General features: G+C 35.7%; 8 protein-coding genes across 10 annotated transcripts; 4 read left to right on the forward strand and 4 right to left on the reverse strand.

Moving 5' to 3' along the window:
• Positions 1 to 828: 828 nt before the first annotated feature.
• CNPYb (FGF signaling regulator protein canopy b) lies at positions 829 to 2,717 on the reverse strand. Its single transcript, XM_089647157.1, has one exon. The coding sequence runs from the start codon at positions 2,626 to 2,628 to the stop codon at positions 1,996 to 1,998; it is 633 nt and encodes a 210-aa protein (XP_089503283.1). The 5' UTR covers positions 2,629 to 2,717; the 3' UTR covers positions 829 to 1,995.
• Positions 2,718 to 3,644: 927 nt separating this feature from the next.
• Positions 3,645 to 11,132, forward strand: LOC149410937 (uncharacterized). The gene is made up of 8 exons (XM_089647599.1): positions 3,645 to 3,916; positions 3,997 to 4,144; positions 4,430 to 4,555; positions 5,666 to 5,864; positions 9,096 to 9,191; positions 9,297 to 9,431; positions 10,506 to 10,616; positions 10,799 to 11,132. The coding sequence occupies exons 1-8, from the start codon at positions 3,782 to 3,784 to the stop codon at positions 11,130 to 11,132; spliced, it is 1,284 nt and encodes a 427-aa protein (XP_089503725.1). The 5' UTR covers positions 3,645 to 3,781.
• Positions 11,133 to 13,030: 1,898 nt separating this feature from the next.
• On the forward strand, positions 13,031 to 24,864 carry LOC149410938 (uncharacterized). Of its 3 annotated transcripts, none has more exons than XM_089647570.1 (4): positions 13,031 to 13,323; positions 17,523 to 17,865; positions 19,346 to 19,529; positions 20,015 to 24,864. In XM_089647570.1, exons 2-4 carry the CDS (start codon positions 17,534 to 17,536, stop codon positions 20,267 to 20,269), a joined length of 771 nt encoding a protein of 256 aa, XP_089503696.1. In that variant the 5' UTR covers positions 13,031 to 13,323; positions 17,523 to 17,533; the 3' UTR covers positions 20,270 to 24,864. The 3 variants fall into 3 exon arrangements, with proteins under 3 accessions (XP_089503696.1, XP_089503695.1, XP_089503697.1); XM_089647569.1 differs by having other exon boundaries at positions 13,031 to 13,319; XM_089647571.1 differs by having other exon boundaries at positions 13,031 to 13,302.
• Positions 24,865 to 27,342: 2,478 nt separating this feature from the next.
• Positions 27,343 to 30,790, reverse strand: LOC149410939 (mitochondrial nicotinamide adenine dinucleotide transporter SLC25A51). The gene is made up of 2 exons (XM_089647175.1): positions 30,338 to 30,790; positions 27,343 to 28,974 (listed from the first exon to the last, which is right to left on the reverse strand). Exons 1-2 carry the CDS (start codon positions 30,452 to 30,454, stop codon positions 28,252 to 28,254), a joined length of 840 nt encoding a protein of 279 aa, XP_089503301.1. The 5' UTR covers positions 30,455 to 30,790; the 3' UTR covers positions 27,343 to 28,251.
• A 526-nt stretch (positions 30,791 to 31,316) lies between these two features.
• Positions 31,317 to 60,529, forward strand: IntS4 (integrator complex subunit 4). The gene is made up of 16 exons (XM_089647516.1): positions 31,317 to 31,548; positions 31,628 to 31,957; positions 33,598 to 33,843; positions 37,365 to 37,540; positions 38,692 to 38,884; positions 39,273 to 39,447; positions 40,762 to 40,967; positions 42,295 to 42,417; positions 43,108 to 43,243; positions 44,026 to 44,163; positions 44,482 to 44,668; positions 45,466 to 45,648; positions 48,268 to 48,449; positions 51,161 to 51,303; positions 53,823 to 54,036; positions 59,924 to 60,529. Exons 1-16 carry the CDS (start codon positions 31,495 to 31,497, stop codon positions 60,136 to 60,138), a joined length of 2,901 nt encoding a protein of 966 aa, XP_089503642.1. The 5' UTR covers positions 31,317 to 31,494; the 3' UTR covers positions 60,139 to 60,529.
• A 2,990-nt stretch (positions 60,530 to 63,519) lies between these two features.
• Positions 63,520 to 69,400, forward strand: LOC149410941 (stromal cell-derived factor 2). The gene is made up of 4 exons (XM_089647461.1): positions 63,520 to 63,621; positions 65,404 to 65,599; positions 66,353 to 66,577; positions 68,327 to 69,400. Exons 1-4 carry the CDS (start codon positions 63,534 to 63,536, stop codon positions 68,499 to 68,501), a joined length of 684 nt encoding a protein of 227 aa, XP_089503587.1. The 5' UTR covers positions 63,520 to 63,533; the 3' UTR covers positions 68,502 to 69,400.
• LOC149410942 (putative histone-lysine N-methyltransferase set-23) lies at positions 68,888 to 72,654 on the reverse strand. Its single transcript, XM_089647460.1, has 2 exons — positions 71,552 to 72,654; positions 68,888 to 70,145 (listed from the first exon to the last, which is right to left on the reverse strand). The coding sequence occupies exon 1, from the start codon at positions 72,544 to 72,546 to the stop codon at positions 71,701 to 71,703; it is 846 nt and encodes a 281-aa protein (XP_089503586.1). The 5' UTR covers positions 72,547 to 72,654; the 3' UTR covers positions 68,888 to 70,145; positions 71,552 to 71,700.
• Positions 72,655 to 89,680: 17,026 nt separating this feature from the next.
• On the reverse strand, positions 89,681 to 93,179 carry LOC149410943 (uncharacterized). The gene is made up of 2 exons (XM_089647600.1): positions 92,972 to 93,179; positions 89,681 to 90,917 (listed from the first exon to the last, which is right to left on the reverse strand). Exons 1-2 carry the CDS (start codon positions 93,177 to 93,179, stop codon positions 90,304 to 90,306), a joined length of 822 nt encoding a protein of 273 aa, XP_089503726.1. The 3' UTR covers positions 89,681 to 90,303.
• Between the last annotated feature and the right edge of the window lie 51,000 nt (positions 93,180 to 144,179).

The following is a 144,179-nucleotide window of genomic DNA, read 5'->3' on the forward strand; positions in this document are numbered from 1 at the left end:
TATTTTTAAACAAGTTCTGCTGTGTAATTATTATTACGCGTGACAGCTGTTTCGCCCTCTGAAGGCATTATCAAACTGTGGGTAGCCCACTTACAGACGATACATTTATATTATTTCTAGGTAGGTATTTTAATTTCAATTACTGATTTCTTAATTGATTTCTGAGTAAAATATTAGAAATTATTAATGGTTATTACCCCAGCAAAGTTTCCCAATTAGTGTAATGTTTAAATTTGACTGAATGTCTTTATGTTAGTTATTCCCAAACGATGACTCATAGGGTTATTTTAATAGCATAATTAAGTACTTCATAGTGCACTCATATTTGCACTAGGTTTGAAGATATCTAGTAGGGGTGAACGAATTATATTTGTTTGTTCATTAATTAGAATAGCTTTCGGATTATTAGAGTTTTTGTTAATTTCTAACTGTTCTAAAAGATTCAGTTTACGGCCTTTATTTTGTACGTGTAACGGAGTTGGTTTATTATTATCATTAAGTGAGTTAATATTATCATTAAGTGAGTTAATAACATTAATAATTTCTAATATTTTACTCAGAAATCAATTAAGAAATCAGTAATTGAAATTAAAATACCTACCTAGAAATAATATAAATGTATCGTCTGTAAGTGGGCTACCAACAGTTTGATAATGCCTTCAGAGGGCGAAACAGCTGTCACGCGTAATAATAATTACACAGCAGAACTTGTTTAAAAATAAACTGTTTTTATAAACCCAATAACAATATTATTGAATATATAAAAAATAAAAAAATAAAATGGAGTTCTACAAATTAAACTTAATAACAATAAATAAAAAAATGGTTTTTTAGGTCCAATTTTTTTCTTACAAGAAGCCTGAAGATATCCATCTAGTTAGTTTATTTATGGGTACCATAATATTGAATGAGAATAAATAAAGTAAATGAGAAAGTTCAAATAAACATAACGATTTTATATTTGAAAAGACATCTTTACAGAGCCATTAAAACAGCCACCATCTTAAAAAATTCACCGGAAACAGAACACATAAACAAATTTACAGACGAAATGCAAAACAGTCGAGTTATAACAGAACTTCACTTTGCTCAGTTAATAATAATAATGTTATTTGAATGGCTATTTAAAAAAATCTGCATTCATATTTTAAAAATAAATTCGATTCTTAACTTACAATGAAGACAATAATTGTATCTGTCGAGTTTGAATAATAATATTATAAAAGCACATATAAAATTATTTAGTTGATCGCTCAATTCACTTTCATAAGTTTTTGTAAAATAATGTTAAATATCCTGGGGACATGTGAGAAAAATGGGTAAAAATCTTAATTCTACACTGGAAATTGTTGGTTAGATTGTTCCATCAAATTCTAGCAGACTGGAATGACCAAGCATAAACAGGATTTTATTGAACACATGTTATATTTAACACTCCGGCAACAACACTGCAATAAACAAAAAATCAGGTTTTTTTAAGGTCTTAATCCTTGAACCTCATCCTTAAAACGCACAAATGATTTAAAAATATATTTAGTATCAATTCTATTACAATGAGGAGCAACTATTTAAATCAAATAGCTATTTCATTCAAATCAATATATGGATAGTTTCACTTCTTTTAATGACTCTCAAACAAAAGATGTGAAACAGAAAACGATTCAGTCGCATCTATGAATTGAATCCAGGACCTCTTCCTTGCCGGGGAAGTGCTCTGACCACTAAGCTTATCCAACCACTTTGACTGAGAGCTACCAACATTTTCTTAAGGTTTATTTTTGGCAGCTATCATTTTGTAAGATTGTAATTACATATCCATATACACAATGAAGACGCAAAACGTCAGTCTATTATCAGTTTGACTTATGGCAGTTAGTTGTGTGTGTCTGATTTATTAAAATGCTTGGATACTTCTTATATTGGAGACCACCTCAACAGAGGCAGCTACATCTCGTACTGCAGTCTTCTTAAACAGATTTACGTGGGCGAGGGTAATTATAATTCAGTCTTCTTGGCAGGGCTGCCAGTATCGCCCTTTAGCTTTTGATCTAAACACTCTGAGTTACCTTCTGACAGGACTCTCTGTCTGCATAAGTACTCCATCAATGAGACATCTTGATGCTTCCAATACCAATCTTCTATATCACTTTCATTCTCTTCTAACATTGTTTCACACTGAGTCTTCATGGCTGTTATTTCTACAGAAGGCTTGTCCCACAGCTCTAGAGGAATCCCTAGATCCACCTTCACTCCTTTATCTACCAAGCCGTGGAGCGTTTGAAACGTTTGACTCATCCCTTTAGAAAATCTTGTGCTGTCTTCGCGTTCTTTATGCAGATTGTACTGAAGAATGTTTTCGCAAACTCCCTCCAGAGACTCTATTAGTCTAAGCTCGGATTTCTCGTATTTAGTTCGCTTCTTCGGCTTCACATCGTCCAACGAATACCCAATCACTATCACATCGTGAGACTTGCCGGTTTCCAGCAGACGCGATTGTAACTCGATGGCAAGAATTTTGCATGCTTCACACTTGTCAGCGTATTTCACGCCATGTTCCTCTTCGGCAGTGCCCGCAATTATATTGTGAACAAAGCATAAGACTACCAAAATAACCAATGAGCGACACATTTTCAAATAATTTGACACATAAATAAACCACTCGACGGATTTGACATTTAAATTGACAAGAGTGACAGAGCGATTGTCATAGATGAAATTATTACACCGTGGAATTGGCGACAATAATTATTGGTGTGGAATAAACCATTTGAATAGATTTTAGAATCTTGCGACAACCAGCTTTATTGCATCAGTAAACAGGAACTACAGTCGGATATTTAAATATATAATGTTATCACATTATTGGGACGAATTCTCATTCGTCCACGATGTCGCCATAATATAATATTTGGAATGCGAAAGGCATACATAAAACTGAAGACATGAGAATAATAAATTTTATTTTTGCAAAGATTTCATATTTTGAACCAATTTTCGCCAATCTGGAAAGGATTTTTAAAATTTTTAGAGGTGCAAAATAATTCCCTACATAAAGAAAACGGGAGTCGCTATATGCACAGCGACTAATCGACAGGGGGCGTGGCCAAAATATCCGATCATACCCGAAGTGAAGTATAGGTATAAAAGGGACACTTTCTTTTGAATCACAAACCATGTTACACAAACTTAGCGTAGCCGCTAAACTAATTGAAAACTGGGATGTTTTTCTTGCCTTGACGCGAGCAGGCGGTATTAAGGGGACACTTTCTTTTGAATCACAAACCATGTTACACAAACCTAGCGTAGCCGCTAAACTACTTGAAAACTGGGATGTTTTTCTTGCCTTGACGCGAGCAGGAGCTATAAAGGGGGCACTTTCTTTTGTATCACAAACCATGTTACACAAACCTAGCGTAATTCTAAAAAGGTTTGTTTACATCATATTATTACAACGCCATTTCTGACGTTTCGTTTCACCGCCCACCGCGTTTCACTGATTTTGCAACTCTGAACAGCTCGGGTATGCTCGGATATGTTGGCCACGCCCCCTGTCGACTAGTCGCTGTGCATATAGCGACTCCCAAAGAAAACTAGTAGCAACACAGAAATATTTTATCCAATTTTATCTTTGCCAAAACGGGTGGTTTATTTATGTGCCCGGAGCACAAATGTCAGAAGTTGAAGAAAAATAAATATGTTATGGCCAAAACCGATAACAATAACCTAATATTATATATTATTGTTTGCATTTTACACCGATATTATGCAATAACAAGCAAACATGGAAGATATGTGTCGCGTTTGTTTAAAATCTAAAAAGCATTGGAATAATGCATCTCAATTTATTTCATTATTTACAAGTATTGGAGATCAAGATAAAATTTTCAAAAAAATTATGAAATGTGCAACAGTTAGGGTAAATACACTTTACTTAAAATTATTCAAAATTCAAAAGCAAAGGGGTGTATATTATTGTACTTACCGATTTATTTTCAGATAAAAAGAACAGATGAATTCCCTAAATATATATGCAAAGAGTGCTTGCATAATTTAGAAACTGCATATAATTTCAAAGTTCAGTGTGAAACAAGCAATAAATCTTTACAAGACTTTCTCATCACTGAAGCTATCACCGAGATTACTGGTATGATTCTTTGTCATGAGAAAAATTAAATAATGTGTTTTTTCTTTTAGAAATGAATTATCTTATTATTACTACTGGTAAGGTCTGCACAGTGTCTTCCCAGGTAGCTTAGCCTTCTTCTCACCAAGGCGGGACATTGGAACCATACTTTGATTGTTTTTTTTAATTATCCTTTTCACATTTCCTACAACGATGATTTTAGTATTTGGATAATCTTTAAGGATAGCTAGACATGCTTAATGCGAATACTTTTTTTTAAAATTATACTTCTATTCAACTTTTTAGAGAATGCCTCAGATACAGATGGCATCTGTGAAGAATTGCCATTAATAGTCATACAAAAAAGAGGACAACCCAAAAAACTTAAGAAAGACAAAAATGTTTTTGTCAAAGAATTCTGTAAAAACATTGGTAAATATATTTATTACTCTTAAATTTATACACACATATTTATTACCCTTTTATGATAGACCGAGGGCTTCAAATCAAACAATGTTATCTATAACAACAAAACCAACCAATAATTAAATTATTGGTATGTGTATCTGTTGAAATGAGATCCCTGAGGCGTTTATAGGTTTGGGCATGTAGAGCAAATGAACCAAGAAAGGAGAGTATATGACGCAAATGCGAATGGTAGCAGAAGTCAGGCACGCCTGAGGGAGACATGGCACGATCAAGTGAATCAGATACTTGAGTCGGGCTATGTCAAGAGTCAGAATAATAGAAGAATATGTATGAGACCATGTATGAATGTGAATGAGGCAAGAAGTGTGTGTCAAAACCGAGTTGTTTGGTGGTCCATCCTCTTTGCCTACCCCTGCGGGAAACGGCGTGATGGTTTGTGTTGGGAAGTAAGAGCTTCATAGACGCACTCATAGAGGGCAGTGCATAGAGCTTGCGTGGAAGTCCGCAAGATGGCAGCCAGTGGCCAGTAGTCGCCAGGGCCAGTGGGAATGCTCCCAGACAAACTTACTGTTTCATATCCCAACTAGCCAGCTTCTAGTAAGGTCGACTATCGAGTCACCATTGTAATACGCGAAGTATTAATAAATCCCTGATTTATCACAAAGAACCATTTATTTATAATCTCCTTCCACAACGAGTTGGAGAACTGTTTGTGGGATACAACAGTTAGTTAGTTAGTTAGTTAGTTGTATCTGTAGATAATGTTGTTTGACTTTAAGACCTACAATTATTTGTAGATAACGTTGTTTGACTATGAGCCCTCGAAATATCGCACAGCTTTGAGATACTTACTGGTGTTCGAAAATTGATTCTGTCGAAACAAAATTTCTCAATTTTCACCTTGGCAAGTCAAAATACGGTTTCTTCAAGACCCATGTTCACTCCTTCCTCTCCTAAAAAAGTCCCTCCAAATAGCAGCCCCAGAGATGACATAGGCCCTGAGGGAAATTATTTTCATCCGGGCCTCCTACTTGGAGTTAAGGAAAAAAAAAACTAACATTTTTGAGTAGTTGCTATTTTAGAAACAGCCATCTACATGTTGTATATTTTCAGCTTCAGCAAAGTGTTTGGTGCCTTCAATAAAAGAAGAGAACGAATTGACTGTGAAACTGGAAGACGACTTTGTGTACAACAGTTTTGATGATGATTTAGCGGATTTAGTTTCTGAAGAAATAGTTCCTGAAACTAAACGGCCAAGAGGAAGACCAAAGAAGACTTATGATAGCGGCCGACACAAGGCTGATAAACCAATGTGAGTATGTTCCTGCTGTGTCCCTCCAGTTGCTCCAAATGGCTTTTGCCATGTTTGGTGACCACATCAGAATAGCCAGGTACTTCCCCTCAATTCAGCCTCACAACAAATGCTAATTGGGGAGGTCAGAATTCACATTAAGAAGGGGTAGAGTAGGTTCACAATTATAGGTTCCTCTGGTAAAGTTGGTTCATAATATCCTCGCTCAAAAATAAATTCATTTATTTAAGGGTATGCACCAATTTATTTATGGGTATGCACCAATTTCGAACAATGAGTAAAGCCATAGTCGTCCACATGCGGAACGGCTGTGGTAATACAAAATAGCCGCCCTAAACAAATACGATTACCACAAAATTGATTTTCATCTGAAGAGTCATCTTGTAAATTAAAAACTAATTTATGATCTTCTAAGTTGTCCGAAACTGGTTCGATTTGACTGTATTTGTATTCTTCGATCTTCCCGTGGTGACAATTGTCACGTCAGAAATCATTTTCTTTGGTCTTCCTCTTGACCGTTTAGTTCTCTTCTTTTATAGAATTCATTCTCTTCTTCAATAAAAGAAGAAAACGAATTGACTCGATCTTCCCGTGGTGACAATCGTCACGTCAGAAATCACCTGTACCTTTTCTTCCACAAGTTTTATATCACATCATCTTCTCTTGTTGGAGAGAGTTCAGAAGAAATTCTTGAGATTTCTCTACATGAGGCAGTATGGCTACTACCCGTGGCTCTATCCCACTGATTTTCTTTTGGGTATGCTCGGAATGAACTATCTACGGGTCAGGAGGGATGTGCGCATTGCTGCACATTTCTTTAGACTGATTCGTGGATGGTTTGAAAACTCGCTCATCATGGAGAGCATTCATTTCTATGTTCCCGATGGTTATCTACGTCACCGACAACATAGACTACTTTATCTCCCGGCCTGCAGAACTAACTTGCCAATGGTCATGCCTGTGGGGAGAGCAATCTTGCTGTTGAACAGAATCAATTCGGATATCGACATTTTTAGCATCAATGAAGCTTCCTTTAAAAGGCAAGCTCTATTATCACTGGTATAGTTGATATACACACTGTTGTAAAACGCATTGAAATTAACAATTTTGTAATGTTTTTGAAATGAATAAACAAAATTGAATTGAATTGAATCCATCTTTAAAAAAAACTAACACAGAATTGGGTTCCTAGTTTGGGATTTATTTAGTTCATCTAATTATAGACTCATCTATTTATAGTACAGACCTTTAAACTTAGCATAACTTGCCGAAAGTCAGTTACTCGCTAGGTCAGTTACTGTGAGTATTGAACTTGACGGTTTACTTATAGTTCCCGTGAGCACTTAGACCATAGGCCCATTGTGCTATCTCCCATTTTACCTCATTCCTTTAACAACAACCCGGTCCCTTTTATAAAGTTCACCAGGGTTGTTATTGTATATGTGGCTATGTCTTCTGGTTCCACAATGTGTCTTTCCAGATCTCATCTCTCTTCTCCAATCCCCCTCGGTTCCCAGAAGGCACCGCAAGGGAAGACAGCCTCATCTCTCCTCTCCACTCCCCTTTGGTGCCCTGAAGGCCCCACAAGGGAAGATTCCACTCCTCCTTGGTTTCCCAAAGATCCCATGAGGGAAGAGTCCACTCCCCGTTGGTTCCCTGAAGGACCTACAATGAAAGATTCCACTCCTCCTTGGTTCCCCAAAGAACCCATGAGGGAAGAGTCCACTCCCCGTTGGTTCCCTGAAGGACCTACAATGAAAGATTCCACTCACCCTTGGTTCCCTGAGGGCCCCACGAGGGAAGAGGGCCTCATCTCTCCTCCACTGAATCCTCTCCACTCCTCCTTGGTTCCCCAAAGATCCCATGAGGGAAGAGTCCACTCCCCGTTGTTTCCCTGAAGGACCTACAATGAAAGATTCCACTCCTCCTTGGTTTCCCAAAGATCCCATGAGGGAAGAGTCCACTCCCCGTTGGTTCCCTGAAGGACCTACAATGAAAGATTCCACTCCTCCTTGGTTCCCCAAAGAACCCATGAGGGAAGAGTCCACTCCCCGTTGGTTCCCTGAAGGACCTACAATGAAAGATTCCACTCACCCTTGGTTCCCTGAGGGCCCCACGAGGGAAGAGGGCCTCATCTCTCCTCCACTGAATTAATATGTACCTTTCAGTGGCGGTTCTTCCCTTAGGTCAATTGGTGTTTGACCCCCCAAAATTATAAGACAACAATAATAAATATAATAATCAATTATGTGCATCAAAACATTTAAAATGTAACGCGAAACAGCGGCGGCGGCGAGTGACTAGCAGTGACATCTGTTGTCTCTAATAGAAGCTTTCATTCACAAGTCCACACGATTCGCTGGGTCAATTTAAAGAATGTCCAATTTGGCATCTTCTGTCCCTACGCGCGCCATAGAATAAACGAGATGGCACTATATTTTTCGTCGAAGTAAAAATTAGCTTCCGAAGAAAGTTTAGGGACGCTTAGGTCATGACCGTGGGGGAGACAACACGGTGAATATTATATGTTTTACAGAGATGGTGACATAAACAAATGTCGTTTTTTCATTTTACACGCTTGTAGTGTGTGGAACAATGGTTGTTTTTCAATTGCATAGTTCGGGAAAGGATTAGAATAATTATTTATGTTGTTATCGATTTAGAATGAAACAAAACAAAAAACGTAAAAAATCATTGTCAAATAGAATCAAACACTGATTTTATTTATTTTAATGTTGTGGACAACTACATTAAAACTTAATATCTTAAAAATAATTTGCCGTAAGTACATGGATTGTGTATTTATTTCCAATTTATTATATTAACATAATATTTATTTAGAGTCCGCGACTCTAAAACTCTATAACAAATTGATATAGTTAATAATATATGGGCATTTTTCACAATATCAAATAAAGATTAGTCACACATTTTTTTCAAATGACCTACCACGACTGAATCCCTAGAGCCGCCTCTGGTACCTTTAGATTCTAGCCTATTTGACATGCGCTTTGTCTCTCTTACACTAAGCTGATATTATGTATCGCCATCCCAACTCTACCTATATAGATGTGCCTAATAAATATATTTGAATTTCTTAATTATGATGAAACACAACTCTGTATTGATTTTTATTCTATGGTTCCATTGCTAAGCGAGAGTTCCACCCCCAGGTCTATAATATAATCGTCTTTAGGCACACATAATTACCTAGTATTGTAACTTTTGCAGGTATGTGTGTGACCAGTGCGGGAAATCTTTTAAACTGATGGGAAGCCTAAAGGGACATCAGCAACGCCACACGGGAGAGAGACCGTTCACCTGCAGGTAATTTATTTTATGCACAATTCTTAGGGTTAATTTAATACAGGGCGAGTATTTAACATTCGCTTAAATGTACTTGGGTATTACATCTGTAGTTGTTACTTCCAGCACCTGCGGCAAGTCCTTCTATGTGATCAACGAACTGAAGAAGCACTTCAACACCCACACGGGCACTAAACCCTACTCCTGCAAGTACTGCGAAAGGAGGTTTACCGACTGGGGCAGTCGCTTCAAACACGAGAGGTGAACACAACACACATTATGTATAGTCCACCCCGCTACATCATTGTATTCAGCGGCATTACATCCCCCGACACACTCTCTTATGCTGGGTTCTTCGCCATTCTCATTCAGCCCTCATTTCTTCCCGTCCTGATCCACTCCTTTTCTGCACACTCTCATGTCTTAAATGTAAACAAAAGAGGCAGAAAATACAATGATGTCGAATACTTTCAATGACAGCTTCTGTGGTCGAAGGGTATGACTCTTGACTTGCAATTCGAAGGTTGCAGGTTCAAATCCCGGTGTGTGCAAGTAAATTTTAGTTGTTTATTTAATAATATATAGTATATTTGCGTGATGTTCCAAAGTGGAAGATACTCAGACCACCTGAATTGAAACGTTACTTGAAATAGCTTTAGCCGTATTTCGTGACCAGATCTGAATATCCACCTTCCTCTTCCCATCTCATTCCCTTTCCCACTATCCTAGTCAGCCTCACAACATACATTAGCGTTGTCGCTGTCTCCACTGTCCGACACATAAAAAAAAATACCATTAGAAATTCAAGAATGCAAGCTTTTTCTGAATTATCTGATAGAATTATTACGTTAATATCTGTCGTACACACTCGTTCCGCATGCCAACAGAAGTGGTGCCATCTACAATTTTGAAAGAGAACTGTAGAAGTTTTCATAAAATATTATAGTATGTAGGGTGCATGCTCTGTAAGGCCTCGCCTCCACTTGTGATTTCCAGTCGCGCCACTGTTCAGTTGCAAACTCATTCTTTCAAATACAAGTGCACACATGTAAGTGCACACACGTGTAATCCACACCCTTGCGAATAAACAATCGCAGCAAATCGGCCATCTTGAAATTCTAGAGTTCTTAACCGATCTGGTTCAAAATTGGTACAGGGGAGGTTAAGAGGGAGATGAACTCGAATTTTATGTCAAAATGCAAAATTTCGACAGCCATCCTTAATTTCTAGAGTCCCGAAGTTACTGTTACATACATTATTGCTAGGTGAATATTAGATGTGCATGAACTCGACTACATATTGATTAAATACGATGTGTTTGGTTTTTGATTTCAGATGTCACAGAGGAGAGAGGCCGTACCAATGTGAAATGTGTCCTAAAACCTTTTCGTATTCCTACGTCCTCAACCGGCACAAACTAACTCACTCGGGGAACAAGGCTTTCTCGTAAGTCAATAGCTACTTTTATATTTAGATTTAATGTTATACATTGATAGGTATAACCTTCTTAAGTTATCAAAGAAAAGTTGTTACAGTAAAAAAATAATAATTAATTGCCTACTGTAGAAATTATTTCACATATTTGGACTTTTGCATTTGTGACTCCCAATCATGTTATTTGTTTGCAGGTGTGAACTGTGCAAAAAACACTTTACTCTCAAATATCACCTCACCAACCACAATAGGAAATACCACAACGAAGCTAAACCTACTCCAGAAGAGAATAGTCCATTACAAAATGTAATTGAAAAACCTGCTTTAATAGACAAACATACTGAAGGATATAATGAAACTTCAGTAAACACAAATCAGTTGCTTGAAGTAGACGAAAAAATAGATTTTGCCACCGAAGAACCGCAAGTTATAACTTTAGCTAGTAACATTTATGAAGATCGACAAATTAATGTTGGAAAGATTAAGAAATTGGATTTGCAGGAAAAATTTGCCAAAGAAAAAAATTAAATGAATTTGCAATTTAATTATTAAAAATGTAATAAATAAATGAATGTTGAAAATTGTATAGATTTTTTAAAATATGAATAATACACAAGATTCCCGACTGTCTGGAGCCAGCATTTGGGGTATGTTATGATGCTGAGGGGAAAAGGAAGGTCAGGAGGTACTCATATAAACCCCCGCATTCCCAACTTCTACCGATTTATAATAAGTTTCTCTTTAACTCTTTAAGTTTTTAAGTTCTAAAAAAAATAAATGGTATTTTTTGAAGATAATAGGGGATTCAAATTTTCGTTTGAGGATCGCTAGTATTGTCTTCAATAATTAAACGTTTTATTGTTTATTATTTGCTCTTTTGGCTGCCTGAGAAAAACTCGAAAAGAATAAGTATGTTTTAAAAATAATAAAGAATCATAAAATATATTTTATAAATCGTTAAAATACGATGAATTTTGGTACCTACCGTCAAAAAATGCAAAAATTCAATAACATTTATAAAGAAAGTGGCGCGAATTTCGAATTCGCTGACATCAAACATAAAAGAAAACCAAATATTATTTTTCTAAGTAGGTACCTACCCATAATCGTACAAGAAATGCATTATGCACTAACAGAAAACAAATTAAAATGCATCAACTTATATCATAAAAGTCGTGATGCACTTTGTCTTTAACTACCGCCAATAATGAGTGACATGACATTCACGTAAACAATACAATTTGCCGCTTCCTCCAATTTAGCCTCATTAACCGAATTATCCTCCATTAAAAATCGCCATATCGTAAGCCTAATCTAAGCAATAAAGGCACTTGAGTCCACGTGCATTATGCATAATTTATAAAGGGGGAAGACATGGAATTATGTTACCTGACGGCAACGCCTTCGAATGGTGCATAATATTGCGAGGTGTGTCTGTATGTGTGTATGTGATCAGGTGGGCTCAATGTCGGGTGACCATGCTTCCTTTTTAAATATTTCTATTTGAATTTCACTTACGTTTTCGGTGATAAAAAATATAAGTAAGTAAGCGGGAATTAACCCACTTCCTGACATCCGATCGAGCAGATAGACTTGTTGTCGATGACGGTATACTCTATCAATTTGGTGGCAACTACGTACACACACGCGAACTTTTACACATTTCTCTGAAATCGGATGACATTACAGTAGTTAAAATACGAAACAGTTGTTGATCCTACAAGATCGGCATTCGGAAAGGTTGTTAGTGCGGTTGAATCCAGTCCCTAGGAAGGAAGGTACAATCCTCAGTCAAATCATTTTTTATTTATTTTTAATTTGAGACATTTAAAATTAGATGTATTATAGTAAAAAAATAAAATTACCGGTTGAATTTTTTTAATATTAGGTAGCACCACACAGGAGGCAGAAAAATACGTTATCTTTTGGGATGCTATGAAGGAATGAACCAAGGTGTTAAAGAGAACCTGTTTTGTTATAGAAATGAAACATGAAGTCGACAAATCATTCCACAGCACAGCTGTCGAAAATGTCAGCTTTGTACAAATTTGGGCTCTCGAATATCCACTAAACGTGATACAACATCGGTCTTTATTGGTGTAAAAAACTAATTTTACCGGTATATGGCGTAGCTACCTTTAATTACCGGCTTCGAGAGTTTGCTCCTACATATTCTTCTCTGAATTCTTTCGCAGTGTCGGTGAACTGACAAAGTAGGTAGGCGACACCGATACGCAGGTAATAGATTAGAAACATCGATTTCTACAAAAAATATCTTATCATTGTCCCAGGTATTTTTCTCGCCGCCTAAAAAATGCCTTAATTTCACGCCGCGTGGTTATCCTATCTTGTCTCTAGCGCCATTGGCCAACCGGTTAAGAACTGGGGGGGAGGAATTAATTCTTACTCCTTCGTTTTCGCGTCACGCAATGCTGCACCAGTTTTGTTTACATCTGAGCTTGAATATACGCCTAATAAAACGCGTAAACAATAACACAAATCCACGTAACAAGCATCCGTCCATTATATGCAAAAGTGCCATAAATTGAGTGAAAACTGTGATGAAAACCATAATAAAATAGTTTTAAAAGTTTCATTTTGGAGGCTAGTGAGATTCCAGTGAGAAAAACAAAGACTCGCGCAAGATCTCACCTTTTTTGTCAAGTTTTTAACGGTTGGATAACATTGAAAGTTTTCGGTGTGTATTTTTGAATTGTAAGTATGTTATTTTCGTTGTATTTTATCGATATCTCGTAGGCAGGGCTAGGATTTTGTTTGTTTATCAGTTTAGTAATTCCCTATCTCTCACCTGTTATCTTATTTTAGTTTTATGTACGTATTATCAATTCAGGTGACGAAGGTTTACGCGCCAAACGGAGTAGTGCCTAGCAGTACTTTTTGATAGGAATTTAAATTAATGTCATACTTATCTATATTTGTTGCATTTTTATCAAACACGCGGAGAAATAATGAATTGGGTATACTTTATTATAAAAAATGAAGTGTATTTTGACTAATAAAATGTGCATATATTTATTCGTTATGTTTGAAATCCCACGATCTCTTCGAAGGGAAATCTTCCGTCCGAACATCGAGAAAGTTGAAAGCAAATGGGTAGCTACTAGATACCTACTTGCCTACCTATGTTAAATTAGAACACGGCGTATTTTGGCCATATTATACATCGCGTTTCACGCCCATACCGCCAAATCTCTAGGGGAGATAATTCATGAAAATCTAGGACGAAACTATTGGATAGGTACCTACTTACTTAGGTTTAAAAAATAATATCATAATTTGTAAGTAAAAATTTTTGTTTCATGAAAAAATTATACATAAAATTATCATAGGTATAATTTTGTTAGGTATCTAGTACGCTTTCGAATTATTTTTGTATTAAAATATAAAATACTAGCCTTTACCCGTGAGTTCGCTCGGGTTGTACTAGAGAGAATAATTGCAATCTGTGCGAAGAATTTTCTCACGGGAATGAAATGTTTTTTCCCGGATGAAAAGTCTATGTCACTTCCTAGTCCTCCAAACATCTCTCCAAAAAATCACGTCGATCGATCACTCTGCTCCGACGTGTAAGAAGAACAAAAAAAGAAACATTAATTTTATATACATAGAAGATAAGCCATATTGGCCAAACTTTGGCTAAATGCAAACAAAAACATAAACATCCAATTCCAGCTACTTGGGAAATAGGTATGTACGAGTATGGATGGAAATAAAATTTATACCTATGTATATACACATTTTTAAAGCGTTTTATTGGCTCGAAATTTGAAATTACCAACGACACATTTATTTGAAATCATTCGAATTATGCTCAAAAGTTGAAAATAATGTTGTTTTTTTTCTATTTCGGCCGCCCGTCAAGTAATAAAGTTTTTAATATCCAAGTAATATTATGTCCCTTCTTTCCACCGCGGTGCGGCTTCATCTCAGGTAGGTCCTATTTTATACCTTTTCATTTCCGTTGTATACATGGTGTCCGGAAACTCGTAGTACAAGCGGGAAACTGGAGAATCTACACCACATGGGGAACCCAAAAAAACATAAAGTTTTTTGATTTGAGCATTTTCAAAAAAAAAAAAAAACCAAAAAAAAATATTTTTTGGCTATTTTAGGGTTAAAGTTTTTTCTGGTGTTTAGGGTTGAATAACAGATGTTTTAACCCTGCAGAGCAAAAATATTTTATGATTACACCGGGTTAAATGAAGGGTGATTTCAAAATAATGCTTCAAATCCGAGTTTCTTCATTTGTTTTACTTTCAAATAGTTTTAATTAGATGGGTACTTTGATCTTCAGTAATAATTTATAAGAATTTGATTAAAAAAAAAAAAAAAATCAACTTCAAACTCGATTTACTCGATAACGAAAGCTCAAATAAAAAAAAATATATACTACAAAATCGACTCCAAATGTGATGTAGATTCACCAGTTTCCCGCTTGTACTACGAGTTTCCGGACACCCTGTATAAAGGTCTCGCTGTGAGTGTGAAAACACGCGATACTACTTTTAATCCATGAATAATGCCCTTAATTATTAATTACCTACGGCCGGTCACATAAAAAAACGGTGACCCAAAAACCCTTTGGGCGTTGAGTGAAAATAATGACTGGTAGGTAGGTACCTACCCACTGCAGCAATAATTTTATTGCAGAAAAATCAGAAAAAGATTTTTTTAAATTTTCGTTTTAGAGTATCTAATATTGTTTTCAATGATTCAAATATTACAATTTGTGGTGTTACTTATCTAGTTATTCCAAAAATAATTACAAAATATTCATTCCTAGACTTGTAGAATAGTCAATAAATATCGCAAATTAAAATAAATATCGATATATGTATATTTAACACACTGTCTAGATTGCATTTAGTTCGGGAATAATCTTGCAATCATACAGTTAGCAGCCAATAAATATGCGAAAATGAAGATATTGTTGGTATAGTTCTGAGTCGAAGTATGATACAGTTAAAAGTATGACCGAAGGGGGATAGGGTCGCATTAGCTCAGTGGTAGAGCAAAGCCCCGGCAAGGCTGAGATTATTTAAAAAAAAACTTTGTTTCAATAGTGATTGGCATTAATTTTTTTTGTGTATTAGAAACATTCGATTCCGAAACAATAATATGGTGATTGATAATAAAATAAATAATCGGGAATCATCTAGACATGGAAGTAGTACCGACGTACAGTTAAACACAGTTAACTTTGCAGTCAGGACGTCATCATTACTGGGGATATTTTGGATACCAAAATAAATAGTTCGCTCAGTTATATATTCCCTTTTTGGGGTTCTCAAAGTTTACTGTGTCCAGCTGTAATATATCTCAATTGTAATACAGCCGACTACGATATATTTTGTCGAAAATAACGATTTCAAAGATTCAATTTATGTATATTTTTGACATCAAAATACGAAAAAATCTTTAATAATAAATTTTTTCGAACGAATTTTTATCATTACAACACGGAATTTGCGTTAAATTACATTTAAATTGCATTACAATTAAATTAAATTGCATTTAAATAATGTAAATAGGTAGGTCGATCGACCAGAAAGTAGATATTTCGAATTATATGACATATAATTCGAAATTACATTCTAAACCAGGAGAAAAAATAGAAGATAATATATTTTATTTGCAGAGAGATAGGTAAGTACCTGTATTAGAACTGATTTTTTTCATTTTATTATTAGGTATTGTTGTTATCTTCCTTTCAATAATGTCCCCATTCAATGATATTTTACTAAACCATATACTGACAGCACTAACAATTTGTTTCTCTCTAAAATTTTTTATGTACTTTTCTTATTCTGTATTATTTTATTTACTGTAAATATCCTGTGTCTATGATTTAATATATCAATGTAATATAGTATTTGTATATCACAAATTAAAAAAAATTGAACCTGTTGACAAACTGCTTTCTAGAAACTTCATTGTAATTATGTAACATTAATAAAAATAAAATTGACCCTGCGAAATCGTCCCAAAAAACAATTACAGGTGTACAACGCAATCTATAAAGTCGGGGAACCGCTTATGAAGACATTGCTGCCACTAGTACAAAACAAAAACTTTTTATGTTCTTCAGTTTCTCTTTGGGCACCTGCAAATTTTAAAAATTCTTGCCAATTGGTATTGTGGGATAGGGTGGTTGTGCTTAATCTATTATCAATCCATTTATTACAGTACAATAACTAATTTTGAGAATTATATTTAAATGCCAACCTAACCACCCCTCCAACGAACTATTTGCTAAAATTAGGCCCTTAGATATTTGCCAGTTATTTACTAAGGCAAGCTTGTGCTACGGAAAAATAACCTGCTGGTGTCTCCACAACATCAAGCACACACCCGCTTCATCAAACCTGTGATGCGTGCTCCCTAAAAATAGAACCACATTCGCTCAACGACAATTCTGGTCCATCGGTCCTAATAATAAAGTCGACTAATTCTATATCCCTTTTTACTATCTGTGTTCAAAATTGGCTATTTGAAAGGGGACGAGCTTTCTTTAAAGAATGTAATTTAATAGTAAAGAAAAAAATAATAATATAACGTAATTCGGTATAATTTTTTTAAAAGAATTTTAATCTTACTTTAGTATCTTTAATTCTATTTTCTTTAAAATATTATTTTTTTATCAATCAGTTTAATCTTTATTTTTATTTCCAATATGGTTATATAAAAATATGTATTTTAAAAATTTTGTTTTACCATAAAATTACCTTATATGTTATTATTTGTTGTACAAAATATTTTGTTATTCTTTCATAAATCATGTACGACTACCATAATACGGGCATGAGCCTAGTACAGTAGTTGGAAAAAACACCAAAATTGTAATCTTTTAAAATTTATAAAATAAAAAAACTTTAATTTTTTGTTTTCATTTTTCAGACTGATTAACCATGGGGCAATACTGGACAGAAAGGCGTTTATCCCTTGTCTATGTCCTGATCGTAGTCCTGGGATTAATAACGACGATATGCTCCGCAGTCGCTTGGCACCACTGGAAATATGTCCTTGACGTCTGTCCCGATGAGAACTGCGGCTGCATTCTCTATGGCGTGTCGGCATACACCTATTTCACCGGCGGCCATATTTCCTCGTGCAGTTTTGTTATCTATGGTCCCATCCCCATTATTGGTGTTGCCTTTGTGATGGCTTGCTTCCATGTGTTGAGGGTGTTCATCAACAATATTGGGAAATATGAGGGCGAACATTCAACCATTGAACAAAGGTAATAATAGGTTTGTCTTATTTCTAAACACAACCAAAAAATACATTTTCAAAGGTTTTTGCTTAAGGGGAACGAAATCAATAGCCTTTTCTGCCTAAGAAGTACTTTCTTATTGAAAATCTCTCACTTCCAAAATTTAAAGATTGACTAACAAACATTATTTACTAAATTCCACTAATATGAAGGTAACTCCACAAAATTAACAAAATCAAAAATAAAACTCACACATTATTTTGTGAAATAGATTTCTTGTAGAGAACATATAAAACTGGCAGATGAATTGCATTACGAGTGCGAAACAGAGAGAAGTGAAAACTCATCTGCCTGAAAAATACCGGTATAGTGGTGTCACAACCCCGATGTACTTATGTCACAATCCCGGTGTAGTGGTGTCACAACCCCGGTGTACTTATGTCACAATCCCGGCGTAGTGGTGTCACAATCCCGGTGTACTGATGTGACAATCCCGGTGTAGTGGTGTCACAATCTCGGTGTAGTGGTGTCACAACCCCGGTGTAGTGGTGTCACAATCCCGGTGTACTGATATCACAATCCCGGTGTAGTGTTGTCACAATCCCGGTGTACTGATGTCACAATCCCGGTGTAGTGGTGTCACAACCCCGGTGTAGTGGTGTCACAAACCCGGTGTAGTGGTGTCACAACCCCGGTGTAGTGGTGTCACAATCCCGGTGTACTGATGTCACAATCCCGGTGTAGTGGTGTCACAACCCCGGTGTAGTGGTGTCACAATCCCGGTGTAGTGGTATCACAACCCCGGTGTAGTGGTGTCACAATCCCGGTGTACTGATGTCACAATCCCGGTGTAGTGGTGTCAGGTTTCAATAAAACTTTCCTTACTTATAAGAAAGAACCCAATAAACATAACGTACCCCAAAATCTTTATAACCGGTTTCTATGAATATATGACATGCTGCTAAATAAATAAAGATATTCTCACGGTTGAAACCAGGTCGTCAGACCAACAAAAATCCTGGTGTTAAGACAAGCGCGGCACCGGGATTACATTGCCGACAAAGGTCCGGGATTCCCGGGATCTCGAGAAAATTGCCAACATAGCCACCGGCCAGTCAAAACTTTCCTTTTCTCAATCTCGCTCTCCGACTTTGTTCAGCCTCATAACATTTCCTAGTGCCGCAGACCCACTAATTCTACAGGCAGTTGGTACTCTCATGCAGTAATCAATAAAAAAAATCACTCATCTAAGGGGTCCAAAATTATCGAATTTTTCAGTTTCAGTTTTCTATTATTATTCTAGAGCAGCGGCACCCAATCATTTTTGACTTGTGTACTTCTTTGTTGCCAGTATCACCGAATTGTACCCCCTAGAAAATGCTTAGGCACCGTGTGTCCATCATTATTGATTTTCTTTGGCAAACCCCCTAGCTACCAGTACCGTATTCAATAATTACAGTCTTCATCCATTTTAGACCTAGTGCTAAATATTTATTTCCTATTCCAGGGAAGGCGAAGTGGTAGTGATGACGACCAGAGCTGAAGTCCGTGACACGGATCCTGTGTCCTACTGCTGGATCCCTGCCTCCGTGCTCGGGGTGCTGTTTGCCATCTACTCCTTGTCCATAGCCGCCCTGCTGACAGATGGATATTATAAGACCTGCAACCAGTATAGGGCCGAGTTGATTAAGGTACATTGAGTTCATAGTCTTTTAAGGTCTTCTTGCTCGAATTCTTGATAAATTTGACGTTGTCATAAATCAGCCATTTTTTTGTTGTTGATATTTTAATTAACAGCCCCCATTAACTGAAGCCTACAGGAAGGTTGGCTTGAAGATAGTCAATATCGACAGATATATTATAAGTAGTTGTAGTATTATTGATTAGTTTCCTCCTAGCTTACATTAAGGGGGTATATCATCATCCTCTTAATAAGCACTATCGATAGGATAACATATTATTTGTTTATAAAGTCCGAGTTTACTATTTGGTAGTTGAAACTATTAATTTCTTAGAACATGCGCTGCCTAATTAGAAACTACTGTTGACTGGGCCATAATGTATTCATGCTCATATAATGTATCCATGTTTACATTTAGCTAATTTCTGAATAATCATTTTTTTATGTTGTATCGAATAAATTAAAAGATTACTATGATGTACGCTTTTTTTTTAGTCCCTCCGTGCTACGGGTAGCCAAGTACGAGCGATCCACTCGCGCCTCAACTGCCAGGCCATCTACGACTTCATGGACTACCTTCAGCCCGACGTGCTAGACAAGCGGCGCGGCGACTTCATCAACACCGGCCTGGCGTTGCAGCTGGCTATCGTGGCTGCCTGGTTCATGTGCTTTACCTGGATCTACGTGGTGGTGCTCAACTCCCAAAGGGCGCACAAGGATAAGGCCACTAACACGTGTTGCGGAAAATAGAATCAGATACCAACCTAACTAAATCCAACAAAAATACATCCCGTTAGGAGTCATTGTCCCGGGGAGAGTTCACCATTATGGATTAAATCCCTTTCAGCTTCAAACCTTCCCTTCCATAATATATTTTGTCACTCAACTCCCAAAAGGCACTCAAGGATAAGGTCACGTCTACCAATGACATTACAAACGTGTAGCTAAGTTTTTATCTCAAAAAATTAACATAAAATGTGGCAAGTAACGAACACACTAACGTTCATTCATGTATGACAAAGATAGACATTCAAATAATATGTGTGTACAAACGAAATAGATATAGGACTGGGCAGTATTCACATACTTAAAAGTTGCGTTAAATACTTTGTTCTACATCAAGAGTGTGATTGGGATAACAATACGCTTACTTGCTGTAAGCGAATACGAATCGCTATATAAGACGACCTACTGCTCGTAGGTTATTCTACTTATACTTATGTGATGCTTCGTTTGCGATCTCACTTTAAAACGTAAACAATAGTAATTCTTGAATAAAATGTTATTCCTTGTCTTTTACTAGTGTTTACAGTGTTATGGAAACATTTTGTCATCGCACATGAGGGCATTTTGGCACTCATTTACGCAATTTTTAGCACTAAATCGAAAGGACGACAATTACCGTATCTTTTGCTTGCCACTTTGAGATCTCTACAATTTGTCTACATGCAGGGCCGGCTCTACACGGGCCCAATTGGAGCCGTCCACTCTGGGCGCCGAATTGCCAAAGCGCTGATAATATTTAACAGCTAACAGTCCTAACACATCGCCCTTGCGATTGTTTTCATAAAAACGGCGCTACACAAAAATACAAATCATTAGAATATTATTGATAACAAGAATCACCTGCTTAGGAGTCTGGTGTTTTTGTCAAGGGGCGCCAAAATTTTACTCGCGCCAGGCACTGTATGGCTCAGGGCCGGTCATGTCTACATGTTTTGTAATATCATTGACTTCGTGCTGTCCAACTTGAACACCTAACAAGAGTCACATTGTTACTTTAAATTCCTTCTCTTCTCTTTCTAAAACACTATCCTTTAAATTTAAAGTATAAAGCTGGCGTCGGTATAAGCATTTGAATATGGAATATTGTAGTAACCAAAGTACAAATTTTCTTTAAGAAATTATGTATTAAAAATGTACTATGAGAGTACGTGCTAAACTTTGCAGATGGTTGAGATGCTACGTAAGATTTTGTTCATACAAAAAATCTATGGATTAAAAAATAGTTTATTATGTAGTACCTCCTCTAACCTGCAAACTTAAGTGTGTCAAGACATACTATAAAAGTAGATATAGTCTGTTCAACTTGTTGATGTCTAATATTTAAGTTCAAATATAGTTTGTTTAATATTAATTTCGTATACATATAGTTTCAATTGTTTTAAAACATGTTTTTTGTGTGTATGTATTTGTTTTATAGTGATAATTTTTAATAATTGTTTTTATATTTGCGACTAATTAACCCTAGATAACTAAACTGTTTTCATTGTTTCATTGTAACTACACTTTCGTTGAGTGGACTACGCAATAAAACACTAGAAATAAATCAAAAATATTTAATTAAGATAGGAACTTGTTACATGGCACAAAAGTAAAGTTTATAATGAACAAATTAATATCAAAATATCAGTCTACACAGTGAACACACATGTCAACATTATGTGGACCACAAATAACCCCTCTATATCTGGTGCAACGGTGTTTGGTCATCTTCCGGGACTTGGATGGACACAGGTAGCAAATTTTACACACGTTTGACGTAGATGGAACCGGAGCTTCTATTGTAGAAGATTCGCCAACATTAACAATAAATATAAGAATATATGAATGTACGTACCTTAACAATAAAATTGTTGTTATAAATAAACTTTCGTCAGCGGACGACGAGATGGTCATAGGGCACTTCCTAGTATGTGTGTGGCCGCAATCGCGTCACGTGCTGCACTGTTTACTCAAATTAGGAAGGTAATGAAAGAGTCAAGGTGGGGGAGCGGGGGGAAGTAGGTGATTTCGAATTTCGCCGAGTAGCGCGTCGTCGCCTCGACGAGCGATTAGTTATCTAGGGTTAAATATTATAAGAAGTTATTATAAGAATAAATGTTTTATTTTGTGTTAAATGTTCAAAACAAAATAGAATAAGATTTTTTATTATTATTTGAGAGATCAGCACGAAAACTTATAAAGTTTCATTTATGCATTAATATCAGGGGTGGATAATTTGTAATCAAAATCACTATTATTTTAAAGAAAGCCCAGCTTTTGGTTTCTCAACTTCTTTATAAGGAAATAGTATAACACATAATGTAAAATTCCAATCATATTAATCATATTGATAAGATTCTTGCAACGTCTTAGGGTGTTCTTTTAAATACATGTACAAATTTTTAAAACTTTTTATTTAACTTAACACATTTCTGAGGGGTATATCTTGCGCTTGCGTTACGCTGTCTCCGGGAGAAAATAAAAGTCACGCGCGAATTTCTTTAATTTGTTTTGAATTGCTATATGTTAGAAAATCATTAAAATATTTTAATAAAGATTTCTACAGTGACTTAGCATACCCAAGCTATAAAAGTACTAAATGAAAATCGAATATTATTTGAAATGCAACTCAATTAACCTTGTAATATGTTTATTTCGGTTCGCCCATCGGTATTTGCCCATATCTGCTTTCTTTAAATACGCCCAACATCTCTGGCTCGCTTGCACATAGGAGTTGAGTGGGGCGGAACAGAGATAGAGATACAAATCGGGTTTCACTGTCATAAAAACCCTCATTCCAGGAATTGAATTATTACAATAACAAATAATATACTATCCTTTTGTTGAAATACTGATGTAAACGAAAGGCACGAAGATAAATATAAAAAGAAGACTTGTATTTCGGTTTGATAATTATGTAAATATAGTTGGGATCTTTACAAAGAGATTGGTATATAATATTCATACAAAAACATTGAATAATTCCATCTTTTCTGCCATTGAAATGAGGCCGGTGCAAAAGGTAGAACTGGCCATCCAGCCGTTAAGCATCAATCGACCGAACGGGTAGAACTATCTTCCCCGTCCAAAGTGTGTTAACACACTTCCTATGGGAAGGGTAGTCCTTCCTTTTACGCCGGTCCTACTTGAATGGCTGTCCGATAATTCTATATGAATATTGTATGCCGATCTATTTGTGCGGGTCTCAACTATAAATATGTATATGTATAAACAAAGTGGTAAAAGTCTCCCATTTTCTCAACTCCTTAGCTCGTGTGTGGAAGAATATTTAATCAAAAGGAAAGCATACTAACCCTGTAGAATGGGTAATAATTCCTCGAACTTGTGGCACAGGAGATGCGAAAATCCTTATTTTTTGTAACGATTTGAGCAAAAGTGAAAACCAAATTTTTTGTTGTATAATAAAATATGGACATTTTTACACATAAAACATCATTAAATGACTCGTCTATGGAGTTTTATTACTAAGTAGGCTTTAATTTCAGACAATACTTTTCTAGTTGGGGTGTGGTGACTTGTAATATATATATATTTTTAAATATGTGTATTATTTTCAAAGATATATCAGTGTACATATAGCAAAATCCATTTTTTCGAACGGTACCCTATTTTCGCCCACTTAAAGTGTGTTAACTGTAATTTCAAGAGCTATGAAATGTATACACAATGAAGTTTTTGCCACTTGGGCGCTAGTGACAAATATTTACAACGAGAATGTTAACCTAAAGTACAATAATTATATTAAATTTCTTTTTGCCAATACTTGCGTAATATTGATGGCTGCTCTCACCAATCAAAACTGAGCAAGCGTTAAGATACATGCATTTTTTAAAGTTATTTTACTTAACTTTAAATTTAATTAACTTTTTTACTAGGTACATATTTGTAACTAAAGTTAACTTTTCGACCCTGAAAAAACTATGCAAATATTACTTAGACATTCTCCTGAGCGAAAGTTAAGTTCTGACGTATTGCTAACACGGAGACTGTGTTTGATTAACATTTTATCTCAACGCTTGCTCAGTTTTGTTGGTGAAAGCGGCCATAAATGCCTTCATGATAGATGCCATTTAAATAAGTACAAATTAATAGAATTACTTATACACTTATTCAAGCTCTACCACTATTGTTAAATCCTATCTATAATATTATTCTAATTAAGAAAAGTCAAAATAGTCTTCTTTACTTAGGCCCAAATGTTTTGAAGAAATTCACGTATGACAAAGTCATCAAACGGCCATTCAGCGCCATTTTGTTTCATTTGACAGTTGAAATGTTCCCATTAACCTTTTGAACGCGTTAATTTGCTCCGTTTTATCTATACCCGTATGCGGTACATATTTTAAAATACCTATGCACGCAATTAAATGTCAAATTATAGCATTCTGGCATGATTTATTGGACTATATAGACAGAACAGATTATTCTCCACAATATGATAACAAATCCTCGTGTGTCAACACTCTTAGATGTTTATAAAAACAAAAACATAAAATTTCATACAAAGACGTGCCGTATCTTTTGAATGTGGTCCCGCCATTCACTCGGCGTGTGTTTACTTAGGTGATAGACACAAGTGGGACACCATGTTCACTTTTAGTTATGAAAAGTTGTGAATGACATACTAGTACTAACGCCATCCGTTGACAAAAATGTAAACTAAAGAACTAAAAGGCGCACTTGATTATCTTTTTTTATGAAATACAATTTTATTTTTGAGAAATTCTTGTAGATGTCAGCATCGTGATAGTTCTACGAATGTACAAGTGAGCAAGAAATACATTTATGATGAAAGAGAGCTGGAATATCGACCGTCAAAGTTTCCGTATCAACTGTTGATACAGCCGCGTGTGAGTGTAGACTTTTTGCCGTAACAACAGTTGATACGGCTGCGTGCAAAGAGTTAAATTCCGATTTTAAGTCCGTTTTAGCTTTAGAAAAAATTGTCATATTAGTTGTCATTAAAAGCAGAACAGAACAACTATCATGTTGTTAAGCTTGTCAGCTTATTCCATTTCGATTGAAAGTTTAAACGTACCTAGAATCGGCGTTTAAAGGGAACCTTTCAAGTGGCCATTTGATGACAATGTTATATTTGAATTTCTGCAAAATAACTGGGACTTAGTTTTATCAATATCTACCTATGTCCGATTTGATTTCATTATCTTATATGATAAGAGATTTAAATTTAAAAACTTAAATAGCATTAGTGATATGCATAGATATATTATGTAAAATAAATATGTACTGTGATAAAAACAGTAGTTGAGAAGTAGATACATTATTTTATAAGAAATTTTATATGCTGTCTTATTTTATTTTTTATGTGACACCTAAATGTGTATATTGTAAAGGCAGGGGAACTATATCGACACCCAGCTAGGCAGCGTTGTGATACGGGATGAGGTAGAGGCTTTAGGAAGGGATTTATTAATGCAGATCTTGAAGTGGTCCGGATTACATTATGAAGGTGGAAAAATAGACAGCGGTAGTTCTTTACAAGCGAGCCGACTTACACAAAAACGAGTCGGAGAAACGACCCGTTTTCATGATGCCGACGTCAACTGTGAATGGGAGTTTCGCATGCATGCACCGGTGATCATTGTTGCTTTTTCCTTCGAGCAGGCTTCATTGAAATACCTCTAGAACAGATTCAGCAAGCCTACATCGTCAGTCTGTTAATAACGCAACGTAGGTTTATTAGGTATTTTGGAGCTCAAGCCCAGAGGTGGCTCCCAAAGCTCCTCTACAATTAAAATAAAATATAACCGGTTAAATTAGAATTAGACGATAATTATCTACAGATTGCCGAAGAAAGGCTCTAACAACTTCATAATATTTCTGATATTTTAAGCCTACTGTTTATAAATCAGTAATTAGAAGAAAAAAAGGCATGAAATTACATACAGGAGCAATTTGAAACAAATGTTATGGCGTCTTGTCTTTTAAATGTTAAATATTGGACATTTTAAAGCTTCACAGCTCATGATGAAAATGACATCCCCTACTGAATGTAAGTACAATGCCAAAATTACAGACAGATAAATGTACATTTCAAAGCTCCATAGCTTAACGGAAAAGATGTTGCGAGCCGAAAATAGTTTTGTTGACCTAAAAATTAAAGACGTAAAAATCTGTGAAAACTTTTAAGCAAGATCACCATTCAATTATCATATCACATCACATCAGATTTCTGTTTTATGGTAGCAAAATTGAGTTTTTATCTGTAAATTTATTAAATAAAGTCTGTTGTCTGTTTGTATTATGATAAAATGAAAATCAATATTTTGTAATTTCAAAGTGGTTTGTATTTGATTTCAATAAATGTTTCTGTCACACCTGTTACCCGCTACCTGCTGGGTGTTGTTGAACAACCAATTATCATATCAGAATAAAAAAATTGTTTTGCCAGAAATTTTATTGTATTCAATTTTGCATTGAAATATTTGTGTTTTGTTGAATATAAAATTTTCAAAAATGCACAAACTTGTTTATTTTATTTTCAATCTGAATTTTGCTGCAGCCAAAGAACTTACTCCTCTGCCAAACACAGGTGGATTAATTGGTTTTACTACAGTACCATTCACATTTGCGTCATATAATATCCTTAAACTCCTTTTTTGGTTCATACGCTCTACTTGCCAAAACCATCCGAGCGTCCCTTTCTTAATCTTACTCACTATGCTTACATCAGCCTTACACTATTTGCAGATCGCCACATTTCTCACACAATCATACATAGTTTCAACTGTGGCCGGATAAATCATCAAAATGTTAATTCATCACATCTTTAAAGGGTTATATAAAAAAAAGTGATGAAACAAAAACTTTATTAACTGGGTTGAGTAGGTTAGGTTTAATTTTTTTTTTCATCATTTATAATGAGGTGTGTTGAATTGTCACTGTGTTGATTTATCATGGAACCAGTTTTAACACATATTAATAGTAAATTGAATAAAAACAATAGCAATTAACAATATGCATTTATTATTTTAAAGACATTAGAAGCAAAATATATACAACATTTCCCTAACAGTAAAATAGTGACAAATAATTCCATTTGTCAAAATAACCTTGTACATAACAGTATCACATAGAGTCAAAATAATTAATTTATTTAAATACTTAAAATAATTCAACAAGTTAAAATATAAAAACAATAATAATCTATATTGCACATTCGGCACCACTGAAAAAAGGTTGATCTTGTAAATTAAAAAAAAAAATTGATAAAAAAATTATATAATCTATAAAACACATCACAAAACGTGGCAAATTAATAAATGGCTAAATTACACTTTCCGGGTTATTATTATGTACAGTTCTTATAATTAGTGAACAATTACCATTTTAAATGACAGATAAATTACATAATAATATAATATTATAATTATGATTATAATAGACACCAATAATTAGTATTTTATATTAGGTTTGACTACACTCAGGTGCCAGACATCAAATAATTCAGCACTTGCCTATTTATTGGCTACATTTAAAAAGTTGAGGGGTTTTAGGTTAGGTTGCCACGTAATAATTAAAAAATGGTCTAATTGATAACATAGTTACAAGAAGAACACAAGAAATGCCTTGTGGATGTGTTTCGTGATCCAAAGATTTGAAAAACCGAGGCTTAAACTTCAAATACAAAACTATGTTTACGAAAGTCGAAAGGGATGGAGACCTATTATGTCAGGCGAGTGTAAGTGTTTTGGTAGGCACTTCTAGTTTTCTTCTTTATTCTATGAATTGAACACATTATTTTTCGTCCCTTGAAAAACCTGTATTCTTTTCTTATCTCATGTACATGGACCATGTAAATAGGGTTTTTTATTTGTTGAAATAAATAAATCACTGCCTCGTTGACAAATATCTTCTTTTGAGTCACATCTGACAAGCACCAAAACTTCTGACTGATAAAAAAACTGCAAAAAAACTAATTAAATTTAATATAACGTTTCGTGCAAAAATTGGTGGGCTGCTGTTATAATTCCCCAACTGAGAAAGGCCCTTGTGCAGTTCATGGAGGCGCCGTGGTAGAAATTTCTAAATTTACTCCCCCGTTCTTTATACACGGTAATAAATGCATGAATCATGCCCTCGTACGGCACACCCATCTTGGATTGAACATTAAACTTAACTACATTAAGGGGGTAAAATAAAGTACTTAAGAAAGCGCCGATTGAAGCACCGGCAATGAACGCTTGAAGAGTTTGATAAAACACAACGTTTTGCGTCGGCAATCTATCGTGTAATTCGTCTCGGATTATGAAATACAATGCATTCGACGGCCCGTTTCTATATAAGATCGGTACAAGTCCCCGATAGAATTCTTTAATACCGTAGTTCTTGGCGATATGATACGCTATATGTTTTGTGTTTTTGAACTGCGTGTTATATGCCGGGTCGACGAGAAGCGTTTGAATCCGTTCGAAGGGCATAAGTATCGCTTCTACGTTTCCAGCGATGATCCCGGCTATTGTTTTCGCTACGTATGGGTCCATACCTGTGGCCAGCAACGGTCTTTTGCATTCTGCGTAAACGCCGAACATAAGAGACATAGAGATGGTTTTCTGACATAACGGCGGTAAAATTCCACGGTAGAGGCATAACAATCCTTCACTTTTTATTTGTAGATAGGCAGAATTTGTCTTAACACCATGTAGCATCTGAAAAGATAAATTATTGCTTTTTATTGAGATACAATCAAATAATGCGCAATATCTCCACAATACGAGTACACACCAGTTCAAATGGTTCAATTAATTCCACACTTTAACCTTTGTGTCTTTTTTTAGTGCCTTCTAGTATTATGAATTTTTTTAAATGACCTTATGTGCATATATTACAATAATAATATAATTTATGCAAAACCGTTACAAATTCTCAAGTTATATTTGAAATGACCTTATGTGCGTATATTACAATAATACAAAATAAAAAAATAAATAATAATTCATGTGAAACCGTTAACAAATTCTGAAGCCGTATTTTCAATTTTGAGAAATTGTTGCGAAAAGTCATAAAATATTAAGTAATAATTTCTAATTAAAGAATTTTTTAAAATCTAATCTGAAATAGAGGGTCGCAGAGGGCCTGGTAGGAGACAAATGTCTTGGCTGCGAAATATACGAGAGTGGACCGGCATTAGAAGTGTGGAGGAGCTATTCCGGGCAGCGCAAGACAAAGAGACATTTTTAAGAGTGATCGCCAACGTCGGGGGGACCTGATACGGCACATAAAGAAGAAGAAGAAATCAAATGTCAATTTATCATAGGAATCTGTGATAAATTTACAAATAAACCTTATTTTGGAGAAAATTAAAAAGTTTGATTAAGGATTCCTGTTTTTCATTTTTTACTGAAATATCGCACAAGTCTCGACTCTCGGAGCCAGTAGGACTATGGCGTTCACAATTGGGTTACGTTGTTAGACTGAAAGAGATGAAAAAGGGAAGAAGACGAGGAACATAAAAGGAACATAAACACGCCTAAAGCCATTTCAAGCAATGTTTCGATTCTGAACGGTGGTCTTTCACCAGAGAGTCTACTTTATTTATTGTTTGTGGTGTATACTGGTCCCAACGAGAGGTTGTACGTAACACCTTTGTTCTAGTGTCTTCTGTCTTTTTTGTTTTCAAATAAGGTGCGTGAGAAGGAAGAGGACGAACGTCGATGACGTCCGTACGAACTCTCGCTGGGACTAGTTTATTTTGTATGCTAATTCTACCCATTATTTAAACACTACAAGTAACATTTACTACTTCTAGATCGAAGTAGATAAACATTGTTTTAGCAAATTTAAATATCCCTACAAAAATAATGCTAATTGTAAATACATACAAACTATAATGCAAAATGGTATTCAGAAATGTGTTGGTGAAAACCAGTTTTCACTAGATTTAACACAACTAGCATATTCAAAACACGAAAAGAAAAAATCTGTATCTCATGGGAGTTTGTACGATAAAAATGCATATAAAATATAATTTTCCGAACGCAAATAGATTTAGATGAAAGAATCATTAATTACCTGTCGAAATATGATTTTGTTCATTGGATAACTTATGGTTATATTGCAAAAAGCTGCCCCCCATCCGCATACGAATTCCTTCCAATCTATATTACTGATCCAAGTAGCACTGGCCATCTTGGACAGGATTTAGCTATTATTTCATTTATTATGGATGCTCAAACTGAGCTTCATGAGGATTCACTGTTATCAGTTGGAAGACACGACCCCATGATCTGATATTGACACAAAACATTTAGGTTATGTAAGTATCTCAAAATGAAAATACTTAAAATTCACTGACAGGAGCGCACGACCCAAAAACACAAAAGTATTTTAAAATCACAAAGAGAAAAAGAGTTATTCTCTTATTCTATTTTAATGACGTTCGCGAGTTCAGATCATTGTAAATAACACCTAGATCAAAATAACCAAATCAGATGACATTTTTAAGAATACATGTACTTGCATGTACTTATGTATTCTTGATCTACATCCTTTTCTGTCTTTCTGACGTTTACAAAACGTCAATAAAAGAAACTCAGTCGCAGATTTTCATGAAAACCCTCGCGACAAAAGAGTCAACTACAACAATTCAACAACATTTTTTTAAGAATACCTATATATTTTTAGCAGAACCTTCGCTACCTCACATCCTCCCCGCAAACGGCAGTGCCATTTTCATAATTGGAAATGTAGTTTCTCATATTCACCCCATTCACCAATACAGAGGTAGCGGATTCAAATCCTGCGTGCGAAAATTAAATTAAATCTAGATGCATTTACATGTGATAAATATTGAATAAAAGTATATTTGCGGCTTGTTCGTGTATAATTGGATGATTTGTATAGTGCCGTTTTTGTGCATCGGTAGAATACTCTCAGACCCTCAGTCGCCCTATTGAAAGACAAGTACTTACCTACTCAGAATTAATCATTTTATTCTATAGCCATAAACTGTTGTTTGACATTAGGAATTTCGATGCATTTTGACGTTTGTTGAAGTTGTGTTTTGTCATGTGAGTCGTCTGATCAATTGTTTCATTTTAATTTAACCTCTGACGATACCGGACGCTGGCAACTGACTAGAAAAGCCAAACAGGAAAAGGAATATACTACAAATTTTAAAACTCTGAAAGTAATATGTTAATGTGAATAAAATAAAATCAAACATAAACATGGCAGCATTACTTAAAAAGCGCGCACTCGCTGAGTATGGAGAAAACTTCCAGGTATTTATCTTCATTTACCAACATAATATATTATTCAGTATTTAAATGCATTACCTAAAAGGTTATTATTTATTTCTAGGAGCCACAAGCTAAGAAGTTACTTCTCATAAAGAAGCCATTAATAGGCAGTTCCGCAGCGGCCTATATAGGCTTGCTAGAGAAGTGCAAATCAAGCAATGACTCTCTACAATTATTGCTAAGAGTCTCTGATTCCCTGCAGTTCCAAGAGACAGACCTCGAGGAGGCTATCAAGAAACTGTCGGAGCATTTCCAGTTGGAGGAAGAATCGGCGGTTCGCGTTAAAATCCTTTCGCTGTTGTGCGACATCGGTTTGGAAATCGTCGGGGCAGATGTGGCGCACATGATTGAGGAAACTATATCCCTGCTGAAAAATGAATCATCACACAAGGTACTGAATTATGTCAAGTTACACTATTATTTACTTAACCACAATTTTATTTATTTTTGATGAATCTGTACACATGATTAATAATAATATTGTAATACATTTGTTGATCTGTAGTGTTAATAATGCCACTCTTTTTACCCTTCCGTTGCCTACTGGAGTATCCAAAATCTCTAATATTATCTCTGTGTATAATTGAATGATTTGTATAGCGCCGTTTTTGTGCAAAATCTCCTCAAGGGCGCTGTACAAACGTATAATACATTTCTAAAATGATCTATGTTATTACCAACTATATATGGAGATAATATACAGTATCATAAAGATCTTATAGTTTTGGTATTTTTTCCTACAAAACTCATCAATATATAATCTGCCATTAAAAAAATAAACTAGTACTAGATTTACAAAATAAAGAAGTTAATTTTAGATATCATTCCTTGCTGGAACCATTCCCACAGCAGAATATGCCATCTCACTTGCGCATTAGTTCACTTATGGGCACGTCCCCACCATTCTTCTTGCACAGTCATTTTTGGGTGATTCGTGCCATCTCACTCGCTCAGGCTATTATCAAAGCCGCATGAGAGGATAAGGACATTATGTGCAGTGGACTGGCTCCCAGCAGGTACCATAGTCCTGAGTTAATTAAGCCATTATGACCCAAGCAGTTGCATCCGGCCTTGTTCATTGATGAATGATGTGGTTTTTTACAAAATTAACTCTATTATGATGATTATTTCATGAAAATACATTGAATGTGTACGCCCTAAGAATATTTTTATTACTATAATTATTTAATGAGCAGGTAGCATTCTGCTGATGCGCTCGAATCTGATTTCACAATAAGATTGAGTTGTTTTGAATTTAAAATGAAGTTAATCCTTTCTTATCTCCAAATAATAATCCAATCGAGTTTTCAATTTGTTTAAATTAGTTATTTTTTGCTATGATATTTATGAATGAATGAGAAAAATGGTATTCATCCCTCAGGCCTCTGGCATATTGAGCGTTCTATTTCTTAAAGACGGTCGGAGAATTTGTGTATATTTCCGCTTTGTAATATTTAAAAACTGTTTTTGAAAGGTGATGAAATGCATTTTCAAATTTTATTATTGGGAATAAAATTATAATTTTTGAAATATTAAATATCTTACTTTTTTCCTCAACACTGAACTAAAATTGCTGATAACAAAAAAACAATCGTTTTATTAGACTAATGCATTATAAACATAATGTTAATATGTTATTACATATTTCATATAAAAATAATGAATAAAAAAAATTTCATAAATTTTTCTCTAGTTGCAAAACTTTTCGTTTGATAGAATTGTATATTTTAATTCTTCTGTGGTTAACTTCTAAATTTAAATATAAAGCGTGGTGTTTTCTCTTTATCTAACAACGTTTATATTATATTTTTCACCATGACAATAAGGGAGACAACAATTTCTGTGAAACCATACGACTGTACAAAATTCATGGGGTTTTAGAGTCACCTCTCACGGCACCTTGGCACGCCGAAAGTTGAAAAATAAAATTTTCGCAAATTGCCTGGGACCGATTCTCTCCTTTATCTTCCAGATTTGGTATCCGTGAAATACTGATTTATATGAATAAATAAATAAAATATTCAATTCCAGGTAATCGCCCAAGGAATCTCCACCATCCTGAAGCTAGGCAGCAAGCTGCAGGATGAGGCGCTGCACACGCGGCTCATCGCCGTGGCCAAAGAGTATCTGAAGGACACGAGTCACCAGGTCAAGGGGCAGTGCCTGCAGCTGCTCAGCCACCTGTTCCCCGTGGGGCACGACCCCCACCCCAGCTCCCCCAAGGCCAAGGAGGTTGAGGCTATCCTGAAGCTGCTGGGAGATTATGCACATTCGCAGGTAAATACAATATTCAACTCCAGGTAATCGCCCAAGGAATCTCCACCATCCTGAAGCTAGGCAGCAAGCTGCAGGATGAGGCGCTGCACACGCGGCTCATCGCCGTGGCCAAAGAGTATCTGAAGGACACGAGTCACCAGGTCAAGGGGCAGTGCCTGCAGCTGCTCAGCCACCTGTTCCCCGTGGGGCACGACCCCCACCCCAGCTCCCCCAAGGCCAAGGAGGTTGAGGCTATCCTGAAGCTGCTGGGAGATTATGCACATTCGCAGGTAAATACAATATTCAACTCCAGGTAATCGCCCAAGGAATCTCCACCATCCTGAAGCTAGGCAGCAAGCTGCAGGATGAGGCGCTGCACACGCGGCTCATCGCCGTGGCCAAAGAGTATCTGAAGGACACGAGTCACCAGGTCAAGGGGCAGTGCCTGCAGCTGCTCAGCCACCTGTTCCCCGTGGGGCACGACCCCCACCCCAGCTCCCCCAAGGCCAAGGAGGTTGAGGCTATCCTGAAGCTGCTGGGAGATTATGCACATTCGCAGGTAAATACAATATTCAACTCCAGGTAATCGCCCAAGGAATCTCCACCATCCTGAAGCTAGGCAGCAAGCTGCAGGATGAGGCGCTGCACACGCGGCTCATCGCCGTGGCCAAAGAGTATCTGAAGGACACGAGTCACCAGGTCAAGGGGCAGTGCCTGCAGCTGCTCAGCCACCTGTTCCCCGTGGGGCACGACCCCCACCCCAGCTCCCCCAAGGCCAAGGAGGTTGAGGCTATCCTGAAGCTGCTGGGAGATTATGCACATTCGCAGGTAAATACAATATTCAACTCCAGGTAATCGCCCAAGGAATCTCCACCATCCTGAAGCTAGGCAGCAAGCTGCAGGATGAGGCGCTGCACACGCGGCTCATCGCCGTGGCCAAAGAGTATCTGAAGGACACGAGTCACCAGGTCAAGGGGCAGTGCCTGCAGCTGCTCAGCCACCTGTTCCCCGTGGGGCACGACCCCCACCCCAGCTCCCCCAAGGCCAAGGAGGTTGAGGCTATCCTGAAGCTGCTGGGAGATTATGCACATTCGCAGGTAAATACAATATTCAACTCCAGGTAATCGCCCAAGGAATCTCCACCATCCTGAAGCTAGGCAGCAAGCTGCAGGATGAGGCGCTGCACACGCGGCTCATCGCCGTGGCCAAAGAGTATCTGAAGGACACGAGTCACCAGGTCAAGGGGCAGTGCCTGCAGCTGCTCAGCCACCTGTTCCCCGTGGGGCACGACCCCCACCCCAGCTCCCCCAAGGCCAAGGAGGTTGAGGCTATCCTGAAGCTGCTGGGAGATTATGCACATTCTCAGGTACATTTCCATTTACATTTCCGTGAAAAAAATAATATCGAAATAATTACAAATAAAGACAAAAAGTGAGTACCTGAATAAGCAGCACTAGCACTTAAAACATGTCTCCACCATCTTTGAATCATATTTGAGTAGACTGACATTTAATGCTCATATTGGGATGACTTGTAGCACTTTTTTAGAATACTTGGCTTCGTTCTACGCACTGCAAGGAGTTTTAGAGATACTCGGGTTCTCATAATTTTATTACTTTCCTTAACCACTTAATACTCGGTTTAAAAATAAAACTAAAAACATCAGGTTATTTTATTTTTTATTTAAAGAGTTAACATAATTTAAAATTGACCAGTTCAAAAAAAAACAAAACAGAAAACAATAAAAAATGTAAAAAAACATAACCATATTCAAAAAAATAAAACAAGACTAACTATAATAAAAAATAAAAAAATCTAACCAAAATAATTGAAAAATAGAATAATAATAACTAAAGTACTATATAATAATAAAAAAGTAATAAAATTAAAAATTTGATTTAGTGTGGTATATTTCGAAACACGGCTTCAAACAGAGACCAACTTCACAATTTGCACACCAATAACGACTCTCCCTTCCGATACGTTTTCTGAGTTATCTCGCTTGGAACAGCAGACCACACATCTTTTTGTAGGTCTAATCGTAAATATATAAATAATACTCAATAATAGTAAAAGTTGTAAAAAATGCAATACGAAAATTGTAATCAATGTAAATATATAAATAATAGTAAAAGTCGTAAAAAATGCAATGAATCAGTAATTATTGAAATATAATACTAACAAAATATTTTTGTGATGTTTTCAATAAGTTGAAACAGAAGAAAAGATTTGCGCAAACCTCTAGGTACGAGCGTCAAGTGGCGAGCGCAGTTCGTTTGTTTATCTTGTATAAAGCAAACAAGTCGAAACATGCGAGCAGTGTTCGGGTTGTCGAGGTACGATACACGCGCCGTCCGCGAACACCGCTCGTTCAAAAGCATTAAGTGGTTAAGTAAGGAGTAGACTAGAAAGTGGATCGGCATTTGGAGCCTACACCAGGGAAGGTATTTCCAAACGTTGAAGAGAGTTTAGAAGAAATTTCTGAGATTTCTCTACATGAGGGGGTATGGCTACTACCCGTGGCTCTATCCTATCAACTTTCTTTCGGGTATACTCGGAATGAAACATCTCAATACACTGTCAAAAGAGATGTGCACATTTCTTCAAATTGATTATTGGATGGTTTGAAAACTCTGCTATCATGAAGAGCGATCATTTCTATGTTCCCGATGGTTGTCTCCATACACTGTTTTGTCTCCAATAACTTGCCAATAATCTTGCCAACGGGGAGGGCAAGAATAGAATTATTTCGGACATTGATATATTTTGTATTGATGAAGCTGCCTTTAAGGCAAGCTATGTACTAATGTAGTTGATACCTACTTTTAATGTTTTTAAAATTGAATAAACGTGTTTCACAATACTTCTGTTCTGAGTGTTGAACATCTATTCCTATTACACTGCCGACCGGTATAACGGCCCATGTATGAAAAGGTACGTGCATAGTCTTGCATCATTATTACACGGTCATATTGAGATTGCGGTGGGGCTTAGGGTTCTAAGGGTAAATATTTATTTATTTATTAACGGAAATCGTCCAAATTACAAAATAATAACACAAATACAGTAAAATGAAAAATACAGGAGTAAACAAAGGTACATGAAAGCAAAGACATAAGGCAGATATAATATAAGAAAATAAAGTGACAAGTCGAATCAAGTCAAGACTACACCGTGGGTAAGGACCACAGGACACTTATAATATTCCGTCACTTGTTTAGCGACCGGCAAAAATCATTCAGACTTATCCCAAAAAAGTTAAGGTTTTGAATTGAGTTGACCAGTCTACACATTCTGGACAATGGTGAATAATATCCATAATTTGTCGAATGATAGTTGAGGAAGAGCAGTTCATTATTTCTGAGTCTGCGAGGGGATATTGAAGGGAATGAGTTGCAGTAGAGTAGGTGAATCAATAATACCATTTATAATTTTGAAGAAGCAAATGAGGTCATTTCTTTCCCGACGGACTTCCAAAGGAGATTCCAATTATTAAAATTTAAGTGAAATGCCGGAGAGATATAATATAATTAATGTTACAGGATGCGCGAGTGCGGTGCGAAGCCTTCCAAGCCATGCTGACCCTGCAGCGCCGCGGGCTGGATATAGATCCCCGACTCTACGACCAGGTGTGTCCGGCGCTGTGTGACGACTACGAGACCGTGCGCCAGGTGGCACTCAACATTGTGGCGCAGCTGGGGAACAAGTATCCCGAGAAGTAAGCTTACTGTATTACATCATTACCAACTGATTCGCCTTTCCTTAGTCGGGTCACCTGGCGCTTCCTGACATCCTCGTCCTACTTAAGTGCCCTCTATTGAACTTTGCCTGGGGTGGCCTGCTGGATGTCGAAATGGCGCCAGTATTTTGTGCAGAAATTTTGTAACCAGTGATGTGCTCCTTGCAATATCTCCTGACCCAATATAAATAATCCAAAGTATATTATATTTAAAGAGTTAATAACGACAGTAAAATTAGTTTTTCGATATCTCCAAAATTACAAAGTTATGAACTGGGGTAAAATAAATGTAAAAAATGGTATCATGTGTCTTCACCTGAGATACAACTCATAATTCGAATGTCAGTGCTGCAATACTACTGCCCAGTTATTGTATGTACCGTGACAGCACACCCTTATCAGCCGGCCGCGTATATCTTCGGTACTTTTAAAATTTTCAAAGTTCGGTCATCAGCATGCTTTATAATAATAATAATGGACAATTTTTATAGTGCCGCTTTTGTGAGTTGATTAATATGATACATTTGTAGAAGACAACCTCACAGGTTAGTCTGCCATTTCACAATTTAGTTGAAAATTCCCCCAATATCTCCCATTTCAGGAATAATCATGGGAATTTCCCCAGGAATATTCCTAAAAATAAATTCCCTGGAACTTAACCATCACTGTAACTCCTGTCACTTTTGTCTAAAGTCCCATTTTGGCAGCTTGAGCCCCTAGAATGTATTCTCTTCTTCATGGAGATTTGCTGATATACTGCTTCATTTGCCAGTTTACAATTTTTTTCAACTAAACTGTCCAAAAATACTCCTAATCATGAAGCCTATATCCTTGTGATAGTTCGAGCTACGTAGCATAGATGGCACTAATGCTAGTAGCTCATAAAGTTTATAGTCATCCAAGAGATGTCTCTAGTATATAGGTTTGCCCCTCCAGTTCAGAAGCGAGGTGAGCTGACAGTTAGGTTTCTACCAATGGATAGATTTTGAGAGTATAAGAGAATGGACAATAGTCTCCTCGTTATTCCAAAAGTTGTTCCAGATAAAGAGTATTTTGTCAAATACAACAATCGTACTATCATTAGTGCCTTACTAAACCACAAGTCTAATTTACCAATGGTTAAATTCCAGCACTGTGACCCTACCTGACGGAGAGTCTACTCTGCGCCTGGTGGACGATGCGTTTGTGCGCATCTGCGGCGCGGTGAACGATCTGTCCATGAGTACGCGCTCACTGGCCTGCTCGCTGCTGGGTGGGATGCAGAAGGTCAGCCAGAAGTTCCTGCATCAGACCCTGGACAAGAAGCTCATGAGCAACATGAGGGTATGTTGAATTTGGTGACCAGATAACTCATCAAAATGAAAATTCAACACACCTATAAAAGTGATATAAAGTCATGAAAAGTGATGAAACAAAAACTAGGTGAAATTGGTTACATAAGCTAGGTTTATATTTATATTTTATTTCATCACTTTTAATGACTATATCAGGTGTTATAGTTATCATGGAACTGTCATTTTTATGTCAAAAAGCACCAAAAACTAATTAACCTTTGTATAACGAAATTCTTGGTAATAGTATACCATAGTATGCATTATAGATTTTTCCTCGAAGTGCAACACGGCATAATACCCCAAAAATAAGTCACTATAATACTTTTGGCCGAGAAAACCTCAAAGCATATAATATAACCTTATTGTTTCTATTGTAGCGCAAGCACACCATGCATGAGCGGGGCGCCATGCTGCTGGCATCAGGGGAGTGGGCGGACGGACGGCGCTGGGGCCAGGACGCGCCGTGCGAACGCCTGCAGCAGTCGGCCGTGTCCATAATGGCCGGGGGCGCTGCTGGGGCCTTCGTGCACGGCTTGGAAGATGAGTTCCTCGGTGAGTCTCATTTAGTCAGTCAAAAACTCTCGACTCAGTGCAAAAGGGGCAGTCCCCTCTTATCCTCCTATTCATTATTGAAATGATTGGAAGTGTAAATAGTCCATTTCGTTTTATAAAAACATATCAATCAAATATTTATAATAATAATTATTGGTGTTGTTTACCTTTGAAATTGCGAATTGAATACCTATATCTATTTATATATTTATTTTATTTTTATTTATTTATTTAACGCCCAGAGGGCTTTTACATGGTTGGTAGTTAAATTTTAATTTAACAGATACTTTGAAACATAAAAAATAAGAATAAAATTACATTTGATAAAAGTTATGCAACAAGTCATACAAACACAAGAAACAAAAACAGAAAATTACAGCTATTTAAATATATAAACCTACGTTTACATGATGTGTTTAGGAGTATTGTTGAAATAAATGTTTTAAATGATCCACAAAACTTGCCAAGTTGGTATTGAATATGTCAACATCACCCAAGTAATGATTTCCCATGGTGTGAAGTCGTTGTATCGGAGAGTGGGCAATGTAGTTACGCTTATGTGTGCTGCTGTAGAATATTGTATTTTGTCGTGTTGTTACTGTGGGTGTATGTATGTTTATAAGTTGCAGGAGTTCACAACAATCGAATTTAGAGTTTAGTATTTTGAATAAGAACGTTAAATCGTTTTTTTTTACGTCTATCTAAACACGAATGTGGCCGGCCGACACTGGACGGGCGCCGTTTGTTTGATTTTTATACGAATTTACAGTTTTGTTCCGAGGTTGATTAGGTTAAGCCCGATAGGCCGGGGACTTCTGGTAGTTTGTTAATAAAATCAAGGTAACAGATTGAAGGGGAAAATGCTGTTTATTCTACCAGCATTTCAATTTAAGGGTCTCCGAGGAATTTCAGTACCGCCGTGAATCACCAAATGTTTGCCTTACATTTGACAGTTGAAAATTGTAGCACGAGAATGGGTAATTTTTTCAACTCATTGGAATGATTAGCTTGTTTTGTGTCTTTTAATCTTTTCTACAACATGTAGTTTTAGGTTCACTTTTATCTTTCCTTTAAAAGCCCTCCGCACTGCATCCCCAATGTTCACAATAGTCCTGAAGAAAACAGCCTGGGACAATCTTTACAACACTGGCCTTTTCAGTGCAATCTATCTCTTGTGATTTAGTGAAACTTCATGGATGAAATATGCAACATCCGCTTACGGAAATAACCGCTGATGGATCAGATACGCGACAGCTGCATAATTCAGGCTGTTATAAAATAAACATATTTAACCCTAATCCTGTGTCAATCCAGAGGTGCGCCTGACTGCAGTAGAGTCAGTGTGCCAGCTCGCCCTGAACAACTCCACGTTCGCCGTGACCTGCCTGGACTTCCTGGTGGACATGTTCAACGACGAGATCGAGGACGTGCGGCTGAAGGCCATCGATAGTCTCACCAAGATATCGCAGCACATCGTTCTGAGAGAGGACCAGCTGGAGACCATTCTTGGTGCACTGGAGGTAAGAATGTTTTATGATTTTATTAACACTGGACTTATGAAATGTATCTTAAATTTATTAGAGTTATTTAACCGTCAAGGTCTCAATGATATTTCTTATTACAAAAGTTCACTCACATATTATTGTTTAACCGGTCAGCAACGTAAGCAGATATACACGATAAAATAACGATAGCAGTCAAGTACAATAAGCGTGTTTACACGTCAACGCGTGTGTTTCCACAAAAATCGTCATAACTCCGTTATTCTTCTAGTGACATCCCTAAAACAAAAAAAGTGGGTGTGTCAAGCCTACGCAAGACAGAAGTGAAACTTCTAGTATTCCTCTCTCTCTATTTTCAAATTTAATTTATTCCTCTCTCTCTATTTTCAAATTAACCGTATGAACCACAATCAATTACGTATTTCACTCGTATTACACTCACGACGCAGTATACTAACCAAGCAGCTGATGCTTGGCGTGGCGCAGTTCGCTGGTGTCTGAGAGAGAGGAAAGAAGAGAAGAGAGAGAACGTTCGTGAGCGGCTCCCCCACCTCAACAAGCGCATATGGTGAGAGAGGGACAGTGAACGGTGAGCGGTGGTGGGGGTACCCGCATTTTCGTGTCGATTCTGACTCGGTTTTACTCCGTCCCCGAAAATCCATTACGCGCCTAAAGAAGTTTCACTTCAAAAGTAGAATATTCGTATTGAATGAAGCTTCACATCTCTATTCAAAGTTATCCATAGAAACCCGTAAAAAGACCTACTCAGTGGAAGCAAATTTTACCCGCCAAATCGTAAAACGACGCCAAGAAAGCCGTTTGACGTGCCGACCCGCCTCGCAAGTTTAATTATTTTTTTAAAAATATATTTTGTATGAAATGGTCAAAAAGTGAAGTGACAGAATTGTTTATTGTACATTTGTACGATGAAATAAGTATTTTTTTTTTACATTATCCGTGATTTTAGTATCGTTTTTACATAAAACATTACAGGTGAGTCATTTTTACAATTTTTTCATGTTTCCATTCTAAATTTAAATATTTACAAATGTTAATATTTATTTATGATACAACAATTTGAAAGCCTATTTTGTAACCTTTCTAAAACAGTTTTTACTATTCGGCTCCGTTCAGTAATGTTTCATTTATAGAGCTTTGATTGTGAGGCGGTAATAACACAACGTTTTCGTGAAATTGACATTTCGATAAAGACATTTTAGCTTCAAGTTCGCGAAAAGTCGGAGGGGTTAAGTGTAATTTATTTGTTCTACCTAATATAACTATATATAAGTTTTGCTGTATAATTTTATCACTTTCATGTAATTCCGAGTGTTGTTGTTTGCAGGATTTCTCGATGGACGTGAGGGAAGGCTTACACCGGATGCTGGCTTCAAGCACCCTGGCCTCCAAAGTCTGTCTGGAAATGTGCGTCGTTAAAATACTGGACAATCTCAAGAAGTATCCACAGGTAGGTTCATCCACCTTGTTTACAATCAAATACCTATTTTTCTTACCAGCAATAATAATACATTGACTTGGAAATACCTCACGTAATCAAAATGATTTCACGTCAATGTTATCTTTATATATTGGCTGTTTGACAACTGAAGCTTTCAAATAATGTTGCGCTTTTGGGTGAGGTAAGGTGAGACGAATGAACCAGACCGATGATTATTGCAGTTGGTGGACATTATTGGTGGTGAATTTCCCAGGCTGATGGTTAACATCATAGAAGCGAAGATAGATCGCGGTGGAGTGAAGTGAAGTCCGTAGTTCGAATGCGTAGAAGTGGAGACCGGACTTGTAGATGATGCTCATCACCGTTGGTGAAGACTTTGGGTCTTCCAGGTGCTCCAGTACTTGACGGCTACACCAAAACTAAATGCCGAAAATCTGATTAATTTTACATACAATATATACTGAAATACCGGCCTTAAGAGGATTGACGCGCGCGGTATCACTTCTACATACATTAACACACTTTTTACCACAATTTACACATCTTCTTTGATGATGGGCACTGTAATGCTGTCTGAAACATTAGCTAAAGAAGGAGTAACACGGCATAATTACCACAACAATAAATGTCGATAATTTTACTGTTGTTTTATTGTAGTATGTAGTTAGTCTATGTTTGCAATTTGTTTTTTGATACTAGGACAAGAAATCCACATACCGCTGCCTGCAGAAGATTGGGGCCGCACACCCCGAGTTGACTCTGCCACTCGTGCCACAGTTCCTGACCATCCATCCTTTCTTCGATATGCCGCAGCAGGATGTAGAGGACCCAGCCTGTATCCTTTACTATTTCATTTTTATGATCTCTGTATTCAAAATAACACAACTAGTCAGATCATTTAAATTTAAGCATTTTTGCTTGACGTCACCACAAATTTAAAATTTACAACAGTTCGCATTCAGAATTTCTTTGAAACATTGATAATATAATTAGTTTTGATATGGTGTGCCACTAGGTACAGCTTAGCGAGTCACGTGATACACACTCCTCGTTCCAGCAGCACCGTAGAGACAGAGAGAGACAGAACACATATCACATGATCTGTTGCGATGTGTGGCAGTGTGATCAGCGGCAACGTGTGATAGAATTTGTTGTTGTTTTTAATTTAAAAAAATATATCAACACACAGCGAAACTCCAAATATGCTCAGAAATATCTGATTAAAATTCTTTGGGTATGTTCTGATACATCTTGTATATGAGAACCAGGGTTAAACAAAAAAACTTTCTTACGGTAATGTTGGTTAGAGATTGGAGTTTTATTTTGTCTTTAAACCAATAAGAAGATAAAGGGAAGAGACAGAGGAATATAGGATAAGGATAGAAGATGCTCCCGATGTGCGTTCTTATATGGTCTGCATTACTTCGGTTCGACATTTCTGAAGGTTATTGTGAATATTGATAATATTGAATTGTGTTTTACACTGCGCACATATTTTTTTGGGGAATTTTTTCTAAGGCATCTGCATCGGACTGCTGAAAATCCGATTGTCAGGTTGTTCTTGATGGTGTGCGGATTTATGTTTCTCTTGTTTTCCTTGACCATTGTTATTGGTAGATATCTGCATTTTGATTCTCGTATTGAATGCGGCCCAACACAGCAGCGCCATGCTGCAGTTGTTCGAGGAACACACCACCAAACATTATTCTTACCTCCGAGACACAATGCCACATCTTGTTCCACCATTACCCATTGGTAAGATTTATTGTTTAATTAATTAATTCATAATCTTTACCTTGTTGAACAATAATTGAAAAGTTTTAATAGGTCCGGAGATGATCAATGTCAATTGCTTCTATATGCATAATCACAAACATACACTTCACCACAATCTACACATCTGCCCATATGATGGAAACTGATGTTATGTATGAGACGGTGTATGAAAGTGACTGAAGCAAGGAGTGTGTGCCAACACTGAATTATTTAGCTATCAGTACTCTCTGCCTACCTCTGCAGAGAAACGGCATGATGCTAGTTAGTTAACACTAACTATTTTTGTTTTTTGTCTAGGTGACACTCTGCTATCAGCTGCGTCTGGTCTGAACATGGACCTGTCCTACTCGCTGAAGGGGCAGGCGCAGATAGCAGGCAACACGCGCCACCTGCTAGACACCATCATGGCCAACGTGGACAGCGCCGGGGCATCCACGCGGATACGGGCCACGCTGCTGGAGGCGGCGCAGAACCAGCTCAACAGGTAATACTTGTTAACCCTGTTGCTGGAGCAGATGACGGGCCGGGAATAGAGTTTGCTATCAGCTGCGTCTGGTCTGAACATGGACCTGTCCTACTCGCTGAAAGGGCAGGCGCAGATAGCAGGCAACACGCGCCACCTGCTAGACACCATCATGGCCAACGTGGACAGCGCCGGGGCATCCATGCGGATACGGGCCACGCTGCTGGAGGCGGCGCAGAACCAGCTCAACAGGTAATATTTGTTAACCCTGTTGCTGGAGCAGATGACGGGCCGGGAATTGAGATTGCACACATTGTCAGCCTGATTCTGCACCTCCGCAATATTACAAAATACCCTTGACTCTGTGCAGATACAGGCGGTCTGTTTGATAGATTACCCTATCTTCACAAACGGATTGCAATCTTTGGAGCTCAGGAGTCTGCTGGAAGTGCTATCCTTGTTCTATCAGTATTTCAATGGAAGATGCTCTGAAGATATAGCTTCATTGAGCACCCGTGCATAGTCGGGAAACACGCCAAACGCACTCTCAACATACGTATCCAGTTGATATTCGCCACTTGAGAATGGGTACGACTCATTCTTGCGTTCAATAGCTCGGCTGTGGAACGATTTGCCAGCCTCGTTTCTTCCCACCTGTAACATGGGTCTCTTCAATACCCATGTTCAGTTCTTCCTCTCCCCAAAAAGACCCTTCTCACATTATCCTCAAAGATGACATAGGCTCTGAGGATAGTTATTTTTCTCAGGGCCTCCTGTGTGGAGAATGTAAAAAGTTATATATGCATTATGTATCTTAGGTTGGCGGAGATTGAACCCTCGGTGAGCGGTGCGGCCAACTTCACAGCACTGTACATGGGCAGCGAGTTGCTACTGAGCTCCGTTCTGTCCAACCGCCTGTGGAACAATCCCACGGCGCTCGCCTCTCCGCAGGGCATCATCATCAAGAACAACATCGCCACGCTGATCAACAACTGCCTCAAGTGAGTGAAAATCTAAACTGTTCCTAAAATCTGATCTTGTAAAGCTGACTTCTGGTTCTGGTGTTCTCTGCTCGTAACATCAATTCTCTTCATTTACAAAGTGTATTATGGGAGCCTTCAATGATTTATAGATTATGATAAGAATTACAAAGTGGTGTTACTGGACTGACGTCCCTTATTGTGAAGACTCAAGTTATTCTGAGGGAACCGCACCTACAATCGGGGTAAATTTGCTAAAACTAACTTTACCGACACAGCAAATTCTAACATGTGTGGATATCAGGTATCTATGTAATTACTGTAAAAAAAAGCATGTTTATTTTGGCATAATACTCGTAGTATGCATATAGCATTGTACGATTTAAATACTCGTAGTATGCATATAGCGGTGTACGATTTAAATACATACTCGTATGTATATAACGGTGTACAATTTAAATACTCGTAGTATGCATATAGCGGTGTACGATTTAAATACATACTCGTAGTATGCATATAACGGTGTACAATTTAAATATTCGTATGCATATAGCGGTGTACGATTTAAATACATACTTGTAGTATAGCGGTGTATGATTTAAATACTCGTATGTTCTGTAAACATGCTTTACAACAAACTGTTCATATTTATTTTTATAATAATATGTATAAACAAAGTTATTACACATTGCTCTGTAATTACTTTCTTAGTATCGTAAATATTTCTTTTATACTCTTCTTATTATACAGGGTGTCCGGGGGTAAAGTGCACTCACTTCGGGAGGAGATTCTACATGATGGTATAAGTAAAAAAGATAAATAACTTTTTTTGAAATTCCAACTTTTTTTTCTCATACTAAAATATTTTTCTATAGAAGAATATTTATTTGCCCATACAAACAATTTAACTTTTTAACCTAAAAACTACTTTAAAACGTTGGAATTTCGAAAAAAGTTATTTATCTTTTCTACTTCTAAAGTCACGTATACACACCCGGACACCCTGTTTGTATACACTTTTGAACTCCTTTGTACAATTTTCTATGAAAATGAAACTAAATAATATGTATTGTACCTGCTTATATCTTTCATACTCGGTTGATTTTGTTATGTACACACTTATTATTATACTCCTTTTTACAACTCACCTATAATAATGTATACATGTAAAAGTGTAAAACCAGAGGCAGAGGGGGTCCTGATGTGGAAGGTCAATCGAAAAAAAATGTTAATACATATTGCTAATGCGTAATGAATATTATAAAAATGCCAATGTATGTAATTAATTTGCCTGTACCCACCTATTCTGAAGCCGGTAGTACAATATTGTTTAATTTAAGATTATTTATCTAATTATTTACACATATAACTAATTTTTTTTTTTCCTTTTTAAAGATATTTTCCTATTAAAGGTTTTTTAATCACTAACTTCTAACTCAGTCGATTGTTTATCAGTAGACTTAAAAAGTAAACAATGAAAGTAAAAGTACCTATACATTCATTCTATTGCACCCGCAAATCCACTGACAAAAATTATAACTTTTGTTTTTAACCTCTTTTTTTTTCTCTCTTGCAACATAAACTAATTGTCACTTTATTTTAATACGTTTGTAATTATGCATGTGATTTCTTTCGATATGATATCCACAGAATTTGACATTTCATATTATTCCATGCAAATTACGTCGACAATGATACACATAATTTTGCAAACTAATATTCAAGTTCAAGATGGCTATCGTTTATCACACAAAAACTTTTGACTGACATTTTTCATATCTCCCTCTAATAACTTAATAATCTTAGGTTGTAGATATCTCTATCTCACTGCAGTCATGTCCGAAAACCCCTTTAAAATAGATTTTGTATGATACTAAGCATACTTCGGACATGATAGTGTTTACCTCCTATGTCTGTATAGTAAAGAGAAAGAAAGGAGATAAAAGTTTGGGGACAAAATTTGGGCACTGGAACCCGCTGTTACCATACGAATGTGCACGAATATTAACAATCGGTTAGTTTGTTAAATCCTTTCTTTATATAAATTACCAACCTTACAAGAAAGAAGAGAAAGGGGTGACTTGATCGAGACTTTCAAAATTTTATCTGGACATTACAGTTGCCCTAGCATCCAAGAAATCTTCACTACTAATAAAAATATAAATCTCCGTGGACACTCAAAAAAAATTACCAAAACGCCTTTTGCATCTAATCCTAGAAAACACTTCCTTGCAAATAGAGTAGTGGATGCTTGGAACAAACTCCCACAACATGTCATCGATGCAACAAATATAAATCAATTCAAAGCTCTATTTGATTCACATTTGGAGAGAAGAAAGGAACTAGTTCAAACTTAAAACAACTCAATTACTGTCAAACTTGTTGTGAAATCAGATATGAGCGCATCAGCAGAATGCTGCCTGCTCTGCACATAATAATAATAATAATAAATACTATTGCAGCATATTTTGGGTGGTCATTGACTAAATGACCCTCTTAGAAGAGCCGCCACTGCCTTCGACGCGTGAATAAATAAATTATAAAAAAGTGTTATCCTTCTTGGTGACGCTTTTCAATGTTATTTTATTGACGCATTGTTTGTATTTGTCTCATAATTATTTATATCCTTCTCTTTCCCAGACTCCAACACCTGTTTGTGGGGTGCACCATCGAGGACCAATCTGCCGTGAAGCAGCTGACCCTGCGCGCGCTGGCCCTGCAGCTGGTGTACATTGTGCGCGGCAGCAACCAGTCCGCGCTGGCTCCGTGCCACGCACTTATGCAGGAGATCGAGGACCTGGACAAGTTTCTCACAGAGTACAGTGAGTGATGATGGCCATACTTCTTTTTCTGACTAACTACATACATCTATATAAAAACTAATTCAAAAATTCATCCAGAATCTTCCCTCCTGGCCACGATTAAAATTAATATCAATCACCGTCTACTAAGAAACCCTAAAACTTTCCATATTCCTTTCCAAAGAACCAACTTAACCTTCTCCCAACCTTTTCTGCAAATGTGTCAACTATATAACATCCAATGTAGTGGCATATTTAGCGAGAGCCCCCAGTATTACAATGGAAGATGCTCTGAGGAACTAGCGTCATTGATCCCTGCGGCACCGGTGCGTAGTCGGGATACACGCCAAACGCGCGCCCAACATTTGTACACGGTTGACATTTGTCACATGAGAACGGGTCGCTTCTACGATTCGTTCTTAGGTTCAACAGCTCGGCTGTGGAACGAACTGCTGGCCTCTGTGTTTCCTCCCTCCTACAACTTGGGACTCTTCAAGACCCATGTTCACTCCTTCCTCTCCACAAAAAGACCCTCCACACAGCATCCCAAAAGATGACATAGGCCCTAAGGGAAATTATTTTCTTCAGGGCCTCCTGTGTGGAGTTAATATAAAAAAAAAATAAATAAAAAAAAAGAACTCAATGAAATTTCTAGAATTTCTTCTTTTCGCCCTTTCCAGCGCCCTTGAGGTGTTTTTGCACAAAAACGGCGCTATACAAGTCATCCAAGCATTATTATTATTATTATTTTCACTTGATCCAAACTTTTCACTTGATTCAAACTTTTCACTTGATCCAAACTTTTCACTTGATCCAAACTTTTCACTTGATCCAAACTTTTCACTTGATCCAAACTTTTCACTTGATCCAAACTTTTCACTTGATCCAAACTTTTTTGTCTCTTGTTTTGTTATTGTTTTACATACTTATTTATTGGACAGTTGGTATTTATTCTTTGTAATTTTTTTAATGATAAAACCCTCTGTCTGTTGTTACATTTAACATTTTTGTCTTTACATCTGATATATCGCGCTTTTCTTTTGGCAATCTTTTACTAGCCCCTCAGGCCTCTGGTATATTGACTCTTATATTTCTTAAATATGCTCTCAGAAAGTCAGGATATTTGTGTGTATTTACGCTTTGCAATAAAATCCAAATAAACGGAACATTTCTGAATGTATAAAAAAAGAAAACTGCCTTTGAAAGGTGATAAAATACGCTTTCAAATTATTATTAGAAATAAACATATAATTTATTTTTTTAAATTTTGAAATCAAACAAAAAAAGGTAAAAAAATGGCTCACCTTAAGTTTTTTCGTCTAAACACTGAATTAAAATTAATGATATCAAAACTTACTTTTTTGCCATTTCATGTAAAAATAATGAATAGAATTTCATAATTTTTTCTTAATTTGCAGTTGGAACCTTTGTTGGTTTCACAGAGTAATACATTGTAATTCTTCTGTGGTTTACTTCTGGATTCAAATAAATATCGTGGTGTTTTCTCTTTCGAACACCGTTTAGTTCATATTTCTCACCTTGACAGTAATGAAGATACAACGATTTCCATGAGACCATATGAGCTGTTCCCAAAAGCGAACTAATCGACTCTACGGGTTAGCTGTTTGTTCGCAAAACCGAACAAAGTAGCTTGAGGGGTTAAGACCTTTTCTAGATGAAGAAAAGTTTTTGGTTAGTGAGGCTAGTGAATTTTATTAATGGTCCACTACATCAATGTAATTGTCAATTTTTTTTCAATTTACAGATACAATAAATTGAATGTTTCACATTTCATTTAATATCTGTTTTGCGTTTATAAAATACTAGCTGAACTCCCGGGCTTCACACAGAGATTTTCATAATCAGACTTAGACAGTGACCTTCCTCTTGTTTTGAAGGCCAAGTGTGCAAATTTTCATCAACCTCGGAATAAAACTGTAGATTTGTATTCAACTCAAATCCACACCCGCTCGCCCATCACAGACAATCAACTTTATATAGGGTTTTCCAATAAGAGGTTTTATTTTGAATAGCCCGCTATTTCGGTAGGTGTTACTTTTGAAGCTGTCATTTTTTGACATTTGACAAGTAGAAACTACGCCATTAATAAAAATGGAACGATACACGCTTCAACAACGCATTGAAATTATTAAAATTCACTTGAGTGAATCAAATGCAAATCATCTTGAGTGATGAGGCCCATTTCCACCTCGGTGGCTTTGTCAACAAGCAAAATTGTCACATCTGGGGCTCGGAAAACCCAAGAGTTATTGTTGAAAAGCCTCTCTATCCTCAATGTGTGACTGTTTGGTCCGGTTTATGGTCCGGCGGAGTCATTGGACCTTACTTTTTAGAAAATGAGGCTGGAGCAACAGTTACGGTGAATGGATTGCGCTTTCGAGAGATGATTAATGATTTTTTATGAACGGAATTGGATGGTATTGATCTGGACAACGTTTAATTTCAACAAGACAGCGCTACGTGCCACACAAGCAACGAAACCATTGATCTTTTACGTTTGAATATCAAAATAACACCTCTTATTGGAAAACCCTGTATAATAGATTATCATATTTTCACCACCGATACTTTGCTGATGTTTTTCATTTGAATTGTAACTGAGATGTTGGCTTCTTTGGTTTGATACACGCATATTGTCCTTACATCAAAAATTGCCACATTTATTTTAAATTTCCACAGTTGCTTATTCTCCGACTGTTGTTCTGTTGAAGGTATGGACCCAGACCAGTTCACCATTGGGGTGTTCCAGCAGATGTCGCTGCTGTCGGAGCCCAAGCCGGGCCCCGTGGCTCGCTGCCTGCTGCCCCTGCTGCAGAGTGTGCCCCCCTCGCAGATACCTCGGCCCAATGTCAATGTGAGTGCCCCGGACTTACTGACTGACGGACTAATCCCATACATATATATTGTTATGTCATCTTTAAGAAGGGTGTGGAGGGTTTTTTTAAGGGTAGGGAGGACAGGGATTTCTGGGAAAGAAAAAGTTTGAGGGGGAGTGGGTAGAATCCATCCCTCCCGCAGTGGTGCGAGGTGAGGATCAAGAATATCCGACTGGAGAGGTTAAGCGGACTCCCTCAACCAGTCCCTTCCGATCTGGCATGCCACACATCAGCCGCCAAGACCTGGACACACCTCACTCCATGAACCCGGGCACCCCGCAAAGTCATCAAACGCAGGTAGCAAATCACTTGTGGTGACCTACGACAGAGGTGTTGTTGTTTTTTTTATTGTACAGCTTATTACGTAATATTAAAACATAACATCATTGGTATCAGAAATTCTAAAAGCAAGGCTGACACTCTTCAGTAAGTACATTTCACAAAAGGTTGGAATTTGTGATAATACCGATGATAATGGTATAATTAATATACATACATGACATAGTCAAGATAATAAGTTACAGTGTTAAGACAATAAATGACAATGTCAAGACAATAAGTAACAATGTCAAGACAATATGTGACAATGTTCTGACAATAAGTGATAAAGTCTAGACAATGTCAATACAATAAGTGATGATGTCAAGACAATAAGCGACAATGTCAAGTGTTCTATGATAGATAAAAGACTTAGTTCAGATAAGGTAGATTCGTCTGATGTAGTTTGCTTGGACTTGAAGTTTTATTTTGCGACTTCAGTTCTATGCTGCAGCTTGAGTTCTATACTCCTCATTCTTAGGCATAAGGAAAGGGATGGAGATAGTAATGTGCCTGGCTGACGGAAGAAGTCAATGTGTTTCCTACAAGAGCCAGAATGGAATTTATGGAATGTTCATAGATTAATGGTTTAACATTGAAAATGTTTTGCAATACATTCCAAGTACATAGGATTGACCTTTTGATACTCTTTTGCAAAACGTTTTAGAATGGCAGGATTGACTTTTGGCCCTGTTTTGTGAAGCATTCTCTCAGTGAACAATTACGTCAGAATTAAATTTATTGCGCATGCATAATAATCTGACAAATATCCGCTTTTTAATAATTTATTTTTCTGTCATGAACCTTGCAGATCCCCAGGCCTAACCTCAACGTAAGTGGTTCATAGTAATAAAATATTATATTATTTATTATTATGTAATGAGTGCTTACAAAATAAGATACAGTGTGTTTCAAAAATTGACATTTTGAAAAGCATTGGATTTGGGTGACAAAATTTGCGATGGAAACTGAAAAGATTCCCTATGAACTTATTATGACACAGAGATGTAAAATTATTTTCTGATGAATATGGTGTTACAATAAAAATAGACTTGTTATTGTCTAAAATTAAGATAAAATGTGGCAAGTAAGAAACACTCTTATGTTTCCAGTAAATCTTGATTTAAACATTGTTTGTATATGACAAAGATAGAAATTCAAAGAATATGTGTATGAACAAAATAAACGATAGGATCGGGCGGTGTTTTCATATTCAAAAGTTTTTGAGGTGTCAAGTGATCTAGTCAGTGCCGTGCCATAATAGAGCAACGACAGTTTGCAAATGGCAGCGATTATTTTTGATACTCATTATTACTACTGATTTGAATGTTGTTTCACCGCAAACATATAAATAATCAGAGTGATTAGACTATTTTAAACAGTGAAGTTTGGCTGTTACGCGCCCAGACCTGTGCTATAGTCGGCCTTGCATTTTCTCTATGACGCATAAAATTGTCAGAAACAATTTTATTATTTAATTGTAATAATAGGTAATTTGCGTGTATTTACAAATGAAATGTTATTTCTTGGCTTTTACTAGAGTTTGCTGAATAATTAAAACACTTTCTCGTCACATTTTGGCACTTTTTTAAGGCAATTTACTTAGAGGCAGCACACAACCGTACGCGACACATGATAGTTCACTACTAAAGCTACGAAATCGAAAGCACTACAATTGTAGTATTTTTTGCTTGCCACTTTGAGATTTCTACAGTGCTTCTATATATTGTAACGTCATTATTGTTGCCACAAAATGGTAATCTTTTAAAAAAAAAATCGGTTTGAAAAGTGTATACAAATGGGTTTTTCATCACTGATTGGCAATGGGATTATCTTACTATATGCACTGTCATTCAATACATAATATTCTCGCATGCGTTTTTGTGTAGGTACATGCTGAAAATATTGTGTTCTTTTTATTATTATTATATTATTGTATGTTATTTGTGTTTTGTATTTTTTAAATAATGTCAAAGATATTTATAAATCAGGGTTGCCGTACAACTACATTTATACAGATTTGTCATAAATTTTTAACACATTATTTGTGTTTTTAGTTAATTTTTAACTCTTTCAATGATCTAAATCAATCCATAGATAAAGATGTGCATCTCTAATTGATCTGGGTCAATGCACAGATAAAGATGTGCAACTCTAACTGATGTGAATCATTCCACAGATAAAGATGTGCAGCTCTTGCATCATCGACCCAACTGGAGAGACGGAAACAGCTGTCAAGTTCACAGCTGGTCTTGTGGCTGCCGTGCACGTGGAGGCTGAGATTCTACACGCTCGGGATCCCACAGCTCTCAGGGTCAGGGTCAAGTACCCCGATCAGCATTACAGAGTTGCTGTTCCTAGGTCGGGTGACCTGAGGAAACTTCATGACGATGGTAAATAGACACGCATTAACTTATGCAACCTAAAATTAACATTTGATTTTACACAAAAATTATATCTAGTAACTTCTTAACAATTAAAAAATATTCATCAAAGAATATGGCATTGTGTGTTATTTTTCGATAGAATTAGTTGTATCCATGTATACATAAAGATCGTTTAGGTTCATAGGGAAATAGATACACAGAATGAAGACTTGTAACACAAAATAGGTGTACATAACTACATAATACCGTTTACACCGTGTGTTTTTGACATTGTGCTTAAACACATACAAAATTGATATTTAAAAGCTTTGTAGCTTTATAGCTGCAAACTGAAAATTGTCCTGTTAAATTCCAGACAGCAAAACATCAAAATTTTTCAAATTTCATCTAGAATTTTTGTTGCTTCAGATAAACAGATTTTGACTTTATATTTAAGATTTTTAAAAGTTTAGTTGTTCAGACATCATCATTATTGACTCTTGGTTCTTCTCCAAATTTAGGTTTACACAATGTTTGCGGAAGACGCTTAAACGTGTCTTTTGCGTAATGTTGGTAGAGAGTGGGAGACGCTTAAAAGCTTTTTTTTGTATTTTCGTGCTATTGGTAGATGGTGAGAAATGCCAAAATGTATTGTTATTCTGTGAAGTAAAAATTAGGCGTCAGATCTCGTGAGACGTCTACCAGGTACCCGGCAATTCGTAGAATTATTTCCGGGGTGCAGACTGTGGTTATAAAACATGCACTTCAAATAAAATAACTTTTAACAATACTCTTGAACCAAGTGGTCGACTGTAAAATCGTTGTTAATTTAATGTTTATTTGGGCTTATAAAAGTGATCAATTCCACAAAAAGTTGTTGCGTAATTAATTATTTCACTTGTATATTGTACATCGTAAGTGATCGTGTGATTTCGTTGACTCTACAGAGTGCTACAATTCATTGTTTCATAACCTTGACAGTTCAGTACCTATTCATAATGTCTGTTCTACCTACTAAAGCGGGTACTAAGTCAAAACGTAATGTTGCCGTAGAGAGCCCCGCTGCTGAGGCTGGTTCAGAGCCAGACTTTGGTAATTTACTAATTTTGTTTAAGGACGAAATTAAAGAAGAAATTAATAAAGTGTTCATGCAATTAAAAACAATGAATGATGCGCTAAGAGAGTGTCACTCCAAAATTAATAACCTCGAAGTCAAAAACAATGAACTTCAAACTAATTATAATCTGGTATTGTCCAAATTAAACCGTCTTGAGCAAACCTCATTAAAAAATAACGTGGAAATTATTGGCATACCGGAAAAAAGAAATGAAAATTTAATAGATATCATAAAATTGCTAGGAGCCAAGGCAGGTGTTGATGTTCTCCCAAATGATATTGATGGAATCTCTCGTACAAGGGTCAAGGAATTACCCAGAGAAAATCCTAAATTTACTCGTCCAATTGTAGTAAAGTTCACAGCCAGCCGCAGTAGAGATAACTTTCTTGCTGCTATAAGGAAGAAAGGCAGTCTCAACTCAAGTGATTTGAAGCTTCCCGGGGACTCCAAAATTTATGTCAACGAGCATCTGACTGCTGCAACCCGTGCGCTCTTCAAGACAGTGAGAGACTTAAGCAAGGATAAAAACTTTAAATTCAGATGGATCAAATACGGAAAAATATTTATACGCAAAAATGAAACTAGTCCCATTATTCAGGTGACATTGGAATCTGACGTGACTCAGGTTTTTTGCTGATAATCTTCTTAGATTTAGCATCGTCTCGTGTGACTATAAGCTATTATCAATTTATTTTTCCTATCTACCTTATCTTTTTTCCTACTTTAAAATATCATCTTTTGTACTGGTTTTTCTTTATTTGTATAATATTAACAACTAACTCTTTTAATACTACCAACTTTAATCCAAATTATCCTACAATTACTCTGCTTGCGTTACTACAACACCACTCTAATATTTATAATTTACTAGAACATGCTTACAACTATTTTATCAATCTTATATTTTATATATTTTATCAACTAAATGTACTAAAATGTTGAATGTATATTATCAAAATGTGACTGGACTGCGTTCTAAGACTGATAGATTTTATTTTAATGTTACCAATAACAACTATGATATTATTATGATAACTGAAACTTGGCTTGTAGACAGTATTGCTAGTGAAGAGCTATTTGACAACCGTTACCTGGTATTTAGGCGCAGTGGCGGCTCGTGACTTTTGGGTGTACTAGAGTGCTAATATTAAAAAAAAACGGCATTTCTGATGTTGTTATAGCTGAAAACGATTTTTAATTTTTTTTCGAAAATCGATTTTTTGTATGAAGATTTTCAGGAAATTTCAGTATAGCCGTGCGCCGCACGGCATTCCTGAAAATCTTCATACAAAAAATCAATTTTTCGAAAAAAAAAAAAAAATCGTTTTCAGCTACAACAACATCAATAATGCCATTTTTTGTAATATTAGCACTCTAGTAACCCAAAAGTCACGAGCCGCCACTGTTTAGGCGCGATCGCAATGAGCAAAAAAGAGGAGGTGGAGTAATGATTGCGTTGAAGAAGCACCTCATAGCTCATGAACGTAAGGATTTTAACACGAATGCTGAAGACATCTGGGTGACTGTTACGATTAATAATTTCATAAAAATTCATTTATGCTGTGTTTACATACCTCCAGGAGTCAATCACTCACAAAATATAAATGAATTCATGGATAAATTATGTGAACTTCGAGGACTACATCACGATGATCATTTTGTCATATCAGGTGATTTCAACTTACCTCAAATTAACTGGTCTTTAAGTAATGGTAATAGTATGCAAATTACGAATGGCTCTAAATCTGAAATTATTTCCAAACTATCTGACACCCTTTCATTTACTGATCTATCACAGTACTGCACCTTTCCAAATAATAATCATACATACCTAGACCTTGTTTTTAGCTCGATCCCTGTAATTGTATCAAATACTGACCAGTATCTCATCCCTGAACGTAAACATCATAAAAGCATTCTTGTTGACATTAACATATCTCTGGAAACTCCTATGGTGGACAACAAACGAACAATCAATCTTTTTAGGAAAGCTAACTATGAAACAATAAATAACGTCCTTAGTAGTATTGATTGGGATGCAGAATTTTTAAACCTATCAACCAATACTGCTATTGACCGCTTTTATACAATTTTATATGAAATCATTCGATTAAACGTCCCGTCAAAGGAAGTTCATATTAATAATTCTTATCCCTATTGGTTTAGTCCAGCCCTAATAAAACTGACCAAGGAAAAATATAAAGTGTTTAAAATGTGGAAAAGGTGGTCCAATCCTTTAGACTACCATGAATTCTGTATCCTTAGATCAAGGCAAAAGAAATTGTCTAGAGAATGTCTTAAACAATTTATAACAAACGCTGAACTTAATATATCTCGTGACCCTAAAAACTTTTGGTCTTATGTTAAAGGAAAAAGAAATAATTCTGGTTTGCCTCATGTTATGAAACTGGGCGAAGTGACTGCTGAAAATCCTTTTGCAATATGTAACCTGTTCTCACAGCATTTCGTCTCCACCTTTAATTACAACACTATTTCCGATGTACACTCTACCAACTATCATTTTGACAATCAAGTTAATATCTCCTCGGTATCAGTTTCAAAACAAAAAATAGAAAAAATAATCGATACTATTTCTAGCTCAATGGGTGCGGGTAGTGATAAAATTCCGGCTTTCTTTATCAAAATGTGTAGCAAGGTAATCTCGAAGCCCCTATTATTGCTCTTTCAATCCTCATTGAAAGAAGGTATCTTTCCTGATCGTTGGAAGAGTGCTCTCATCACACCTGTTTTTAAGTCTGGGGCTAAAAATGATGTCCAGAACTATCGACCGATATCTAAATTACCAATCTTTAGTAAAATTTTTGAAAAAATTGTTCATGAACAACTATATAACTGCATCGAGTCTGTAATACTCGTGAACCAACATGGCTTTATGAAAAAAAGATCGGTTGTATCTAATCTTGCCATTTTCATTGAAAATATTACTAAATCAATGGATGATCAAATCCAAGTTGACGTAATCTATACAGACTTCTCAAAAGCGTTTGATAAAATTGACCACAGTCTTCTTTTGTCCAAATTACTAGCTTTGGGAATTCATGGGGATTTATATAGATGGTTAGTCTCCTATCTTAATGGGCGCACTCAGGGAGTAACAATAAATGGCTTCATCTCTGAGATTGTAAATATACCCTCAGGTGTGCCCCAAGGATCTCACCTGGGACCGTTACTGTTTACAATTTTCATCAACGACATTATAAAATGCTTTAATTATGCAAATGTTCTACTTTTCGCTGATGATATGAAAATATTCCTGCCTATTAATTCTATAATTGACTGCTTTAAACTACAAGAAGATCTGTATAGGCTTAATGATTATTGTATCCGCAATCGTCTCAACATGAACACTTCTAAATGTTATGTAATTACCTTCACTAGAAATAAAATTAAGTTTGACCATAATTATCATATAGCTGGCCAACTACTCAAAAAAGTTACACAAATTCGTGATCTAGGTGTTATACTTGACAGTAAACTTACATTTGAGGCTCATATTGATATGATTGTTAAGAAAGCCCTTAGAATGCTAGGATTCTTATTCCGTATTGGAAAAGAATTTAATAATATCATAACACTTAAAATATTGTATTTTTCTTATGTTCGCAGTCATCTTGAATTCGCTTCTCCCATATGGAATCCTCAATATAATATTTACATAAATCGCATTGAAGCCATCCAAAGAAAATTTGTCCATCATTTAAATTTCAAACTAAATTCAAACCTTGACGTAAACAGCTCGATGGACCTTTATGGACTTAAGCCATTAAAAACTAGAAGAGACTCCGCAGATATAATATATCTCCATAAAATTATCAATGGCTTTATTGATTGTTCTCCCCTTCTGTCTGAAATTAATTTTAGAGTTCCGAGCGTTAGAACTAGAGAAAAATCACTTTTTCATCTCCATAAATGTTCTACTAATATAAGACAAAATGCGTTTATATTCAGAGCCTGTAGTATATTTAATAAGAATTTTAATGATATGGACATATTCTCAAGTAATTTAGGAACCTTTAAAAGATATGTAATAACTAACATTAAATAATTTTAAATATTCTACTTGAAGTTATCATGTTATTGCTTTGAATCCTTTCCAGTTACTTACCTTCCAATTTATACTCATGTGTTCAATTTAGTTGTAGGTATACATTTATTATATTGTTATTATTGCTATTGTGTAGTGTTATTGATTGCTGCTGTGTTGAAATTTTACAATACATTTTGTTTTGAATTTTAGTTGGTTATTAGTATATCAGTTAAATTTAAATTTTTGAAATTTAGCTGGTTATTAGTATATTATTTGTGTTCCTAGATCTGTTATTATTTTTTATTTATTATTTACAATTTTGTATTTTTTGTAAATTTCTCAGGCCACGGGTACAGAACCCTTAGTTTCTTGTTTTAATATTTTTTATTATTATTATAATTTTAAGTGAAAATCTGTTATTGGATTTTATCTTTATTATTTAGTTTATTCTTATATATGTAAATAATCTGTTGATTTTCCCAAATAAATAAAAAAAAATAAAATAAAAACATAGTGGTAACATTTAGTTTTTATCTTTACATTGACATTCTCCATTTTCGTTTGTGCGTCTATTCTGATGTTACAAATTATTTGTATTAAAAAAATTTTACAAATTTCGTGCAAAATATTGCGAAACATAATTTCGGGCACGAATCTGAAAAAAATTTCCGCTTTACGGAGTGTATTGACTTGCAAACATTGTGATAATGCAAACGCCATTTTAATACCAAATATTGCTTTTTTTGCAGCTGATAACAAATCCGGAGATGGGACCAATCTCCGTCTGCTGACCAAAGTCCTGATATCCCATCAGGTCTGGACGGAATCCTGCCCCATCGAAATAACCCTCTGCTTGGCTGTTCCTGATCAAATTGGATTTGCCAGAAAAGAGGCCTCCCTTATAGACCTGTGCAAGCCGGTCAAAGTTAATGTGGCGCCTAAACCCATCAAGAGAGGGATCTAGAACCTTCCTACTTACCTACTTAAAAAAATAAAAAAACACGATTAAAGGTCCCACACACTGAACTGAATGATGCAGCAATATCGCTCTCATGAGTAAAAAAAGTTAAACAAACGCATAGATCATGAATTAGGAAGATGATGCTGTATGAATGATCTTAAAAGTTCAGTCTCACGTAAACAGGTTTTGGATCGTATTTGTTTATGTAAGGATAAATACGTATTTTGAATGCTAACATTCAAAACTATATTTTTATGTACAAACGATGGAAAATTTTTAGTACAAAGCCACGAATTTATACACATTCAAATATGAATTTGAAGTAATGTGTATTTATATTGACAAAATCAAGACAAGCAGGCAATGAAATATAATTCATGTTTTCATGAAATGAGTCTGTTGTTTTTATTTTTCCCTACCTAATATTGGTCCTCAACAGGACATAAATATGATTCAATCAGTTGTTTAAAATACATATAGATAAAGATCCCAGTGATTAAAGGTAAGGACACACTAAGCCCATATATGCAAGGTGTGCATTACTATGTTCCCAGTCCAACGTGCACGCTTGTCCCATGCCCAAAGCAAATTTGAATCGTATTTTTAATTTTTTTATTTAAGTACCTAAAACAGGCATGGTGCCCAAGAATTTACATACATGAATGTTTAAATACATAATAATAACAAAATGATAATAACAAAAATAGTAACAAAAGCTAAATATGCAGAAGTAAATAACAAATAAGAATGGGTAAAAGGTATGTACAAATATGTTCATAAACGATTTGTTATTGTCACACCTGTACTGGTGAGACTCTGATTAGGTAGGTACAATGTTGCTTCTCATTAAATAAAGGGTTTCATCACAATATCACCTTAATATGATTAAAGGTAATACGTTTCTTTTGAAGTGTTTAAATTGGTCATTAAAAATGTTTATTTCATTATTAGAGTCATGTATAATGTTATAATTTCTTAATGTTCGCGGTACAGGGGAGAAATATCCTGTATTTGTGTGGTAGGCTAATATAGAAAATGTCTTTCATCCTTCTTGTTGATTTTCTGGATGGTAAATTGATGTTAATTTGGGATAAAATTTTTGGTGTATCAACTGATGCATGTATAATTTTGTGTAGAAGCAGTACGTCAGAGAGTTTACGTCTGATCGTCAGTGAGTATAGTTTATAGTGCAAAATTCGGTCATCATTGTCCTATGCGCAAAGCAAATTTGAATCGTATTGCGATATTCAATGGATTTTACGTTATAAATCACTTTTTTTTTTTTTTTATAGTGAATACCTCACAAGAGTCCCAACTGCTCCCGTCTGGAGCCAGTGAGACTATGGCATCCCCAATTGGGGGATGTTGTGAGGCTGAAGGTAAGTGGGGAAGGGAAAGAGGAAGGTGGGGAAGTACCTGGCTATTCAGATCTAGTCACTAAACACGGCTAAAGCCATTTGGAGCAACGTTTCAATTCTGAATGGTGGTCTTACACCAGGGCGATACTGGTAGTATCTTCCACTCTGAAACGTGCCGCAAATATAATATATATTATTTTAATTAATTAATTGTGAAATAACACAAATTAATCAAATAAAATTTATTTGCGCACGCCGGGTTCGAACCCGCGACCTTCGGAATGGCAGTCCAATGCGTTACCACTGGACTATGCCGGCCGTCAAATGTAATACCTTGTTAAATTTATTAGTTATTAATCTCTCATTTTAACAACAAAACGAGCAACAGATAATGTCAAATCAACTCGTTGGAAGGCCAACCCCATCTTTCTTTCACGCAACCCACGCTGACCTGGACAGCACAGATAGGCAGTGCGTGGGGAGCATAGGATAGTGTTGCATGTGACAAGTGTGTTTCTGAAGCATCTATTTTATATTTACATATATTTATTAGAAAATCTATGGGCTGTAAGGGTTGTAAGTTGTCCAGATATCTTAATGCGTTGCATATGTGGGTCCAGTGTGTCCTTTGTTGATATTTACAGTTTGGGAGGCGGTATGCGTACCGCCGCCCTGGGAACCATTTGCTTAGGTCATACGGTTGGTGATTTAGCAGGGGTGCCTGGGTTTGGTTGTGTGACGACTAAGAATAATGACAAATCAGTACACTTTTAAGAAATGATATAAAGGGTAGAGGTCTGTTCAGGTCTTGTCAGCAGATGCGTCTGCAGATGAGGCTTCATGAATGAGTCATTTTGACCTCTACAGCAGGACTCTCTCAACCCATGACCCCCAGATTCCCACTCATTCCTTTTACCCTTCCCATTACTTCCTTTCCTTTAAAAGACCCTCCACACTCCACACATCATCCCCAAAGATGACACAGGCCTCGAGGGAAATTATTTTTATCAGGGCCTCCTGTGTTGAGTAAACGTAAAAAGTGATGAAAATGTTTTTATTTTTATGTGAATATCGCGCAAGAGTCTCACCTGCTAACCCAACCATCTAGAGCCAGTGAGTCTATGGGATCCCAATTAGGGTATGTTGTGAGGCTGAAAGTAGAGGAGCGGAAGGAGGTGGGGAAGTACATGGCTGTTCAAAACTGGTCACCAAACACAGCTAAAGCCACTTCAAGCAATATTTAAAAAGAAACATTTCAATTCTTAATGCTGTTCTTTCACCAGTTCGATACAGAAAGTACCTTCCACTGCCGAACGTAAATGTGCCATAAATATATTATTCTGTATTATACAGTTATATGGGATGGTCCGATACTCTGTAGAGGGTGTAAACATGCACCCTAAAGTTTAAGTTTAGACTTCCAGAATTCAATTCTTTGTTTGTGTGAAAGCACTATGAAATAATACATGATTATTACTTCAATGGTGAAAACCAGAGACATATTATTTTTTTATTTCTTGTGAAACTTAATTAGAATTTACTTGTCCATGCCGGCTTTTGAACTGGCAGCCTCTGGGTTGCTAGTCGAAAACCTTACTCCTCGAGCATGGAGACCTCTTTTTAAATTTGTTATGTGATTCAATTCCTCGATTCAGTTCTTATTATTAGGAGTGGTATTCTCAATCAAGTTCCTCCACCGATAAGAAGAAATTCCCCCAGATCTACTGAAAAATAAAAAAAAGAAAGCATACTACCCGAAAAGATAATATCTTTGCAGTTATTTGACGTGTAATATGACGATTGTGGTAATATTAGGTAATCTTTTTTAAAAACCAAACTGCAATATCCGCAAAGTAATAACGATCAGATTGCAGCTGTCCATTTATTTTCTCCGAAAATGTGCATTTTAGGTTTCCACATGTGTGGTCTTTCTTATTTTATTTCATAGAGAATCATTTATCGATAAGTTTCTATTTTTAACATTTTCTATGAAATTGTTACCTGTCTTCTGTGTCTGTCTATGAAATTCATAGAATAAATATGGCGGCTGCCGGTCTGACGTCTCTCACTCGCTTATCTTTATTATTTACCATTTTAGTATGTAGTTTAATTATCAATTTAGCAAATGGTAAGTGAAAATATTATTGCTTAAGTTTTATTGTTACAATTGCTGAAAATTTGAAAAGTATTAGGCACGTTTTCATTTAAAAAATGCGAAATGTTTCTTTACACTGACGTGCTAAATTTCTATTGGTTGTTGGCTGTCAAATACACATTTTAATTACGTGGCCTAGCAACTTATCTTTTCGATATCAAATATTACACATCAATTTGCTCAAATAATGTATTAAATTATTATGTATTTCATACATACCAAAAAGTTAAACCTCAGTTATAAAAAAATCTAATACCTACATAATACTTAATGTGGTTAAAACTGATAACTGACAGACAAACAATAAATATACTGGAAAATCAAATTTTTTAAATGAATGTAATCACCTTTCTTTAGTTCCAATTGTAATTCGGTAAACTTGTCGAATTCTGCTGCATGTAAAGGCTCTAAAACAACACTTGATTTCAACTTAAATATCTAATGGAGACAACTATTTAGATCGAGGGTTTAAGTAAACATGCACAAAATAGGTTTTTAGGGTATTAGTTTGGGTTATTTTGATAATTTATGCGTATTTCCTAACCTTAGAACTTAACTTTGATTGAGAATGGAACTTTAATGCATCTTTTACATCTCCCACGACATAAATAGTTATTTCTTGTAGTAATTAAGTTGAAATGCAAGTGCTATTTATATATTTTTTTGCGTATTAAGCTTGCAGCGGAATTATTGTAATTTCTCAGTAGTAAGTCTAATAAAACTAAAGTAACCCGATTTTAAATGTCACTGAGGACATTTAACTGAATAACTAATGCACCGATTATATCCTCTGATAGTCAAACTTATCCTTAGACAAATTCTTGATGGTAAATTTAGAATAAAAAAAAAAATATACAGAAAATTGAATGTGTTTTGAAAATTGATTGAAATCGTTTTCATAAAAGCTCTCACTAATTTTTTTTTGCCATGAATCCAAAGTCATTAGGTTACAAATGATTCTATCATCACAACACATTTTTGACGTTGTGTACCTTAATACACATCATTCTTGAGTGGTATAGTCTCTAATATCTCTGGTGAAGGACCACCCTTTAGAATTGAAGCTGACAGTTCTAGCCAGATACTTCCCAAACTTTCTTTTTCCCAACTCCTTGCCGTCTAAAGGACCGTCTATATGCTCAATTTTACTTGCACAAGTAAGCATGTACATTAACACAGCTTGCACGAATGTTAGTTGGCACAAACTAAATTTGCACAAGTAAGCGAATACGTTAAAACTGCAAAACTGTATAATGCGTAAATAGTTTGTATATACTTCAAATGATTGCGACTTTTGCATAAACTGTTTGCGCATACAAGTCGCTGTCGTATGGACGCCACACAGTGTACCGTGTTTTTTGTGCATGCGAGTTGTTGCTTATAGACGAACTTAACATCCTTCAGTCTCAAAAAGTTCACTGAATTGGGAATTATAATCTTACAGTCACCAAGCAGTTGGGTCTCTAGTGCTGTAACAACAGGCTGTCAATGGCTTTGAATTTATGTTACTATATCCCACTTATACACCGCTCCTCACTGCGCAGCTCCATTTAGAATTTTTCACAATGGTTTTTACACATTTCTGGATGAAGAATTATTATTGTTCTGTACATTACTCGAAATTTTATTTTGAATCATGGGTGCCTGTTTATCACACACATATGTGACAAAGATAAACAAGAAAAATTCTTCGCTTGACACTGTTAAAAAGAGAAAATTTGTAACATTGTACTTATTTTTTACTATTTATTTTAGGGCACACAACAGAATTTGTTACGTGCGGCTCCATCCTGAAGCTCATGAACAAGGACCTCCCCCTGCGACTGCATTCCCACGATATCAAATACGGAACTGGTTCAGGACAACAGTCCGTCACGGCCATAGACCTGCAGGAAGACGTCAACAGTCACTGGCAGGTGTTAGCTGAAACGGGCAAGCAGTGCAAACGAGGGTACGCTATTAGAATCAAATTATTTGTTTTATTATTAGGGTTTATTGTTAATGGAATAACAACTGTACTATGGTAACAGTGGCCTACAATGGATTCTTACTCACTTGTCAGGTTCAACTGTTTTATTTACTTCAGTTTTTGTGCCATATAAGACTTGTTCGGGTGTTATACTCCACATTTCTATACGGTGTGGAAACATGGACACTTAGAGCCAGCGAAAGGAAACAGATAGACATCCTCCAAATGTGGTGCTGGAGAAAATGCTCAGAATTCCATGGACAGTCAGACACACTAATATCCATCCTGGAAGAGATAGGCATCCACAATAGGTTATCATTATACGCATCTGCCCTGATGATGGATACTGTAACGCTTACCTAAAAGTTCACAAAAAATCACAATAATAGTTATGGCTGTGAAATCATGTCTATCAAATGTCTGCCAACAGTGTATCCTAAGATACGACGAACACGTCGCTCTCCGAACCGAGAACTCTAATTTGAAGAAGTTTATGGTGACTGGCAAAGTGTTTTGCGGGGGACAGAGAGGAAGATCACCAGTGGAACCTCTGTGTCGGTGAACAGCTCAGGACCGTGAGGAGTGAAGGAGCCTTGTTCATCAGGGTAATACGAGTGGAAGAAACGATCCTCAGCAATAAGGAAGAGCTTGGTTCATCAGCTGTGGCATTAAATTTAGAATACATGTATTATTAAAGTGCTGCCATCATAATAATTTTTTAATATTTAATTTCAGAGATCCGATAAAATGTGGCAGCACCATCCGAATGCAGCACGTGGCGACCCGCAAGAACCTGCACTCGCATCACTTCACCTCCCCGCTGTCCAAGCAGCAGGAGATCTCGTGCTACGGGGACGAGAAGGGACTCGGAGACACGGGCGACCACTGGCAGATTGTCTGCAACCAGGACTACTGGAAGAGGGACGGATTCATTCACTTGCGACATGTGGATACTGATGTGTCAGTAGACTGGAATAATTTTTTAATTTTACAACTTTTTATCTCCACACGGGAGGCTCTGAGGAAAATCGTTTCCCTCAGGGCCTAAGTCACCTTTGGTGATGCTGTGTGGAGAGTCTCTTTGAGGAAAGGACTGACTGAATCTGGACTTTGATCCGTGATGTAGCAGGGAAGAATAACAGGTCTGTGAATCATTTCACAGCGAACATGAGAATGAGTAATAGAAACGACTTGTTCTAATCTGGCAAATGTCAACTGTAATAATGTTGGGCGTGTATTGTAGAATGATAAGCTAAGTACTCACTCTCAATGGTTTCATGCTCATTCGAAAATGTCTCAACGTGTGTATCGAGAACTGTAGAATCCATAACTCACAATGAAAATTATGTTGCGATCTGAAAATATTTAGTCGCAAGAAATTGCAGTTAGAAAAAGCTGTGCAAATTATGTGATTTAGTTTACCATATGCTAGTTTGTAGTTAGACATACAGACTAATTTCTCGCTTTATAGTCAAGATAGCAAAATTGTTTATGATTTTGTCTTTAAATAAATGATTTACTGTACATATTTATGTGTAGTCAAACCATAATTACTTAACCACATGGCTTTAAAAACAACATACAAGATAAGATAAGTACTATAATGTGGGTTATTTTATTTCTGCCCATTTATTATTAACCAGATTCAATAATGAAATATCGATAAAAATAAAACTTCAAATTGAGGTAATTATCACCACAACAAAACGAATGAGTACTTAAAACGATATTGTGCGCTTCCAAGATAGTCAACTTACTTCTTTTAATTTTTCAACGAGATTATGTTCATGAAAAACACCAACAACTTGCTGCTTCCAAGGTAGTCCTAATCCTTCTTCTCATGAATAATCCACTCTCTAGATCGATAACTCCGTCCTTTTTGTAGGAAACAAATGGGTTCAAACAAACACATTTAAATGCTTGCGATTCTTCATTGTCACACACCATCGATGAGGATAGAGGAAACTCAAAAAAAAGGCGCGACCATAGACAATGTAATTCTAATTCGGAGCCTACCTCATTAGCCTAAAATATTATTTAAAAAATAAAAATCTTTTAAATGTTAAAATATTCCTTCTCGACAAACGTAAGATGGAAACATGTTGTCCTGTTGAAAAACAATCGAGCTTGTGAAAATTGCTTCAAATTTGAATGAACTTTTTCAAATATGACTGTTCTTTTCTACTTCAGTATCGAATATTGAACAGAAAAATAAAATAAAACTCAGTTACATGTTGAATATTTTAATTAAAAAAAAACAATAAATTATAGATAACAGGTTAAGCATATTCTCATTTGAAGACCAAACACTGCTGTTATTTTTACTATTTAATTGTCGCCGTTTTCACTGAACTTAAGCCTAGTTGTTTCGCAGAAATTCACTTCATAAATGAATTATTCATATTTGATGACAAACGGCACAATTTTGTTTTTTAGACAGTTGAAAGGTTCCCGTTAAATGTCGTTCCAGCTTTTGAACAAATTGTGATCAGCAGAAGAGGACAACTATGTATCAAGTTGTAAAGCTTGTCAACTTATTACAATTTAATAGACCTTTCAAATGGCCATTTGATGTCAATGCTACATTTGAATTTCTGCAAAACAACAGGGCCTTAGTGAAAGACAGTACTGTCGTAGTTTTTCTAACCAGGGAATGTTTGTGTTTCTTTTTAATCGTCTCTTTTTATATCAAAATCATAATTTTTTCAGGTATCTTGCGGCATCGGGGAGGAATTTTGGGCGTCCCATCGAGGGACAGGGCGAGGTCGTTGGAGTGACTTCCCTCTTCAGCGCGTACACGGAGTGGAAAGCCAAGGAGGGCCTGTTCATCCACGCCTCGGACCTCGGAGGTGCCAACAAGGCGTACACTCACACGGAACTGTAGACTGTATAAATTAAATTATTTTGAAGTGCAACAAAAACTAAGACAGTTCTAATTATTAGTATGAGGTTTGCTTGTACGCAGTTTGACGATTGGATAGATTTTGTTATTTATTTATGTATATATACTATGCAGAGTGACACCTCGCCTTTGTTTCTATTTACACATCATACGCATAACATGATATAAAGTCATTGAAAGTGAGTGATGACATCACTTTTCATGACTATCACTTTTTAAAGGTGTTTTGAGTTGTCCGGTTACCCTCAGCGACAGTTGGCATGGGATATCATCTTCTGGGATGCTGTGTAGAGGGTCTTTTTAAGGAAAAGAAAGAGTGAACCTGGGTCTTGAAGAAACTTTGCTACTGTAGATATTATTGTATTAAATTTGTTTATTTGTAGAAGTTCCTCTTTATTTTTCTTTGCAAACATCAATCTGTTTGCAAGCGACATTATGCTATAATTTAGTTCAAAAGTTGTATTTTAATGAGTTCTGAGCTGTGTTTTAAATAATAAGGTGTGTATGCGTGTTTCTAGCGACCGATTTCACCAAACAAACTGAGCGACCGCTAAATAATAAATATATGTATATATTTTTTTTCACATTTTAGTGAGATCAAAAATTGATGATCAAATCAAATTGAGTCGTCCATTGGGAAAAAAGATTTTTAACATTCAATCATTTTTGTTTGGTGAAACCGACTGTTTGAATTAGTTATTTGTATATTTTAAAAACTGCCGTGTATTCCAAATTATGTGATTAAGTCTTCATGTAATAAAGTATAGGAACTTTAATTTTTCTGTTTATTTTGTTTTCTCTTCCATTGTTTATGTTATGTTAGAAAGTTGTTTGACAATTTGTGTGCACCGGGAGCAATAGGGAACAAAATAATTTATATGAACAACATTAAAGACTACAAATAACTAAAAATGTTTTATTTTTTTTAAATGAATGCAAGTGTAGCGGTAGCTGCTAGAATAATTCATAATATAACTACCGCTTGAAACCTTTCAGAGCAGTGCGCGGTACATATAGTACCTCCTCGTGTCTGCCGGAATAATCTGGAATGCCCTATATAAAGTCGCGCTACGTCGTGGTACCTAGTCAGTCTTAAGCACTCAGCAGGTACATATGAGCTATCCTGCTTTGCCTGCGGTTTGAGTCCATCATCAGCCAATCAGGTCCATCGTATCTTCGGCTTTCTTACTTCACCCTGGAGATACTGGAAGACCCATGGTGCTAAACATTTACAAATCTCGCAATGATGTCGAGCCACCGATTTCATAGCTACGTCCACTCAGCCACCGTTCATCTCCACTTCATCTGGTGTTGACCATCGACCTGTAGGATTCGCCACCGATCACGTTTACTTCAGCGTCCAGCATCGGTTCGGAGTCATCGCAACATCACTTCACTTACTCAATAAACGCTGTGATTCTACACAACATCTTTCATTCGTCTCTCACTTTATCAACCCCAAACAAGAAAAAAAAATTTCTTCATGTCATTTATGCACAGTACCTTTCCCAATCATTACAGTTTGAAAAAATGGAACAAGTGAATAATCGAGTTCTTTTGGTTAAATCCTTCAGGCCTGTGGAATATTTTTTGGAATTTGAGTCAATATTGCTCAGCGCCGATATTCTGAAAGAGAAAAAAAAATCATTAGTGTGAGAATAACGATAATAATCATAGAACAGAAAATTGATTTTATTGTTACTGATTACTGAACCTCTACAAAAGAAATTTTCAAAGCTTCTTTGTCTGGAACGCAACTATTTTCAGTTTATTATGTCTTAGGACGGGTTGTTTCGGAGAATTTGAACAACTCATCAAATTTCAATATTCATTTACGGGTTCTGTGAAGGTCCTATTCAAATTCTGTTATTATATCATTATAGGCTAGTTGCTTGACAGAACTGAAATGAAAACAGAATTTAAAAATATCTTTCATAGACCTTGAAAATTAACTTTGAAATTTGAAGAATTGTTCAAATTCTCCGAAACAATCCGTCCTTAATGTATTTGTATATTATATGCTATGAAATATCAAATTAAAAGTGACAAAAAATAAGACAAGAAGCCAAATAGGGTATTTTTGCAATAAAAAAAAAAATTACTATGTAATTGTGCCATTTTCGATTTTCTGCACAAAACCTGTTAGTTTTTATTTGTGAATTAGGTGGCACAGACTTCACGCTGTTTATAACGGTTTAAAACAACAAGCCCCAAGTACCGTTAGGAATATCGATGACATGCCTACCAACACAATAGGTGAGCTGCCTTTTGGCTACAAGGAGGATACTATGGACACAGAGCGACCCACAGCGGATCATGGTGATGCAACGAATTTCGTCACGTAAAGAAATAATCATATTAATTAGTTTTCTCTTTTTATATTTTAGTATATCACATGGCTTAATTAAATGACAACTTGTTTGTTATGTTTAAATAAACAAGTTGTCATTTAAATAAATTAACTATTCGATTAAACTTAAATATAATATATTGGTAACATTTTTGTAAATGAACTATCTGGAATCATCTTCGAGTTCCTGGCCACCCTTGAGATATAAATTAAATAAAATGCTAATACAGTCCTTTTATAAATTCATGCATAAAATAAATTATAGGTATATGGTTTATTAGAACCTGGTGTTTCATTTACTTTTGGACATTACTATTATTGATCTATCAATTGTTGTAATCCATACATTCATAATTTTGATTTTAAATTTTGAATTTTGGCGTCCAACGTGCCATGTTCATAGCATTATTTTTAATTGTTACACGTTTTTTATGTCAATGATTTTGTAGTCATTTTTGGAAGGTGCAGTTATAGATCGTTTTTGTTTACATACTTTTACTACCCGTAATCGGAAAAATAAACTGGAAATCTTCCACACATTTTTAACGGAATTCATAGTTTGTGAAAATACCCCAGTATTTTAAAAACTGTGAAACGATGTCACAAAACAAGAAAAATTAGAAATTTATAAGAAATGGCGAAAATTTAACTAACCACATCTCCATTTTGACGTTTGACTTACCCGAAATAATTTTTTAATTGGCATAACGTTGTTAACCCCCAATTTTGGCATAACGTTGGTTCTTATACGCTGCTTTAAAAGTTGGAGCTTGTTGTAAAAATCTTCCATTTATTTACAAAGTAAATGACTGCATCAATCATCCACTTTCTCTAATCATATGTTTCACTCGGCAGCCATTTTCGACATTTCTCACTTTTGCAAAGACATTGCATTCTATTTTCCACACTTGAACTTTGTTCTAAATTTTCTTCCTTTTTCGAACCATAGTCAAACGTGAGCTCTTCTTTTGCTTCTATTTTGTTGATGGCAAATAAACACAATTTAGGTATTGGATTATCAACTCTAATTGGCAACATGATGCAGTTCGGTTCACAATTGTGATTCATATACCTTCCAATGTTCCCAAACTCACTAGGATCGATAAAAGTCTGAATATTATTGTCACGTGTATGCTCGTTAACGCAAAGTATGTAATTCATCATTTTGTTTGTCTTGTTTAACATATTTCTATTAACTGCTTCTGTTTTTGATAGAATTTCTCCTGCGTATTCACAGATAAAACCTCCTTTAGGTATACAATCCTTCGTAAACAGACCAAAACCTTTAGAATTTTGATGTGCGTCACCATTTGAACAATTTAAAATAGTTAAATTAGTTCTGGGACCAAATTGTACAAGCCTATTACTGCAGTTGATGCCACAGGAACATAAACTATTGCATTCTATTATTAATTTATCTAATTGTAATGTAGAATCAGTTGCAACAAGTTCGTTATAACATTTGTTGTAATTTGCTTCCTGATTTAACAGACAGCCACATTTTCCTTCAACAGAACACACATTATTACAACAACAATGGACGGTTTGTTGGGAATTATAGTCTGCTTCAATTCTAAGACTATCTGAATCGGATTTTGAAGTGCTGGGAATATTTTCAGTGATGTAAAATATGTTTGGATCAATGTGACAATAGTCATCTTTGCATTCGTCCATCATATATTATATTTGCTATAAAATAATTATTATTTGAAACGGTTGAACACATTTATACTGCTATTATTAACTTTGACAGCTGACAATGTTGACCATAAATAAACCACTCATTCCCCGACTTGGCTGACAGAACAAGACCATAGAAAATAAACAATCAAAAGAATTTTATTTTTTCTATGCAAAGTTGCAAAGGACCAAACTTCACCAAACAGGACTCATTCACATAAATATATCTTACCCTTGGTTATTTATACAGGGTATAAATAACCGAGCCTCCCATTTAGCCAACTTTGTATTTAGTAAAAACATCATATTTTTAACTCATTTCGGTATGAAACAATCCGGTTTAAAGCAGGTAAAACTCAATTTTTTTTCTGAAAAAAATTAAAGTTTCATTTTTATTATTTTGGTAAACTTGTTGAATTGTCGGGATGCAAAGGCTCTTAAAAAAACAACACTTGATTTAAACTTGTCTATCTAATGTTTACAAGTATTTAAGTCGCACTAAATAGGCTTTTAGGGTTTAGTTTGGGTTATTTTAATAATTTATGCATATTTTTGATAAGAAATAATGGATCTTATACCATGTTCAAAGGTATTAGGAACTAACACGAAAAATTCTGCCTCAACACAGGCTAGCTTAGTGAGGCGGTATTTGAGAAACCTCAACTAAACGGCACTTTTATTTTTTTTTACCTTCATAATATTATGTTTGTATTTTTCTGTTAATTTTATAACCTTAAAAATAAAAGTTACAAATCAATGTACACCATAATATGTATTTATAGTTGTAATGTGTAAACTTTCATAAATAAAGATATTATTATTATTATCTCCCACATCATAAATAATTACTTCTTCTCGTAATTAAGTTGAAACGAAGAGCATTTATATATTTTTGGAATAAATCCCGACGCCGCCGGATCCTCAGCTTTTCATATAGAAACCGATGGTGAGACAGCACCCCGATTATAGAGGTTCGAGTTTTCCGCAAAAACGCTTTAGCTGTGTTTGGTGACCAGACCTGAATAGCCGGGTACTTTTCAACCGTCCTCTTTTCCTTTCTTGGAACCCCTCAATCCCGTAAGCCTCACAACATATCTAAATTGTACCCCATTTGGGAATGATATAGTCCCACTGGCTTCGGACTGTTGCAACTCGAGTGCGGTATTCACATAAACCTTTCTCCAATCTTCCCTAACCTATCCCTATTCTGTCCTCACTACCTCCTCATTCCTTCCCCATCCTGTCCTCTCCCATTCCCCATACCTTTTCCACTATTTCCCCATCCTTATCCCCATCCATTTACCATTGGATTGTGAAAATATACTAACTAAAGGACTGCCATGTGAGGTCATATTTATAAAAAGGCTAATTTCTTATTTAATACCTAGGCACATTACTACTGTTTTACTAATGTCACAGGCACAGACTTAAAATAATATGAATCATTTTCCAATATAATCATATTTTACATAATACGATCATAATAAAATATGTTAATTTTAAATAATCGATAACACTTTATCACGATATCAATTTGTCATTTGATTTTTTTTTAATGTAATGTCGAAACCGCTCACATCCTTGTGAAAAGGATTTTTAATTCAGTGGGAAATCCCAACGCTGCGTATTTTAGTTAAACCATTAATTTTTTTAACTACTAAGGGCAGGTTGATTTAAGTATAATCATACAAACATTTTGTTCGGAGAGATGACACGCTATGTGACGTCTCGCTCTACTTCGCTATACGGGAAGACGAGGAAAAGTCCTTCTAAGATGGATGAAGTCGTATGACACAAACAGAGGTCAAGCAGTTAGAGCTAAGGGTTTCTCTTCAATTTATTTACTATAGGTACCATCAGGAATTCCACAAGGATCAAATCTTGGACCTTTATTATTTATTTATCACATATAAATTTCACCTGTGACATCGCATACTAAATTCTAAGATTCATCATAACAGTGACGAAACCATTCAGATGTGATTTATCTAATAAAAATACTATACGTCTCTTTCGTTCGCTCGATATTAGAATTTGGATCAGTAATGTAGAATCCCCAATATAAAGTCAATATTAATTCTATGCAAATCTCCACATTTCTCACACATTATACATGGATTTACCACACAAACGCTGAGCGTGTTTATTTTTACTCGGGACATATTTTCAATTCGTATGGATATTTCAGGTGAGTAATTAATGCTTATAATAATGTGTTATCCTTTGTGCTATACATAAAAACCTTGTCTTGTTAACATTAGTTTATCGTTAAAAAAAGATTTATTGAAAATTAATTTGGAAAATTGTTCAAATTATAATTAAAATAATTATCATTAAAGTTATTTAAAAACTAAATAAATAGCAACATTTTGTTCTGTTATTTAAAATATTTTAGGTAACATTCATAAAAAAAGTTTATCTTTAAATTTATCGATATATTTTTGCTCTATTTTAAACAAATTAACTAAAGTATTATCATTTCTTAATATTAGCGCTCTCCCTCTAACATTTGTATTTACATATCTCCCTTTCAAACCATCTTCTTCTTATTTTTAAACGCTTACTACGAAGCCTTGCAACTTTAGCATAAGCATTTTTTTGGATTCACTTCAATTGACTTGATATAATATGGATATTCATATTTGCATTCTATGTATAAGCTGTTAGTTTCTTACAAATGAATAAATAATCATAATGATCTAAAAATAATATAAACAAACAATAAAAGAAATTCCAGTGAAAAATATAATGACATTATAGCTTTTTATACTTAGGTATTCAGGTGGAAGGTAGAACAAAAATATATACTTAGGTATTGAGGTTGGAAGGTAGAACAACAAATGTCGAAAATATACTTAGGTTTTAATGAGTCTAGTTTTTGCACTGTTAATTCGTGGTGGAATTCCATTGTAATAGAATTAAAATTAAAAAACTTTTTCACTTTGTTCCACTTATTTATTATTACCAGGACCGGTTTCATCCTACTACGGACATTTTCAGACTGGACCAGTCTGAAAATGTCCGTAGTAGGATGAAACCGGTCCTGGTAATAATAAATAAGTGGAACAAAGTGAAAAAGTTTTTTAATTTTAATTCTATACTTAGGTTTATTTATTTTTTGGAATAACTTAGTGAGTAAAACCTCAAATTGTAATATTTAATTATTGAAGACAATATTAGCGATTCTTAAACGAAAATCTGATACAGAAAAATCAGAAAAAGATAGGTCACATCAAGGACTCGAACCCTGGACCCTTGCCTGAGTATGGTATCATAGCATGGGGAGGCAGGGCCGCCGACAGCTAATCTGGGCCCCAAGTCTAGTAGACTATACCGGGCCCCCTCCCCACAACTTACCGGGGGGGGGGGGTGAGATAACAATTAATAAGTTCATGCTTACCTGCTACTGCTAGGAATACTACTTCATTACCTTTTCTTATACCATTAAACCAATCATTCGAATTTAGCATAATTATTCAATGGAAATGTTTAAAAAGTTATGGTGAATACTCAAAATAAAATACTTGTGTTTCTTGTTTGTGTGTATTTACATATTCTTCGTTAATCAAGATATCTTGAGGCTAAATTAAATTATTATATTTGAAAGACAGAAAACAGGTAACAAAAATAAATAATCAATTTTCAAAACCAATGGAAAATAAATTAGGAGTACCGCAGTGATCGATCCTTGGACCCCTATTGTTCATACTCTATAAGTCTATATTAATGACATGGTGAAAATATTTTCAAAATGCAAAGTACCTACGACTATTTGCCGATGATACACTTATGTACTTAATTGGAGATAACTATAAAGAACTAATAAATATTTTAAATAATGAACTAGATGATGTATCAAGATGGCTAAAAATAAATAAGCTTAAATTAAAAACAAAATGTATGGTGATTGGAAATAAGAAGACATTCAGTGAAATCCAAATTAAAATTGATGGTGAAATTATTGAAAATGTTACTGAAATCAAATACTTAGGAGTTATATTAGATTCCAAACTAAACTTCAATAGACATGCCGAATATACCCAAAAGAAAATTGGCAAAAAGATATCTTTTTTGGGAAGAATCCGGCCTAAAATTTCCAGAAAAATCGCCATCACCATTTCACTTCAACTACTGATCAAGTATCCCTTTCCTCTGACATGAAAGAGAACAGAAAAAGTTTCAAATTCTCCAAAACAGAGTAATGAGAATAAAACTCCAAAGAAATAGATTTTTAAAAATAATTAAAATGTTAAAGGAACTTAATTGGTTAACCGTGAAACAAATACTGACCTTGAACACGTTGATATTTATTCACAAAATATTAAACAACATGTTACCAAAATACTTCTCAAATAAAATCGTATACATTAAGGACATTCGCAGACATTACACAAGGACTAGCAAGGAAATAAGATTAAACAAAAAGGACAAAACGAATACGCAAAACAGTTTGCTGTATAAAGGAATTAAGTTATATAACACACTGCCAGAAACTCTAAAGTCCTCACCAATTGAAAAGTTCAAGATGTATTGTAGGAGCTACATAAAACAAGAAAAAATATAGTGAATTTGAAATATTATAATTAATTAACTGCAATATGAAATATTATAATTAATTAGAAATTGGTAACCTTAAATGTACAAATTACTAAAATAAAATTCAAATAAAAAAATATATTATAACAACACAGATACGTTAGTAATGGAATACTAAATTGGAATATTTTTAAAATTATAGTAAAAACTCCACAAACTATAAAAAAACAATATAGGCAAATAAAAATTGTCATCTAAAATTTTGCTTTTCTACTTTTCTTGTTTGCAAAGCTAGTTATAACATCATCAAAATCCAAGTTTCTGGCCAGACCATTTTCTAAAGATAACATTCCCAAACTTGTTAAACGTTCTTGACCCATTGTGGAACGCAAAAAGTTTTTCACTCTAGACAACAAACTAAAAGATATTTCTGCTTCCGCAACTGTTACAGGCAGAGTACAGAAAATTCGAATGGCAATTACTACATTAGGGAAGAGATTTGAGAGTTTTTGGTTTGAAAGAGAATTTAGTAACTGCAGTGGATTTAAATATTCTGAAAAGTTTCCTGGTTGAATAGTTTTTAAGTGTTCAATTTCCAAAAGCGTTTCTTCTTCAGATACATCAGTTTTATAGAGATCACACCAGTTTTTCGCCCTTTCTTTTAGTTCTTCTTGAGTCATACTTGGGTATTGCCAAAGAAACTTAAACAATTCATTAATATTGTTGACAGCTTTGTATCTTCCGGTCAAGTTTCCAATGACACTGTCAAACAACACATAAAAAACATTAATTTTAAAGTTCTCTTCTGGGCAATCAATCTGTTTTTCATGACTTTTATCAGCCAAAACTTTTGTCTTTTTTCTTTTTTTTTGGAAGTTCTTGTGAAATTACAATATTTTCAGCTACAAGTTTACACTCTTCTAATATTCTAGTCCACTTAGAACGAAGGGTAAATAGGTTTTCAACTAAGTGTTGCAAATTGACAACTTCCACGTCCAGAGTTGCTTGTCTCGCTTGCAAAACTACACTCCAGGAGTTTATTTCAGACAACACTTTAAACCAAGGCTGCCCAACCCCAGGCCCGCGGGCCATAATGTGGCCCGCGAACGAATTACAAGTGGCCCGCGTGGCCATTTTAATTAAATAACCATTTTCAAAAAACCCGCCAATCCGCCAATTTGAAAAAGTATCGCTATTTGGGCTACTCAGACCGAGAATCAGCGACGAAAAAATCTAACCTGTTGAACTTACTTTTTATACAAAAATACACCGGTTTTGATATAGTATTTTTTGCGTCCGAAATGGAATCTTGTAGCCACCCCCCATGGAATTCGAAAAATTGTTGTGGGGAATCACATACGATGTTTTTGGGTGCGCGGAATTTTTTCTCAGCGAAGTTCCGTAACAACCCCCCCCCCCCCATGGATTTCAAATATTTGGCGAGGAGCACTCATTTCGAATTTTTTTTGTGAGGAATTATGTTTTATAGAAATTCTCTAACAACCCCCCCCCCCCTATGGAAATAGGAACCGTCAGGTATTCAGTGGCCCGCCAGTGATTCAAAATCGTCAATTTGGCCCAACTGTTAAAAAGGTTGGGCAGCCTTGCTTTAAACCATGTCGTAGACATAAGTAGACATTCAAATGTATTCATATACTGTTCAATGCCCTTAATTTCGGCCAAAGTTTGAGGAGTGAGATAAAGCTCTTTAATCTTACTAAGAGCAACTTTCAGTCCAGGAATATGAGCAGCAAAAGGCCCCACGCTATCAACTCTTGCAGACCATCTTGTTTTAGAATGAGAATGAAGCAAACACCCAATGTTTTCTTGGAGAATTTCCCACCTTTGTGGACTTGAACTGAATACATTGTAGCACTTTTGGACGATTCCGAAGAACGTGATAGCCTCTACACAAGATTGAGCCGCCTCTTCTCCGCATAAGTTGAGACTATGCGCAGCACATGGCGAATATAATGCTAGTGGGTTATCAGCTAAGATTCTGCTCTGCACACCTTTGTATATCCCACTCATATTAGACGCATTGTCGTATCCTTGTCCCCTGCAGTTCTTAAGTAGAATATCGTGCTCTTTAAGTGTAGACTGTATTAAATCTGCGATTGCTTCTCCTGTCTTCTTACTGCAGTCGACAAACTTGAAAAACCTCTCGTTAATTTTGTGAACGTTTTCTTCTCCTTCAAGGTAACGAGTAACATATCGGAAAATAAACACGGTTTGTTCAATATGTGCCGAGTCAGGAGTTGAGTCAACTATGACAGAGAAGTATTTTGCCTCATTGATTTCCTTTACAATTGTCTGGACAACTTTGTTTGCACAGCTCAAAATAAACTCATTTTGAATTTCCATTGAAAGGTAATGAACTTGGAGTCGTTTTTTTTCTGCCTGCGATTGTTGTACTTTTGTCAAATGATCGTGCAAAATAGTAATGGTAATCGTAGTGGGCGATGAGCTCTAATATTCCTAGAAAGTTTCCATTTCTAGGGTCACCAACCAAGAGTATTTATCTCCACTATATCCCTCAGGGCATGCCAATACAGATCTCATTGCCAATGGCAACTTACTAAATAAACGGCATGGAAAGCAATACAAAGCATTTTTAATTTCACTCCAAGCCAACCAATCTCTTTTTACTTGTTCCCCATTCTTTAATGTGCAATATAAAGCTGAGGGAGGGAAATAGTTCCCATCAAAGTCAGTAGGAAAACAGATTGGGAATTTAAAAAATGTGCCATTGAGAATAGCTTCATTCACATCTTGTATTTGAAAATTCAAATTTTCGTTTACGCCAATATCATACAATAGAGGCGAAGGCTTGTCGTTGTCAGGGTTTTGTGAGATATTCAGTTCAAAGTCATCTACATCAGATTTATCAATAATTAAATTTTCATGGCAAGAAGATGGGAGAGTTTCGTCTGAAACACAACTGAGTATGTTATCAGGCTCCAGCTGGGCGTTAGAATTTGTAAACGATTGGCTTGTGCTAGAACTAGAACAGGAAGAACTTTTAATAAAAAACTATCACATGTTTTCTGACCTTTTCTTGACAACGTTTCTCGTTTCTCCATCTCCTTTCTTTTCAAGGCCCCTGACTTGTGCTGATAGCGATAGCTCATTATTAGTGTTATATGCATGAGTCGCTTCGTTCTTCACTTAAAACTTCACAATGACACAACGCCACAACGATCACTTTACTTCAAACAGTTCAAACGAAACACTACTTAACCTGACTAAACCATAAAACCATACCAAACTCAGCGCGCAGCGATTCCGCTATGACTGTCGCCGACGGATTGCCGACGCGACGGTCTGCCGATCGGGTCGGTAGGGCCCGGGGGTGAGTATGAGCGGGGGCGCGGCGGGCGGCTGCATCGCCCCTCCCACAGCGGGCCGGCCGGCATGGCGTGCTTGTAGCTTGAGCTGTGAGTGGCACGCTCTGAGAGCGTGTTCACACACATGCGTGGGATGACGTAATTCAGCATATCGCTCGCATATATTCCAATTTGGAATGTACGGCGAACGTTATGCCGAAATACGCTATCCCTCGCATATTATAGCTGTGTGCTGTGTGTGAACACGCTCTGACAGTTGGGCCTACGGAGCGTGCGGGCCTGGGCGCCCGGCCCACTTCCGTTCCTAGTGTCATTGGCATTTTTTAGTAAAATATCCGGGCCCCGTCCCGGGCCCCCCTTAGGCCCGGGCCCCAAGTTTCGGACTTGGCTAACGTGCCCTCTCGGCGGCCCTGTGGGGAGGCGGCACTTCATCTGCACTAGACCCAATCATAAAGGCTCAGAAAACAATTTTAAAAATAATTCTAAGGCTACCTATAATTACAGACTCCAATCTAATTTTTAATATTATGAATGTGTTTGATGTTCGGCAGCTATATGCAAAAACTATCCTAACTCATCTATACTCAAATATACATAATTACTACGTAAAAAGTTCAAATACACGATGTACACGAAGCAAAAACAAAATCTGACTACAAATTCCGATAACACATACTACGTTTGGTCAACGAAACTTTAAATACTTTGCGACAAGACTCTACAACATTCTTCCAGACAATATAAAGCACTGTGATTCACAATTTTTTTTTAAAGATAATGTAAAAATGGATTAAAAATAAGAATAGGACCTTTACCTGTGCATTCACCCAAATTCGCAGTTATTGAAGTCACCACATTACCACCACATTATTGAGCGAATACTTCTTTACAAATATAGGTATGTTCAATGGTATTAGGAACTAACACGAAAAATTCTGCCTCAACACAGGCTAGCCTAGTGAGGCGGTGTTTGAGAAACCTCAACTGTACTTTTATTTTCTTTTTACCTTCAAAAAATTCTGCCTCAACACAGGCTAGCCTAGTGAGGCGGTATTTGAGAAACCTCAACTGTACTTTTATTTTCTTTTTACCTTCACAATATTATGTTTGTATTAATAGTTCTTCATTTTTGTTAATTTGATAACCTTAAATATTGACGGCCGGTATAGTCCAGTGGTAACGCATTGGACTGCCATTCCGAAGGTCGCGGGTTCGAACCCGGCGTGCGCAAATAAATTTTATTTGAATAATTTGTGTTATTTCACAATTAATTAATTAAAATAATATATAGTATATTTGCGGCACGTTCCAGAGTGGAAGATACTACTTACCAGTATCGCCCTGGTGTAAGACCACCATTCAGAATTGAAACGTTGCTCCAAATGGCTTTAGCCGTGTTTAGTGACTAGATCTGAATAGCCAGGTACTTCCCCACCTTCCTCTTTCCCTTCCCCACTTACCTTCAGCCTCACAACATCCCCCAATTGGGGATGCCATAGTCTCACTGGCTCCAGACGGGAGCAGTTGGGACTCTTGTGAGGTATTCACTATAAAAAAAAAAAAAAAAAAAAAAAATAAAAGTTACAAATCAATGTACACCATAATATGTATGTATAGTTTTTTTTTAACATTATTTCTGGCTTTCACCCTTCAAGGGCCATCATTTAAAATTATTGAGAAATGAAAGGTGAATTTAAATATTAATTTTATTTAAATAGGCAAATTTCAAAATTATAATGAAAATCGGAGTGGAGTTCAGACTTAGAAGAGATGAGATGTTGAATGGAGGGGAGGAAATTTTAGATAAGGCTTGATAGAAGAGAGGATATTTGTTTAGAGAGGGACAACCAAAAAATATGTGATCTAAAGTTCCCACTTCTAGACCACAGAATGTACAATCTGGGGAGTCAAGGACGTGAATTTTAAAAAGATGGGAAGGAACGGAACAATGTCCGATCCTCATTCGAATGAGTGAAGAAATTTCTTTTTTGGAAAAATGAGGGAATTGCTGAAACCACGGTTTTGATGGAATAGTCCTTTGTATTGAGGCATAGCAGGCTCCCTTGGATTGGCTAGCAATGTGCCAATACTCTGCCCAAACATTGTGGGATCTATCTTTGATGATGGAAAAAATGTCAGATAGGGGAATGTGGTTTACGAGGGTAACAACAGGGTTGGACGCTCCTTGTTTTGCCAAGGCATCCGCAATATCATTACCCATGATACCAACATGTCCAGGAATCCAAATCAGAGTTACAGTTTTACCAGAGCTTTGAATGGAGGCTATCATCTCTCGAATAAGGCATACAAAGTGATCATCAGGATGAAGAAGAGGACTGGATTTAAGTTTTTGGAGGGAACTGAGAGAGTCAGAGAGAATGAGGGAGTGTTCAAAATTATTTTTGATTATATATTTGAGAGATTCTATTATTGCAATGCACTCGGCTGAAAATATTGAAAATTGATTTGAAATTGAATGAAATATTCTGTCATTAGAATTATTGTGGTAAACGTTAATACCTATACCACATTTAGGAGAGTCGGGAGATTTGGATCCATCAGTAAATAAAAGAGAAAAGTTGGACCATTTAGATAAAATAATGTCATTGAACATGTTATTGACAGTTCGGGCCGGGAGATTGGAATGACTTTTAAGGATTCCGATCCCTTCTAATATTGTTGGGGATAGGATGACGTGACTATATTTTAATTTGTATAAGGGAAGTAGATCATTTTGGATAATGTGAAGCTCTGAGAGAGACTTAAAATTTTTACAGATGTCAGGAAGAGGTTTAGTTGAAGCTCTGATTGTAGATGAATGGGTTGAGTCAATGAACAACGAGACGCTGGGGATAACCTGATGACATTTAGAATTTAAACATTTAAGAACAAATTTGGATTGCAACAATAACATTTGGCTGTCATCAGTTGTTTTGTTTTGCTCTATCTAAAATTATTTTTTTTCCATTCTATTTTGTTTTCTGGCCAAAAAAAAAGTGTAGTGTGTTGTGCCTTGAGGGTTCTTCTCCCTTCTGATCTTCCAGGAGTCACTTTTCGCTGCTGATTTCCAGATATTTATAAACTTTTTTACTCCTGTCATTTTTCATACTATTATTGTAGTTGTTTACTGTTGTGAATAATGGAGGGAGATTTCCCTCCTGGACCCCCTACAAAGCCCCCAGATCCCTCTCCGGGGGTCCGACGGGGAAAATGTAGAAATTTCTGACAGTGATTCTGTCATTTTGACTTCTACCAAAAAAAGGAAATTTACTCCTTCTTCCCCAATAAAACTTGACTCGCCTTCGACTTCACAGTCCCCACCAGCACTTTCTCAACTTCCTCCAACAAACTTTTATTCTCCTCATTCCCGTGGCCCATTCATAGTATACGCCCAAAAAACTGAGCAAGGAAAAACCATCCACCCTCTTGAATTTGGCAAATTCCTATCAAATAGCAAGAATCTTTCAATCAAGCCTGGAGGTGTAAAAGCCGAGGGTCGCTTCCGAATCTCCGTCGAATTCCTCTCAGGGTCAGCTGCCAACAGTTTCATCAAAAATATCTTCATTTCATCTAATTCAAAGTTCAAGGCATATATCCCTACTTTCAATGTCACTCGCATGGGCTTGGTCAGAGGTATCTCGACCGATCTGTCCATCGAAGAAATTCTGTCTTCACTTTCAACCCCCCAACACATTGGCAATCCCATAAAAGCCAGGAGGCTAAATTACAAGGACTCCTCTGAGGGTATAATTTCTTGGAAGCCCTCCCAATCTGTCGTTATCACCTTTGAAGGTCAATCTCTTCCCTCCCATATATATTTATTCTTCAACTCATTACCAGTTGAAATGTATACTTATCCCACCACTCAATGTTTCAACTGCTGCCGTTTTGGTCATACCAAAGCTGCATGCAGATCTCAACCCAGATGTTTTAAATGTGGAGAAAACCACGCAGCTGACCAATGTCCTTCTTCATCCTCACCTAAATGTTGCCCCCTTCTATTATTGTTGGGGATAGGGTGACGTGACTATATTTTAATTTGTATAAGGGAAGTAGATCATTTTGGATAATGTGAAGCTCTGAGAGAGACTTAAAATTTTTACAGATGTCAGGAAGAGGTTTAGTTGAAGCTCTGATTGTAGATGAATGAGTTGAGTGAATGAACAACGAGACGCTGGGGATAACCTGATGACATTTAGAATTTAAACATTTAAGAACAAATTTGTCAGCAAATAGTTGACGCCTTAAATAAAGAGGAGGATCAGAACATTCTACTTGAAGGGAATTGATGGGTGACGATTGCATCGCTCCAGTTATTATTCGCAAAGATTTAGATTGAATTTTGTCTAATTTATCAAGTAGAGTTTTGAGGCAGTACTAAAAAGTGGGCAGGCATAGTCAAGATGGCTTCGAATAAGTGCGTTGTAAAGCAACTTAATGCAAGTAGGGTGAGCACCCCACCAAACGCCAGATAATGATCTGATGATATTTAAATTTTTTTCGCATTTAGTAACTAAATTATTAATATGGGAAGACCATTTAAGTTTCCTATCAAATGTTACTCCCAAAAATTTTACTTCAGAAGCGTTGGAGATTGGAGAATTTTTAAATACAATTTGAACGGGGGGGGGGGGGGGGGGTTTATGGCGGTTTGAGAAGGTGACACACTGAGTCTTTTGGATTGAAAGTTCAAGACCATTTAACGTGAGCCATGTGCAAAGGGCATTCATGGCTTCGTTAAGATATTTGACGGCGAGAGGGATGATTTTGGATGATAAGAAGAAAGCTATATCATCTGCGAACTCAATAACTTTTAATTGTGGGGGAATAGTGACATGCATATCGTATGTGTATATATTATACAGTAAGGGGGACAATACATCGCCTTGTGGTAAACCCTTCCAAATAGACCTACTATGAGGAGAAATATCTGGAAGTTCAATGAAAATATTTTCTATCTAGAAATAGATTAATAATAGATTGGACAAACATGGGGGGGAACGCCAAGGCCTAGAAGTTTTTTTTTCAGGATTGGGATGGAAACATTGTCAAAGGCGCCTTCTATATCTATAAAGACGGCAAGACAAACTTCCTGTTTAGAAATAGATAAATTAATATCAGTGCTGATGATGGCAAGTTTATTCTGAGTGGATTTTTTTTCCTAAATCCAAATTGAGATGGAGAGAGAAGCTGTTTACTCTCGACAAAAAATTCTAATCGGTTTTTAATTAATTTTTCATAAAGCTTACTGAGGGTGGATGAAAGAGCGATTGGCCTGTAGTTGGATCCAGAATTTGGTGATTTGTTTGTTTTTAAAATAGGGATAATTATTTGAGAACACCAGTCATCAGGCATTATACCAGTCTGGAAGATTTTATTTAAGATGCTTAAGAAGTGGTTTAGAACATTATTATTACTATTTTTGATTATGCTGTAAGGTATACCGTCTCTGCCTGGAGATGAGTCCTTGACTGTTGATAAACAATTTTTTAGCTCAATTAAGGTGAATGGAGAGTCTAGCCAATGATTAGACACAGGAGTATTATAGATGGGCGTTATTTCATCTAAGTAAGGTACAGAAGGGGGGGCAATTTTGTCCAAGAATTCATCTATCCATTTAGAATGAGACGCTCGAGGAGATGGCGAACTGAAGGAGGATCGAAATCTTCGGATCATAGACCAAACTTCCGAAATCGGAGTGTTCGGAGATACTGAACTGCAGAAGTTGTACCACCCGTATCTTTTTTTTTGACCTCAATACCCTTTTGGCATTGGATTCAGCGTTTTTGTATTTAAGATAGTTCTCCATAGTCATATTGTAACGATAGGAAAGAGATTTAGTTTTCCGAATTCTTACTACTTTGGAACATTCCTCATCCCACCAGGGAGTTGGAGGGAGTTTTTTGAGAGATTTAGTTTTAGGGGGAGGATTTGATTTATTTATTGCAGTTATGAGCATTGATTTGAAGTTATTATAGTCATCTTTGACGGAAAATATATCGGTAGCGGGTAAATTTAGTAGGAACTTGTCCATATGAGAGTTAAATTCATCCCATTTGGTGTGTTTCGTTTTAATCTTTGTCGAAATATGAGACTTGTCTGATTGGAAAGAAGTTTGATAAGTAATGGTGATCGGGAAATGATCACTGGAGCAAGGGTCGGGGGACACCACCCATGAGGAGAGAGAAGCCAGACTAGTTGAGCATATCGAGAGATCCACTGCACTGGGGTTTGTGCTGGGGCGTGAGATCCTAGTAGGAGATCCGTCATTCAAAAGGAAAAGGTTGGATTGATCTAGGAAATCCATCACACTTCGACCATCTCGGTCGGAGAAAGCAGAACCCCAGATGGGGGAATGGGCATTAAAATCGCCTAATATAAAGAAAGGAGGGCTTAGTTGACTTACAATTTGCAGCCAAATTTGTTTATTGAAATGGGCTGTTGGGGGAAGATAGACTGAAATAAAGGAAGTGTCCTTTATTTTAGCTGCAACCATTTGGAAGTCAGCATTGGGGGGTTTGATATTATTTATTGTGGAAAATGATATGGATTTTTTAATAAAAAGGGCAGCACCGCCGCCCGTACCTTCCGGGCGGTCGTCGCGGAGACAGGAATACCCTCCCACATTAAAGAGGGTGGATGTAGTAAACCAAGTCTCCGAGATAGCAGCCAAAGAAATAAAGTTGAAATTTAATAGGTCAAGGAGATCAGATTTGTTAGAAATAGCACTTCGGCTATTCCACTGAAGTATTCTGACATCCTGAAGAGTTATTTTGAATAAATGATTTTAATGTGGAAATAATAGTAGCAGCGTTGGACGGTAGATTAGTTTGAGAAGATATAAGGTCAGTTAGAAGCATAATAAGAGTTTGGATAAATGAAGAATTGTCTTGGGAGAGTTTTTCAGAAAGTTTAAGAGAGTTCATTGAGGGATTATAATTATTTGCACACCCATTTGTGGCATTTGAAAGAGATGAACCATTGGAATTTAAGAGCAGTGAGTTGTGTTGTTGCTGATCGTATCTAGGAGCCGGTTTAGAGATAGCGTTTTTGTATGTGAATTTAGTTGAACGAGAAGAAGTTGTTGTAGAGGAGGGAAGAGGGTTGGATGAGGAGTTGCTGGATAAAGCCTCAGCAAATGATTTTTTGACAGGCGGGAATAGTTTAGAAGCCTGCAGAAAAGACAAGTTCTGAGAGGCCATAGAAATTTTAATATTTTTTTGGCGAGATTGTTCTGGGCAAGAAGTGTTGATAGCTGTATCTGAGCCTGAGCAGTTTAAACATTTAGGTGAGGAGGATGAAAGACATTGGTCAGCTGCGTGGTTTTCTCCACATTTAAAACATCTGTGTTGAGATCTGCATGCAGCTTTGGTATGACCAAAACGGCAGCAATTGAAACATTGAGTGGTGGGATAAGTATACATTTCAACTGGTAATGAGTTGAAGAATAAATATATATGGGAGGGAAGAGATTGACCTTCAAAGGTGATAACGACAGATTGGGAGGGCTTCCAAGAAATTATACCCTCAGAGGAGTCCTAGTAATTTAGCCTCCTGGCTTTTATGGGATTGCCAATGTGTTGGGGGGTTGAAAGTGAAGACAGAATTTCTGCGATGGACAGATCGGTCGAGATACCTCTGACCAGGCCCATGCGAGTTTTTATTTTTATTTTTTATTATTGATCAGGAGGGAGAAGAAACCTCAAGGCACAACACACTACACTTTATTTTTGCCAGAAAGCAATAAAGAATGGTATAAAATTATTTTTAGATAGAGCAAAACAAAACAACTGATGACAGCCAAATGTTATTGTTGCAATCGACCCTGAGAAAGTGTTGCATTACCGTATGACCGTATGTATAGTTGTAATCTGTAAACTTTCCTAAATAAAGATATTATTATTATTATAATATCACGCATATTTCTTAACCCAAAACCTTTCCGTTTTAGAGTTATTGCTACTTCAGATAACGTAACTTAGGGCCTGTAGATATATCAGTATTTTTTAGTGATGACAACCGTTGGAGTATCTTAGGCTCCTAGAGAACAACTTGAAGGGCGTAAATATCTCTGTTGGCGAGAATAAATTAAGTCCACTCTGGCACACGCTTGATTATATTAGTGAATTTATTGACGATTTATAACAAAATATCTCTAATTCTTGATTGAATTGGATAATTATTTTAAAAATTGTTTTTTTTTAGTTCAATCTGAACCCAGAATTAATAATATTTATAGAGATATAAAAGTTATTAGAAGCAATGTGTTGAGGGTACACACCACAGACAAAGGAATGGCAGTATTTTTCATTTGAGTGAGTTTTTATATAATGTTTTGTTTTTGTTGTGAAATCTTTACTAAGGTGTATACAAAATAATTTATTCTATGTCTGAGTAGATTGTTGTTATTGTAAATAATTTTTTTATGCATTGTATATGTCTTATTCTCAGTGAATACAGCTTTTAGCTGAAAACTAGCGAGAGAGGATTTAAAAAAATTGAATCATATCACCGTAAAAACGTTTTCTACAAACATGTAATAATTATCAGCTCATTATCATGTCTTTTATTGGATATTTCTCCCCAACGTTTTAACAATTTGTAAAAACTCAGTCTGATAAATAAATAATACAAATATACGATTACTTTAAATTAAACATTTTGTTTTATTCATTTAATTTATTAACCACATAAAAGTACAGACAGTAATACATAGAAAATGGCTAAAGGTACGTATACATTTGCGAACAGAAACGCAAACCAAGCCAAGAATTACGGGAAAGGAACGAAACAACTGCAAGCGGCGTTTCGTGTCATTTGCGGTTGCTTCGTTCCTTTCCCATAAGTGGAGGTTCAGTTCGGCAGTTCGACTCGCGTATGTATATGTAGCATTAGATAGCAACTATTACCAAAAGAAAGTAACACGAAAGACAATTTACGATAGGAAGGTACATCTCGGGGTATGTACTTAAGAAAGAAAAGGATTGCCCCGATTTTTCCGTTGAAAATTGAACAAGGGGTACTTGCAATTATAAAGTATACAATTACAAGTATTAACTTTAAATACGTATACATGATTAGTTTTAATTAAACATTTTGTTTTATTCACTGAGGCGTATGTGTGGTAAAACCATGTATGGTCAATAGTTACTATCTTAGCCATTTTCTTTGTGTATACTTCATAATTGCAAGTACCCCTTGTCCCCAACGAGATAAAGGTAAATTATTAATTTTTTGTTGGACATTATATTGGTATAAACCTGTTATGTTAATTACAATAGTGTATGAATAATTATTTTAAATCTAACGTTATGAGAAAATTACTTTAGAATATATGTGTTTAGAAGATTGTAGTTGAGAAATTAATATTGAGTGGAGGGAGGCAATTTTAGATGAGGCTTGGTTAAAAATAAGTTAATCATTAAAAAATATAAATAATGCTGTTTTAAAATATATATCATCACTCAAGTGTCTGTATTGAGATGTTCCTAGAAATAGACAGTTCAAAGATTGTATGCTAGTATTATCTTCGCCGTCATATAAGTTGCAGCAGACAAAGTCAAACACGCACCGATTTTGAAATGGTAGGCGCTTTTCATATTTGTTCAATGCGCATATCCAATCATAGTTATTTCCACATGTTAGAGGACATATCAACATAGTAACAGCCTCTTCAGTTGGTCTTATAGTTGCAGTAGATACAGTGACTTATTCAGCCACAGTTGTTGGAGTAGGTAGATTGGTAGTGCTTACGGTCTCTGTTGCCAAATCAGTTGTAGTTGGACTTGTAGTTGTGAAAGATACAGTGACTTATTCAGTTACATTGGTTGAAGTAGGTGGATAAGTAGTGCTTACGGCCTCTGTTACCATATCAGTTATAATTGAACTTAAGAGTTGTTGTAGATACTTTATCAGCCTTCTCTTTATCAGCCTTCTCTTTATCAGCCTTCTCTTTATCAGCCTTCTCTTTATCAGCCTTCTCTTTATCCGCCTTCTCGTTATCCGCCTTCTCTTTTTCCGCCTTCTCTTTATCAGCCTTCTCTTTATCCGCCTTTTCTTTATCCGCCTTCTCTTTATCCGCCTTCGCTTTATCCGCCTTCTCTTTATCCGCCTTCTCCTTATCCGCCTTTGCTTTATCCGCCTTCTCTTTATCCGCCTTCTCTTTATCCGCCTTCTCTTTATCCGCCTTCTCTTTATCCGCCTTCTCTTTATCAGCCATCTCTTTATCCGCCTTCTCTTTATCCGCCTTCTCTTTATCCGCCTTCGCTTTATCCGCCTTCTCTTTATCTGCCTTCTCTTTATCTGCCTTTGCTTTATCCGCCTTCTCTTTATCCGCGTTCTCTTTATCCGCCTTCTCTTTATCCGCCGTCTCTTTATCCGCCGTCTCTTTATCCGCCTTCTCTTTATCCGCCTTTTCTTTTTCCGCCTTCTCATTTATCTGGCGTGACCAACACCCCTCAACCAAAATGGTGACAAGCAATATTCCTTAAAGAAAATATATGGGAAACGTGATTATAACGCATAAAGAATTAGGTTTATTAGGACGGGTAGTTTCACAAAATTTGAACAACTCATCAAATTTAAAAGTTAATTTTCACGATCTGTGTAGGTTCTATTCAAGTTATGTTCCTATATTATTATTGGCCAGTTGTTTCAAAAAACTGGAATAATGACAAAACTTGAATAGAACCTTCACAGCATTTGAAAATCAACATTGAAATTTGATGAATTGTTCAAAATCTGTGTAAAAACCCGCCCTTGGAACTTAAAATGTTTTCAACATTTGTGTGAGGTTCAAATAACGTACATGTATTGTCGACATGTACAGTAAAATGGTAATTTTTAACAAATATAAATAGTTTTGTGAAATTTATTTAATTTTTTGATGCTTCTTTTCCGGAATAAGTTTTAAGCTTTTTCCCGAAGCTCATAGTATACACTCATATGTATATATTTATTTAAATCTGTTTAACGCCCAGAGCGCTATTACATTATGCTGTACATATTTGACCTGAGTAATAATATTTTATATACTAAGAAGAAATTATTAAAATAAAAAATTGAAAAAAAATTCAAGAATTAAAAATACGAGATACAATTTTTTAAATACAGTAATCAAAAAAGTTTATAGAAAAACAATAAAAGTGTATAATATCCGTAATAAATATTTGGATGTAATTTGGATTAAAAACTTTATCTCTAAATAAAATGGAAGCAGTTGGGACTGTCCTGCGGTATTCACATAAAAAAAAACATTTATATATAACCATAATGTATAAATTTGTATTTTACTTGAAATAGTACGATACCTAAATAAATTCATTAAAATCGTTTGTTTAACGTGTATCTTCCAATGTATATATTTTTAGAGTATTTAATAAGAACAGATAATTTATATATTCTAGCGAAATATTTAATTTAAAATTAATATATTTATTTAAATTAAATAAAAATGTTATTATAGTAAATGTTGTAAGGGGGTAACAAACCACAGAGTTGTGTTCAGCTTCGCTCCTCTAGCGATACATAAATGACTTTTGGAAGTTTTTGGTTCTATACAGGGTGTCCGGGGGTAAAGTGCAGTAACTTCGTGGGGGGATTCTACATGATCGTAGGAGTAAAAAAGATAAATAACTTTTTCCGAAATTCCAATTTTTTCTTTTTCATACAAAAAGACATACCTGCTAAAAAGCCATAGTGTAGGTGCAAACTTACCCGATAAATTCGCAAGTGTGAACGTGGCAACGTTGCATATTGTGAGTGGCGCGTATCCATGGAAACCGATATTGTGAGTGGCGCGTATCCACGGAAACCGCATGTGAATTGTAAACAATAACAACACAGAGTTCGCCGTATGTTTTGATATTTTACCAAATTCAAAAAGAGAACTGCACTAAAATCACGTTACACTTTTTATTATAAAAAATATTAATAACTCATTGAACACTTAACTAATTTCATCGCTTTTTACTAATTTAAAATATTTTCAAAATGTCCACCTTCTGCTTGTAGGCAAGTATGTAAACGTACAGTAATATTATTTATAATTCGTACATTGTGGCGTATTTCATCTGCGGCTTCGTGAATACGTAACCGGAGATCTTCGACGTTATTTACTTCTTTGGCGTAAACTTTATCCTTCATCGCACCCCAAAAGAAAAAATCTAACGGTGTCAAGTCTGGAGAACGCGCCGGCCATGGCGAAGTACTCCCTCGTCCAATCCAACGATCTGGGAATTGTTCGTCTAGGTAGCGACGAACGGCAAGTCCGAAATGTGGTGGAGTTCCATCCTGTTGAAACCACATTTCACGTCTTCTATTTAAATCAACTTCTTCCAAAAGAACGGGAAGGTCATTCTTCAAGAAATCCAGGTAATTTATTGAATTAAGCCTAGGTGGCAACACATGCGGTCCTATAATTTGATTGTTAATAATTCCAGCCCAAACGTTAACGGAGAATTGAACTTGATGGTGCAACTGCCTTACGGAGCGTGGGTTTTCTTCCGCCCATTCATGCAAGTTATGCAGGCTTATCACACCAGTTCTGTTGAACTGGGCCTCGTCCGTCCAAAGGATGTTCCCAATGAAGTTCGGGTTATTAAGTTTCTTACGAAGTAGCCACTGACAATATGCAATCCTTGATACGGGGTCACGTTCCAGAAGGCCTTGCACGCACCGATAATGGAACGGGTGCATTCCGTACGTCTTGAAGAGATCCCAGATAGAACTCTTAGGAACACCAGTCATTGCGGAAATTCTACGAAGCGACAATGTAGGATCATTTACAATTGTAGCCATGATGAAGTCTTCGTCCGCTATTGGTAAATTAATAGCATTGTTGTTTCGGGGTCTTCGGCCAATTCCTTGTTCGCGAATAAGTGCATGCGTTTGAACAAAAACACGAGCGTTGGGCACATTACGATTCGGAAAACGACGTGCATATTCCCGGCGCGCCGCTTCGGAATTTCCACCATGTAGTCCATAAAAATAATGAATATCTGCCCGTTCTTCGTTGGTAAAGCGAGGCATTGTCACAATAATTCAATATTAAAATTACGCACAAAAGAAACACATTTTTAACAGTTAGGTTACTCTTAAACTAAATAAAACTCGATGTTTAAGGAAAACACGCACCGAATAAAGATGTACTTTTTAGTAAGACTTAAACACTAGATAAAGACACTAAATTAACAAGTTTTTATTTAAATGAGACTTTTAACACTAGATAAATTAAATTTTCAAAGTTGTTTACTCCGCGCGTCAAATTATGTGAGACATTACATTCAAAGCACAGACGTTTGCTTACTGAATTACAATAGCGGGGGGTGCAGGAAGGGGCGCGGGATGTAGATTTGGCAACGACGAAAAAAATAATGCCGTCTAGGCACGTCGGAGAAATTTTTCGTTATTAGCTTAAAAGTACATCTAAAAGTTGGAATTTCAGAAAAAGTTATTTATCTTTTTTACTCCTACGATCACGTAGAATCACCTCCTGAAGTTACTGCACTTTACCACCGGACACCCTGTATATACAAAATATTTTAAAAATTCCCTGTGAAGCGTGGAAAGCAACTTTATCGAAAGCTATGTAAATGAGGTTTAAAAGTCAAAAACCTTACCAAATCCAAGTGTGAAAATATTCATTTTGCTGCTTCGGCTCCCTGTTCTGTTGAGACCGTACTTTGGCGAGTTTAAGCTTCAATTGAAAATAATCGTTGTCAACCTCACTTAAGTATCATTCTGTAAAGCTGATAAGTACGTTCTTATTGTTAATTGCCGTGTAGGGGAGAGAGAGGCACATTTGGACATTTTTTGTATTTAACCATTCTAATTTATTATCTAGTTCGATACAACAGCACTTTCAAAGCTTGTTAGCTAGGTTCAATCTTCGTTTATTGAAATATAATAAATGTATCGAACATGAAAATATGATTTTATTGCATTTAATATTATAATATTTGCACAGTTGAAAAATGCATCAATATAATCGGTTACTAGGCGATTCGAGCCGGAAAAAAATGAATATTGAACACCTGACGCTGACTCATACAAATACTGCGTGTGGAACGGTAAACAAGTTGTTTTGATGATATTGATGTCACAAAAACGCTTGTAGGAGAAATTATAAATAGCCAGTTAAAACAAAATATTCGGGGATTCAAGAATTACCACGAGTGGACGGAACACCTCCAGTTACAACGCGATCTGTTATGACTTAAAATTATAAATTCCTGAGTGTCAACTGAAATCTGTAGTCGCTTCTGTTCCTCCATCACGGCACAATCATTTTAAAGATTACAACTATGTGCAACGAGCTGTTTACTGCCGGCACTCTATCAGCTGAGCCAGACGCATCTGTCATCATTACAATAATGGGGCGTCTCCATGTGCCGGCCCTAATAATAAAATGACCATGCCGCCGCTGAATTCCTGCGACTGAACCAGCCACAAATGCTGACAACCTAAAGGCTGATAAATACCTGCTGGCTACCGACTGAACTAGCCAGTGCCGCTGATCACCTAGAGGCTGGCCAATTTCTCCTGGCTACCGACTGAATTAGCCACTGATGCTGACAACCTAGAGGTCGGCCAATTCTTCCTGGCTATCAACTGAATTAGCCATTGATGCTGAAAACCTAGAGGCTGGCCAATTATTCCTGGCTACTGACTGAATTAGCCATTGATGCTGACAACCTAGAGGCCGGCCAATTCTTCCTGGCTATCAACTGAATTAGCCATTGATGCTGAAAACCTAGAGGCTGGCCAATTCTTCCTGGCAACTGGCTGAATTAGCCATTGATGCTGACAACCTAGAGGCCAGCCAATTCTTCCTGGCTATCAACTGAATTAGCCATTGATGCTGACAACCTAGAGGCTGGCCAATTCTTCCTGGCTACCGACTGAATTAGCCATTGATGCTGACAGCCTAGAGGCTGGCAAATTCTTCCTGGCTACCGACTGAATTAGCCATTGATGCTGACAACCTAGAGGCCGGCTAATTCTTCCTGACTACCAAATGAATTAGCCATTGATGATGAAAATCTAGAGGCCGGCCAATCCTTCCCGGCTACCGACTGAACCAGTACTGATGCTAACAACCTAGAGGCTGGCAATTTTTCCTGGCTACCGACTGAATTAGCCATAGATGCTGACAACCTAGAGGCTGGCCGATTCCTGCTGGCTACCGACTGAATCAGCCAATTTCAAGGAAACCTCACAAACTGCCTTTTTTCAAGGCAACCTCACGCAAACACTGCCAGGTCCATGCATCTTGTCAGGTGGATGGAGGATACCTACCGATCCCTAGCACAGGCGCTCGCGCCACTAACCTGCCTTTCTCAAGGCAACCAATTTTTCCTAACGGAGAAAAAAACTAGACCTTTAAGTCTGTAATGGCCAGGTAATATTTTAAACGCTCTTGTGAGATGAATGACGTCGTTCTATTTATAAAAGGTAGAAGTAGAGTTAAGTTTAGTAAAAGTTAAGTGGCAAATAAGATCTAGTAAATGAAAAAAAACAGATTAGCTATTTAACGAGTATGCAGCAAACACCTCCGGTCTCCCCATATCGCTCCAATAATAATAAGTAGTTGTTATACAAATTACACACAGTTTCCAATACGCAATATTATTATTAAAATAATTGTTTTGAAAATAATTGATAATCACAAAAACCCATGTTTTTTATTTCTACAGTTATTGAATATCGTACTCCATTATTCCAATTGTTATTGCAAGTATTGCAATAACAATATATAAGGTAGTATTGCAATAACAATATACAATAACTATTGCGTCCACTGGCTAATTACTATTTCTTTTTAGATCTTAATATTAAATTGAATTAAATGAGAAGTTTTTTTGTCATGTATTGGATTTTTTAGCAAAGTAAGTTACAGAGAGAACTTAATTTTATTTATTTATATATTTTTATTTATTTTATATTAATAGAAACAAACAGTACATGATTTACAGAGATGAAACAATATACAGGAATAAGATATTTCATGTTTTGTACCTATGATATGTTTCCTGGTAATGTTTGCTAAATGGTATGTTTATTCCTTAATTATCAGGTGACTTGTGTATTTTATAGGTGTGTGTGTGTGACGTGTGTAATGTGTGTGTGAGTGTTTGTGAGGGTGTGTCTGTATGTATGCGCATTGAATAGTTTATATTAATGACATGATGACACGTTTGAATTTGGGCAGTGAATCCGAAAAAATGTCAATGTTAGAGTTAAGGCAAATATTATTTAGAGTATGAAGAGCTCGGTTAATTGTAGAATTAGATGCTGCATTTGTTTTATAATTCAGCGTGTGGAGCACTGTATGTCGTGTACTTCTCAAAGGTATGTTAAAGTTAATGGACAGAAGTTCAGTACAGTCAACACATTATTTGTCTTGCAAAGTGTACTGACGTCACCTGATGCATTTTTTTCCTGATACTGCCGTTAGTTTTTTTATCAGTGTGTACTCTATACTCACCATATAAAAAAATATTTATTTATTTGTAGGCCTAAAAACGCTTTTACATAATGATTCAGTGTACATAAGAGAATATCTGTATTACATGGAAAACTAGTGGGTCGGGCAGTCGTTGCCCTGACACAGACCGTCTTCTATGTAGACCTCATTTTATGTAGACCGTCTTTTATCTGGTGGCGCTGTTATTTATTTATTTATTTCTAGCTGACGTGTGAACATATGAATCCAAATCAAATCAAAATAATTACACCTGATATTGTACATAAAGCAAAGTTTTAAATATAAAGTAAGTATGTAGATTGCACATTCGTATATGCATACAATTATTCATGTTGTATGCATATACAAATTTTACGAGAGATGGGAAGGCTGACAGAGATATTGAAAGAAGGGTAATGAAGGACTGAACGCAGTTGGCGCTAACGAAAAATTGTCCAAATAAGCGAAGTTAACAGTCCACAGTGGAGTGCTGGTACCTACCCTAATGTAAGGAAGTGAGCCACGGAACTGACAAAGAAAGGATGAACGTAGATTAAATGCTGTTGAAATGAGATCCCTGAGGCGTATGTGTGATAAAACGTAATGTAATGTTTGATGTAATGTGACGTAATGTAATGTGTGAGGAATGAGGAGATCCGCAAAGAGTGCAAGGCTGATGTAAGCGTAATGAGTAAGATTAAGAAAGGGACGCTTAGATGGTTTTTGCATGTAGAGCGAATGAGCGAATATAGGAGTGTAAGGAGGATATATGATGCAAATGCGAATGGTAGCAGAAGTTGGGGACGCCCGAGGAAGACATGGCACGATCAAGTGAATCAGATACTCGAGTCGGGCCATGTCAAGAGTCAGAATAATATAGAAGAGTATGTATGAGACGATGTATGAATGTGAATGAGGCAAGAAGTGTGTGGTGTGACCGAGTTGTTTGGCGGTTCATCCTCTCTGCCTACCCCTGCCGGGAAACGACGTGATGGTTAGTTAGTTAGTTATTCATGTTTGTTGCAAACCAGTAAGACTGAAAACAGGAAAATAATTTACTCGTAAGTGCTGGCACTCAGTTTTATCGATGTCCAAGTTAAACTGCAGACTCTCGTGGAATAATACACCGAGATCTAGAATCTGTTGAACTCGAAGAAGATTAGTGCCATTAATTAAATAAGATAAATGAAGGGGATTTTTACCTTTGCTTAAACTACTAATCTGGCATTTACTAATATTTAGTTGCAAATCATTTTCTGAACACCAAGCAAATAGTTTATTCAGATTCTACAGTAAAATAGCGCGATCTTTATCATCTTTAATTATTCTTTAGATATTCAGATCATTGTCAAATAACAGAACTTTTACTTTGCTAAAAATATTTACGATGTCATCGATGAACAAACACACTAATATAGGGCCCAAATGAGATCCTTGCGGTACTCCGCTTGACGCCGCAAATTTGTAAGAAGTGAATGAATCCACCTTGAGTAAAATTCAAATCATAATATTTAACCGTTGAAGATGAAATATTCTATTTTCCGATTTTATGTCCGGGTTAAATCTTCCCCATAGGAAAAACTAAACCCTTACACACACTTTTCCACAAATGGTCATCTAGTCAATCAACATAATGCAAGTGCATTATATAAGCAAAATAAATACAAAACAATACAAGAACAACACGTCAACTCACCAGAGATCAAATAGAAAAAATCATTCACCGACTCCAGATATTTTCATATCAGAGGGTTGGGCTCGGCAGAACTCCTAACAGGGCCTATAAATCCTACTGATCCCTCAACATAAATATTTAAAAAATCTTTCGTTATCCTACATGTATTCAAAATGACCGACTTTTGCATCTTTATTTATAATTTTTTTGATAGATCTAATACGCCTAAATTTTCAATGAGAAAGCTAGGTATAATGCCAGTTGTAGCAGAAATAACGAATGGTAATATTTTTTTTAAATAATATTACTAAAATTACTATTATTAATAATAACGACAAATGTGTAACAGAAAAATCAGAAAATGATCCCCAAAGCAACGCCCCGGCGAGACCGAGTTCCTGGGTTCAATTCCTAGATGCGTCCGAATCTTTTTTCTGATTTCTCTGTTTCACATTTGTTAGTTTCATTTTATTATTATTATTTTATTTCATCGGTAATATTATTTTCAATGGTTAAATAGAACATAATGTGTTTTTAATAATCCATTGATGGAATTTCATATAATTAACCTTTCGGCTTTACAAATCTTCAACAAAACATTTTTAGGAACTTAAAAACGTAATTATTAATTTAGGATGATACTCGTTAATTCTGTTGGATATTTTTTATACGAGTATTACCACTTAGATAGGCATTGGTAACAAGTCTTGGGTATATTTAGTGCTTGCACAATCAATAAATTCATCATTGTTTGTAAAGTGACACCACTTTCAAAATGCGTAGGTAGATACATATTCAATTTCAATATTAATATCATCAATCACCCGACAAAACAAATAAATTTAAAATTATCATACACAAATCATAACGAAGAATGTGGTTTTTCAACGATATTTTATTATTATCAATAATATATTTATACGAGTATATACAAACATGTAGTTTGATTTAACACCTCGACTCCGGTGATGGGTCTGGTTTGACCCAGTGTTTAAAAAAAAAAAGATTTTGCCGCAAATATCTCGTTTAGGCTAATTTCCTTTTGTCTATTCTTTCATCAAATATTTACCCACATTTCGACTCAAAAATGATTAAAATCGGACACGTTTTAAAAAAGTTATAAGAATAATTGTGTATAAAAACACGCAAAAACTCCATTTCTTCTTAGTTGAATTCGAGCAGCCGACGAAACAGCATATCTCTCGCTCTGTCCTTCCGTCTTTGTCTCTCACAGTCCCGCGCAGATGTTGTCAACCATTCGGGCACATTTCTAGTATTGTGATTTTTGTTTGTGACTTTGTTTTAATTTTTTATCTGATAATGAGCAAAATTATTTACCTGATAATGAGATCGAAAAGCTACTTCAGTTCGAACAGTGAGATCAGTGATGATGGCGACTTGGAATTCGAAACATTAGATCCAGAATTTGAAAGTGATCCGGAAGAAATATTATTAGAGGAAATATCTGAAAGTGGAAAAAGAAGTGATAATGAAGTTAGTGTAGGAAATTCGAATGAATCCGTTGCAGATCAACATTTATACGTGTCGAATTCCGGATTCCAATGGAATTCTGCGCCACCAGCCAGCTCACGTACCAGAAGCCATAACATTATTTCTTCTACCCCTGGATTGAAAAACGGTAGCCAGAACATAGTATCCATCAGAGATGCTTTTGATTTGTTTATTTCAAATGAAATGGTGGAGGAAATTATTGAAAATACGAATAAATTCTGTCAGCTCAATCCGAAAAATTCCAGCTTTCCTAACATTACGAAGACAGAAATGCATTTTTTGGAGTTCTTTTGGCTTCAGGAAGAAATCGCGGCCGAAAGTTAGAACTAAGCGAACTTTGGACTACCGAGGATTTATTCCGGCAGCATTTTTCCCCCTCCGCTTTATCTAGAGATCGCTTCCGCTATATTCTTAGCAATATACGTTTCGATGACATTTATTGAATGATATAATATATCGATGAATTATTTTTGTGAATTTTAGCATTTTTAATATATTTTGACTAACAAAAAACTGTTAAACTTTTTATAATTGGTAGTGCTATATAATTATTTTGCTGCTGAATTTGTAATAATAAATCCTTTTGGTGTTTTGTGTATGTATATAAATTTTATTAATCGTCGAATCATTTTTGTATTTAAAATATTGCTTTTATTCCGTTTTTTTAAATGAAAATTGTTAATTTAAATTTGTTTTGTTGAAAAATAAAAGTTTTAGTATTTTTTAATGTGTGTCATTCAATGGTTTTAATTGTGAAAAAATAAATGTGTGAGGAAAGTAAATACTCAACTTGAATTAGAATGCCATTATATAATATTTTCTAATATTTGCATAAGCAATCATCGTTTAATATGGCTATAGATTGAATTTATTTTCTCTTTACACATCTTTCTATTAGAGGTACAGCCACAAGTAAATTATCAAATAAGTGATTTATTTCTGGTATTTTAAATAATACACGATATTCTTGTAAATTCACACCATCGAAAATTTTAATAATTATAGAAATAAAAATGTTTGTTTCCGCTGACGAACGCTTCCTGTCCCCGCACTGCCCTCCTCATTCCCCTGACCGTCGCCCGGCACCCGCTCGGCCTTGTCAGGACCGTCGTCGATTCAGTCGTTGATTAGCTGTTGCGCGGGATGTCCGCGCCGCTGTATATCGACGAACCGCATAATTTACGGAATACTAATTTCTAAAACTTCCATCTTCATACAAGAAACACAGGGGATATGTTATGAGTTAATGAGGAACTACAATAATATCATATAAAAGTAAGAATATGAACGAAAAATGCATAAAAAGCCATTTAATTTCATCATTTCAGCCGGGTCAATCTGGACCCACCACCGCCGCATGTGTTTCATTTTCAACCTCCGGGTATTACGTGTTAAACTAAACAAGTAACTTAGCCACATACAAAAGTATGTAGGCAATAGAATCATTGTTTTATTTATAATTTAGAAAGGGACTCCATATTCCGCGTGTGGTCTCTGAGGGCGAACTTGTTGGACGTATGTGGAAACTGGAGCTCCGTATTCTACTGAGGGTCTGACACTGTAGGATCCAAAGCTGGATGATCCAGAACCGATGGAGTAACCTCCTCCATTGCTGTATCCAGAGCTGTAAGAAGGACCTGGGGCGTATGACTGGGAAGGTACGCTAAAGGACTGAACTCCGTGGCTGTTTCCAACACCAGAAGAATAAGAAACTGATTGAGGAATGGAGTACTGAGAATATGACTGAATTGGAGCGGAATATGACTGGATTGGAGCGACATATGACTGCTGGATAGGAGCAGAGTATGATTGGTATGACTGGACTGGAGCAGAGTACGTCTGCCTAATAGGAGCAGAATACGATTGGTATGATTGGATTGGAGCGGAATATGTTTGGATTGGAGCGGAATATGATTTGATTGGAGCGGAATACGTTTGAATCGGGGCAGAATATGTTTGAATTGGAGCGGAATATGACTTGATTGGAGCGGAATACGTTTGGATCGGGGCAGAATATGTTTGGATTGGAGCGGAATATGACTTGATTGGAGCGGAATACGTCTGAATTGGCGCAGAATACGATTGGTAGGACTGCACTGGAGCAACATACGACTGCTGTGAGTACACTGCAGGTGCTACATATTGCTGCTGTTGCACTGCGTACTGAGGGGCAGCGTAGGAAGAAAACGATGATCCAGAGGAGTACTGGGGGGCTTGGTAAGATGAAAAGGATGAGCCACTTCCTCCCAGGGTTCCGCGACTGCCTCCGCCTCCAAGACTGCCAAGGACCTCGTCGAAGGACTCCTTGTTGGAGCTGATCGGCTTGGGATAGTCGTAACCTTCGGAAGTCTCTCCTGCCACAAGAAACACGCAGGCCAAGAAGGACAGCTGGAAAAAAAGACAATATAACGTTAAGTACACACATTATAAGTTTCAGAAAAACCCAAAATTAAAAAAAAAATTGTAAAAAATAAGTTTTTTTTTACTATGATACGAGTAAATCTATTTTAAAATGTTTTTTAAAACTAAAATTGGTTTGTCTGAGGATTGTGCCTTTCTTCCCAACCGCGCTAATGTTACCGATTTGAGAGAAATGTATATATTTCCACGCATGTGTACATGATTGCCACCAAAGGTTGATAGAATGCATTGCCATCGAGTAAATCTGCCGAGTTTCAACTCGATATGATCTCGGGAAGTGGATTAATTTCCGCTTTCAAGATTTGCATTAATTCCGTAAACAAAAATGACATTCAAATAGAAGTATTTAAAAAGACAAACATTCTTAATAACAAATAACAAAATTTAATCAAAATTATGGAGAACTTAGCCGGGAGAGGCATTGAACCCACGACGTCTGGGTCAACATTGATCCGTCACAGGTTTTTATCATCAGTGATTTGTGAACTTTCGCAGGTCAACCCTCGCAAATTTAGCGAAATTAAATTATGGTGGCGAATTCAGTAGCGAAATCAAGCACCTTTTGTGGATCAATTAACCACTCGCGCGATTTTTGGCGTATTATGGCAAATATATATTTTTTTTATTTAAATCTGCTTAGACTCTATGTTATTTACTATCCAGTCTTAACGAGTTAAATTATAATAATTATTGAGGAAGGCTTATCAATGATAAAGTTTTTATTTTCTTTAATTGACTAATGCGACTTATAAATATATTATCAGACCCACGGCCGTATTTATAAATATTTTTGCCCATCGGTTTACACTAATTCATTTTTACCTATTAGTTGCCTTCACCGGCAAAACGCTAATTTAAGGCACACACGTGTTGTTTCATTCACATTCAAACGCACACGAATATTTATTGATTTGTACGCGCATACTCCTTGCCTCATCCATATCCAAGTTTAAACAAATAAATTTTACCCATTAGTTGTCTGCAAAGGGCTAAAAGCTGGTTTATCATTAAAATTCTATTTTTTCAGTGACTAGTCATGAAGAGCACTGTGGCTTTTACCTAGCTGTTGTTGATCTGGTCACCAAACACGGCCAAAGCCATTTGAAGCAACGTTTCAATTCTGAATGTTGGTCTTACACTAGGGCGATATTGAGAGAATCTTCCACTCTGAAACGTGCCGCAAATATGTTGTATATTATTTTATGAGCAAATTGTGAAAAAACACAATTAAATCAAATACAATTTACTTGCGCACGCCGGAATTCAAAACTGCGACCTCTGGCTTGCTAGTCGAGAGCTTTACCCCTCTTTACTAAAAGTATTTACACAACAAAATGGTATCAGGATCATTGCCTATCAAAAGAAGAAATTTACCTTTCAAATTTTTAAATTTAAAAATTACGTCATCCGTCGAGCGTCTGTCAAACATTTAAGCAAAATAAATATACATTTAAAATAAAGGATTTTTAATTAATAAAATAATTTATCTCTTGTATGACATGATTTGAACTTATGAATTACAATTTTTAAAAATAGAGGTCTTTTGAACTTGAATAATTTTATGCATTACGCTGGAATTCAATTACAAATCACGCACCCCAGCACCGACCATCACCAGGAAAGTTCATACAATGTTTACTTCCAGAGTTAAAGGCAGGGATTTTTTTTCCAATCGCTAATTTATTTTCTTTGGAATAACGAAATCAAGAAGTGTTTTTTTACGAGTATGAATTTACCTAATAATTTTATTGATTATTTTAATATACTCAACTAACAACTAACTACTGTTGTTTAATATTTTTTTATTATTTTGTTGTTGTTACCACACAATATTTCAACTGCCCAGATCCAGGGGTACTATACCATCCCCAATTTGTGGATTGTTGCGAGGCAGAAAAAAATGGAGAGGAGAAGGAGATGGGAAAAAAAAGTAACTAAAGGAAGTACTGTGAAGTACCTAGATATTCAGATCTAAGCACCAAACACGGCTAAAGCCATTTCCATCATAATTTCGATTCTGAATAAAGGTCTCTCACCAAAGAGATTCTGAGAATGTATCACCCTCATTTTATGAAGTTTCTGTAAATAATTAATTACCGAAAAAAGCAGGACTGAAAAAAAATTCAACCCAATAATATCAAAACTCGTAAATATTGTGAAACTTTAGGGGAAGATTTTTAATGAAACTCAGAGTAATAAATGTATACGGGTATTTTGAAGTTTTAAAATAAATATACTAAGTATATACTTTCGTTTTTAAATAAATATACTAAGTTTATACTTTCATTTTTAAATAAATATATTAAGTTTATACTTTCGTTTTTAAATAAATATACTAAGTTTACACTTTCGTTTAAACCAGATTGAAAAACAAAGTTCAAACATACCCCTTCTCAAAATCGTAACCTTATGTAGCGACAATGCTAATTAGTAATACTATTTTGTCGCCTTTTATTTACAAATTGAGCCATACATAAATCATTTTTGAACTGCCGTTAGAAGACAGTGTTTTTTTAGACAGACTATCATAATTATTACGAATAACAACACACAAAACTTTCGCGGTATGATCGTGGGTTGAAATTTATTGTTGGGTGAAACCATTTTTGCTAGAAATTAAAAAAAAATATCCCAAAACCTCTCACAGAAACCTTAAACACGTGGTCAATAAAATTGTATTAATTATGTTTTTAAATATTATCACAGAGTTGATTATTAATCGAGGTTTTTGGTGGAAGATTTAATTTGCATAACAGTTCGTAATTAATCGCTCTTAAAAAATTGAGCTGGTAAAATTTACAAACATGGAACTCATGAAAATTAATCTTTAAAAATTCAAAAAAGAACTCGTCAAATTCAAAACTTTATGCTTACAGAATGAATACAATGCTGCAATAAAAATACTCGTAGGCTTTTCAAAATTGGAACTAACGCACATGAAAGTAACGGTCCCGTTCGACAAAATGGATTTTGTATACAGATAATTGCCATATTTTAATGATTTTTTTTACATAGTTCTCACCAAATCCCAACTATAAAATTGTTGTCTGAAATTAAAAACCAATTTTTCAATACACTTTTCGATTCACTCTATAAACTGAAATTAAAGTCAGTGTTGAGGAAATTAGGCGATAGACGTAAGAATGTATTACCCGTTTGAACGGGTTGAATATAGTTTCCTTTTGATAAAAAAAATCTTCCATACAAAAGACAAGAAGTTGAAGATGGGAAGAATTGGTTCACATGTTTAAAATACATATAAAAATTGTTGGAACCCTTACAAAGAGATTGATATAAAATTATCGGGCAAGGTAGAACAATCCTTCCCTCCGGAGCGTGTCAATATTCAAAAAAAGAACACGTAAAATTAAAAATACACGCACGTTTAAAACATGGAACTTATGAAAATGCATATGTATTTGTAACTTATGGAAATTGCACATTTTGTAACTTTATGACTTAAATTTAAAATTGTAAATATGTAACTCACAATTTGTGGGATCGCCATAGTTGATGATAGGTTTGAATGGCTTCTTACGACTGACTTAACCAGGACAATGCGAGTTCTTTTTATACGAACTACCTGAAATCTGTGATCTATGGCGACTTCCAAAAGCGCTAATGGCGGGACAGTGTATCTGATGTCTTAGTCTTTTGCGTAAATACCTACCAATCGGTGAGAGTGCTTCTTTCATTCGAGTTTAGGCTAACAATGACTGGCGGCCTGGTTTTTCAATTCTAGTCGTTTAAAAAGTGCATTCCTTATAAATAATTTACTGTCCCTACTGAACTAACTAACTATCATGCCATTTCCTCGCAAGACTTGAGGTTATACCGCTAAACAACTGTGGTAAACATTCACATTCATACTCAGCATCGTCTAATACATATACATTGTCTAATATATAAAATGCTTTTGTGTTTTTCGACCCTTTTGAAACAATGTGAAAACTCATGGTAGCAAATGAATAAGAAACGGTGCTTACTCTCAGTATCGCTCAGTCGATAAAAGTTTCTGGAGGTCTTGAAGTGGTTTTAGCCGTTTAGGTTAGTGAACATATCCGAATAGCTAGAATCCTAATGCCATCATCAGGGTAGATATTAACGTGAAATATTGGCCGGGAAAACCTCAAATCTTATAATATATGTTATATCTGCCTTACTTTGCAGATTTAAGTGTTGGGAACTCTTTGTTAAGAAGTAAAAGGTTCTACTTCTAATTGTGTTTATTAACGTTACAAATAATAGGTCTGGATTTAGCTACACTGTTCATTACCCGAGGGTTGGTAATTCTCTGGTTCGAGAAGCTTGTTCCCTGTCAATATCATCTCACAAGTAATTGTTACACTCTAGCGACATCTGTCGGACTCTGGAGTAGGTAAGCTTTATGAGTAGCGCCATCTATCGCTTAAATACTCAACTTTATTACCATACATCATAATATGTAACTAGGTCTAACTGTACGAAATGAGACAAAACGCCATATTTTTATACCATTGCACAATTTCCAATCGAAAGTTGCCTATCACCGGAATAATTAACCTCGAGAAATGCTTTAAAAATATATATACTATCGTTATGAATTTGTTGGAATTAATAAGATTGTGAACTTCGAGCCAATCACCGTTATTAGAGTATTGTGTCGCCTAAACAGTTTTGTTTTGACTTCCGAAACTTGTGACTTCCGTGCGGTAATTGCGTAAAAGTTTTTTTTTTAAGCGTGTCTTGAAAAACTGTCTGTCAGTCTATCCGTTCAGCAAGTACAAGTCTAAGAATATGAGAGCAATAAATCACGTCTTCCAACTTGAGATTTTGGACAGCCAGGTTCTCTTTGGGTATTTTGCAATCGCACGCAGCCGCGGGATTGTGAAAATATATTAGTTTATCACCACCTCCCTGAATAACAATTAGCTGCGGAAGAATCCATTAACATGTTAATTAATTGCATGATATTGGAGAATTTCACCAAATATATATTGTAAAAACCTACGAATTAATAGACTCTAAAAATATATTATCTAAGATTGGAAATTGATGGTTTCCTCGATCTAACGTAAGATGAACACTGTAAGAGGTCAGGAATTCGACTGACCATCTGTAAATCATTTGAGTAAATAAATATAACATAATAATAAAATAAATCTCCAACAAGTGATTACAAATATTGGGATTTATAACTAGGTTAACAAGACATTTTAACCATATTAAGTGCATTAAAATGTTATATTTTGTTTATTTTTTCGGAATAACTTTATTGAGTAAAACCTCAAATTGTAATATTTAAATATTGAAGACAATATTAGTGATTTCTAAACGAAAATTTGAAACAGAAAAATCAGAAAAGGAAACGGTCACATCTAGGACTCGAACCCAGGACCCTTGTCTTTCCGTGACAGTGCTCTACCAACTGAGCTAATGGGACCCTATTCCCCTCGGTCACTTTTAACTGTATCATACTTCGAATAAGAACTACTAACATTGTCTTCATTTTTTCACCGCACATTTTTATTGGCAACTATCTTTATGTATGATCGCAAGATTCAACCCGAACTAAATGCAACCCAGACAGCGTATTTTTAGATAAACCTATCTTATTTTTTTATTTTTAATGTGCGACATCTGTTGACTTTTCTGCAAGTCTAGAATGAATATATTTTTTTTTTTATATTTTCTACTTTCACTTTTTTGTTATATTTTGCTTTGTTAGAAGTCAACTTGAGTACAATTATCCTATCTGTAACCCACAATACAATATTCATGTACAAGCTATTGAAATAATAATGGGGATTCCTGCAATTTTTTAGAACTACAATAATCTGTTATGAAAATGTTTAAATTGTCAGACAGAAGGATTTTCACTGACTTAGTAATTCTATATAAATTTCTAAATGGTGCATTTGAAAGCCTAGAAAAGCTTGCATTGATAAGCTTTTGGATTCCACTACATAATAGTAGAAGTTGGAATTTATTTCTTACTCTGTAAGAAATATTTAAGAAAGCATTTGAAAAACATTACTTGTCTCCAAAAAACCACTATTTTTTAAGGAAACAAGATGCTTGAAAATTCGGATAAACTTTAATAGTGGAAAATTCGACCCTTTGGTCGCTACTTAGAAACCTTATTTTTTGGAATATAGGGAAAGTAAAAAAAAAATTGAAAAATATTTTTTAGGTACTTTTACCGTTAATAAAATAATTACTTTACAGCTAAAAAAAATCAGAGTTTCTTTGTCAAAAGGTAGTATTACAATTTAATTTTTAAATATTAACCCCACACAGGAAAATCATTTTCCTCAAAGTCTATGTCATCTTTTGGGATGCTGTGTGGAGGGTCTTTTTAAAGGAAAGGAAGGAGAGGAAGTCCTGGGAAGGTAGAGGGTATGAGGGTTGAATAGGAATCTAGGGATCAGTATATCCAAGAGTGACGGACATATGAATATATCCCTCCCACTGCGTCGCAAGGAGATGTGTCGAGAGACCAGTCGGAGAGGTCAAAGAGTCTTCCCAAATCAGCCTCTCCCAATCTGGCACGCCACATGGCTCACCCGATGAATCCGAGCAACCGAAAAAGGTGTTGGTCATCCAATAAATGGTTCCCAAACCTGCCTCCCAAATTAAGTTAGTCTCTAAATGGTATAAAATAAAGTTGCTTTCGTGTTTGTCTGTGTGTGCGCTTGATTCTTCTAAACTACGCAACGTATTTTGATAGGATTTTCACTACCATTTAGAGAATTTCTTCTGGAAGGTTTGTATATACAATACATGCATATTTCATTAATAGAAATTAGAGAAAAGTCGATATTTTGAAATCAATTGTAAAAAGAATATTTTCGCGCGCCTACATTGCCAACGCTGCCTAAACCTTATGAGATATAACAAAATAATGTACTACGGAATTGTATATCTTAAAAAGGCCTACAAAAAAGTCTTTGATGGTATATGTCTATCTCCTAAGGGAAACAATTAAAAAGGGAACAAGGGAAAAAAGGAAAAAGGGAAAAAGGGAAAGGGTACACGTCAGCTAATAAGAATGTGTAACAGAAATGGTAATATCAGCGGTAAGCAGGTTCTTATCTTTCTATTAAAAGATAGTACCTACTCGCCTATCTAAACAAAGTTTTCGTTTGTGTGTGACGAAATTGTAACTTTCTTTATAAAGGTCTCCATTAGTGAATTGATTTACTCACACGATGAGATCTCGTAACTTGTTTGGCAACTAACATTTTTATCATCAACTTTATTTATTTTTTAATTCTTTAAATTGTAGGCGTCACAATGTCTGAATGCTAACACTACTAATATTATATTCGTCAGATAATCTGCATCAATTCGATGAAAATTATGGCTTAGGAACGGAATCAAATGCATTAAAAAAACCTTGAAAAAGTATACTTTTAAACTTTAAAGACCTTGAAATAAAATGCTAGAAAAATAAACCAATGAGATTATTTTTAATAAATTCTGGTTCACTTCAGTTTATTTTATTTAATTTTAAGGAGCTTTTACATAGGAATCGTAAAAAATTTACAGTTTTTTTGTAATTATTTAACAAATAATTATAAGCAATAATTAGTCGCCTGAAATATCATATAACGGGAATTGATCCCTTTTGATGTCAGGTGCTCTGAAACCACTGAGCTCTGTCGGCTTATTTCCAACCCGCCAAATGATTCAATGTGTACTAGTACCTCAATTAACAATTACTGCTTATTATATTTTTTCCACCTGTAAACAACCAACTTTATTTTTGTAGGAAAGGCTTTTTTAGTGCTAAATTTCTCACTAGATGGCGTCGAGACATATTATATGTTCATTTATTGGTGAAATATTTTTGACTTGTCAAATATTGCGATAATAATAGGCGACTAATTATGGCTTATAATTATTTGTTATCCTTTGTGCTATGCATAAAACCTTGTTTTATAAACATTAGTTTATAATTAAAAAATAATAATATAATTATTAAGTTATAAATATTGATGTTTCGATGTTCGACCGAGAATTTTTGGGTTCCATGATAACTCAATACAATGACGATTCACACCTTTAAAAAGTTATATAAATTCATTAAAAGCACTGAAAAAAGTAACCTTTGAACCTAACCCCCGTAACCTATTTAACCTAGTTTTTGTTTCATCACTTTTCATGACTTTATATCACTTTTTTATATATTTGTTAAATTGTCACTGTGCAGTTTCAAAATGTCTGAATTGAAGTAAATCCCAGCACTGAATGCTTATCAATGCAAGCAATCATTTCTGGGAAATCAAATGCATCATTTAGGATGTTATACATCAATACCAAATCAATTGTTGCATATTCAGATAACTTAAAAGTGTGTTGATAAGAAAATTTCTGAAGAAAAAAGCAGAGGTATGTAAGTTTAAAGACGTTTTGTTTCACAGAATTTGAATAATTCATCAAATTTCATAGTTAATTTTCAATTTCTGTGAAAGTTCTGTTATTACTTCAGTTTTGTGAATCAACTGTCCAATATATGTCCAATGTCCAATATATAATAACAGAACTTGAATAGGACTTTAACTTGAAAATTAACGTCGAAATTTGATTTTGTTCAAATTCTGTGACACAACCCGTCGTAAGTGTTACCTCTTCACTCTCTTATCGCGCAGTTGTTGCTTGAATTATTATTGGTTGTACATTGGCTACGTTTGCTTATTAATAGTACCCTTTTCATTGTTTAAAAATAATGTAAATACCGCACAAGAGTTCAAACTGTCCAAAACTAACCGTTGAAACGGTGGAAACGTTATAATTATAATAATTGGATGATCAGTATCGCCCTATTAAAGACCACCATTAAGAGATCATTAGACCCACTACTTTCAGCCTCATAAGAGTACCCCAATAATTGGGGATGCCGCAGTCTCACTGGCTCTAGACGGTTGAGAGCAGTTGGGATTATTATGCGGTATTCACATAACAAAATTAAAAAATCCCCAATCGGGGTATGTTGTGAGGTAGAGAAGGACGGAGACTGGGGAAGTATCATAGTAGTCATCTGGTCACAAAACATGTATAAACCCATTTCAAGCGACGCATCGATTCAGAATCACGGGTATTAAGGTTAGTCACCTAACTAATTTGATTCGATGCAATCAAACAAACCGGTTTCGCGAAACTGCATTTATCTTCAAAGTGTCAATTTACGTTTAATGCGGGATGATATATGGTGTTTTAATAATAGCCTTTTTTATGAAAAGTAAAAATATTTAAGACTCTTGATAAAGTTCATTAGAAATGTTAGATATAAATCATCATTAAAATATACTTTTTCTTTGCATCAGATGTGCATTGACATTATCTTTTTTCATAAATTGAACAAAAACATAGCCGTCACGGGACGTCTGACAAATGTGAAACATCGAAATTGATTTTTATTCAGGGAAGTGAAAATGAAAATAAACAAGCCTTTATATTTTTGACAATAAAACGATTATTATATCATTGGACATTTTATATCCAAAGCTTTTAAAGAAAAAAAAGAACATGTAGACTCTATCTATACATACTTTAGTAAAGTTTTTGATACAGTTTCCCATAAAATTCTCATTTAGAAATTAGGAAAGCTTGGTATACGAGGCAATATATTAGCCTGGTTAAAAGGCTATCTTACTGGAAGACAACAAATTGTTAGAATAAAATCCTCCCTGTCGGAAAAAAATAATGCAACAAATGGAATTCCATAGGGTTCACACCTTGGCCCAATCTTATTTATCTTGTTTATAAATGATCTTACAATAATATTTCATGATGTATCTATCTTACTTTTTGCTGACGACCTCAAAACTTATAGATATATTCAAAATACTTACCATTGCAACATTGTTCAAGACAATATCAATAAATTATTAATTTTGTGTAATGAAAATAGACTTAACTTAAATATCTCAAAATGTCAAATAGTTAGATTTTATTGAATAAAAAATCCAGTGATTTTTTATTACAACATTGATAACAATGCTCTTGAGACATTAACACAAATCAAAGACTTATTCATCACTTTTAATCAAATCTTTTATTTGCTAACCACATAACAGACATCTCTAATAAGGGCTTAAAATGTTGGGATTTATAACTAGACTAACCAGAAATTTTAACAATATAAAGTGTATTAAATTGTTATATTTTGCCTACGTAAGAAGTAACTAGAAGTCAGGACTTATTTCGGTGCAAAAATTCTGGGACTAACTACCATATGTATTCCTCTTTGCCCAGAATACTAATGGAGGGAAACTATTATACCAAGTCAGTGGACATCTTCAATTTATCTTTAAACAAATATAAAATGTTGTTAATAAAGCAATTCAGTTATGTACAATAAATAATGTATATTTCTTAATATTAAATAAATAAATTAGTAAGATATACTCAAAGAAATTTATTACTAAATTAAAAAATTCTTCATCATTTAGACGATGGCTTCCGTGATTGAGGGGTAAGGTTCTCGACTAGCAATCCGAATATCGCGGGTTCAATTCCTGGCGTGCGCAAGTAAATTTCAAATGACGAATTTGTGTAATTTTACAATTTATTCATAAAAATAATATTAAGTATACTTTCGGAACGTTCCAGAGTAGAAGAATGCTCTCAGTATCGCCCTGGTGTAATACCAACATTCAGAATTAAAACGTTGCTTGAAATGGCTTTGGCCGTGTTTGCTGACCATATCTGAACAGCCAGGTTCTTCCCCGCCTCCTTCCTCTCCCCACTGCCTTCAGCCTCACAAAATACCCCAAATTGGTTGCCATAGTGTCACTGGCTCCAGACGGTTGGGATTATTGTTAGGTATTCCCATAAAAAAAGACAAATATACCGCACAGAGTTTTGGCGGCCGGGCGAATTCGTGCAAGAGCGTCTTCCCGTCTTGCCATGCTTACTACGCAACAGTCGGTTTTCCCCCCTGACGATGTTTCACATCAACAATGTTTTCCAAGTTAGTGAAAAATAACGTATATAATTTTTCACTTTTACATTTTATTATTATTTATTAATTACGTTGAGAAAACAGCGAAAGTGGAACATGAAGAACAAGTTACACAACGTAAAATGACATTTTGGATTAATGGTATTACAGATAACATCCCATACAGCAAATCCACCACTGAATAGATTAGTCCCTAGAAGTATGGGAATTTTCGCAAAAGTTTGTACATATTTTTACGCTTTCCATTCCGTTGCTTTTACGTTGCATTTATTATTTCCACCAATATCATATTACTAGAAGTCGGGATTTTTTATCAGTGCAGAAATTCTGGGATTAACTACCATAATGTAGTCCTCATTGTTTGGTTTGGCTGAGAATTGAACCTTCCTTCCAAGGGACAGAAGTTAACCGTGTTTCCGACTTGCTAGATACGCCGATCGTGTAGGACTGACATTTATTTCACTGCTGCAATGTCGTCCGATTTCAGAAAAATGCTTATATATTCGCTTGTGTGTACGTGATTGACACTAAAAGTTGATAGAATTCATTGTCATCCACAACGAGTCTATCTGTATGGTTTCAGCTCGATCGGATATCGGAAAGTGTGTTAATTTACGCTTCCAAGATGTGCATTCATTCAATTCCGAAAACATTAAGAGCGGTAACATTGCAAAATTGAAAAATGTACGGAAAAAAGAGCTAAGAAAACTAAACCACTTTTTTTGGAGCTAAAACTAGCTGTAAAGGAGCTGAATTCTTTGGAATTTGACTCTTGTGGATTCTTGGACTCATATAAATTGGATATTTTAAAATGTTTTGATCAATTTCACATTGAGTAAGCAAAAACTGAGCCTAATTTGGACGCATCGATACGGTTGCACTGCTCCTCCATCAGGTTCTCTCTCAGTGCACATTGTAATATACTCGTACGTTCCACGCACATGTCACATTCTCTAATAGATAAATATTTCAGACTCCCGCGGTGAATCTGAAAAGTTGTAGGTAATATATAGCCCCTTTGGCCACTTATCAAAGTTGAACGAGTTCTGACCATGTAGGCCGGTCTCACGTTCATTGCTCAGTGACGACACTTGGTTATTTACTGTCACAATATTATTTCGGAGTGTGAGAATTCTTCTGTTTCTTTCGATGGGTGAGAGTTTGCGGAGATCAAAGAGGAATGCTGAGATTATTGGTTATTCGTCCAGTTGAAAGTGTCACTTTTTGCAACATTTTTGTGTCATAGGAAAACTGATGGAGTGAAAATGCTTCTACAATATTATGTTCCGATGTTTACATTTTGTAATTTTCACTCAGTTCAGAATATTTCACCATTCAGGGCTCTGGCATATTGACAGATATATTTCTAGTTTGTTCGCAAAACCGAATAAATTATTTTGAAGAGTTACGGCACTATTTGTGCATTACATACCTACGCACAGCGGATGTGACTTCACTGCGTGAGGTTTTGTGAGGTTCATGTCTTTCGAGGGAAAGAGGACACTCGCAGTTTTACAGTTGCGGCAACAACAAGATTTGTTTGTTATGTAAACTGCCGAAAGTAAACTTTCTGAATATTTCCATCGAATCCGTCACGACTCTCACCATGAGTTTTGAGACTGAAGCAAATTTTCTCCTTGGGTCTAACTCTAAAAGGGTTACTTGTGTGTGAGGCGGTTGCCACGAAGCAGGCCTTTGCAATTCTGGAAAATGAAGACTGGGACAAAACTCATCCCTTGAACTTGGGCACACCTGCAGTCAACAAACGTAGCGAATCCCTTGGGGTCATTTATGGCATATTATTGGTTATCTATGGGGCAGCAGTACCCATACCCGCCTCCCATGCAAATTGATTGGCATGATTGAAAAAATCAAGGTACAGACTTGCGCGAGTTGCTCGACTAAACAGAAGGTTATGGTAACGTCCTCAAGCGCGAGATTTCTGCATTTCAAAAGTTGTGCCTAATCGTTAAGTGGTAGTTAATTAACGGTAAAAAATAAATGCCAATATATCGATGTGTATACAATTAATGGTAATTGGTCTTTCTTAGAAAAAAATAATGAAGCCGAGGTTGCTGTCCATAAACAAGAAAAAATATTTTTTTATGAATTCGTCCTCATGCACAAGATATATCTTATTTTTTTATGTTTTATACTGGCGACTATTTAAACATTATACATACAAAATATGATATTAAATATATGTATAATAAATTGTATTTCTTAGTCCTCTTCACTAGGGTGACCTAACTGTGCTGAGGCGGACTAAAGTTATTCATTTCTGTTTAATTAATTATAATTTTTAGTTTTCTACGTCGAGTTTTTTCATTAATCTCTTTCAGCCAGATTTTTAAATTACAGATTTCTATATTTTCTATTCACTTTGTATCAAGAGGAAGAATATTAAGGAGTGTTTTCGCAAAGTAAATATAATTTCTTTGTCCGAGTGTGGTTTTATGGTCTGGAATATTTTTTATCTTATTGTGATTTGACCTTGTTTGATGAATACGCGGTATTGTAGAGGATTTAGTATTTTTGAATGCTTTAAATATTATATTTTAGCATATATTTCTTATATATTTGGTACATCAAAAATATTGAAAATTTCAATTTTTTTTATTTTTTTATTTTTTTTTATTACTTTATTTATTTTCATTTCTTTACACATATTATACATATTAATAGATATTATATAATAACACAATATATAATACCAAATAGTATACACAAGAAATGAAAACCCAATTGGAGGCGTTCTTATAAGTACTTTTAGTATGGTCTTTATAATTCCTTTTTGAATTGTGTACACATAACCATGTTTATATAATCTATTCGTAGCAAGCCGAAATAAAGCTAATTAAGTGGTGACAAAATGACAATTCATCACACCATTAAAAAGAGACATAAAGTCATGAACAGCGATGAAACAAAAAATAGGTTGAATAGGTAAAATATGTTAGCTTTATACGTAAGATTTTTCATCGCTTTTAATCACTTTTTAAAGGTGTGTTGAATTATCATGCAACCGAAATCCATCATCTATGATCAGTTAACGATATTTGCGAGCACGGCCAGAAAATGATTCCGATGTCGATATACAAAAGCCTCAAATATATCTGATAAACCAAGATTTTACATATTGACAACTTTGTAGATAATGTTGTTCGTTATGCAAAATAATTCACTTGTTAATAAATGGGGGTGAACTAACTAAGCTCTTAGAATTGAAAGAATTTGTATACACGATGCATAGACTTATTTAATTCATCTTAGACGCAATTGATTCCGTTCCAACATGAAGAAACAAAACTTGTTAGTCATAACTAAAGACCTCGTGAACTAATTAACTCCCTTTTAGTGTCAAAGGTACATACGGACTGCAAATGTATATTACAGTTATTATTTGAATTGGACGTTTAGGAATGTCAATTCATAGACAGATGCGCCAGTGTGGTCAGAGTACGCCCGATATTGTAAAGTAATGTCACTGTGCTAGACCACAGGAATCACTAAGTGGTAAGTAAGTCAAGTACGTCCTTAACACCCTGTATCTTTTTCGATATTTATTTTAGATACTTCTATGAAAAAAAAAATATTAAAAAAAAAAATATAAATCAGTAATTGTTCTCAGTAATCAGAAGGTTCGGGTTCAATTCCCGTCGGGGGCATTTATTTTTACTCAGGAGATATTTTCAATTCGTATCGATATTTCAGGCGACTAATTATTGCTTATAATAATTTGTTATCCTTTGTGCTATGCATAAAACCTTGTCTTGTGAACATTAGTTTATCATTAAAAAATAGTAAGTACCAAATCCGTTTTTCTGTAATACCAACACTATTAATTAATTAAACGTTCATTTCTTTCCCGAAACATTTCTAAAGAACGCTTGTCCGGGTGTTCATTGCTGTATAATATTTATTAGTTGTTACTAAAAAATAATGACAATATTTATGCACATAATTTATATAAATGTAATAATATTCATTTAAAAAACCCTGAAGAAGTGAGCGTTGCTCATGAAACATGTTGGTAATAAACAATAAAAGTTTTTATTTATTGTTATTAAGTTTAATTTGTAGAACTCCATTTTATTTTTTTATTTTTTTTATATATACAATAATATTATTATTGGGTTTATAAAAACAGTTTATTTTTAAACAAGTTCTGCTTAATTAATGAACAAACCAATATAATTCGTTCACCCCTACTAGATATCTTCAAACCTAGTGCAAATATGAGTGCACATTGAAGTACTTAATTATACTATTAAAATAACCCTATGAGTCATCGTTTGGGAATAACTAACATTAAGACATTCAGTCAAATTTAAACATTACACTAATTGGGGAAACTTTACTAGGGTAATAACCATCAATAATTTCTAACATTTTTACACAGAAATCAATTAAGAAATCAGTAATTGAAATTAAAATACCTACCTAGAAATAATATAAATGTATCGCCTGTAAGTGGGCTACCCACAGTTTTATAATGCCTTCAGAGGGCGAAACAGCTGTCACGCGTAATAATAATTACACAGCAGAACTTGTTTAAAAATAAACTGTTTTTATAAACCCAATAATAATATTATTGTATATATAAAAAAATAATAAAAAAAAACAATAAAAGTGGTTAAAACGAAGTATTTTATTATTTTTTAATTAAAATGGTGCCACAAAATAAGTTTGCTGAGTTAGAAGAAGTAATAATAATCACGTATAAATGTACATAAATATTATTACATTTATATGAAAAGAAGAGTTTCTGTGGCGGTGTTGATTATTTCTTTATACAAACAGTTTTATTTCGAGATTGACAAAATTTAGCACACTCGACCTTCAAAATAGGAGGAAGGTAACAACTGTCTACGAGAGATTCTGAAAAACCACCCGATCCCCTTTTTACACCCCTTGCAGCAGAATGTGGATACGACTTGATGAAATTTTGCAAACCTGATAGATATTCAATTAGAATAATTTCTTCTTCTGATTTCACAAACTCTGCGTAAAGCCCGGCACCGTCGGGGAATTCAGATACTTATTTATTGGGAAAAACTGAATGAACTAACACTTCTTTATGACGTCGAATCGGTGTACAAAAAAATATACATTACGTAATGCAAATTGTAGGTAGGTCAGTGTTAATTGAAAATAAATATTGCTTTTCACGTTTGATCAACATCCAACAGTGCCTACATTTTATTTGCCTTGTTTATAAAAAGAAATTACGAATGCAAACAACTTATCTGTTAATATTTTGATCAGAGGCTTTTTCATGTAATGCCGCATTCCAACCGTCTGAGGCCAGTGGGATTGGGGAATTCCCTTTTATCTGTAAGGTTATTAACTCTAAGGCCATTCGTACACGGAGATACTTACAAGCGACTCGAGTTTTATGCGGGTAGCATACGCGCCGCTCGTGGGTATCCGCCATACTCTTTTGCTAGTGTTTATAAATTGGTTTGACGTCAGTTGCACGCTACTGACAGTGCTGGTAGCGCGCTACGCGAGTTGCAATCGCATCTACTACTCTTTTGACAGATACGACGTCCGAACATGATTTGAATGTTAAATTTCTTCTGGAGGTACGAAAATATCTATGTTTACATAACTAGCAAAAAATGCCCTGTAATTAACATTTATTTCGTTGTGTATTCAAAATCTTCTTTTAAATAGTTTTATATGCTTGTAAATACAGGGTTTTCCAATAAGAGGTGTTATTTTGATATCCAATCGTAAAAGATCAATAGTTTCGTTGCTTGTGTGGCACGTAGCGCCGTCTTGTTGAAAGTAAACGTTGTCCAGATCAATACCATCCAATTTTGGCCATAAAAAATCATTAATCATCTCTCAATACGGCAATCCATTCACCGTAACTGTTGCTCCAGCCTCATTTTCAAAAAAGTAAGGTCCAATGACTTTGCCGGACCATAAACCGCACCAAACAGTCACACGTTGAGGATAGAGAGGCTTTTCAACAATAACTCTTGGGTTTTCCGAGCCCCAGTTGCGACAATTTTGCTTGTTGACGAAGCCACCGAAGTGGAAATGGGCCTCATCACTCAAGATGTTTTGCATTTGATTCACTCAAGTGAATTATAATAATTTCAATGCGTTGTTGAAGCGTGTATTGTTCCATTTTTATTAATGGCGTAGTTTTTACTTGTCAAATGTTAAAAAAAATACAGCTTCAAAAGTAACATCTACCGAAATAGCGGGCTATTCAAAATAACACCTTTTTATTGGAAAACCCTGTATAATAAAGAAGAACAATATTATTGTCTTCGTCGCTAGAGTCCCTTGACATCGGATCAATTCCACGGCTGTACTTGAAAAAATTATCAAGTTCAGTATAATTCGGGTAGCGCCGTGTGCAGAAATTAGTAAAAGAGTAGCATATCGGTAGGATACTTGTAGTTGCGTCACAGTCACGTAGCTTGTGGGCATATCTGTGTACTAAGGGCCTAAAGATTTATTGCTTTACGTAGTAAAAACATTGTGAATATGTTTGCTGACCATGCAATAGTACGTATCTGCAAAACATTCAACACGTTCAATATTGCTTCAATATTTTTCATGCATCTGCGGTTGTCTCGATAGTATATAATGGCGAAATGCGATAATGTTGGTATTTTTATGAACACATGTTCGTACATAGTGACAATACATTGGTATTTTATTAAAAGTTTATCTGGAAAACTATCAACTAGTTCGTTAAGGGCCTGCAATCACATTTTTAACCAATAATTTGAAGAGATTCTTAATAAATTAGCAATACTCATTTTTCTACGTGTTGCAGAAAAATATTACGTTTTGTTTAGTGTTTTTCGTCGGTACATGGAACTTAGTAGCGGTGACGAAGGCAAGGCTGTAAATTAAACTGTGCTTCTGTGCTCCTCGAGAATGTTTGGACATGTGAAAAAAGTGGATTCAAAATTCTCGTATTTGCAATAACTATTTTGTTCCATGCATTGCGATACAGCAAGGGGAGAGAGGAGAGATTTGTGGCATTCAAGAATCTCTGCATACTCGTGAGGGAAATGAGCTTGAAACATGAAACATGGAAGCAAGTGATTCACTTCTGTAGTTCCTGATTTCACCGTCGGCACAGACAAATCAAAAGGCTGTTATGGTATGTATGTAAAGACGTAGGAATTCACTTTTGACACTTTTAATGACTGAGGATTGCATTCTGTAAGAATTTGCATTCGTTTTACCTATCTTTGCAATTATGAGAAGCATAATAACTTGCTCAAATAAAAATATATATCCTGCTTGTTGTTATTGAACACTATTTTATTTATAATTGTGTATTAACTTTATCCGTGGTTTGGACATAATTTCCGTAATATTAAAAGTAATATAAAAATCGTTTTATTTGTCCTAGAAGATTCTTATTGCTTGCTCTAAATGTATGTAATATTATAGAAATATGGGAAAATCAGCGCCCGGACGAGTCTTATCTGGCGTAAAAACTGGAATATTTAGCAGAGTTGTGCCTGGTCCATCCTCGATGATTGATGACCTTTTCACCTCTGATGATATTCTAGATTTGTTAACTAAAATATCTAATTTGTAACCGACACATTTACATATCAACTCTCACAGGCCATAACTTTGTTAATAGCCTGCTCATTCAGATTTCATTAGAATTAAACGTCTTGGTGCCAAATCGACGGTAAAATATAGCGAATTAAAAATATACTATAATAACAAGAATTAAGTAGCTATGAATGAGATTTTTGTTTTTTTCGTCTTTTAATGTTGTCAAGGTTTATGTAGATGTTGTTGTATTCGCGTTATATTTTATATGAATTACTATTTAAATTAGAAATGGATCCAGTTTGGTTCCTTGTGGTAACCCGCTGTAGTTTTATATTTTGAATTACTGAATAACTTAACTAAAGATAGAAACCGCTTTGAAATGTGGATATAAAGGTTTAAAAATTATCTGTTAAATAGAAAAATTAAAGTTAAAACTGACGGAATTTTCAGTGATGAAATGTTAACAGACACTGGAGTAGCAACAGGGTCGATATCGGGACCTACGTGTTATATAATGCAAGTAAACAGTTTACCTAACGTTATAAAACGTTGTAAATGTTACATGTTTGCAGATGATACTTGCATCATATGTGCTGACAGAAATCTACAGAAAATTGAGGAATTTTTACAAACAGACCTAAATAACATAATTAAATGGTCCCACGACAATGGAATTATTATTAACGCAAAAAAAACTAAATATATATATGCTTATACACTCTCCATATGCAAGTTGTCAGGATAAAGAACTGCATATAAAAAGTCATTCATACGATTGTTTTCACACAAAAAACCAATCTCTTCCATGTAAATGCCCAAATATAGAAAAAGTTTACCAATAAACATACCTTGGTCTTACAATAGATGTCATTTTTAACTGGTCAAATCACATTGAAAATGTATGAATAAGATTAAGATCCATATTAGGGAAATTTTATCACCTAAAAAACTTTGTTAATAAAAATATATTATAACTAACTAACTAACTAACTAACCATCACGCCGTTTCCCCGCAGGGGTAGGCAGAGAGGACAGACCGCCAAACAACTCGGTCTTGGCACACACTTCTTGCCTCATTCACATTCATACATCGTCTCATACATACTCTTCTATTATTCTGACTCTTGACATGGCCCGACTCTAGTATCTGATTCACTTGATCGTGCCATGTCTTCCTCGGGCGTCCCCGACTTCTGCTACCATTCGAATTTGCATCATATATCCTCCTTACACTCCTATCTTCGCTCATTCGCTCTACATGCCCAAACCATCTAAGCGTCCCTTTCTTAATCTTACTCATTACGCTTACATCAGCCTTGCACTCTTTGCGGATCTCCACATTCCTCACACGATCAAACATGGTTTTACCACACATACGCCTCAGGGATCTCATTTCGACAGCATTCAATCTACTTTCATCCTTTCTTTGCCAGTTCCATGCCTCACTTCCATACATCAAGGTAGGTACCAGCACTCCGTTGTGGACTGCTAATTTCGCTTCTTTGGACAGTTTTTTGTTAGCGCCAACGGCGTTCAGTCCTCCATTAACGGAATTACCTGCATTTACCCTTCTTTCAATATCTCTGTCAGCCTTCCCATCTCTCGTAAACATACTTCCTAAATACACAAACTCATCCACCTGCTCCAAGTATTCCTCATTCACAATTATATTGCACACTGTTTTCGTACTTTCTCTTTCAAACACCATTACTTTAGACTTACTTACATTCATCATTAACTCATTCTTCATGCATACTTCGTTCATCCTAGACACGAGAGACTGTAGATCTTCTATACTATTAGCAATCAGCACCGCATCATCAGCATACAACAGGCAACATACTTTCAAATTATTCAAATTCGCGCCCAATCCCACCTCTTTCAATTCTTGCATACAATTATCCATGTATAGATTGAATAACCACGGTGACATTACGCAGCCTTGTTTAACACCTTTTGTGATATCAAACCACCCCGTAAAACCACCGTTTACCCTAACACATGCAACGCTTCCCTCATACAGAGACGCGATTGCCTGAGTCAGATATGTATTCACTCCATACTTGGACAACACCTTCCATAGCTTTTTCCTGTCGACTCGGTCGTATGCTTTTTGTAGATCTACAAAGGCACAGAAAAGTTTCTGGTTTTTTGCCAGAAACTTCTCAGTGAGCATACGCAATGAGAAGATCTGGTCCATGCACCCCCTTCCACTCATAAAAGCACCTTGCACATCCCATATTTTATCTTTTGTTTCCTTTCTTACTCTTTCAATCAAAATTCTACCATACAGCTTGCCAACTGAACTTAGCAGGCTAATAGCCCTATGATTCCCACATTCCATACGTGACCCTTTACCTTTGTATAATGGCATTATCACAGCCCTTCTCCAGTCTAAAGGCGTATAACCTTCCTTTAAACATTGGTTAAAAAGATTGCACAACCATGTGAGAATTATACGGCTACCTCCTTTAAAATATTCAGCAGCAATATTGTCAAACCCGACAGCCTTACCATTCTTCATACATTTAATCGAACTTTCTATCTCATCCATGCTAATTTCGGTAACATTCACTCCATCGTCATTCATATCTGATTCACCGCTGGAATCACTGTCACTCACTTCGCTTTCGAAGACTTCCTCGAAATAATTCATCCATCTCTCTTTTATTTTTTCCTCATTCGTCAACATTTTTCCATCTTTTGATTTTATCACTTTCATGCTTCCGTTTTCTGGGCCACTCCGGGACCTTTTGACTTCTTTCCAAAACAACTTAATGTTTTCTTGGAAATGGTTTGTCATTTTCATTCCTTCTTCCTCTTCCAGGCGTTTCTTTCGTTCTTTCACTCCAACTCTTACTTTTTTCTTACATTCCTTATATACTTCTTTCGCTCGATACTTCTCTTCGCTGGAAGCACTGCCAGCCGCAATCAGACATAACCATGCTTTCTTCTTCTCTGAGACCAGTGCTTTAATCTCATCATCCCACCATGCATCACCTTTCTTCCTACCTTGCGTACTTATTCCACAAACCTCCCTAGCAGATTCACAAAGACACACTTTTATGTGGTTCCATGTTTCGTCTATGCTTAGACCATCCATTTCCTTCGCATTCAATCTTATCTCTGCACAATTCATATACTTACTTCTCACATTATCATTTTGTAGTTTTTCTATTTTGACTCTTGTTGGAGTTAGTACCGTTTTCACTTTAGAGCGCCAACCGCGAAAGAGGTTTACTCTTGACACTACAAGAAAGTGGTCAGTTTCGACCTCAGCCCACTGTATATATAATGCATTAGCGGAATCAATTATAGGATACGGAGAAAATAGTTACGGATTAACGTATAAAACGTACTTGAATAAAATAGAACAATTACAAATCCGTTTCCTAAAATTGATATCAGGCAAAAAAAAAAAAACAATTATGTGAAGGCGATTATAAAAAAAAATTTCTTTGTGTAATGTGCTCTCTATACATAGTAGGATAGATTACCAACTAACGCTAGATGAATTCTGGAATACAGAATTCAAAAAACCTGTAAACCATAACTACGCAACTAGGCATAGAGAAGCACAAATGTTCGTTATTAAAATATCGCAAAATGTATACGGAGATAGAACAAAAAGACATGAAAAGTTACAAATACAAAATAAGGAAAGAGAGGAAGTTCTGAGAAAGAACAAGATATAAGGGGTGGGTAGGAATCTGAGGATCAATGTGTCCAGGAGTGAAGTATAAATACATTCCTCCCACTGCGATGCAAGGCGTTGGGTCCAGAGCACGGAGGAAGGAAGAGAAGAGAAGAGAAGGAAGGGAGGACTCTTCTTTCCTCCGTGGTCCAGAGAGTTGTTTGTCACCAAACGTAGTGAACTTCTTTGGGTGACTGACCTAAGGCAGAGGCGTTGGTTATCCAGTGAAGATTTCCCGGGGTGGCGGAACCCATACCCGCCTCCAAGATTAATTAAGAAAGATGCCTCATATCTTAGCTTTGAAACTTACGTTACTGGTATGTAGGATGTTCCCTACAGGAGTCCCAACTGCTCCCAACCAACGTCTGGAGCCAGTGAGACTACGGCATCTGGCATCCCCCCAATTGGAGTATGTTCTGAGGTTGACTGGGAGAGGGAAGGAGATGGAGCAAAGGAAGTTTGGGCATTAAAAATTACTTGCCTATTCAGAGCAGGTCGCCAAACACGCTTCGTTTTGAATTGCGATCTTTCGCCAGGGAGAATCTAACAGTAAAGTGAATTTCATTGAAAGGGTAAATTTGTATTTTTGTTGTTACAAAACCAGTTCTGTTTCATATGAACTTATATTCTTTAATATATTATTGCAACAGGTTTAAAATGAATACATTTCACATCATTGTGAAGTGTAGTAAAATAGGATTTGAACCCGGATTGGCTTCAAAGCGCTTTAAAATTTAATAGCCATTTGACACATAATGCAAACTGCAGACCAATATTATGAATCGCTAAAGTAAATCTTTAATTACATTTAATTCAAGATTTGATAATACGACATTAATGAGTGGTTTATTTTTAATTCGTTTCTGATGGCTGCCACGTTTATCATACAATAATTAATCATGGAATGTTTTCTCAATCGATCTATGAAGTTTATCTATGATGTAATGATAATTTTTTAAATTTAATTAAAAATTTAGGCGTATTAGATCTATTAAAAAAAATTATATATATAGATGCAAAAGTCGGTCATTTTGAATACATGTAGCATAACGAAAGATTTTTTAAATATTTATGGTGAGGGATCAGTAGGATTTATAGACCCTGTTAGAAGTTCTACCGAGCCGAACCCTCTGATATGAAAATATCTGGAGTCCGTGAATTATTTTCCCATTTGATCTCTGGTGAGTTGACGTGTTGTTCTTGTATTGTTTTGTATTTATTTTACTTATATAATGCACTTGCATAATTTTGATTGACTAGATGATCATTTGTGGAAAGGTGTGTGGAAGGGTTTAGTTTTTCCAATTGAGAAGATTCAACCCGGACATAAAATCGAAAAGTAAAATAAAAGCAAGTTTTGAAAGTTTCACTAAAGCCCAGTCGTTTCGCAGAAATTCACGTTTTTTTAAATATATTTGAAAGGTTCTCGTCAAACGCCGATTCTAGTTGCGTTTCAGCTTTCTACCTAATTGTAATAAACTGACAAGCTTAACAACATTATAGTTATCCTCTTCGGCTGATCACAGTTTGTTCAAAAGCTCAAACGAACACAGAATTGGCATTTAACGGAATCTTTGAACTGTCAAAAAAGTAAAATGCCGCTGAATGGACATTTGATGACTGATGAATTAACGACCAATAATGCTATGCAACCGTCTGGAGCGAGTGGGACTATGGCATCCCAAATAGGGGTATGTTGTGAGGCTAAACATGAAAATACTGGAGAGGGGAAGGAGATGAGTACTCAGATCCTGACTACTCAGATCTGGTCACAAACATTTCGATTTAGAATCGTGGTCTTTCACCAAGGCGATACTGAAAATATCTACCACCCAAAAATCAAAATTTTGATGTCTGAACTTATGACCCTTTGAACTTTGTATCTCAATCACTGGCTGCGCCATAGTTCATGATTGAATAAAAAAATATGACGTTGAGTGCAACCAGTAGTTGTGTTGACCTAGAAATAGCAAATTTAATGTTGCCATAATACTTGCTTTGTATTTTTTGTTTCTACGATCTATAGATAGTGTAGGGTAAATTATAGGGAGTTTACATCTCCCGAAAATAATAACACAATTACTTTTACCTACATTCATGCAGAGATGTGCAAAATGGGTACCCAAAACCATTTGAAATGCAAAATGGAAATGGCTCAAAACTTTTCCATTTGAAATGCAAAATAAAAATGGTTTTTAGAAAAGCATTTCAAATGCAAAATACCTATTTTCAAAATGCATTGAAAATGCAAAATGGTTTCTCTGGTAAAACAATTAAAATAATTATAGAATTTTTTCATTGAATAATGGACACCAATGTAGAACAAACATATTACATGATGGTAAATCCAAAAACACCACGGCTACAGATTATGAAACCACAAAATAATTGGCGCGGGACTAATGTTGCCAACGTAAAAACATAGACACTGCTATCTAACATTTGATATTACAGCTTCATGGCTACAGTCAGGGCTCCTACCAGGGAGCAACTTGACAAATGAGTGGAGATAGTAGGAAGAATATGGCAAAAAAGCATTTAAAATGGAAAAAGCATTGAGAAAAGCATTTAAAATGCAAAATGGAAAATACCCATTTTGAATTTCCATTTGAAATGGATTTATTTGAAATAAAGCACATCTCTGCATTTATGTGAGACTGGTATCACTGTAAACCTGCGCGCGATACCTCGCGCGGCAAATAATTCATTCTCTCTCCAGCGGTCTAGCCGCCGGTTTAGCCCTAAATCTTCTCTAACGCACGGGGTCTGTTTTGTTCATAGAATTATTGTAACGTTTTTGTTAAAATAAAACTAAATTAAAAATATCTGAATTCTCATTTTTACACACCGAGAGTAATCACGCAACCTTAGATTCTGGGGATTGGAGAACTACAGAATCATTCTGACAACAACCCATTTAAATTGGCGATAATAACATTCCTTCAAAATAGGTATATTAGTGACGCCCCTGACTCTGCATATTGTATAAGTACTAGCGCAGACCCTTGGAAAATCACGGGATAATATTATTATTGAAAATTTTAAAAAGACAATTAAAGTTCTCTTAAAAATTATATTACCTGTCGCTTATCTGAATCCTTCAGACGATGAGTTCTAATTTTGAAAACTACACTTAAATTCAAAACCAATTTTAGTTCACTTAAGCAATATCAGTGTTTTGTTATGATGCCGATCTGAAGCTAGTTTTTATTATTTTTTTTGCTGTAACAACGAAGGTTGTTAAAATTTCCATATAGTAAAACGATGTAATTTTGTTTCTCAATAGAACTGAGCGAAAATTAATGCATATTTTTATTATTATGTCAATGCCTTGTCGATTGAGTCAATAAAAATTTTACAGAAACAGGTGTTAGATCATCCTTCGCGTTTCAATAGTGAATTTACAATTTATTAAACCATAATTATTCAAATTTATAGACTTGCCCTAATATATAATCTGGCCTTATTTCGACCAGCTGGAGGCAAACCACGTGACCATATTTTTGACACCAGGGGGGTTCGAGAATACTGACCGCCGAAGAGCGCACATTGAAATCACCAGACCATGCGCAAAGAGTTCCTTAAAGTAGGGACTTTTCTGCGTATTATATGTGTTTTATAAAAAGGTTTACACAAATATTAAATATACTAATTTCGGTTGTAAGTCCATCTGTTATTTGTAACTGCGGTTGAATGAAGTCTTTTGGTTTGAATTAAAGTTTCATTTTCAAAATTAAAAGTGATTATTTTGAGAATTTGGGAAATTGGATCGGGTTTAGGTACCGTCGCCCCGGGAACCATTTATTGGATAACCAACACCTCTGCCATAGGTCACCCCAAGTGGTTCGCTGCGTTTGGTTATTTAGCAGGGGTGCTCGGGTTCATCAGGTGGGGTGTGTTTGTCCTAGTCAACTGCTCTATCACTGCAGTGGGAGGGATATATTCATATGCTCGTAACTACGGTACATATTGATCCCTAGATTCCTACCCAAACCTCATACCTTTTGCCTTCCCAGAACTTCCACTAATTCCTTTCCATGAAAAGACCCTCGAAACAGCATCTCAAATATGACATAATAATTAATTTACAATAATCGACAATAATATGCAACTTAAAACATCGATTCAGTTTACTATCGACAATATGCAATAAGAAGAAGTAGTTAACATTGGTTCAGATTCTTGTCGACAATATGCAATAAGTAGTTAACATTGGTTTTATTACTTGTCTACAATATGCAACATTGGTTCAGTTTATTGTCGACAACATGCAATAAGTAGTTAACATTGGTTTAATTTCTTGTCGACAATATGCAATAAGAAGAAGAAGTACAGGGTTTTCTAATAAGAGGTGTTATTTTGATATTCAATCGTATAAGATCAATGGTTTCGTTGCTTGTGTGACACGTAGCGCCGTCTTGTTGAAAGTAAACGCTGTCCAGATAAATACCATTCAATTTCGGCCATAAAAAATCATTAATCATCTCTCGATAGCGCAATCCATTCACCGTAACTGTTGCAATAGCATCATTTTAGAAAAGTAAGGTCCAATGACTCCGCCGGACCATAAACCGCACCAAACAGTCACACGTTGAGAATAGAGAAGCTTTTCAACAATAACTCTTGGGTTTTACGAGCACCAGATGCGACAATTTTGCTTTTTGACGAAGCCACCGAGGTGGAAATGGGCCTCATCACTCAAGATGATTTGCATTTGATTCACTCAAGTGAATTTTAATAATTTCAATGCGTTGTTGAAGCGTGTATCGTTCCATTTTTATCAATGGCATAGTTTCTACTTGTCAAATGTCAAAAAATGACAGCTTCAAAAGTAACATCTACCGAAATAGCGGGCTATTCAAAATAACACCTCATATTGGAAAACCCTGTAGTTAACATCGGTTCAGTTTATGACAATCAACAACATTGGTTACATTATTTTATGAATGACATAAAAATAAATTATAAACCAAAAGCGTTTTTAAAAAATAAACCAATAATCATCACCTAAAAGTTGAATGGAATTTGAAAGTGTTGAGTAATAATTGAAGATGACCACATTCCATTTTAACCCTTTTTCAACCGAAATTTAAGAATTGACGGCCTCGATAGTAGATTTGCATAAAAAACATACATTAGTATATGGATAGTGGATGTGCATGAAAAACATACATAAGTATGTGGATAGTGCTTGTGCATAAAAACATACATACTCGTAAGTATGTGGATAGTGGATGTGCATAAAAAACATACATAAATATGTGGATGTACATAAAAAACATACATAAATATGTGGATAGTTGATGTGCATAAAAAAAACATATATAAGTAGGTGGAATGCTGGAAGTGCATAAAAAACATACATAAGTAAGTGGATAGTGGATGTGCACAAAAAAAACAAGTTTTTGCTCCAGGAAAAAAATCATTCGTTTTTTAGTTTCGGGCGTAAAATGGCACTGGTCGTGAGAGGGATAATATGAAAGTCTTTTTTGGTCGTTGAGTATGAGGTGTCATTAATAATAGTATTGCCTTGTGCCTTGACCTTGGAAGTTTGGTCATTCATACACTTGTTTGATTATACATAGCTATGTAATGATCATTTAGGTGTACAATAATTATACTGGTTTTTTCAGCTCTAAAAATGCAATGTTAACAAACTTGTGTAAAATGGAAGCTAGGTATATATGCTATTATTATGAAGTTTTTTAAGCTAAAAAACATGAGATTTATAACAATTTCTACCGATTTACAACAAGTTTCTCCTTAAGTTTTTAAGTTCTAAAAAAATATATGTTATTTTTGAAGATAATATATATCTATACATTTGTTATGCCGAAACGTTAATTAAACGATATTAAGCTCCGAAAATTATTAAAAACACGTTTTGTTTGGTTATTTAAAATGTTATAGGCATGAAATTTTTTACAGTGTGTCTTTAAATACAACTAAAGCATTTGTCGAGAGATTTTTGCTCTATTTCAAATGAGTCGTGTTTTATTAAATGTTTTTACCATTTTCGCTTAATTTTTATCGTTTTTTAATATTGGCGCGCTCACTCTAACATTCGTATTTACATATCTCCATTTCAAACCTCACATAACCAGGAAAAGGTAGTGGGAGGGATGGATTCATACGTCTGTCACTTCTAGATACAATGACCCCCAGTTTCCTACTATTTCCCATACCTGTTTCCTTTCCAGAACTTCCATTCCTTATAAACACAAAACAATATCCGCAAAGATAACAGGTTGAGAGGGAAATTATTTTCATTCTGTTTTTCTTTTGTGTGGAACTAATGTTAAAAGGAAATACAGCAGCCCGATAAAACTCTGCATCCGAAGCTGTCATGCAAGTTTCCATGTCGTACAGTAGAGGGGATCCACCACTTTTCCGAACCGTTTTAAGGACCAGATGGGTCCCTCGATTCTCATGTCAAGACTCTACTTTTTTTAAAGTTAAGCTGCTATTAAATTATTCTAAAAGCCACCGACTGTCCCTACACGACACAACATACATGTATACATACCAAAAATGTTTAAGTGTTCTTGAAGCTAGTGGAGAGACAACGTTTATAAAGAAGAATTTACAAAGGAAAATCAAATTTAAACACGTTCCCATGGCAGCGAATAACGCAAGAACAGCCTTAGCTTCTGACTCACTACAGGCAGTCCCGACGAGTGACAGTGAGCAGTTGAATGGGAAGGTGGTCCTTCTAACTCTTCACGTGACTATGAAGACAGTGGGATGGTGGATAATAGACTTCTGAAGAACCCTAAGGACTAAGTAACTCGCTCCAGCCGACAGGACCACAAGAGAACTGGAGATCAGGGTCGAAGGAAACCTTCCATTTCACTGATACCTTTAGTTTTCCGTATTTCCTAGGATTATCAGAAGGGTGTTCTTTTATTGTGTATAAAAGTGATGTATCCAAGAAATTGGGTACATCTCTTTTTTTAAATGTTACTAGTATAGTACATTAAAATTTAGTGCGATATAAAGACTCCCATTTGAACAAAGCTTTGAAATGTTTCCTGACAATTCCGACATGCTGATTTCTCAGCGTAATCCCCGTTAAGTAGGTTCTCACATTAGGTAATATATTTTTTAACTCAATAAGATTTAAGTGTGAATAAATTAATCAAACATTGTCTGACGATTCGTCATTCAATAATAAGAGTTATATCTTAACTGGATAAACAACTTTAGACTTAATAAGTTATAAGTGTGAATAAATTAATCAAATATCGTCGGAATATTCGTCAGCAATTATGGAATGAATTAGCACGTATGCGAAACTGACGTTTAAGATGTTTTCATAGAACGATTTTTTAAATACACCTTTTTTACTAGATTTGACGTGTTCCATACGATTTTTAATCAGATGACGTCACAATAGTTGTCAAACTCTTCAATTTGCTTAAGAGTAGCGCTGCAAACGGTATAAAATGACGTCATGAGAGTTTTGATCAGTTTGCTTTTTAATTACAAGTCGATTTATCGAATGTACGAATAATAAAATTTTAATGTTTTATTTATATTGTTTTTGTACAAATTTGTTTGGTTATAGATTGATGAAATTTTGTACACTTGAATTCCAAACTGGGGAAGGTCACTGTTGGTTTCGAAAACAACCCCATCCTCTTTTCCACAGCTTAAAACAGAATTATGATACTTGTAGATTAAATTTTGCACATTTGAAGTTTAAAATAGAGGAAGATTATTATTGTCTACATCTGATTTCCGAAAATTCTACGTAAAGCCCAGGTAACGCCGGGAACTTAGTATAGAATAAAACTTAAAAGAATCGACGTTTGACTTGTGTTTTTACTGGAGTTAAAAGGTTTAATCATTGAAGACAATATTAGTTACTCTCAAACGAAAATTTGAAACAATATTTATCCAAGAAACCTTCTAGATTCCATTTTAGTTCGGGAAGAATCTTGCGATCATACATAAAATACAGCAGCCAGTAAAAATATGAAGGGTTATTTTTATCTGCAACCTCTCTTTTATCATTTTTCTTTTGAAAATCACTAAAATTGTCATTAATGATTACATATTACAATTTGAGGTTTTAAGTTATAAAAAAAAGAAAAATGGTTGAATTTCCAAATATCAGTTCAGATTTGGTTTTGTTTGATTTTAAATAACATTGAAAGAAATTAGTGGTTGAATGTTGCATGGTTAGTTGATATTTACAATTAGTTTTCCTGGCCTTGAGACAATAGTAAACTCAGTCATATTTTTCATTAAAAGTATGAGGATTTAGAAATCTGACATAACACAGAAAAGTCTTTGTTTCTAATAAGGTCAGAGGCATTTGAATGAGACTGAAATCATTAATACAGGCTAATTACCTTCGAACTAGAAGCAAAATAATGAGATACTTGCTTGAGAGAGTTCTTTGTTGAGAGATTGTGTCAGTAATGCTCTGTCGATTGTGTCATGTAAGATCCTGGAGACGTGAATAGAGAGAAAGATTCATTCTGTAACTCCCTGATGAGGGATAATGCTCTCAACTATGAATCCGCAGGTCATGGGTTCAAATCCTGGCGTGCTCAAGTAAATTATATTTAATAATTGAAGACAACTCAAACGAAAATTTAAAACAGAAAAAGGTTCGGTCGTATATAGGAATTGATCCCAGGATCTCAACCTTACCGCGGCTTAGCTATACTAATGAGCTTATTTGACCCTATCCCCTACATTGTATAATTTTTTTAGGTTAGAATTTTTGAACTCACTAGGACAAGCCTGTGTTGAGGTTAATAATTTTACAAAATAATAAAAAAAAAATAACACAAAGATTATATATTTATTTAATATCAACGGTATAAATATACCATAAACAAGATAACAATATTGTTACATTGATGTTTCTACGAATTGGATACCTACATGGTACCTATCAGCCTATTCATTACAGTATAATGTTGTAAACATGTAGGGTGACCATGATATACATTGATATTTAATTGCGAGAAAAATTATAATAAACTATTATTTTTAAAAACAGAGAAGAAAGAAAGAGAGAAAAAATTATTTACATTATAAAAAGAAAAGGATGAAAAAAATAAACGTATTCTAAATATTATGCCACAATTTAAAAGGACAAAGATGATAGAATATTTTGGAAATCCTCGGATGGCAGAAATAATTTAACATTATTTTTAAACATACACAAGGAATTTGACGATTTAATGTGATCTGGAAGGCTATTAAATAGAAGTGGAGCCTGGTAAAAATAATGTCTCTGCCCAAATGAGGATTTAGGGTGAATTGCCATAAAGTTCAGACCAAAGCCAATTCTTGTAGTACGAATTTGTTGCGTTCTTTTCGCAGAACTAATATTGTTAAAAAATCTGCATAACGTTTGTATGATAAATAGTTGTTTTAAATTCATGATATTACATTCCTTATAAAGTAACTGTGTAGGATATGTACATTTTTTCTTGTACATAATTTTGAGAATCCGTTTTTGGGCAATATTAAGTGGTTCTATTACAGTCTTCAGGCAGGAACCCCAGCACACTATATTATACGAAAATAGGCACTGAATTATAGCAAAATACACTGTTTTTAATTTTTCCTTGTCTAGTACATGTCTGAGATCTTTAAAAATATAGATAAGTGTCCTAATTTTATTTAAGAACATTTCGAAATGATCATTCCACCTCAAAAATTTATCAATTTTTACCCCCAGGTATTTGAGGCTGTCTACACTTTCCAAGGGGTTGCAGTTACACGTTTGCACACAATTGTGAATAATCAAATTATGAGAGGTAGGTGGCTGACTTTTATAAGAAATGCTAAAAGTGATGTATTTGGTTTTTTGTGTATTTAAAGTTAAAATATTATTACTCAGATAATTATTAACTACTCCTAAACCTGTATCACATTTTTAAAAAGTTTCACTAAAATTTTTACCCTCAAATATTAAGGCAGTGTCATCTGCAAAACTACAAATGTTACCTGGAATTCTTAGACTGCATAAATCGTTTATATAAATAAGAAATAATATTGGCCCGAGTACACTACCTTGTGGTTTAATATTATCTGTATCATTTATGCATAGGGTTGCCATATTCGGCCAGGGTCTCGTCGGGACGTTTCAGGATGGAACAAATAAAAAATTTCTAATACTTAAACAATTTCTTTATTTTATAATAAGTAAGTAAATATGTTTGTTTTATAGGTTACTTTAATTGGTACTAGCAGAAGTACTTGGCTGGCCATACTTTTCAGAAGATTTCGCTTTTCTCAACAATTCTGGGTACCTTTTAACATAATTGTAGAACTCTGTACAAGTCATGTTATAATTGACTTGACACTGTAAAATCGACTCCACAGTCTCTGGGCTATGGGACGCACGAAAAATTAAAATTTGCATTGCGTTATTTCAATCGGGACATTTAAGGCTTTTGTCGGGAGGTCGGGACAGATAGCTCAATAAAGGTGACAGTCCCGATATATCGGGACGGATGGCAACCCTATTTATGCATGTTTGCAAGATTCTTCACTTGGACTTGGATATTATTTAATGACAGAGTTCCTAAACAATGAGTTTACTAAGTCTAGAATTAGGGAAAATTTGGATTTTATTTTAAAACATTACTTGGAATGATTTTATTATGGTGACGTGAAATGAAACTTAAAACTATACTGACACTTGGGACAGGATTTTTTTTATATACTTAATTGCCTACTCCTTGCGGAGGATTACTTTAGGTCTTTTATGTTACGTTATTTCTTTCTCGCTGAATACAGCGAGAGTGAGAACGTGGAACAAACGTGGCTGCTGTTTGTCTTTCTCGCTGAATACAGCGAGAGTAAGAACGTGGAACAAACGTGGCTGCTGTTTGGACTTTAGAAGACTTTAGCCGTGTTTGGTTACTAGATCTGAATAGACAGTTACTTCCTAACCTTCATCTTCCTCAACTTCTCCTCCTCGCCACCCCTACATGTTCTCAATATTCCCCAATTGGGGATATCGTAGTCCCACTGGCGATATATACATAACGAATCAAGTATGTTTACACAGTTCTTACAACCCGTGTTTATTCTACAGATATCGCAATGGAAGCTACTCAGACAAATTGGCATCTTTGATGGGCATATAGCACGGTAGATCGATAAAATCCTATATCAATCAATACTATATTGACGAAATCCGTCTTCTATGGTCAGTCTATGTGATTCCGAGAGTCGGTAGACAAAATCACAAAGTGTCGTTCGTGAACTAACTAAGCTCTCAGAACTCGTATACACGATCCAAAGACTAAATTAATTCATATAAGAGGCGATCAATCGATTCCGTTCCAGCTTGGAAAAAAGAAAAACGGTAGAAAGACTTAAAACGTGATTAACTAATAAATGTATATTAAAGTTGATATTTATATTCGAAATTTAAATTTTTTAGTATTTTAGCCGACTGACATTTAGGAATGTCAATTCATAAACAGATGCACCAGTGTTGCCAGCGTATGTTGATTTCTTATTTATTGCGTCCTTAATATCGATCTGGCTATCAACATCGCGACCGTGCTCGGGAAATCGGTTTAAAATCATCGGTAGTTACGCCTATCGATCCGTTATTGTAAAGTTATCGATTTCACTACTCTAGATCCCATTCTTCTTTCGTATGGTGTGGGGTCAGAGGGGGACATCTAGATCTGCGAGCCATATTAGGGCCTCAGGCGTCGCCATGTGAACCTCATCAATCCCGCCGGGGAATGAATGGAGCGGGCATTCGTTGACCACATGTTCGGTAGTCTGCACCGCACCACATTCACACATCGCCGACTCTTTAAGGCCCCATCTGTGCATCATGTGGGCACAGCGGCTATGGGAGCACCTTAACCTATTGATGGCGGACCAGGTTTTGCGAGGCAGTGAGAACCCAGGCTGTCTCTCGGTGGGGTCCAGTATGAGATGGGCATTTCCCACGTTGGCCGTTTGCCACTCAAGTTTCCACCTATCTTCAGGGGTGAGAGGTAGTCGGAGGAGCCTCTCTCCTTCCGCCCAGAAGGGCTTTCGGGACTTCAAGGGGCATGCCGGGTGGGAGACGACATCTTCGTGTAGAGGTATTGCGCTTTTTTGCAGCGCCTTCTTGTATTCCCTCAGTGTTGCAATTTCTCGCCTGATGTGAAATATTGTCCCTGAATATTGAGGGAACCTCTCGATCAAAGGTGGATTTCTAGATCCCATGATACCCGTCCACAGACGTGAGACACCACAAACGCGTGCCCAAAATATCCAAAGTGAGAACGGGTCGTTTTCAAACAATTTTCACTCTTACCGTCCGGGCTTTAAGAGGAAGCTACAAGCCAAAAATCTGTATATTCTTGGTATACCTTATATCGTAGGTAATAGGCATTAAAATCGCTTGACAAACGGAGTCTAGAAACGTTCGATTTCAAGCAATAAACTGGTTTTTATTTATTTTGTAAATAATTTTATAAGATAGCAAAAAAGTTAATCAAATGAAACTGTCACAGATAATCTTAGCTATAATACTGTATATATTTTTAAAAGTTGTTTCCTTTATGTGTTCATACATTTCTATTGGAAAAATGTTTTTTTAGTAGTTTACACTAATTCGTTATAAAGATTAATCAAAATAGCGATTTTGGCATTAAGCTTCGCCTTAAAAAAATAGCCCCTCTCTTCCTCCGGTGAGCGCGAAAATATATTGAGAATTGTTGATTCCTGAGACATTATTATTTTATTTCAATATAGATAATTGTTTTTCACATAGTAATCTATTGACCAGTTCAAAAGATTTACGAGTATTACTACTATTTTACTAGTAGTATTTTAAAGAGCAGCACGAAATGCTTGAATCAATTAATTGTTTACTTTTGATGTATCTGTCGCCGTATGTTCGAGCCCGACGCGACGCACAGACGTGCGTAAAGGCCGTAACAAATATTACCAAGTGTTTTTTATTTCGTAATAGTTATAATATATTGACTGAATCTATTCGCCGACCTTTTAATTCCGCTGGCATTTCTCTGTGATCGGATTTAGCTGGCGTTTTGTATTTTAGCATAAATACCACGTTATATAAAATAATCCATTTAGTAACTTAATGATTATCGTAAGTGCATTAATTTCTTCCTTACTATCTTTTAATATATATTCTTAATTTGTAATAGTTTAATCTGATTAGTTATAATCTGTTCACACACTAGGTTTTTTTGTACGAAGTTGTTACTTGGTAAAGTCACCAAAGCTTTGGTTTTTCACCCATAGATGGTATTTTCATAACCCAGTGAAGTGAAGCGAAATCTCTGAATGGTGTAAAATAAAGTCCGCTTTCCGCGTCTGTCTGTTTGTGCGCTTAGTTCTTCTAAACTACGCAACGAATTTTGATGGAATTTTCACTATCATTTAGAGAACTTCTTCCGGAAGGTTTATGTATATAATACATGCATATTATATTTATAGATAGTAGAGAAAAGTCAATGTTTTGAAATCAAGTCGTAAAATAAAATAATTTCGGGCGCTTACATTGCTGACGCTGGCTAAACCTTAAAGATACATCAAAATAATGTGATGCATAATTGCCTGTCTTAAAAAGGCCTACAGAAAAGTTCTTGACGGTATATATCTATCTCCTAAGGAGTACTCCCAACAACGCCGAGTACACGCGGCTAGTTTGCTAGTAAATTATCCGGCGGTCATTTGAATAAGCTTCCCCCAAATGTTGATAACATTTACAATAAAGAATAGAAAAATGTTTAAAAAATCTATTTAATATAAAATACTAGCTGACATGTACCCGGCGTTACTCAAGGTCTTGGTTTGGGGTGTTTAGTTTTCTAGTGTTCCCGTCAACTGGATGCATTTTAAAAGTGGATATACTAATATTGTATTATAATAAGAATTTGTTTTTCTTCATCGTCTCCCTCGAACATCCTCGACATCTTCAACTATTCACTTCCAAGTCATACATTGTCCTCACACCTCTTTCTTTTATCATCACGTACGTCTCATTTTACCACAAATCGTTATTTGATTCTGTCTTTTTCACCGTTCACTTCATGTAATATTATACAATCTACATTGCTACTGTTCAAAAACTACATTATATCGGCTATAATTCGACTCTATGTCTTATTCTAGTGTCTTCTAAGTCTTCCTCGGACTTCACCGACTTTTTTTACCATTCACTACCGCATAGCACCAGAGATGTGCAAAATGGGTCCCCAAAACCATTTGAAATGCAAAATGCAAAATGGTTTTTAGAAAAGCATTTCAAATGCAAAATGCAAAATACCTATTTTCAAAATGCATTAAAAATGCAAAATGGTTTCTCAGGTCAAACAATTAAAATAATTATAGAATTTTTAAACAATTTTGTCATTTAATGGACATCAACGTAGAACAAACATATTACATGATGGTAAATCCAAAAACACCACGACTACAGATTATGAAACCACAACAAATTTGCGCGGGACTAATGTTGCCAACGTAAAAACATAGAAACTGCTATCTAACATTTAATACTAAAGCGTCATGGCCCCATGTACAGTATTTGAAATTTTTTGTAATGGTATCACTCAATTGCCAGGGCTCCTACCAGGGAGCAACCAGACAAATGTAAATTATCTCTCATAGCGAGGTTGAGGACCGACTGGTATTTGGGGCTTATAAAAAAAAGATGAGTGGAGATATTAGGAAGAATGTTGCAAAAAAGCATTTACAATGGAAAATGCATTGAGAAAAGCATTTAAAATGCAAAATGCAAAATGGTTTTTAGAAAAGCATTTAAAATGCAAAATGGAAAATACCCATTTTGCATTTTGCATTTCCATTTGAAATGGATTTATTTGAAATAAAGCACATCTCTGTATAGCACATTGTTAATTTAGAAAATCTACGGTATATCAACTATAACTTCAAGATTATAAACTCTAAATTCGACTGTTGTGAACTTCTACAACTCATAAACTTACAAATACCTACAATAACAAAACGACAAAATACACTATTCCACTGCAATACACATAAGCGCAATTACATTGCGAACTCCCCAATACAACGGTCTCACATTATGGGTAACCAATACTTAGGTGATGTCGATATTGTTATGAAAATAACATACGATTTTCACTCTAAGTAAGAACCTGTCAAATCTGTGATTTATCTTGTCTATTGTTTATGCTCTGGCAACTTAGAACTTTAACAGGAAGTGAGAAGAAATTCAAGATGGTGGCACTTCCCGGCCGGTGACAGGAGAGACAGGCTGTCCGGTCGGGGGGTCAATTATTATTTCTGGAGGTCTGAGGCTCTAATCGAAAGTTATTTCATGGATTTGCGATTAATACCGAAATGTTCAGTTTGTGCTTCGAGATTAGAAGTCTAGTCATATTTCCCGCGAGTGGAATTCGCCCCGGGTGGCGTGAATAATGAAAACGTTTTTACCATGCGTGGCCATGGTGGTAATCCGAGTTTATTCAAGCGATCGGTGATTATTTCTGCCGATAATCTGTTTTCGCCGTGTGCATTTTGATTCAGAGCATTATTAAGTTCCACCTTGCCTTCGTGGAAGGGCAACTTACGGATTAACCGTCTACTCAGGGCTGGACCACACTGGGCCGTAGGCCAGCCACATTCTGATGCCGTCTACTCCTCTTGGCTGGACCACACTGGGCCGTAGGCCAGCCACATTCTGATGCCGTCTACTCCTCTTGGCTGGACCACACTGGGCCGTAGGCCAGCCACATTCTGATGCCGTCTACTCCTCTTGGCTGGACCACACTGGGCCGTAGGCCAGCCACATTCTGATGCCGTCTACTCCTCTTGGCTGGACCACACTGGGCCGTAGGCCAGCCACATTCTGATGCCGTCTACTCCTACTGGCTGGACCACACTGGGCCGTCGGCCAGCCACATCCTGATGCTGCCGTCCTCTAGCTACATGGCTGATTCATCTACTCCGCCATTCGCGGCACTCAGTGTTCGTTCCTCATAACTAAATACGTTCTTATTATTTTAGACAGGGTAGATAGATTCTACGTTCTGGTCGATGGGGGTAAGTTTTCACCTTTTTTGTATTTCTCTGTGAAATTTATCAAATATAATTTGTTACGGCCAGTCCAAAGTTTATCCAGATTACTTTCATTCTACAACCTTGCAACTTCCTTTCAAACATCATGTAGATGGGATATATTTTTCCCCGCCCTGAATGGAGAATTATGCTCTACCGTCGGTAGGTCGGTTTGGCGAGCTCTTTTCCAGTTCAACCACTGGAAGGGACTCTGGCGCGTTGGCCTTCAAAGACCAACAAAGTCAAACTTGGCCACCCACTATTCATTCATATTAACAGTCAATAATGTACTTAGAAAAACCACACACAATAACAGCCTATTAACGCATCTATGGGCTAAGTAAGTATCGTAACATTGTGTCAAATTCATATTCATAACATGGCGCATCAACGTGGTTGGTTCGTATTTGTTCTTATTATTTGATTTTGAGTCGAAGTTGCAAGCATTTTAGTAATCATGTGTATTTGTTTTGTTTCGACGTGTCTCACATAAAACATAACCTATAAATGTTATTAGGTACATAAATGTCAGTCAACAGTGCGAACTTATTAAAGTGCCATCAGTGCAACCAACATAAATAACGATTTGTACGCATTATTATAATTTATTTTTATTTTACGGGCAATATTATTTTATTTTACGGGCAACACAATACTATGTGTCAACTTGACAGCTAGGAATGTCAAGCGTAAACAAACATCGCGATTTTGACAACAACTGTCAAAATAATAATACACTTTGAAAGTTTCGATAATTATGTTATGCAACCAATACTATACAGTGCTTATAAGTGCATTTAATTATATATTTGCCTCGCGGGAGTACAATATATTCATAGCTATCGTCATTAGCTAATTTATAATCATTTTGTATTCAATACTTGCGGTTTTATAATTAAACTTTTCAAGATGTCGACCTTAATAGATAACATCAATGGTAAAACGAAGGAGGAATTGTCTTCGGACCTTTTATCCAGAAATATTACACCGGACAGTACATTAGAGGAAATGCGAACTCAGGCCAGAAGGCATAACAAAAATATTAAGATTTCAAGAGTTTTAGAGCATCACGAGGGGAATGTTAACCCAGACAATGACAACGAATTTGGGACAAATTACATAAAATATACTAAAGTAATATATAACGAATCACATCCTTCCTCTTCTTCATCCTTAAGTACTATTAATGATTGGAAGATTAAATTTGATGGAAATAGTTGCGTAAGGGACTTTATAATTCAAATAGAAGAAAAATGTAGAACTAGGAACGTCAGTCATGTTGACTTAATAAGATGTTTTCCTGATATTTTAGAGGGTTTGGCCTTATTATGGTTTAGGTCCATCTATACTCCCGAATTAACTTGGATTGAATTATCTACATTACTTATAAAACAATTCGAAACAAATATTAAACAAATAGAATTAAAGTCACAACTTTTCTCTATGAAACAACCTGCCGGTATGTCTGCTTTCGAATTTACGTTGAGAATGCAGAAGCACAACAACATGCTTGATGCCAAATTACCTACCTCTGAACTATTACAATTATGTATGACGGCATTATTACCTACTTATATCAACCTTCTTGCGTCTCGGGACTTCAATTCTTTTTCAGAATTAACCGAAGCTACAAATAAGTTGGAGTCTTATTCAACGTCTAATTTAAGGGAAAATAAATCTTCTTCTTCTTTTTACAATACTCAACTTAAAGATAATACAAAAAATTATTATACCAATTCACGGGGTAATAATAATTTCAATTTTAATCATAACCCTTCTTATCGTGGTACCCACACTAATCGTTCAACGGATTATAATTATAAACAAAATAATAATAATAATAATAAACAACATAATGCCAATAATAAAAACAATAATAATTCTCGGGTTTTTTATAACCATCATTCGAAAAAACCAACTTCCAATGACAATAGAGAAAAGGAGATGTGTCATACTGAATCAAATTCCTCAGGGAACAATATTTATTGTTCTTTTTGTAAATTAAGGGGGCATCTACTATCGGAATGTAGGAAGAAGAGTCACAACAACTCTAAACCTAGGGTTGCTTCTTTAAAATATAGAGAATCAAAAAACTAAATGTGAGTCGCTCTGTTCACGCGCCTTCCTTTGCGCAGAGGAAATGCGAGTGGCAGAGTTGGCTCCGTTTGGTTAGACAGTTTCTTTCGGGCTCGAGTTCTGAGGTGGAGGTACCGCCGCCGAAGGATTCCGAGCTTGAAAGGGATAATCGACCTTTTGCGGATATCTTTATTGGAAATAATTTTTATAAAGCACTACTTGACAGTGGTTCTTCAATCTCCTGTTTAGGAGGAGATATTCATTTAGTTTTCTTAAAATTAGGTTATGAATTAGTTAATATCGATTTCAATGTTTCTACAGCTGATGGAACAAATCAGCGTGTTTTAGGTACAATGACATTGCCAGTTACGTACAAGTCTATAACACATAATGTACTTTTCTACGTCGTCCCTTCTTTATCTCCTAATTTTATTTTAGGAGTAAATTTTTGGAAAGTGTTTCAAGTCGCGCCGGAACTCTTTCCGAAAGAACCCAATCCTCAACGAACGGGTCATATCAATGAGTTGAGAGCTATTCAGCCAGCCTCTTCCTTATCCAAGGAGGAAAATAAAACTCTTACCAAAATTATTAAGAAATTTGAATCCATTTCTTTTGAAAAGAAAGGTTTAGGGTTAACACACTTAGTCAAACATAAAATTATTACTACGGGTCCTCCGGTTAAACAACGATATTACCCTCTTTCTCCTGCTAGACAGAAACAATTAGATAATGAAGTAGATGAAATGCTCAAATTAGGAGTCATCCGTCCTTCACGCTCACCTTGGTCTAGCCCAGTATTAATAGTCACAAAGAAAGATGGAACGGGTCGTTTTTGCCTTGATTCCAGAAGGATCAATAATCTTACAATTAGGGACAGTTATCCATTACCGTATATCTCTCGCATACTGGACAAGCTTGGTGGAGCCAGATATATCAGCTCAATAGATTTGTCAAAGGCTTTTTGGCAGATCGCCCTAGACAAAGATTCGTGTGAAAAGACAGCTTTTGTCGTGCCCGGTCGCGGTTTGTTCGAATTCACTCGGATGCCTTTCGGGTTAAAAAACGCTCCGAGTGAACTCCAAAGACTAGCAGACGCTCTGTTTGGACCAGAGTTCGATGAGAACGCATTTTGTTATTTGGATGACCTAATCTTAGTGTCTGAAGATTTAGAATCTCATTTTAAACTGTTAATTAAAGTTTTTGAACGGTTAAGAGATGCGGGTCTCACGATTAATTTAAAAAAATGTGAATTCTGTAAGTCAGAACTTAAATACTTGGGATATATGGTGGATTCCAAAGGTCTTCGCACCGACCCAATTAAGATAGAAAGTATAAAAAATTTTCCAATTCCT

The sequence above is a fragment of the Hesperophylax consimilis genome, chromosome 26 (genome assembly GCF_061612785.1).
Source record: "Hesperophylax consimilis isolate HC1 chromosome 26, BYU_Hcon_1.0, whole genome shotgun sequence".
Lineage (NCBI taxonomy): Eukaryota > Metazoa > Arthropoda > Insecta > Trichoptera > Limnephilidae > Hesperophylax > Hesperophylax consimilis.

What these genes read in the sequence shown, in the direction of transcription:
- CNPYb (XM_089647157.1), bottom strand. Translation starts at nt 2,628, where the DNA reads ATGTGTCGCTCATTGGTTATTTTGGTAGTCTTATGCTTTGTTCACAAT.
- LOC149410937 (XM_089647599.1), top strand. Translation starts at nt 3,782, where the DNA reads ATGGAAGATATGTGTCGCGTTTGTTTAAAATCTAAAAAGCATTGGAAT. An exon ending in TGAAATGTGCAACAGTTAGG is followed by an intron (nt 3,917 to 3,996) that starts GTAAATACACTT and finishes ATTTATTTTCAG; the next exon opens with ATAAAAAGAACAGATGAATT. An exon ending in AGTCGCTTCAAACACGAGAG is followed by an intron (nt 9,432 to 10,505) that starts GTGAACACAACA and finishes TTTTGATTTCAG; the next exon opens with ATGTCACAGAGGAGAGAGGC.
- LOC149410938 (XM_089647570.1), top strand. Translation starts at nt 17,534, where the DNA reads ATGGGGCAATACTGGACAGAAAGGCGTTTATCCCTTGTCTATGTCCTG. An exon ending in CATTCAACCATTGAACAAAG is followed by an intron (nt 17,866 to 19,345) that starts GTAATAATAGGT and finishes TTCCTATTCCAG; the next exon opens with GGAAGGCGAAGTGGTAGTGA. An exon ending in ATAGGGCCGAGTTGATTAAG is followed by an intron (nt 19,530 to 20,014) that starts GTACATTGAGTT and finishes CTTTTTTTTTAG; the next exon opens with TCCCTCCGTGCTACGGGTAG.
- LOC149410939 (XM_089647175.1), bottom strand. Translation starts at nt 30,454, where the DNA reads ATGGCCAGTGCTACTTGGATCAGTAATATAGATTGGAAGGAATTCGTA. An exon ending in ACAAAATCATATTTCGACAG is followed by an intron (nt 28,975 to 30,337) that starts GTAATTAATGAT and finishes TTATCTTTTCAG; the next exon opens with ATGCTACATGGTGTTAAGAC.
- IntS4 (XM_089647516.1), top strand. Translation starts at nt 31,495, where the DNA reads ATGGCAGCATTACTTAAAAAGCGCGCACTCGCTGAGTATGGAGAAAAC. An exon ending in GGATGTAGAGGACCCAGCCT is followed by an intron (nt 43,244 to 44,025) that starts GTATCCTTTACT and finishes TGTTATTGGTAG; the next exon opens with ATATCTGCATTTTGATTCTC. An exon ending in GCGCAGAACCAGCTCAACAG is followed by an intron (nt 44,669 to 45,465) that starts GTAATACTTGTT and finishes TATGTATCTTAG; the next exon opens with GTTGGCGGAGATTGAACCCT.
- LOC149410941 (XM_089647461.1), top strand. Translation starts at nt 63,534, where the DNA reads ATGGCGGCTGCCGGTCTGACGTCTCTCACTCGCTTATCTTTATTATTT. An exon ending in AATTATCAATTTAGCAAATG is followed by an intron (nt 63,622 to 65,403) that starts GTAAGTGAAAAT and finishes TATTTATTTTAG; the next exon opens with GGCACACAACAGAATTTGTT. An exon ending in GGCAAGCAGTGCAAACGAGG is followed by an intron (nt 65,600 to 66,352) that starts GTACGCTATTAG and finishes ATTTAATTTCAG; the next exon opens with AGATCCGATAAAATGTGGCA.
- LOC149410942 (XM_089647460.1), bottom strand. Translation starts at nt 72,546, where the DNA reads ATGATGGACGAATGCAAAGATGACTATTGTCACATTGATCCAAACATA.
- LOC149410943 (XM_089647600.1), bottom strand. Translation starts at nt 93,179, where the DNA reads ATGACTGGTGTTCCTAAGAGTTCTATCTGGGATCTCTTCAAGACGTAC. An exon ending in GGCCCAGTTCAACAGAACTG is followed by an intron (nt 90,918 to 92,971) that starts GTGTGATAAGCC and finishes ATTTTCTTTAAG; the next exon opens with GAATATTGCTTGTCACCATT.